We start from the raw sequence: 103,831 nt of genomic DNA, 5'->3' as shown, positions 1-103,831 counted from the left end.
ACCCTTCTGAGTGGGGTGATTCACTTTCCTGTATAAAGATACCTAATGGCCCACTTAGGAGTTGGAAGCAACCGTCTGCAAGGCCTCTTGGCTTCAGGTAACCAGCTGGGCTTGGACAGGAAATATCTGAATGGAGACAGGAAACTGTGGAAGCTAACACTCCCTGCCCAGCCCTGTTTCTGTGAAGCATTTGGTTCTTCCCTTGACTCTTGAGTTATGATATTCAGATGAGGCATTGATATTATGGTAAGAAAGGGAAAAAATGTATCTATCTCATCTGTCTATCTATCTACTGGATATATATCTCCAAAAGCAGACAAACCCAAGGCTGTAAGGTGAACTAGGGTCTGCGTTTGGACTCCAGAAAAACCAAATCCATGTTGAACAAAGTGATGTTTCTATGCAGTGACTTTCTCAGTGACCTGTGTGTATCTGTCCATTGTGTGTGAACCCTGAGCCCTGTTTTCCTCTGAAGGTATTGAGTGGTAGCCATCTCCTCACACCAACCACACATCTGGAGCACAGATGGCCCTCTCAAGGTAATTGATAGTACACATCTACTGTTTACCAAACAAGTATCTGATGCACACTTGGGTGTGTTCCACAGCATGTGGACTGTGGTCCCCTGTGTTGGCCAGGAATGCTGTGCTCCATGTAGGTTTTACTCTACTCATCATTGCAATTTGCATGCTGGTCCGTGGACACCTGGAGGCCTGTGCTGTGTTCCCTGTAACAGGAAATGTGCTCTGAACTTGTCTGTCTCCCTTGGCTGCTCCTGGCCTTTGGTACCAGCTCCCAGGGGTGTCCACAAGCACTTGGGACAGAAGGTGAAGGTGGAATTTCGAAGAGAAGATTGATTGGATCTTCGCTGACAAGCTTGGATAAGTTACGGCCCCAACATGGGCCCTCTCAGAATTGCCAAGAGGAGGCTTTGGCAGGTGCCAGAAGTGCCATGAGGCCTGTCTCCCTCTGCTGCGTCCCGTGGGTGCAAGCCAGCCAACGTATGGCCAGAGTGTCTGCATGGTGTCACAGCCCTCAGATGTCTTTCCTTCCACCTTTTTTTAAAGAATCCCAAATAACTCACTTGAAGTGTGTTAAAGGCGAGCAAGTTTTATGAAAATGAATCCTTCCTCAGTTAATTAATCAAATGAGTGAATCCTGACCCTCTCTAGTTTCTCTCCCTGGTCAGAGTGGGGAGCTGGTGGTAGCTGTGGGATTCACTGTGGCATCCTACCCCAAAGGCGAAGAAGACAAAAATGCGGCGTGCAGAGCTGGGCTTGATTCCCAAGTGGAAGTCTGGCTCCCGCTATGGTAGGCGGGACATCTCTCTAGCTGCTCACAGAGGTGGAACTAGGGAGTTGAGGGAAGAGTTAGGGGGCCAGGGAGATTTACTTGAGTCTGATTTTCCAGGTGAATGAGAAGGGAGGACTTGGTCCAGGGTTTGGTGCCTAAACATTCCTGGGAGAGGCATGTCATCACCATCAGCATTTGTCATTATTGTTGTATTTTAGCAATAAGATTCAGCTGGTCAGATTTTTTGGGCCACCTCGAAGATGCTGACACATTTTGTGTGCTGTGATTGTTCTGAAAGCAGATTAGCTCTAACCACTGTAAGAAGCCCAAATAAAAATCAATACCTCCCCCAAGACCACCTTTCCGAAACACATGTTTCTCTAGAAAACACTGCCCCCCTTTCTCCCAAGCTTCTTATTATTTTTGGATTCCATCTCTTTGTACGTGCTAATCTAGTGTACCATGGAACACATTTTGGGAGCTGGGTGCTCTGCTTATCTTCAAGTGTGACAGTTGTGTCTGACCGGAGATTGGAGGATCATTTCCAGTGTGAAGGAGTGTGAGGGAGCAGGCACAGACAAAGACAGTGAGAGCAGTGTCACTTTAGTGGTATGGAGACAGCAGAGGGACTGGGGGCTTTAGCTGTTGGCAGCTATGGTGTCTTCAATCCAGTCCACATAGTTGTAGACCTTGGTGTAGACTCCAGGCTTGTTCTTCTGGGCACAGCCATAGCCCCAGGAGACAATTCCTTGGAGCTCTCCGTTGGAGACCACAGGGCCACCAGAGTCACCCTGGGGAGAAGGGAGAAGTTGTATGAAGAGAGAGATAGAGGAGAAAAATAGCTACATTTACTCTGAATCTTAAAAGACCCCCTTTCCAGGCAGCTCTGTGGCTCCACGTCCTTCTCACGGTGGCCCGTTCTCTGTTCTTCCTAAGCAGTCAGCATGCAGCCCAAGGGAGCCTTCCTCAATTCTCCATGGGGGCACTACAGGGAGCCTCCTCAGCCTCGCCACTTTGGGAGTTCAAATCTTTTTCCTGGGTGGGGCCTGGGTATCAGTGGGAGCCTCAGCATGGGGAGGGTTGTCCAAATCACCTGGCAGGAATCCTTGCCTCCCTCAAGGAAGCCCACACAGAACATGTTGCTGGTAATCTTCCCAGGGTAGGAGGCTTCACACTCAGCCTGGGACAGCACAGGAGCATCCAGGCACTGCAGCTCGTCTGGGTAGTCGGCTGTGAGGATCAGGAGGAGACGAAAGAAAGTAGAAATGTGGGTCAGGCCAGAGAAAGAGACAATAACATAGGATGGAACACTGAATAGGAACACTGCCCCTGGAGAGGACTCCAAAGCTTCACTCTTAGCAAGGGACTCTGGCTTTTAGTTCCCAAAATGATCATTGTTCAGCGCCTCCCAAGACGTGATCATAGCAAGTTCTCCATTTTTCCTGTCTTTTGATGTTAGGAGCCCATTCCTTCAGATTTTGCATCTCTCTGGTGCCCAGTACAGAGCCTACGGTCACTAGAAATGAGTATTAAGCCTGGAGGCAAGAGGATTCAACTTAAGGGGTATGCTTCATTCGGGAAATTGTGAGGATAGAGGGAAGTAGAAGGACAAAGGGTCCCACTCACCACCAGAGCTCAGAGTGTTGCCCCAGCCAGAGATGAGGGCCTCGGCGCCAGCAGCTGGAGGGGCGGTGGGCAGAGGGATGGTGGACACATGGTCATTGATGACGGCAGGTGTGGAGAGCTTGATCAGCAGGATGTCATTGTCCAGAGTCTTCCTGTTGTATTTGGGGTGGCGAATTTTCTTGGCTGCATTGATGAACTGCTCATTCCCTTCCAGGACTTCGATGTTGTGTTCTCCCAGTCTCACCTGGATGCGTCCGCTGGGCAGGGCAGGCATGGTGAAGACCTTCTCTCACAGCCGGGGCACCCATCCCACCTTCCCCAGGGTCCTTAAGCTCATGACAGCTCTGGAGGGATCAGGTGGGCTGTGTAGCCATATCACATGGGCAGTAGAGGGATGTGGGTCAGTGTAGGTGTGAGACCCAGGACCTTTCTGCTTCAGAGGTTGGTGGTAGTGGGGTGGGGAAGAGTCAAAGTGATCCCACCAGAGGCTTCCCTTCAACCCACCTTCACAGCCTGTGTCCCACAATCTCCATAGTCACTAGCACTGTGGGCACAAGGAGCTCCTTGTAGTTTTCCCAGCATTCGTCACCCCAGGTCTTTGCTAACTGTGCACAGTGCCTGTTCCTCCCTCCCTTCTTGGCCTGGTGAGCACCACCCTTCTGTGTAATCTAATCCAAGGGTAGCCACAGCATTAGCATCTCCTGGGAACTTGTTAGAAATGTAAATTCTTGGGCCTTACCCCCATCTACTGATCAGAACCCTGGGAAGGGACCCAGTGATTTGTGACTTAACAAGCCTGCAGGTGGTTCTGGCGCCTACTCAGGTTTGAGAGTTCTTGATGGAAGCAGCGGTCTCAACTCTGTCTATGCACTCTACAGTTACCAGAAGTAGAGTGTTATATACTCACTGATATTCACAACCTCTTCCTGAAAACTTTGAGTTAATTGCCCTGGGATAGGACACAGGCATCAATATTTTTAAAAACTCTTTCTTAGGTGACTTTAATGTGTAGCTATCCAGCAAAAGGATAGCTCCACCACCTATCCCATCCATTTTACCCAACCTCAGTATTTCTCAGGGCTGAAAGCTCTCCCAGGCAGCCTGGCTGGGAGTTTTGCAGTCAGGGGACCCACACTTACAGCTTCCAGCAGTGACCTGCTGACACCACCCACTGCTCCCTGATGAGGGAGCCACCACAGAAGTGGTAGCCAGAATTCAGGGACACCTGGTAGGGGACAGAATTCTCCTCACAGGTGTAGCCCCCAACGATCTTGTCATCATCATCAAAGGGGACAGCAACTGCAGTGGAGATGGGAAGGGAGAAGGCAAGTCATTAGTACGTTAGGGGTGGTGCTCTCAGGCTGCGGTTCCTTCCTGCTAATTAGAAATCCTTAAGAAGCACAGTGAGGCTAGGCAATGGAGGGAGCGCTGTCACCCCTGGTAAGCATCAGTGGATGTGGCTCCCAAGTCTCTGTGTCTGCAGGGCACGTAGCTAGGTACCCTGCAGGGGTTCAGATCTCTCCTGGGGTCACCAGGCTAAGGAAGCAAGAAATGTCCTCATAATACTTGGGATATTGTGATGTGTCTGTCTCACCCACTGAATGCTTCTCTCTTTCATTCACCACCTGTGTACTCCACCTTGCTATTTAAGCCCTGGATGGTCAGGATACTTTGGCCAAGCTAGGAAAACCCCCTGTCTGTGTAGACCTGGCCATGACCAGCTTCCCCCTCAGCCCAGGTCTGTGCAGTGAGGGCAGAGTTGAGGGCAGCCCCAGGCTCACTTTGGCAGAACAGAGGTAGATGTTATCATTGGCCAATAGAACAGCAATTTTTAATCTTGGCTGCATGTCTGGAAATGTTAAAAATTACTTGGGAAGCTTAAAAGCCCAGGACACGCTGCACCCCAGACAAATGAAGTTAGAATGTCTAGAGTTGAGTCTCTGGCATGAGTAATTTTTCACCCTCCCCAGTTGCATCTGAGGTTCAGAGTAGCTATAATATTGCTATTCTGGTGCTGTCAGAGAGAAGCCTGAAGCCTACTGCTTCATTTCATGGGCCAACCCAACTGGTCTCCCTTCCAAGCTTTGGCAACCACAGCTGGGATATGGATGAATGACAGTGGTGGCAGTGAAATCAGGGAGAAGTTGAAACAAGTGAGACTTAAAGAGAGCCCAAGGAGGACGGGAAGTAGAGATGCCAGCTGGAGGAAATAGAACATCAGAGCACAGTCAAAAGAGGAGAGGTAGCAAGAATGGAAGGGCATGTGTCTGCCAGGAAAGGGTGTGGGTGGGGTCTGAGGCAGGGCATGATACTCACCAGCAGCTCCCACAAAGGCAAGGATCAGGAGTGGATTCATGGTGGTAGAGTGTGCCTGACTGGTGGTGGAGGACCCATCTTTATACCTCCCGAGGATCGGGAGAGGACGTGTCTGTGAGGTGAGGGTCACCACGCCTCCCAACACAAACAAACCTGCAGCTTTCCCCTTCCCAGGGTCTTGCATCAGCTCAGCTATGTTTGGCCACTCTGTGGGTTTGTGATTCACAGGTGATAAGGAAACTTGCCTTCTGAGAGGAGAGAGGGAAACTGGCTGTTTCCTAGAAGGAGGCTGGGATGGGGAAGACAGGGAAAACCAAGCCCCAGATCACAAAGCTGGGCTTTCTTTATTTTTTTTATTTTTATTTTTATTATTATACTTTAAGTTCTAGGCTACATGTGCATAACGTGCAGGTTTGTTACATATGTATACTTGTGCCATGTTGGTGTGCTGCACTCATCAACTCGTCATTTACATCAGGTATAACTCCCAATGCAATCCCTCCACCCTCCCCCCTCCCCATAATGGGCCCTGGTGTGTGATGTTCCCCTTCCCGAGTCCAAGTGATCTCATTGTTCAGTTCCTACCTATGAGTGAGAACATGTGGTGTTTGGTTTTCTGTTCTTGCGATAGTTTGCTGAGAATGATGGTTTCCAGCTGCATCCATGTCCCTACAAAGGACGCAAACTCATCCTTTTTTTATGGCTGCATAGTATTCCATGGTGTATATGTGCCACATTTTCTTAATCCAGTCTGTCACTGATGGACTTTTGGGTTGATTCCAAGTCTTTGCTATTGTGAATAGTGCCGCAATGAACATACATGTGCATGTGTCTTTATAGCAGCATGGTTTATAATCCTTTGGGTATATACCCAGTAATGGGATGGCTGGGTCATATGGTACTTCTAGTTCTAGATCCTTGAGGAATCGCCATACTGTTTTCCATAATGGTTGAACTAGTTTACAATCCCACCAACAGTGTAAAAGTGTTCCTATTTCTCCACATCCTCTCCAGCACCTGTTGTTTCCTGACTTTTTAATGATTGCCATTCTAACTGGTGTGAGATATCATCTCATTGTGGTTTTGATTTGCATTTCTCTGATGGCCAGTGATGATGAGCATTTTTTCATGTGTCTGTTGGCTGTATGAATGTCTTCTTTTGAGAAATGTCTGTTTGTATCCTTTGCCCACTTTTTGATGGGGTTGTTTGTTTTTATCTTGTAAATTTGTTTGAGTTCTTTGTAGGTTCTGGATATTAGCCCTTTGTCAGATGAGTAGATTGCAAAAATTTTCTCCCATTCTGTAGGTTGCCTGTTCACTCTGATGGTAGTTTCTTTTGCTGTGCAGAAGCTCTTTAGTTTAATTAGATCCCATTTGTCAATTTTGGCTTTTGTTGCTGTTGCTTTTGGTGTTGTAGACATGAAGTCCTTGCCCATGCCTATGTCCTGAATGGTATTACCTAGGTTTTCTTCTAGGGTTTTTATGGTGTTAGGTCTAACATTTAAGTCTCTAATCCATCTTGAATTCATTTTTGTATAAGGAGTAAGGAAAGGATCCAGTTTCAGCTTTCTACTTATGGCTAGCCAATTTTCCCTGCACCATTTATTAAATAGGGAATCCTTTCCCCATTTCTTGTTTTTGTCAGGTTTGTCAAAGATCAGATGGTTGTAGATGTGTGGTATTATTTCTGAGGCCTCTGTTCTGTTCCATTGGTCTATGTCTCTGTTTTGGTACCAGTACCATGCTGTTTTGGTTACTGTAGCCTTGTAGTATAGTTTGAAGTCAGGTAGCGTGATGCCTCCAGCTTTGTTCTTTTGACTTAGGATTGTCTTGGCAATGTGGGCTCTTTTTTGGTTCCATATGATCTTTAAAGCAGTTTTTTCCAATTCTGTGAAGAAACTCATTGGTAGCTTGATGGGGATGGAATTGAATCTATAAATTACCTTGGGCAGTATGGCCATTTTCATGATATCGATTCTTCCTATCCATGAGCATGGTATGTTCTTCCATTTGTTTGTGTCCTCTTTTATTTCACTGAGCAGTGGTTTGTAGTTCTCCTTGAAGAGGTCCTTTACATCCCTTGTAAGTTGGATTCCTAGGTATTTTATTCTCTTTGAAGCAATTGTGAATGGAAGTTCATTCATGATTTGGCTCTCTGTTTGTCTGTTACTGGTGTATAAGAATGCTTGTCATTTTTTCACATTAATTTTGTATCCTGATACTTTGCTGAAGTTGCTTATCAGCTTCATGAGATTTTGGGCTGAGATGATGGGGTTTTCTAAATATACAATCATGTCATCTGCAAACAGGGACAATTTGACTTCTTATTTTCCTAACTGAATACCCTTGATTTCTTTCTCTTGCCTGATTGCTCTAGACAGAACTTCCAACACTATGTTGAATAGGAGTGGTGAAAGAAGGCATCCCTGTCTTTTACCAGTTTTCAAAGGGAATGCTTCCAGTTTTTGCCCATTCAGTATGATACTGGCTGTGGGTTTGTTATAAATAGCTCTTATTATTTTGAGATACGTTCCATCAGTGCCTAGTTTATTGAGAGTTTTTAGCATGAAGGGCTGTTGAATTTTGTCAAAGGCCTTTTCTACATCTATTGAGATAATCATGTGATTTTTATCTTTGGTTCTGTTTATATACTGGATTACGTTTATTGATTTGTGTATGTTGAACAGCCTTGCATCCCAGGGATGAAGCCCACTTGATCATGGTGAATACGCTTTTTGATGTGCTGCTGGATTCGGTTTGCCAGTATTTTATTGAGGATTTTTGTATCGATGTTCATCAGCGATATTGGTCTAAAATTCTCTTTTTTTGTTGTGTCTCTGCCAGGCTTTGTTATCAGGATGATATTGGCCTCATAAAATGAGTTAGGGAGGATTCCCTCTTTTTCTATTGATTGGAATAGTTTCAGAAGGAATGGTACCAGCTCCTCCTTGTACCTCTGGTAGAATTCAGCTGTGAATCCATCTAGTCCTGGACTTTTTTTGGTTGGTAGGCTCTTAATTATTGCCTCAATTTCAGAGCCTGCTATTGGTCTCTTCAGGGATTCAACTTCTTCCTGGTTTAGTCTTGGGAGAGTGTAAATGTCCAGGAAATTATCCATTTCTTCTAGGTTTTCTAGTTTATTTGTGTAGAGGTGTTTATAGTATTCTCTGATGGTAGTTTGTATTTCTGTGGGGTCAGTGGTGATACCCCCTTTATCATTTTTTATTGTGTCTATTTGATTCTTCTCTCTTTTCTTCTTGATTAGTCTTGCTAGCAGTCTATCAATTTTGTTGATCTTTTCGAAAAACCAACTCCTAGATTCATTGATTTTTTGGAGGGTTTTTTGTGTCTCTATCTCCTTCAGTCCTGCTCTGATCTTAGTTATAGCGGTCAGCGTCCCCCAGTAGACATCTACAGAACTCTCCACCCCAAATCAACAGAATATACATTCTTCTCAGCATCACATCGTGGTTATTCCAAAATTGACCACATAATTGGAAGTAAAGCACTCCTCAGCAAATGTACAAGAACAGAAATTATAACAAACTGTCTCTCAGACCACAGCAATCAAACTAGAACTCAGGACTAAGAAACTCAATCAAAACCGCTCAACTACATGGAAACTGAACAACCCGCTCCTGAATGACTACTGGGTACATAATGAAATGAAGGCAGAATTAAAGATGTTCTTTGAAACCAATGAGAACAAAGATACAACATACCAGAATCTCTGGGACACATTTAAAGCAGTGTGTAGAGGGAAATTTATAGCACTAAATGTCCACAAGAGAAAGCTGGAAAAATCCAAAATCGACACTCTAACATCACAATTAAAAGAACTAGAGAAGCAAGAGCAAACACATTCAAAAGCTGGCAGAAGGCAAGAAACAGCTGGGCTTTCTTAGGCCGAGGAGATGGTTAGAAGAAGGGAGAATGGCCTGGCTGTTTAGGAATCCTTTTAACTATTGGGGATGTATTTAATGTACTTAAGGAAGGACAAGCGTTGGTAACAAGCTTGGCTTTTCAGTGTCCTGGAGCCCCCAAGAGAGGAGGAAAGTCTTATCTAAGGCTCATTCCTGTGAAAATGAAGATGCTTCTCTCCAGTCAGTGTGCGGGCATGTCAAATCCAAGACTCTGGGAACAAGAATTCCAACACTAAGGGATAAGGAGAAGGGAGACTCACATTCCATAGAATTCTGGGCTTCTAGATGGCTCTCCTTCCTACCAAGGCTTAAGGATGGGAAATGCTGCAAAGAAGGAGGGACACAGGTTATGTAGGAACTTACTCAGTGCATGTGGAGGATGGAAAACCAATGGCACACTCCTCCCCTTCTTCAATGTGAAGATATTTGTCTGTCTCATGTGCATTCTGTCATAGGTTCTCTTCATGCAGCCTCATGGTTGCCCTGGCAAACTGCCCTCAGGGTGAAGCAAACTGACCCACCTGCTTGGGGTTGACAGCGTGAACCAGAATGACATGGCCCCTGATCAGATGTCAGAGTATGAACTTTTCAGTATCCTGGAGCCCCCAAGAGAGGAGGAAAGTCTTATCTAAGGCTTGTTCCTGTGAAAATGAAGATGCTTCTCTCCAGTCAGTGTGCAGGCGTGTCAAATCCAAGACTTTGGGCCATAGTAAATCTGGGTTATGATCTGATCTGAGAATCAGCAGGAGGTAGAGATTTGAGCACGTGGTAAATAGGTCACATACTGGGATCAATAACGAAGATGTGGAGGGGTGTGTCTAGAATTTTCTGTCTTAGATGCAGTGAGATTATGCTGGACTCAGTACAAAGTGAATCTTCCCAGACAATATCCTGATTTGGGCCCTACCAAGGCTACTAAGACACAGTTGTGTAATTGACTGAGGCACAACTTGGCCAGAGCAGTGTGGAGATGGAGATGCTGTCTCTCCTCAAGTCTAATGATGTAAGGAAAGAAGGAGCTTCCTTATGAGGGTGCTTTCCCTTCTCAGCAACTCAGAGTTCAGGTTGGTGATGGGCAGGAGTGAGCAGAGTTCAAGGTTGAATTGTTTGAAAGGTAAAAGAAGCAGGGATATTCTGGAGACAGCAAACCAAATGAGCAAAGCTCAGAAACTTGGTGGTGAAATTGGACATGCCAGGGGGATAGAGGGAGGAAGCAAATGGAAACCAGAGAGAATCGGAAAAAATGCCAAAGTGGGGCCGGTGGAGTTGAGAGGACACACAGAGATCCTTTGGCTCTAGCTTCTGGCATGGCCGCCGAGTCAGCTTCCCCACAGCCAGGAGACCCACAGCTCGGAGACACCCTCTCCACCCTGTACCTCCACTAATCACTGATAGGCTCATACCTAACACTGCTGTATTTAGATGGTGCATGGTGTCTGACAGTTTTACAAGAGTTTTCACATAAGCAACAGTGGTACATTGCTTTTCATTTATGCTGAGTTTCACAGTTGAACTTCCTGCAAACATGCTAATTATGATTTGTGCGAGCAAAATTATTTCCATTTGAAGAGGAAGACAATGCGATTCAGAAGGATTCTGTCTTTCCCAAGAATACAGATCTTGGCAGAGCTGACCATAAGGCTAATGGAAGCCATGGGAATTGCTGCAGGTGGCATCTAAAAGGAGATTTGTTGGGGATCAAGGCAGAGGTCCCCAGAGGACAAACTGTACATCTGATTCCTTCCTGGTACTTTTCTTCCTGGCAGAAATAGATGATTAAATTCCTCTTTCTCCTGGCACCTTGTCTCAGAGCCTTACCTTGCCACAGTTCCAGACCCATCCAGGCCATGACTACCGTTTAGATGACATACCTCTCTGCTCACGAATAACTGGCCAAGCCTGAGGTAACCAGGTTTTGGAGCATTGATAATATGGGCTTTTCCTGTGTTGTCCCTAAACATGTTGTTTCATTTTGTCCCCGTGTCATGGCATTTTTGCAGAACTCCTGCCTTAGAGAATAAGGAGAGACTCTTCCTCTAGCAACCGTAGACACCAGTTTTGCCCTAAACAGGGATGTGAACCTTGGTAGAAGATGGAAATTTTTTTTGGAAAAGGGGATTTTTGGATCAGTGCTTGTGGCTCTGACTCTCTGTCTGAAAGGCAACACCCAAGAATATGAGGATTTCTGTATCTAGAGCTTGAAGACAAGCCTTCTCCAGTATTTTGCGCTCTTCCTTAAATGATCACACTATAGTCTGAGGTCAATTTTCTTCAAAAAGGAATGACCTTACAGGCAGAGAAGACAGCTATAGGTGGAGACTGTTACCTCATACTGTAGACTCAGATGTGTAGGATAGGCTCAGATCTAGCTGCCCAAGCTCAATTTGGAGGACATGCCATTCTTGGTACTGTTCATTCTGAACTACAGATTTCTTTGTCTACTTCTCTGAGATATCTTTCTGGTTTGTGTTCAGTGCTTAGCACACCAAACCACTGTCCTTCAATTATGATAACAGTGAATCATATCTGTGTGCTTACTATATACCACGTAGCTTACTATACAACATGTAACCCATATAAGTTAAGAATGTTTTTTTCATTTTATCATGACAACCACCTTGGGATTTTACATTTTATGCATGATCAAATGATCATTTTATAGATGATCAAATGAGTTTTCTGGAGGTAAAGTGAGGCTTCCACCTCCCAGTGCAGCAGCTACAATCCACAGCCAGCCCTGCCTGCACCTAAGACCTTGACAAAGCAACCAGAGCCAGAAAGAGCCATGAGAGAAGCTTTCAATCACTTCCAGCCACTGTCGCCCATTTTTTCTCTTCTCATCTCCTGCATTTTTCTCCATCTCCAGGTACAGTTTGGGATGTGGACGCCTATTCCAATACAAAACCACTTGGAGATCCTTTCCTGATACCCCAATTCATCTCTATTTCCCCCCTTTCAAGTCAGATCTTACCTACCTGTTTGGGTCAGAGACATGTGTATGTTAAAATCCCCGAGGAAGGCGGCAGGGACTGTGCCCTGAGATGATTATTGGTGAAGTGGATTTATGCTTCATTTCAGTTTAAGAGAATGTTGCTGTGTCTCTGCCCAGGACAGACAGCCCACTGTGGCCCTGGGTGATGAGGGAAGCCCACAGAGGCCCAGGGTTTGTGTTCTGTGTCTACCAGTGTCTGCAGAGCCAGAATTGAGCTAATCCCGTGAAAGGACAAGTGCTGATGGGCAGTTGTATGGTCGGTTGCTATGGGGCTTGTTGAGCTCTCAAATTCCAGGTGACAAGATCAATGCATGCTTGAGGGGTCCCATCCCAGCAGGCTCTGGTGGCTGCAAACTGGTTCAGGTGTGGAAGGTCATACCACTTTACCTTTGGTTTTTCTTTGAAAACTAAACAATGAAAGACAGATGAAAACAAGAATTCTACCAGTGGGCAGGCAAGAATTCTCTTCTGGAAAAGGGATGTTTGTGGCTCTTCCCCATGTTGGCCTTGAAAGCACTTGGCTGCAGAATGGCTACTATTAAAATGTCAAAAAATTGGAAGATGCTGGTGAGGCTGCAAAGGAAAGGGAATGCTGATACACTGTTGGCCTGCATGTAAATTAGTTCATGGAAAAATTAACGCAGAAAGCATTTTGGAGATTTCTGAAATAATTTAAAACAAAACTACAATTCCACCCAGCAATTCCTTTAGTGGGCATTTACCCAAAGGAAAATAATTGTTCTGCCAAAAAGACACATGCTCTTGAACATCTTTCACAGCACTATTCACAGTAGCAAAGCCGTGGAATGAACCTAGAGGGCCATCAGCATTAGACTGGATGAAGGAAATGTGGTACATACACACCGTGGAATACTATGCGTCCATGAGAAGAATGAAATCATGTCCTTTGCAGCAACATGGATCTACTTGGAGACCATAATTCTAAGGAAATTAACATAGGAACGGAAAACCAAATATCATGTTCTCAGGTATAAGTGGGAGCTGAGCATTGGGTACACATGGATATAAATATAGGAACCGTAGACACTGCAACTACTGGAGGAAAGAGAGAGGGAGGGTGGAAAGGACTGAAAAACTAACTATTGGGTGTTATGCTCAGTGTCTGCGTGATGAGATCATTTGTACCCTGAAGCTCAGCATCACACAATAAACCCATGTAATGATCCTGCACATATAGCCCCTGAATCGAAAATAAAAGTTGAAATTATGTTTTCAAAAATGGGCCCTCGGCCAGAAGCAGAGGCTCATGCTTGTAATTCCAGCACTTTCTATCACTTGAGGTCAGGAGTTCAAAACCAGCCTGTCCAGCATGATGAAACCCTGTCTCTACTAAAAATATAAACAACAAAAACAACAAAGAAATTAGCTGGGCATGGTGGCAGGCGCCTGTAACCCCAGCTACTTGGGAGGCTGAATCACTTCATCCTGGAAGTTGGAGGTTGTAGTGAGCAGAGATGATGCCACGGCACTCAAGCCTGGCTGTAGTTCAGCCAGAAGGAGATGTTTTGTGTGAAGGCTGAGGTGGAGCTGTTCGGAGCCTCTGTGAGAAGGAGGCCCTAAGCCATGGCGGTGGACACAGTTGCAGCTTTCTGCTTCTTTGCCCTTTAGTCTGGCCCCACAGGTGAACAATACCAGCTTCAATCCCGAGCACATGCTCTGGAGACCTTCACATCTCACAGTTCCATGTGAGCAAATGGACTGGGAAAGCTGTGTGGCCTGAGAAAAGGCAACCATGGCCTCGCTTTCACATAGTATTTTGTCTTGAATTTTGAATAAGCCTTATTTTATTTTATTTTATTTTTTGTTTTGTGTTTTTGGTGGTGGTGGTGATTTATTTTACACAGACCACTTCGAAGAAATCCCATGGTTATCTGTGATTTACATACCCTGTTTCTGCTGGCAACCCTTCTGATTGGGGTGACTAACTTCTCTGTGTAAAGAGTCTACGTGGCCCAGGTAGGAGGTAAAAGCAGCCGTCTGGAGGCCATTGGTATACTTACGTCTGTCTCTTGGCTTCAGGTAACCAGCTGGGCTTTGGTGGGAATGATCTGAATGGAGACAGAAAACAGTGGAAACTAACACTCCTTGCCCAGCCCTCTTTATATGAAGTGTTTTGTTCTCCCCTTGACTCTTGAGTGATGATTATATTCAGACGAGGCATTGACATTATGGTAAGAAAGGGAAAAAGTGTATCTGTCTTGTCTGTCTGTCTATCTACTGGACATATATCTCCTAAAGCAGACAAACCCAAGGCTGTACAGTGAACTAGGGTCTGGCTTTGGACTCCAGAAAAACAAAATTCATGTTGAACAAAGTGATGTTTCTATGCAATGACTTTCTGGGGGACCTGTGTGTATCTGTCCATTGTGTGTAAGCCCTGAGCCCCGTTTTCCTCTGAAGATAGTGAGTGGTAGCAGTCTCCTCACACGATTCACACATCTGGAGCCCAGATGGCCCTCTCAAGGTAATGGATCTTACATATTTACGGTTTACCAACAAGTGTTTGATGTATACTTGGGTGTATTCCACAGCATGTGGACTGCGGTCCCCTGTGTTTTCCAGGAATGCTGTGCTCCATGTAGAGGCTTTACTCTACTCATCACTGCAATTTGTATGCTGCACTGTGGAAACTTGGAGGCCTGTACTGTGTTCCCTGTGACTGGAAATGTGCTCTGAACTTGTCTGTCTCCCTTGCCTGCTCCTGGCCCTTGGTACCAGCTCCCAGGGGTGTCCACAACCACTTGGGACAGAAGGTGAAGGTGGAATTTCAAAGAGAAGCTTGCTTGGATCTTCTGTGCCAAGCTTGGATGAGTTGTGGCCCTAACATAGGCCCTCTCAGATTTGCCAGGAGGAGGCTTTGGCAGCTGCCACAGGTGCCGCAGGGCCTGCCTCCATCTGCTGCCTCCAGTGGTGCAAGCCTGCCAAGGTGTGGCCAGAGTGGCTGGATGGTGTCACAGTCCTCAGATGTCCTTCCTTCCACCACTTTTAAAGAGTCCCAAATAACTCACTTGAAGTGTCTGAAAGGAAAGCAAGTTTTATGAAAATGAATCCTTCCTCAGTTAATTGATCAAATAGGTAAATCCTGACTCTCTCTAGTTTCTTTCCCTGGTCGGAGTAGGGAGCTGGTGGTAGCTGTGGGATTCACTGTGGTGTCCTATCCCAGAGACAAAGAAGATTAAAATGCAGCGTGCAGAGCTGGGCTTGATTCCCAAGTCGCAGTCTGGCTCCCGCTATGGGAGGCGGGACATCTCTCTAGCTGCTCACAGAGAGAGAAGTAGGGAATTGAGGAAGAGTTAGGGGCCAGGGAGATTTACTTGAGTCTAATTTTCCAGGTGAATGAGAAGGGAAGGCTTAGTCCAGGGCTTGGTGCCAATGCATTCCTGGGAGAGGCATGTCATCACCAGCGGCATTGGTCATTATTGTTGTATGTTAGCAATAAGATTCAGCTGGTCAGATTTTTTGGGCTGCCTCGAAGATGCTGACACATTTTCTGTGCTGTGATTGTTCTGAAGGCAGAGGAGCTCTAACCACTGTGAGAACCCAAATAAAAATCAATACCCCCCATCTAAGAGCACCTTTCTGAAACTCATGTTTCTGTAGAAAACACTGCCCCCCTTTCTCCCAAGCTTATTAGTTTTGGATTCCATCTCCTTGTATGTGCTAATCTAGTGTAACATGGAACACATTCAGGGAGCTGGGGGCTCTGTTTACCTTTAAGTGGGAAAGTCATGTCTGACCTGAAATTGGAGGATGCTTTCCAGTGTGAAGGAGTGTGAGGGAACAGACACAGGCACAGTGAGAACAAGGTCACTTTATTGGTATAGAGACTGCAGAGGGATCGGGGGCTTTAGCTGTTTGCAGCTATGGTTTCCTTAATCCAGGCCAAATAGTTGTAGACCTTGGTGTAGACTCCAGGCTTGTTCTTCTGGGCACAGCCATCGCCCCAGGAGACAATTCCTTGGAGCTCTCCGTCGCAGACTGCAGGACCACCAGAGTCCCCCTGGGTGGAAGAAAGGATAAGTTGTATGGACAGATGGAGGAGGAATATAGCTATATTGACTCTGAACCTTAAAGATCCCTTTCCAGCCAGCTCTGTGGCTCCACGTCCTTCTCATGGTGGCCCATTCTCTGTTCTTCCTAAGCAGACAGCATGCAGCCCAAGGGAGCCTTCCTCACTTCTCCATGGGGAGAACTTCAGGGAGCCTCCTTAGCCCCACCACCTTGGGAGTTCCAATCTTTTTCTCAGGTGGGGCCTGGGTATCAGTGGGAGCCTCTGTATGGGAAGGGTTGTTCAAATCACCTGGCAGGAATCCTTGCCTCCCTCAAGGAAGCCTATACAGAATATGTTGCTGGTAATCCTTCCAGGGTAGCAGGCTTCACACTCAGCCTGGGTCAGCACAGGAGCATACAGGCACTGCAGCTCATCTGGGTAGTCAGCTGTGAGAATCAGGAAGAGAACAAAGAAAGTAGAAATGTGGGTCAGCCCAGAGAAGGAGACAATAATCTAGGATGGAACATTGAAGAGGAACACTGCCCCTGGAAAGGACTCCAAAACATAAGTCCTGGCAAGGGGCTCTGGCTTTTCAATCCCAGAATGATCATTGTTGAACCCCTTCCAACATGTAATCACAGCACGTTCTCCATTTGTCCTGTCTCTCGATTTTAGGAGCCAAGTCCTTGAGTCTTTGCATCCTCTGGTGCCCAGTACAGAACCTGTGTGTAATGGCCACTAGAAATGTGTCTTAAGCCCAGAGGCAAGTGGATTTAAGTTAAGGGGCATGGTTCGTTCTGGAAATTGTGAGGATGGAGGGAAGTAGAAGGACAAAGGGAGCCACGCACCACCATAGCTCAAAGTGTTGCCCCAACCAGAGATGAGGCACTCAGTGCAGGGAACTGGAGGGTGGGTGGGCAGAGGGATGATGGACACGTAGTCATTGATGACGGCAGGTGTGGAGAGCTTGATCAGCATGATGTCATTGTCCAGAGTTGTTGGGTTGTATTTGGGGTGGCAGATGATCTTGTCTGCGCTGATGAACTGCTCAGTCCCCTCAAGGACATTGATGTTGTGCTCTCCCAGTATCACCTGGATGCGGCTGATGGGCATGGCAGGCATGGTGAAGATCCTCTCTCACAGCTGGGTTACCCATCCCACCTTCCCCAGGGTTCTCAAGCTCTCTGCTCATGGACAGCTCTGGAGTCATAGGGTGGGGTGTGTGGCCATATCGCAGGGACAGAAGAGGGATGTGGGTCAGTGCAGGTGTGAGACCCAGGATCTTTCTGCTTCAGAGGTTGGTGTTAGTGGGGTGGGGCAGAGTCAAAGGGATCCCAGTGGAGGCTGCTTCTCAGTCCACCTTCACAGCCTCTTTCCCAGAATCTCCACAGTCACTAGCACTGTGGGCACAAGGAGATCCTTGAAGATTTCCCAGTATCCTCCATCCCAGGCCTTTGTTAACTGTGCATAGTGCCTGTTCCTCCCTCCTTTCTTGGCCTGGTGAGCACCATACTTCTGTGTAATCTAATCCAAAGGTAGCCATAGTATTAGAATCTCCTGGGAACTTGTTAGAAACGTAAATTCTTGGTCCTACCCCTGTCTATTGATCAGAACCTTGGGGATGGGACCCAGTGATTTGTGCCTTAACGAGCCTATAGGTTTTTCTGATGCATACTCAGGTTTGAGAGTTCCTGGTGTAGGCAGCAGTTCTGAGTTCTGTCTACACATTCTACAGTTACCAGAGGTAGAGTGTGAAATGCTTACTGATATTCACACCCTCTTCCTGAAAATTTTGAGTTCATTGCCCTGGGATAGGACACAGGCATCAGTATTTTTAAAAACTCTTTCTTAGGTGGCTTTAATGTGTAGCTAACCAGCAAAAGTACTTGCCTGCTTTTCTCACTAGCTCAGTCCACTCCAAGATCATCCCTGCCTGGTTTTATGACCACAACCCTTGCTGTTTCATGGATTTGCCTGGGTGTGGGAGGTTCCTGTCTTGTGTTCACTCTCTGCTCTGGAGAGTCAGCTGCTGCCAACAAGTTTTCTTCTCCACCATCTCTCCCCTCCATCTTACCAAACCTCAGTACTTCCCTGGGCTGAAGCCAAGCTCTCCCAGGCAGCCTGGGTTGGATTTTTGCATTCAGGGGCCCCACACTTACGGCTTGTAGCAGTGACAGGCTGAAATTACCCATTGTTCACAGATGAGGGCGCCACCACAGAAGTGGTAGCCAGAATACAGGAACACCTGGTAGGGGACAGAATTCTCCTTACAGGTGTAGCCCCCAACAATCTTGTCATCATCGTCAATGGGGACAGCAACTGGAGTGGAGACGGGAAGGGAGAAGGCAAGTCAGTAGCATGTTGGGGGTGGTGCTCCCAGCCTGCAGTTGCTTCCTGCGAATTAGAAATCTTTAAGAAGCACAGTGAGGCTACGCAAGGGAGGGAGCACTGCCACCCCGGTGAGCATCACTGGATGTGGTTCCCAAGTCTCTGTGTCTGCAGGGCACATAGCTAGGTATCCAGTGGGGGCTCAGATCTCTCCTGGGGTCACCAGGCTGAGGATGCAAGGAATGTCCTCACAATGCTTCCAGTGGGATAGGAGTTGGGATGGGGTTGTCTCACCCACTGAATGCTTCTCTCTTTCATTCACCACCTGCGTACTCCACCTGGCTGTTTAAGCCCTGGATGGTCAGGATACTTTGGCCAAGCTAAGAAAACCCCCTGGCTGTGTAGACCTGGCCATGACCAGCTTCCCCCTCAGCTCAGATCTGTGTAGTGAAGGCAGAGTTGAGGGCAGCCCCAGGCTCACTTCAGCAGAACAAAGGTAGATGTTATTATTGTCCAAAAGAACAGCAATTCTCAACCTTGGCTGCATGTCTAGAAATGTTAAAAAATCACCTGGGAAGCTTAAAAGCCCAGAACACAGGCAGCACCCCAGACAAATGAAGTGAGAATTTCTAGAGTTGAGTCTCTGGCATGAGTAATTTTTCCACCTCCCCAGGTGCATTCAAGGTTAAGAGCAGCTATAGCGGAGGTATTCTGGTGCTGTGGGAGCCAAGCCTGAAGCCCGCTGCTTTATTTCGTGGGCCAGCCTCACCTGGTCTCCCTTCCCAGCATCTCCAACCACAGCTCGGATATGGATAAATTGCAGTGGTGGGAGTGAAATCAGGGAGAAGGTGAAAGAGGTGAGGCTTAAAGAGAGCCCAGGGAGGATGGGAAGCCCAGATGAAGGAAATAGAATATCAGAGCACAGTCAAAAGAGGAGAAGTAGCAAGAATGGCAGGGCATGTGTCTGCCAGGAAAGGGATGGGTGGGGCCTGAGGCAGGGCATGAAACTCACCAGCAGCTCCCACAAAGGCAAGGATCAGGAGTGGATTCATGGTGGTAGAGTGTGCCTGACTGGTGGTGGAGGACCCATCTTTATACCTCCCGAGGATGGGGAGAGGAGGTGTCTGTGAGGTGAAGGTCACCACTCCTCCCAGGACAAACACACCTGCAGCTTTCCCCTTCCCAGGGTCTTGCATCAGCTCGGCTATGTTTGGCCACTCTGTGGGCTTGTGATTCACAGGTGATAAGGGAACTTGGCTTCTGAGAGCAGAGAGGAAGACTGGCTGTTTCCTGCAAGGATGCTGGGATGGGAAAGACAGGGAAAGATAAGACCCGGATCACACAGCTGGGCTTTCATAGGCCGAGGTGATGAGGGTTAGAGGGAGGGAGAATGGCCTGACTGTTTAGGAATCTTTTTAACTATTGTGGATGTATTTAATGTACTTAAGGAAGGGCAAGTGTTGGTAACAAGCTTGGCTTTTCAGTGTCCTGGAGCCCCCATGAGAGGAGCAAAGTCATATCTAAGGCTCGTTCCTATGAATATGAAGATGCTTCTCTCCAGTCAGCATGTGGCACGGTTAAATCTAAGGCTTTGGGGAATAAGAAATCCAAATTAAGGGGTAAGGAGAAGGGAAATGCAGCATTCCACAGGATTCTGGGCTTCCAGATGGCTCTCCTTCCTACCAAGGATTAAGGATGGGAAGTGTTTCAAAGGAGGGGGCACAGGTTAGGTAGGAGCTTACTCAGTGCATCTGGAGGATGGAAAACCAATGGCGCACTCCTCCCCTTCTTCAATGTGAAGACATTTGTTTCCCTCATGTGCATCTTATCATAGGTTCTTTTTATGCAGCCTCAAGGATGCCCTGGCAAGTGGCACTCAGGGTGATGCAAACTGACCCACTTGCTCAGGGCTGACAGCCTGAACTAGCATGATATGCCCCCGATCAGATGTCAGAGTGTAGACCATGGTAAATATGGGATACGATCTGATCTGAGATTTTAGCACATGGTAAATGGGTCGCATATTGGGTTCAATAACGAAGATGTGGAGGGGTGGGTCTGGAATTTTCTATTTTAGATGCAGTGAGATTATGCTGTGTTCAGTACAAAGTGAATCTTCCCAGATAATATCCTGATTTGTGCCCTACCAATGCTACTGAAATACAGTTGTGTAATTGACTGAGGCATAACCTGGCCAGAGCAGTGTGGAGATGGAGATGTTGTCTGCGCTCAGGTCTAGTGATGTAAAGAAAGGAGGAGCTTCCTTATGAGGAACTCTGAGTTCAGGCTGGTGATGGGTAGGAGTGAGCAGAGTTCAAGTTTGAATTCTTTGAAAGGTAAAAGAAGCAGCAATGTTCTGAAGATGGTGAACAAAATGAGCAAAGCTCAGAAACTTGGTGGTGAAATTGGACATGGCCAGGGGCTAGAGGGAGAAAGCAAATGGAAACCAGAGGGAATTGGAAAAAATGCCAGAGTGGGGCCCAAGGAGTTGAGAGGACACACAGACTACCTTCTGGCCCAATTCCTGGCATGGCTTCCAAGTCAGCTTCCCCACAGCCAGGAGACCTACTGCTTGGAGACACCCTCACCACCCCGTACCTCCTCTAATCACTGTTGGGCTCAAACCTAACACTGCTGTACTTAGATGGTGTATGCTGCCTGACAGCTTTATACGAATTTTTATGTAAGCAAGAGTGGTGCATAGCTCTTCATTTATGCTGAGTTTCACAGTTTAACTTCCCACAAACATGCTAATTGTGATTTGTGCAGAACAAAATTATTTCCATTTGTAGAGGAAGACAATGAGATTCAGAAGGATTCTGTCTTGCCCAAGAATACAGATCTTGGCAGAGCTGACCATAAGGCCAACGGAAGCCATGGAGAGTGCTGTGAAGTATGGGAATTGCTGCAGGTGGCATCTAAAAGGAGATTTATTGAGGATCAAAGCAGAGGTACCCAGAGGACAAACTGTACATCTGATTCCTTCCTGGTGCTTTTTTTCCTGGCAGAAATAGATGATTCAATTCATCTTTCTCCTGACACCTTGTCTCAGAGCCTTACTTTGCCACAGTTCCAGACCCATCCAGGCCATGACTGCCATGTAGATGACACACTTCTCTGCTCACGAATAACTGGTCAAGCCTGACGTATCCAGGTTTTGGGGCATTGATAATATGGGTTTTTCCTGTGTTGTCCCTAAACATGTTTCATTTTGCCCCCTTGTCATGGGGTCTTCGCAGAACTCCTGCCTTGGAGGATAAGGAGAGACTCTTGCTGTAGCAACTGTAGACACCAGTGTGCACTAAACAGGGAGGTGAACCTTAGTAGTAGGTGGAAAATTTTTTGGAAAAGGGGATTTTTGGATCTGTGCTTGTGACTCTGACTCTCTGTCTGAAAGGGAACACCCAAGAATATGAGGATTTTCTGTATCTAGAGCTTGAAGACCAGCCTTCTCCAGTATTTTGCGCTCTTCCTTAAATGATCACACTATAGTCTGAGGTCAGCTTTGTTGAAAAATGAAAATGAATGACCTTATAGACAGCAAAGACAGCTATAGGTGGAGACTGTTACTTCATACCGTAGACTCACATGTGTAGGACAGGTTCAGATCCAGCTGCCCGAGCTCAATTTGGAGGACATGCCATTCTTGCTACTGTTCATTCTGAACTACAGTTTTCTTTGTCTACTTCTCTAAGACATCTTTCTGGCTTGTATTTAGTGCTTAGCACACCAAACCACTGTCCTTCAATTATGATAACACTGAATCATTTTTGTGTGCTTACTATATAGCATGTACCTTACTATACAGTATGTAACTCATACATGTTAAGAATGTGTTTTTCATTTTATCATCACAACCAACTATGGGATTCCCCATTTTACATATGATCAAATGAGCTTTCTGGAGGTGAATGACTCTCCCATTTCCCAGAGCAGCAGCTCCCAGCCAGAGCTGACCCTGCCTTCACCTATGATCTCAGCAAAGCAGCCAGAGCTGGAAAGAACCACAAGAGATGTTTTCAATGACTTTTAGCCACTTTGTCCCCCTTTTTTCTCTCCTTCTCTCCTGCCTTTTTTTCCATCTCCAGGTACAATTCGGGATGTGGATGCCATTCCTACATAAAAACACTTGGGATTCATTCCTGATACCCCAATTCATCCCGATTTCCCCCCTTTTAAAGTCAGATCTCACCTACCTGTTTGGTCAGAGAGAGGTGTGTTTTAAAATCCCTGAGGATGTGGGCAGGGAGTGTGCCCTCAGATGATTATTAGTGAAGTGGATTTAAGCTTATTTTCAGTTTAATAGAATGTTGCTGTGTCTCTGCCTAGGACAGGCAGCCCATTGTGGCCTTGGGTGACGAGGGAAGCCCACAGTGGCCCAGGATTTGTCACCTGTGGCTGCCAGTGTCTGCAGAGCCAGAATTGAGCTAATTCTGTGAAAGGATGAGTGCTGATGGGCAGGTGTATGGTCGGTTGCTATGGGGCTTGTTGATCTCTCAAATTCCAGGTGACAAGATCAATGCATGCTTGACGGGCCCCTTCCCAACAGGCTCTGGTGGCTGCAACCTGGTTCAGGTGTGGAAGATCATACCACTTTACCTTTGATTTTTCTTTGACAAACAACAAAAGACAGATAAAAACAAGCATTCTACCAGTGGGCAGGCAAGGATTCTCTTCTGGAAAAGGGATGTTTGTGGCTCTTCCTCCGTTGGGCTTGAAAGAACTTGGCTGGAGAGTGGCTATTATTAAAATGTCAAAAAAAAAAAAAAAAAAAAAAAAAGGAAGATGCTGGTGAGGCTACAGAGGAAAGGGAATGCTGATACACTGTTGGCCAGAGTGTAAGTTAGTTCATGGAAAAAGTAATGCAGAAAGCAGTTTGGAGATTTCTGAAATAATTTAAAACAGAACTACGATTCCACCCAGCAACTCCTTTACTGGACATTTACCCAAAGGAAAATAATTGTTCTGCGAAAAAGACAGATGTTCTTGCATGTCTGTCACAGCACTATTCACAGTAGCAAAGCCATGGAATCAACCTAGGTGGCCATCAGAGGTAGATTGGATGAAGGAAATGTGGTACATACACCATGGAATACTATACAGCCATGAGAAGAATGAAATCATGTCCTTTGCAGAAACATGGATGGAGCTGGAGACCATAATCCTAAGCAAATTAACATAGGAACAGAAAACCGAGTATCACATTCTCATGTATAAGTGGGAGCTGAGCATTGGGTAAACCTGGATATAAATATGGGAACAGTAGACACTGCAACTACTAGAGGGAAGAGAGAAGGAGGGTGAAAAACTACCTATTGGGTATAAGCTCACTGCCTGAGTGATGAGATCATTTGTGCCCCAAACCTCAGTATTACACAATATACCCATGTAACAAACCTGTACATGTACCCCCTGAATCTAAAATAAAAATTGAAATTATTTTTTTTAAACGGAACCTGCACCAGAAGTGGTAGCTCACACCTGTACCCAGCACTTTGGATTACTTGAGGTCAGGAGTTCAAAACCAGACTGGCCAACATGGTGAAACCCTATCTCTACTAACAACACACACACAAAAAAAATTAGCTGGGAATAGTGGTGTGTGCCTGTAATCCCAGCTGTTTGGGAGGCTGAATCACTTGAACCCGGGAGGTGGAGGTTGTAGTGAGCAGAGATCATGCCACGGCACTCCAGCCTGGATGTAGTTGAGCCAGAAGGAGATGTTTTGTGTGAAGGCTGAGGTGGGGGCTCTTCGGAGCATCAGTGTGAAGGAGGCCCTAAGTCACAGTGGTGGACAGAGTTGCAGCTTTCTGCCTCTTTGCCCTTTTGTCTGGACCCACAGGTGAACAGTACTAGCCTCGATCCCGAGCACACGCTCTGCAGACCTTCAAATCTCATGGTTGAGTGTGAGCAAATGGACTGGGCAAGCTGTGTGGCCTGAGAAAAGGCAACTCCATGGCCTGGATCTCACACAGTATTTTGTCTTGGATTTTGAATAAGCATTTATTTGCTTTACCATGGAACACATTTTGGGAGCTGGGGGCTCTGCTTACCTTTAAGGGGGACTGTCGTGTCTGACCTTAGATTGGAGGATGCTTTCCAGTGTGAAAGAGTGTGAGGGAGCAGGTACAGACACAGACAGTGAGAGCAGGGTCACTTTACTGGTATAGAGACTGCAGAGTGACTGGGGGCTTTAGCTGTTGGCAGCTATGATGTCCTTAATCCAGGCCAAATAGTTGTAGACTTTGGTGTAGACTACAGGCCTGTTCTTCTGGGCACAGCCATCGCCCCAGGAGACAATTCCTTGGAGCTGTCTGTTCCAGACCACAGGGCCACCAGAGTCACCCTGGGGGAAAGAAGGGACAAGTTGTATGGAGAGATGGAGGAAGAATATAGCTACATTTACTCTGAACCTTAAAAGACCCCTTTCCAGCCAGCTCTGTGGCTCCACATCCTTTTCACGGTGGCCCATTCTCTGTTCTTCCTAAGCAGACAGCGTGCAGACCAATGGAGCCTTCCTTACTTCTCCATGGGCTCACTGCAGGGAACCTCCTCAGCCCTGCCACCTTGGGAGTTCAAATCTTTTTCCCAGTTAGGTCTTGGGTATCAGTGGGAGCCTCAGCATGGGAAGGGTTGTTCAAATCATCTGGCAGGAATCCCTGCCTCCCTCAAGGAAGCTCACACAGAATGTGTTACTGGTAATCTCCCCAGGGTAGGAGGCTTCACACTCAGCCTGGGTCAGCACAGGAGCATCCAGGCACTGAACCTCGTCTGGGTAGTCAGCTGTGAGGATCAGGAAGAGATCAAAGAAAGCAGAAATGTGGGTCAGGTCAGAGAAGGAGCCAATAATCTAGGATGGAACATTGAAGAGGAACACTGCCCTGGACAGGACTCCAAAACATAAGTCCTGGCAAGGGACTCTGGCTTTTACTTCCCAAAATGATCATTTTTGAACCCCTTCCAAGACATGTTCATAGGAAGTTCTCCAATTGTCCTGTCTCTTGATTGTCTAAGCAAAATCCTTGAGACTTTGCATGTCTCTGGTGCCCAGTGCAGAGCCTGTGTGTAATGGGCACTAGAAATGTGTCTTAAGCCTGGAGGCTAGAGGTTTTAAGTTAAGGGGCATCGTTTTTTTCTGGAAATTGTGAGGATGGAGGGAAGTAGAAGGGCAAAGGGTCTCACTCACCGCCAGAGCTCAGAGTGTTTCCCCAGCCGGAAATGAGGCACTCGGCGCCAGCAGCTGGAGGGGCAGTGGGCAGAGTGATGTTGGACACGCGGGCATTGATGATGGCAGGTGAGGAGAGCTTGATCAGCATGATGTCATTGTTCCAATCTTCCTGTTGTATTTGGGGTGGTGGATGATCTTGGCTGCATTGATGAACTGCTCTTTCCCCTCCAGGACTTCGATGCTGTGTTCTCCCAGTCTCACCTGGATGTGGCCGATGGGCAGGGCAGGCGTGGTGAAGACCTTCTCTCACAGCTGGGTCACCCTTCCCACTTTCCCCAGGGTACTTAAGCTCCCTCCTCATGGACAGCTCTGGAGCACGTGGTGGGGTGTGTGGCCATATCCCATGGGCAGGAGAGGGACGTGGATCAGTGCATGTGTGAGACCCAGGACCTTTCTGCTTCAGAGGTTGGTGGTAGTTGGGTGGGGAAGAGTCAAAGGGATGCCACCAGAGGCTGCTTCTCAACCTGCCTTCCCAGCCTCTTTCCCACAATCTCCACAGTCACTAGCACTGTGGGCACAAGGAGCTCCTTGAAGATTTCCCAGCATTCTTCACCCCAAGTCTTTGCTAACTGTACACAGTGCCTGTTCCTTCCTCCCTTCTTGGCCTGGTGAGCACCACCATTCTGTGTAATCTAATCCAGGGACAGCCATAGCATTAGCTTCTTCAGGGAACTTGTTAGAAGTGAAATTTCTTGGCCCTTACCACCATCTACTGATCAGAACCTTGGGGATGGGACCCAGTGATTTGTGCCTTAACAAGCCTGCAGGTTCTTCTGATGCATACTCAGGTTTGAGAGTTCTTGGTGTAGGCAGCGGTCTCAGCTCTGTCTATGCACTGTAAAGTTAACAGAGGTAGAAAGTTAAATATTCACTGATATTCACACCCTCTTCCTGAAAATTTTGAGTTAATTGCTATGAGATAGGACACAGGCATCAGTATTTTAAACAAACTCTTTCTTAGGTGGCTTTAATGTGTAGCTAACCAACAAAAGGTACTTGCCTGCTTTTCTCACTAGCTCTGAGCACCCAAGATCATCCCTGCCTGCTTTTATGACCACAACCCTTGCTGTTTCATGGATTTACCTTGGTGTGAGAGGTTCCTGTCTTGTGTTCACTGTCTGCTCTGGAGAATCAGCTGCTGCCAACAAGTTTTCTTCTCCACCACCTCTCTCATCCATCTTACCCAACCTCAGTAGTTCCCTGGGCTGAAGCCAAGCTCTCCCAGGCAGCCTGGCTGGGAGCTTTGCAGTCAGGGGCCCTACACTTACGGCTTGTAGCAGTGAGCTGCCGACACCACCCACTGTTCACTGATGTGGGAGCCACACAGAAATGGTAGCCAGAATTCAGGGACACTTGGTTGGGGGAGAGAATTCTTCTTCCAGGTGTAGTCCCCAACGATCTTGTCATCATTATCAAAGGGGGCAGCAACTGGAGTGGAGACGGGAAGGGAGAAGGCACCTCAGTAGCATGTTAGGGGTCGTGCTCCCGGCCTATGGTTACTTCCTGCTAATTAGAAATCCTTAAGAAGCACAGTGAGGCTAGGAAGGGAGGGAGCGCTGGCACACCTGGTGAGTATCACTGGATGTGGCTCCCAAGTCTCTGTCTGCAGGGCATGTAGCTAGGAACCCTGCAGGGGTTCAGATCTCTCCTGGGGTCACCAGGCTGAAGTCACAATGAATGTCCTCACAATGCTTCCAGTGGGATAGGTGTTGGGATGTGGTTGCCTCACCGACTTAGTGCTTCTCTTTTTTATTCATCACCTGTGTACTTCTCCTGGCTTTTTGAACCCTGGATTGTCAGGAGACTTTGGCTAAACTAGGAAAACCCCCTGGCTGCATAGAGCTGTCCATGCCCAGTTTCCCCTATAGCTCAATTCTGTGTAGCCAGGGCAGAGTTGAGGGCAGCCCCCAGGCTCACTTTGGCAGAACAGGGGTAGATGTTGTTATTGGCCAATAGTACAGCAATTCTTAACCTTGACTGCATGCCCGGAAATATTACAAATCTCCTGGGAAGCTTAAAAACCCAGAACATAGGCCACACCCCAGACAAATGAAGTTAGAATTTCTAGAGCTGAGTCTCTGGCATGAGTAATTTTTTAACCTCCCCAGGTGCATTCGAGGTTTAGAGCAGCTATAGTGGTGCTACTCTGGTGCTGTCGAAGCCAAGCCTGAAGCCTGCTGCTTCATTCCGTGGGCCAGCCCCACATGACCTCTGCAGTAGGCAGAGATTTTAGCACATGTTAAATGGGTCATATATTGGGTTCAGTGATGGAGATTTGGAGGAGTGGGTCTAGAATTTTCTGTCTTAGATGCAGTGAGATTATGTTGGGCTCAGTACAAAGTGAATCTCTGCAGAGAATATCCTGATTTGGGCCTTACCAAGGCTACTAAGACACGGTTGTGTAATTGACTGAGGCACAACGTGGCCAGAGCAGTGTGGAGATGGGGATGCTGTCTCCGCTCAAGTCTAATGATGTAAGGAAAGAAGTAGCTTCCTTATGAGGGTGCTTTCCCTTCTTAGCAACTCAGAGCTCAGGTTGGTGATAGGTAGGAGTGAGCAGAGTTCAAGTTTGAAATCTTTGAATGGTAAAAGAACCAGGGATGTTCTGGAGATAGTGAACAAAATGATAAAAGACCGGAAACTTGGTGGTGAAATTGGATATGGCTGGGGGTAGAGGGAGGAAGCAAATGGAAACTAGAGAGAATTGGAAAAAATGTCAAAGTGGGGCCTGTGGAGTTGAGAGGACACACAGAGTACCTTCGGGTTCAGCTCCTGCCATGGCCGCCGAGCCAGAAAGAACCAAGCTTTCAGTGACTTTCAGCCACTTTGTTGCCCATTTTTTCTCTTCTGCTGCATTTTTCTTTTTTCTTTTCTTTTTTATTTTTTGAGACAGAGTCTCGCTCTGTCTCCCAGGCTGGAGTGCAGTGGCTGGATCTCAGCTCACTGCAAGCTCTGCCTCCCGGGTTCATGCCATTCTCCTGCCTCAGCCTCCTGAGTAGCTGGGACTACAGGCACCCGCCACCTCGCCCGGCTAGTTTTTTGTATTTTTTAGTAGAGACGGGGTTTCACTGTGTTAGCCTGCAGGGGCCTTTGAAAACAGTATGCTGAGAATAGATAGGGCTCAAGGACAGTATCTCCAATTGAACTTTTAATGAACTCCCGTAGGCGCCAAGAAGGCGGGCAGATAAGGAAGAGCATAGAAACAAGGAACTGAGTAGGAGGTTACATGTGGGAATGCATTGCATTCTTTCTGCTGACGTGGGGTTTATGGAGTATAAATAAAGTGAGGCGGAGGCTCTGAGCGCGGCCGCCATGTTCTCTGTGTGTCTTTGTCTTTTGTGTGTTCTTTCATTCTCCACCACCCCCGGCACGGACCCCAACATTAGCCAGGATGGTCTTGATCTCCTGACCTCGTGATCCGCCCGTCTCGGCCTCCCAAAGTGCTGGGATTACAGGCTTGAGCCACTGCGCCCGGCCACTGCTGCATTTTTCTCCATCTCCAGGTACAGTTCGGGATGTGGATGCCTGTTCCCACACAAAAACACTTGGCATTCATTCCTGATACCCCAATTCATCCCGATTTTCCTCCATTTAAAGTCAGACTCACCTACATGTTTGGTCAGAGAGATGTGTGTTTTAAAAATCCCTGAGGAAAGAGGCAGGGACTGTGCCCTCAGATGATTATTGGTGAAGTGGATTTATGCTTAATTTCAGTTTGAGAGAATGTTGCTGTGTCTCTGCCTAGGACAGGCAGTCCATTGTGGCCCTGGGTGACAAGGGAAGTCCACAGAGGCCCAGTGTTTGTCACCTGTGGCTACCAGTGTCTGCAGAGCCAGAATTGAGCTACTCCCTTGAAAGGATGAGCGCTGATGGGCAGTTGTATGCCAAGTTGCTATGGGGCTTGTTGATCTCTCAAATTCCAGGTGACAAGATCAATCCATCCTTCAGGGGCTCCTTCCAGCAGACTCTGGCAGTTACAAACTGGTTCAGGTGTGGAAGATCATACCACTTTACCTTTGGTTTTTCTTTGTAAAACAAATAATGAAAGACAGATGAAAACAAGAATTCTACCACTGGGCAGGCAAGAATTCTCTTCTGGAAAACAGAAATTTGTGACTCTTCCCCACATTGGTCTTGAAAGAGCTTGGCTGCAGAGTGGCTATTATTAAAATGTCAAAAAACAAACAAACAAACAAACAAAAAAAAACAAAAACAGAAGATGCTGGTGAGGCTGCAGAGGAAAGGGAATGCCGATACACTGCTGGCCAGAGTATAAATTAGTTCATGGAAAATTTAAAGCAGAGAGAAGTTTTGAGATTTCTGAAATAATTTAAAACAGAACTACCTTTCAACCCAGCAATTCCTTTACTGTGCATTTACCTAAAGGAAAATAATTGTTCTGCCAAAAAGACAGATGCACTTGCACATCCGTCACAACACTATTCACAGTAGCAAAGCCATGGAATCAACCTAGGTGGCCATCAGCGGTAGACTGGATAAAGGAAATGTGGTACATGTACCCCATGGAATACTATGCAGCCATGAAAAGAATGAAAACATGTCTTTTGCAACAAGATGGATGGAACTGGAGACCATAATCCTAAGCAAATTAACATAGGAATGGAAAAGCAAATATCACGTTCTTGTGTATAAGTGGGAGCTGAGCATTGGGTACACATGGATATAAAGATGGGAAGAGTAGACATTGCAACTACTAGAGGGAAGAGAGAAGGAGGGTGGAAAGAGCTGAAAAACTACCTATTGGGTACTATGCTCACTGCCTGATGATGAGATCATTTGTGCCCCAAACCTCAGTATCACCATAGCATTAGCATCTCCAGGGAACTTGTTAGAAATGTAAATTCTTGGTCCTTACCCCCACCTACTGATCAGAACCTTGGGGATGGGACCCAGTGATTTGTACCTTAACAAGCCTGCAGGTGGCTCTGAGGCATACTCAGGTTTGAGAGTTCTTGGTGTAGGCAACGCTCAGCTCTGTCTGTACACTCTACAGTTACCTGAGGTAGAGTGTTAAATATTCACTGACATTCACAGCCTCTTCCTGCAAATTTTGAGTTAATTGCCCTGGGATAGGACACAGGCATCAGTATTTTTAAAAACTCTTGTCTTAGGTAGTTTTAATATGTAACTATCCAGCAAGAGGTACTAGACTGCTTTTGTCACTAGCTCTGAGCACCCCAAGATCATTCCTGCCTGCTTTTATGACCACAACCCTTTCTGTTTCATGGATTTGCCTGGGTGTGAGAGGTTCCTGTCTCATGTTCACTCTCTGCTCTGGAGAGTCAGCTGCTGCCAACAAGTTTTCTTCTCCACCACCTCTCCCATCAATCTTACCCAACCTCAGTAGTTCCCTGGGCTGAAGCCAAGCTCTCCCAGGCAGCCTGGCTGAGAGCTTTGCAGTCAGGGGCCGCACACTTACGGCTTGTAACAATGAGCTGCTGACACCACCCACTATTTGCTGATGAGGGAACCACCACAGAAGTAGGAGCCATAATTCAGGGACACCTGGTAGGGGAGAGAATTCTCTTCACAGGTGTAGCCCCCAATGATCTTGTCATCATCGTCAAAGGGGACAGCAACTGGAGTGGAGATGGGAAGGGAGAAGGCACCTCAGTAGCATATTAGGGGTGGCACTCCCTGCCTGCAGTTGATTTCTGCTAATTAGAAATCCTTAACAAGCACAGTGAGTCTATGCAAGGGAGGGAGCACTGCCATCCCTGGTGAGCATCACTGGATGTGGCTCCCAAGTCTTGGTGTCTGCAGGGTATGTAGCTAGGTGCCCAGTGGGGGCTCAGATCTTTCCTGGGATCACCAGGCTGAGGTCCTAAGGGATGTCCTCACAATGCTTCCAGTCGGATTGGAGTTGGGATGTGGTTGGTCACCCACCGTGTGCTTCTCTCTTTTATTGATCGCCTGTGCACTTCCTCTGGCAATTTGAGCCCTGGATTATCAGGATACTTTCCCCAAGCTAGGAACACCCCTTGGCTGTGTAGACCTGGCCATGACCAGCTTCCCCCTCAGCTCAGATCTGTGCAGTCAGGGCAGAGGTGATGGCAGCCCCCAGGTTCACTTCGGAAGAACATAGGTAGATGTTGTTATTGGCCAATAGAACAGCAATTCTTAACCTTGGCTGCATGCCTGGAAATGTTAAAAATCACCTAGGAAGCTTAAAAGCTCAGTACACAGGCTGCACCCCAGAAACATGAAGTTAGAACTTCTCCAGGTTAGTCTGTGGCATCAGTAATTTTTCAACCTCCCCAGGTGCATTCGTGGTTAAGAGCAGCTGTAGTGGTGCTATTCTGGTGCTGTCGGAGCCAAGCCTGAAGACTGCTGCTTCATTTCATAGGCCTGTCCCACTTGGTCTCCTAGCTTTACCAACCACAGCACAGATATGGATGAATGACAGTGGTGGGAGTGAAGTCACGGAGAATGTGAAACAGGTGAGGCTTAAAGAGAGCCCAAGGAAGATGAGGAGAGATGCCAGATGGAGGAAATAGAATACCAGAACACAGTCAAAAGAGGAGAGGTAGCAAGAATGGAAGGGCATGTGTCTGCCAGGAAGGATGGTGGGTGGGGCCTGAGGCAGGGCATGAAACTCACCAGTAGCTCCCACAAAGACAAGGATCGGGAGTGGATTCACGATGGTAGAGTGTACCTGGCTGGTGGTGGAGGACCCGTCTTTATACCTCCCGAGGATCGGAAGAGGAGGTGTCTGTGAGGTGAGGGTCACCGTTCCTCCCAGTACAAACACACCTGCAGCTTTCCCCTTCCCGGGGTCTTGCATCAGCTCAGCTATGTTTGGCCACTCTGTGAGTTTGTGATTCACAGGTGATAAGGAAACTTGCCTTCTGAGAGCAGGGAGGGAGACCGGCTGTTTCCTGCAAGGATGCTGGAATGGGAAAGACAGGGGAAGCCAAACCCCGGATCACACAGCTGGGCTTTCTTAGGCCGAGGAGATGAGGGTTAGAAAGAGGGAGAATGGCCTGGCTGTTTAAGAATCCTTTTAAGTATTGGGGATGTATTTAATGTACTTAAGGAAGGGCAAGAGTTGGTAACAAGCTTGCTTTTCAGTGTCCTGAAGCCCCAGTGAGAGGAGCAAAGTCTTATCTAAGGCTCATTCCTGTGAATATGAAGATGCTTCTCTCCAGTCAGTGTGTGGGAAGGTCAAATCCAAGGCTTTGGGGAATGAGAATTCCAACACTAAGGGGTAAGAAGAAGGGAGACTCAGCATTCCATAGGATTCTGGGCTTCCAGATGGCTCTCCTTCCTATCAAGGCTAAAGGATGGGAAGTGTTTCAAAGAAGGAGGGGGCACAGTTTAGGTAGGAGCTTACTCAGTGCACCTGGAGGATGGAAAACCAATGGCGCACTCCTCCCCTTCTTCAATGTGAAGACGTTTGTCTCTCTCATGTGCATCCTGTCATAGGTTCTTTTTCTGCAGCCTCACGGTTGCCCTGGCAACCTGCACTCAGGGTGATGCAAACTGACCCACCTGTTCGTGACTGACAGTCTAAACCAGAATGACATGCCCCCAATCAGATGTCAGAGTTTAGACCATGGTAAACCTGGGTTACGATCTGATCTGAGAATGAGCAGTAGGTAGAGATTTAAGCACATGGTAATTGGGTCACATATTGGGTTCAGTAACGAAGATGTGGAGGGGTGGGTCTAGAATTCTCTATTTTAGATGCAGTGAGATTATGCTGGGCTCAGTACAAAGTGAATCTTCTCAGAGAATACCCTGATTTGGGCCCTACCAAGGCTACTAAGACACAGTTGTGTAATTGACTGAGGCATAACATGACCAGAGCATGTGGAGATGGAGATGCTGTGTGCGCTCAGGTCTAATGATGAAAGGAGGAGCTTCCTTATGAGGGTGCTTTCCCTTCTCAGCAACTCTGAGCTCAGGTTGGTGATGGGCAGGAGTTCAAGTTTGAATTCTTTGAAAGGTAAAGGAAACAGTTATGTTCTGGAGACAGTGAACAAAATGAGAAAAGCTCAGAAATTTGGTGGTGCAATTGGACATGGACAGGGGGCTAGAGGGAGGAAGCAAATGGAAACCAGAGACAATTGGAGAAAATGCCAAAGTGGGGCCCGTGGAGTTCAGAGGATCCACGGAGAACCTTCGGGTTTGGCTCCTAGAATGGCCGCCAAGCCAGCTTCCCCACAGCCAGGAGACCCACTGCTCGGAGACCCCCTCTCCACCTGTACCCCTTCTAATCACTGATGAGCTCATACCTAACACTGCTATCCTTAGATGGTGCATGGTGCCTGACTGCTTTACAAGAGTTTTCATGTAAGCAGCAGTGGTATGTTGCTTTTCATTTATGTTGAGTTTCACAGTTTAACTTCCCACAAGCATGCTAATTGTGATTTGTGCAGAGCAAAATTATTTCCATTTATAGCGGAAGACAATGAGACTCAGAAGGATTCTGTCTTGCCTGAGAATACAGACATTGGCAGAGCTGATCATAAGGCCAACGGAAGCCATGGAGAGCGCTGTGAAGTGTGGGAATTGCTGCAGGTGGCATCTAAAATATTTATTGGGGATCAAGGCAGAGGTCCCCAGAGGACAAACTGTATATCTGATTCCTTCCTGGTGCTTTTCTTCCTGGCAGAAATAGATGATTGAATTCATGTCTCTCCTGACACCTTGTCTCAGAGCCTTACCTTGCCACAGTTCCAGACCCATCCAGGCCATGACCGCCATGTAGATGACACACCTCTCTGCTCGTGAATAACTGGCCAAGCCTGAGGTAACCAGGTTTTGGAGCATTGATAATATGGGCTTTTCCTGTGTTGTCCCTAAACATGTTGTTTCATTTTGTCCCATTGTCATGGGGTCTTCGCAGAACTCCTGCCTTGGAGGATAAGGAGAGACTCTTCCTCTAGCAACTATAGACACCAGTGTGCACTAAACAGGGAGGTGAACCTCGGTAGAAGGTGGAAACAATTTTTGGAAAAGGGGATTTTTGGATCAGTGCTTGTGGCTCTGACTCTGTGTCTGAAAAGTAACACCCAAGAATATGAGGATTTTCTGTATCTAGAGCTTGAATACAAGCCTTCTCCAGTATTTTGTGCTCTTCCTTAAATCATCACAGTATAGTCTGAGGTCATCTTTCTTCAAAAAGGAATGACCTTACAGGCAGAGACATAGCTGTAGGTGTTACAGTATGAGCTGTTACCTCGTTATGTAGATTCAGATGTGTAGGACAGGTTGAGATATAGTTGCCCAGGCTCCATTTGGAGGACATGCCATTCTTGGTACTGTTCATTCTGAACTATGGATTTCTTTGTCTACTTTTCGAAGATACCTTTCCATCTTGTGTTTAGTGCTTAGCACACCAAACCACTGTCTTTCAATTATGATAACAGTGAGTCATTTCTGTGTGCTTACTATATGCCACGTAACTTACTATACAACATGTAACTCATGTAAGTTAAGAATGCTTTTTTCATTTTATCATCACAACCACTTTGGGATTTTACATTTTACAGATGATTGAATGATCATTTTACAGATGATCGAATGAGTTTTCTGGAGCTAAAGTGACGCTTCCATCTCCCAAAGCAGCAGCTCCCAGCCAGAGCCAGCCCTCCCTGCACTCAAGACCTTGGCAAAACAACCAGAGCCGGAAAGAACCACAAGAGAAGCTTTCAATCACTTTGTCCCCCATTTATTTCTCTTCTCTCCTGCATTTTTCTCCATCTCCATGTACAGTTTGGGATGTGGATGCCTGTCCCAACAAAAAACACTTGGGGATTCATTCCTGATACCTCAATTCATCCCGATATTCCCCCATTTAAAGTCAGATCTCACCTACCTGTTTGGTCAGAGAGATGAGTGTTTTCAAATCCCCAAGGACGGAGGCAGGGACTGTGCCCTCAGATGATTATTGGTGAAGTGGATTTATACTTAATTTCAGTTTAAGAGAATGTTGCTGTGTCTCTGCCCAGGACAGGCAGTCCATTGTGGTCCTGGGTGAGGAAGGAAGCCCACAGAGACCCAGGGTTTGTGACGTGTGGCTGCCAGTGTCTGCAGAGCCAGAATTGCGCTAATCCCTTGAAAGGATGGGTGCTGATGGGCAGGTGTATGGCCGGATGCTATGGGGCTTGTTGATCTCTCAAATTCCAGGTGACAAGATCAATGCATCCTTGGGGAGTCCCTTCCCAGCAGGCTCTGGCGGCTACAAACTGGTTCAGGTGTGGAAGATCATACCACTTTACCTTTGGTTTTTCTTTGAAAAACAAACAACAAAAGACAGATGAAAACAAGCATTCTACCAGTGGGCAGGCAAGAATTCTCTTCTGGAAACGGGATGTCTGTGGCTCTTCCCCACATTGGCCTTGAAAGAACTCGGCAGCAGAGTGGCTGTTATTAAAATGTCAAAAACACAGAAGATGCTGCTGAGGCTGCAGAGGAAAGGGAACGCTTATACACTGTTGGCCCGAGTGTAAATTAGTTCATGGAAATATTTATGCAGAAAGCAGTTTGGAGATTTCTGAAATAATTTAAAACAGAACTAATATTCCACCCAGCAATTCCTTTACTGGGCATTTACCCAAAGGAAAATAATTGTTCTGCCAAAAGGACAGATACTCTTGCACGTCCATCACAACACTATACACAGTAGCAAAGCCATGGAATCAACCTAGGTGGCTATCAGTGGCAGACTGGATAAAGGAAATGTGGTACACACACTGTGGAATACTATGCAGCCATGAGAAGAATGAAATCATGTCTTTGCAGCAACATGGATCAACTCAGAGACCATAATCCTCAGGAAATTAACATAGGAATAGAAGACCAAATATCACATTCTCACATATAAGTGGGAACTGAGAATTGTGTACACATGGATATAAAGATGGGAACCGTAGACACTGCAACTACTAGAGGGAAGAGGGAAGGAGGGTGGAAAGGGCTGAAAAACTATCTATTGGGTACTATGCTCACTTCCTGAGCGATGAGATCATTTGTACCCCAAAGCTCAGCATCACACAATATACCCATGTAACAAACCTGCACATATAGCCCCTGAATCTAAAATAAAAGTTGAAATTATTTTTTCAAAAATGGGCCCTGGGCCCAAAGCGACGGCTTACACCTGTAATCCCAGCACTTTGGATCACCTGAGGTCAGGAGTTCAAAACCAGCCTGGTCAACATGGTGAAACCCTGTCTCTACCAAGAATACAAAAAAAAAAAAAAAATTAGTTGGATATGATGGTGGATGCCTGTAATCCCAGGCACTTGGGGGGCTGAGTCACTTGAACCTGGGAGGCAGAGGCTGTAGTGAGGAGAGACCATACCATGGCACTCCAGCCTGGCTGTGTTTGATTCAGAAGGAGATGTTTTGTGTGAAGGCTGAGGTGGGGGCTCTTCAGAGCCTCTGTGGGAAGGAGGGCATAAGCCGTGGTGGTGGACAGAGTTGTAGCTTTCTGCTTCTTTGCCCTATTGTCAGGACCCACAGGTGAACAGTACTAGCCTCCATCCCAACCACACGCTCTGGAGACCTTCACATCTCACGGTTCCATGTGAGCAAATGGACTTGGAAAGCTGTGTGGCCTGAGAACATGCAACCACATGGCCTGCCTCTCACTCAGTATTTTGTCTTGGATTTTGAATAAGCATTTTTTTGCTTGTTAGGTGTTTTTGTTGTTGTTGGTGGTGGTTTATTTTACACTAAACACTTGGAAGAAATCCCATGGTTATCTGTGATTTTCATGCCCTGTTTCTGCTGACAACCCTTCTGAGTGGGGTGACTCACTTTCTTGTGTAAAGAGTCTACGTGGCCCAGGGAGGAGGTGGAAGCAGCTGTCTGGAGGCCATTGGGATCCTTATGTCTGTCTCTTGGCTTCAGGTAACCAGCTGGGCTTTGATAGGAATGATCTGAATGGAGACAGAAAACAGTTGAAACTAACACTCCCCGCCCAGCCCTGTTTCTTTGAAGCGTTTGGTTCTTCCCTTGACTCTTGAGTGATGATGACATTCAGACGTGGCACTGACATTATGGTAAGAAAGGGAAAAAGTGTATGTTTCTTCTCTATCTGTCTACTGTATATATTTCTCCATAAGCCGACAAACTCAAGGCTGTAAGGTGAACTAGTGTCTGTGTTTGGATTCCATAAAAAAAAAATCCATGTTGAACAAAGTAATGTTTTTATGCAGTGACTTTCTGGGTAAACTGTGTGTATCTGTCCATTGTATGTGAGCGCTGAGCCCTGTTTTCCTCTGAAGGTAGTAAGTGGTAGCCGTCTCCTCACATGAATCACACATCTGGAGCACAGATGACCTTCTCAAGGTAATTGATCTTACACATTTACCGTTTACCAAACAAGTGTCTGATGCATACTTGGGTGTATTCCACAGCATGTGGACTACGGTCCCCTGTGTTTGCCAGGAATGCTGTGCTCCATGTAAAGGTTTTATTCTACTCATCACTGTAATTTCCACGCTGCTCCGTGGACACTCGGAGGCCTGTGCTCTGTTCTCTGTAACTGGAATTGTGCTCTGAACTTGTCTGTCTCCCTTGGCTGTTCTTGGCCTTTGGTACCAGCTCCCAGGAGTGTCCACAACCACTTGGGACAGAAGGTGAAGGTGGAATTTCAAAGTGAAGCTTGCTTGGATCTTCAGTGACAACCTTGGACCAGCTACGGCCAGAATATGGGCCCTCTCAGAATTGCCAGGAGGAGGCTTTGGCAGGTGCCACACGTGCCACAGGGCCATGCCTCTCTCTGCTGCGTCCAGTGGGTGCAAACCAGCCAATGTGTGGCCAGAGTGGCTGGATGGTGTCACAGCCTTCAGGTGTCACAGCCTTCAGGTGTCTTTCCTTCCACCTTTTTAAAAGAATCCCAAATAACTCACTTGAAGTGTCTTAAAGGCGAGCAAGTTTTATGAAAATGAATCCTTCCTAGTTAATTAATCAAATGGGTGAATCCTGACCCTCTCTAGTTTCTTTCCCTGGTCAGAGTGGGGAGCTGTTGGTAGCTGTGGGATATACTGTGGCGTCCTACCCCAAAGGCAGAGGAGAGGAAAATACAGTGTGCAGAGATGAGCTTGATTCACAAGTTGCAGTCAGGATCCCGCTATGGTAGGCGGGACATCTCTCTAGCCTGCTCACAGAGATGGAACTAGGGAATTGAGGGAAGAGTTAAGGGGGTCAGGGAGATTTACTTGAGTCTGATTTTCCAGGTGAATGAGAAGGGGGGCTTGGTCAAGTGTTGGGTGCCGATACATTCCTGGGAGAGGCACATCATCACTAATGGCATTTGTCATTATTGTTGTATGTTAGCAATAAGATTCAGCTGGTGAGATGTTTTGGGCCACCTCGAACATGCTGACACATTTTCTGTGCTGTGATTGTGCTGAAGGCAGAGTAGTTCTAACCACTGTGAGAACCCCAAAGACCACCTTTCTGAAACGCACGTTTCTCTAGAAAACAGTACCCCCCTTTCTCCCAAGATTCTTATTATTTTTGGATTCCATCTCTTTGTATGTGCTAATCTAGTATACCATGGAACACATTTTGGGAGCTGGGGGCTCTGCTTACTTTTAAGGGGACATTTGTGTCTGACCTGGGATTGGTGTATGCTTTCCAGTGTGAAGGAGTGTGAGGGAGCAGACACAGACACAGAGAGTGAGAACAGGGTCACTTTACTGGTATAGAGACTGCAGAGGGACAGGTGTTGGCAGCTATGATGTCCTTAATCCAGGCCAAATAGTTGTAGACCTTGGTGTAGACTCCAGGCTTGTTCTTCTGGGCACAGCCATAGCCCCAGGAGACAATGCCTTGGAGCTGTCTGTTACAGACCACAGGGCCACCAGAGTCACCCTGGGGGGAAGAAGGGACAAGTAGTATGGAGAGATGGAGGAGGAATATAGCTATATTTACTCTGAACCTTAAAAGACCCCTTTCCAGCCAGTTCTGTGGCTCCACATCCTTCTCACGGTGGCCCATTCTCTGTTCTTCCTAAGCAGACAGCATGCAGCCCAAGGGAGCCTTCCTGACTTCTCCATGGGGGCACTGCAGGGAGCCTCCTCAGCCCCGCCACCTTGGGAGTTCCAATCTTTTTCCTGGGTGTGGCCTGGGTATCAGTGGGAGCCTCAGCATGGGAAGGCTTGTTCAAATCATCTGGCAGGAATCCTTGCCTCCCTCAAGGAAGCCCACACAGAACATGTTGCTGGTAATCTCTCCAGAGTAGGAGGCTTCACACTCAGCCTGGGTTGGCACAGGAGCGTCCAGGCACTGCAGCTCGTCTGGGTAGTCAGCTGTGAGGATCAGGAAGAGATCAAAGAAAGTAGAAATGTGGGTTAGGCCAGAGGAGACAATAATCTAGGATGGAACATTGAAGAGGAACACTGCTCCTGGAGAGGACTCCAAAACATAAGTCCTGGCAAGGGACTGTGGCTTTTAGTTCCCAGAATGATCATTGTTGAACCCTTCCCAAGACATGATCACAGCAAGTTCTCCATTTGTCCTGTCTTCGGATTTTAGGAGACAAGTCCTTAGACTTTGCATCTCTCTCGTGTTCAGTGCAGAGCCTGTGTGTAATGGGCACTAGAGAAGTGTGTTAAGCCTGGAGGCATGAGGATTCAAGTTCGGGGGCATGCTTCAATCTGGAAATTGTGAGGATGGAGGGAAGTAGAAGAACAAAGGGTCCCACTCACCACCAAAGCTCAGAGTGTTTCCCCAGCCAGAGATGAGGCACATGGTGCCAGCAGCTGGAGGGGCAGTGGGCAGAGAGATGGTGGAAACGCGGTCATTGATGACGGCAGGTGAGAAGAGCTTGATCAGCATGATGTCATTGTTCAGAGTCTTGTTGTTGTATTTGGGGTGGCTGATGATCTTGGCCGCGTTTATGAACTGCTCAGTCCCCTCCAGGACTTTGATGTTGTGTTCTCCCAGTCTCACCTGGATGCGGCTGATGGGCAGGGCAGGCATGGTGAAGACCTTCCTCCACTGCTGGGGTACCCATCTCACCTTCCCCAGGGTCCTTAAGCTCCCTGCTCATAGACAGCTCTGGAGGCATGGGGTGGGGTGTGTGGCCATATCTCATGGGCAGTAGAGGGATGTGGGTCAGTATAGGTATGAGACCCAGGTCTTTTCTGCTTCAGAGGTTGGTGTTAGTGGGGTGGGGAAGAGTCAAAAGGATCCCACTGGAGGCTGCTCCTCAACCCACCTTCACGGTCTCTTTCCCACAGTCTCCACAGTCACTAGCACTGTGGGCACAAGGAGCTCCTTGAAGTTTTCCCAGCATTCTTCACCCCAGGCCTTTGCTAACTGCGCACAGCACCTGTTCCTACCTCCCTTCTTAATCTAAATCAAGGGTAGCCATAGCATTAGCATCTCCTGGCAACTTGTTAGAAATGTAAATTCTTGGTTCTTACCCCCACCTACTGATCAGAACGTTGGGGATGGAACCCAGTGATTTGTGCCATAGCAAGCCTGCAGGTCGTTCTGATGCATGCTCAGGTTTGAGAGTTCTTAGTGTAGGTCATGGTTCTCAGCTCTGTCTATACACTGTACAGTTACCAGAGGTAGAGTGTTAAATACTCACTGATATTCATACCCTCTTCCTGAAAACTTTGAGTTAATTGCCCTGAGATAGGACACAGTTATCAGTATTTTTAAAAACTCTTTCTTAGGTGGCTTTAATGTGTAGCTAACCAGCAAAAGTACTTGCCTACTTTTCTCACTAGCTCTGACCACTCCAAGATCATCCCTGCCTGCTTTTATGACCACAACCCTTGCTGTTTCATGGATTTGCCTGGGTGTGGGAGGTTCCTGTCTTGTGTTCACTCTCTGCTCTGGAGAGTCAGCTGCGGCCAACATGTTTTCTTCTCCACCACCTCTCCCTTCCACCTTACCAAACCTCAGTACTTCCCTGGGCTGAAGCCATGCTCTCCCATGCAGCCTGGCTGGGAGCTTTGCCGTCAGGGGCCCCACACTTATGGCTTCCAGCAGTGACCGGCTGAAACTACCCACTGTTCGCTGATGAGGGCGCCACCACAGAAGTGGTAGCCAGAATTCAGGGACACCTGGTAGGGGACAGAATTCTCCTCACAGGTGTAGCCCCCAACGATCTTGTCATCATCGTCAAAGGGGGCAGCAACTGGAGTGGAGATGGGAGGGGAGAAGGCAAGTCAGTAGCATGTTAGGGGTGCTGCTCCCAGCTCTGCAGTTGCTTTCTGCTAATTAGAAATCCTTAAGAAGCTCAATGAGGCTCGACAAGGGAGGGAGCGCTGGCACCCCTGGTGAACATCACTGGATGTGGCTCCCAAGTCTCTGTGTCTGCAGGGCACATAGCTAGGTATCCTGTGGGGGTTCAGATCTCTCCTGGGGTCACCAGGCTGAGCTCACAAGGAATGTCCTCACTGTGCTTCCTGTGGGATAGGAGTTGGGGTATGATTGTCTCACCCACTGAGTGCTTCTCTCTTTTATTCATCAGCTGTGTACTTGTCCTGGCTATTTAAGTCCTAGATTATCAGGATACTTTAGCCAAGCTGGGAAAACCCCCTGGCTGCGTAGACCTGGCCATCACCAGCTTCCCCCTCAGCTCAGGTTTGTGCTGTGAGGGCAGAGTTGAGGGAAGCCCCAGGCTCACTTCGCAGAACAAATGTAGACGTTATTATTGTCCAAAAGAACAGCAATTCTTAACCTTGGCTGCATGCCTAGAAATGTTAAAAATCACCTGGGAAGCTTAAAAGCCCAGAACACATGCTGCACCCCAGACAAATGAAGTGAGAATTTCTAGAGTTGAGTCTCTGGCACGAGTAATTTTTCCACCTCCCAGGTGCATTCAAGGTTAAGAGCAGCTATAGTGGAGTATTCTGGTGCTGTGGGAGCCAAGCCTGAAGCCTGCTGCTTTATTTTGTGGGCCCGCCCCTCCTGGTCTCCCTTCCCAGCATCTCCATCTACAGCTTGGATATGGATGAATGACAGTGATGGGAGTGAAATCAGGGAGAGGTGAAAGAGGTGAAGCTTAAAGAGAGCCCAGGGAGGATTGGAAATAGAGATGCCAGATGAAGGAAACAGAACATCAGAGCACAGTTAAAAGAGGAGAGGTGGCAAGAATGGAAGGACATGTGGTCTGCCAGGAAGGGGTGTGGGTGGGGCCTGAGGCAGGGCATGAAACTCACCAGCAGCTCCCACAAAGGTGGATTGGATTCGTGGTGGTAGAGTGTGTCTGACTAGTGGTGGAGGACCCGTCTTTATACCTCCCGAGGATCGGGAGAGGAGGTGTCTGTGAGGTGAGGGTCACTGCTCCTCCCAGGACCAACAAACCTGCAGCTTTCCCCTTCCCAGGGTCTTGCATCAGCTTGGCTATGTTTGGCCACTCTGTGGGCTTGTGATTCACAGGCGATAAGGAAACTTGGCTTCTGAGAGCAGAGAGGGAGACCGGCTATTTCCTGCAAGGATGCAGGGATGGGGAAGACAGGGGAAGTAAAGGCCCGGATCACACAGCTGGGCTTTCTTAGGCCGAGGAGATGAGGGTTAGAAGGAGGGAGAATGGCCTGACTGTTTAGGAATCTTTTTAACTATTGGGTATGTATTTAATATACTTAAGGAAGGGTAAGTGTTGGTAAGAAGCTTGGCTTTTCAGTGTCCTTGAGCCCCCGTGAGAGGAGGAAAGTCTTATCTAAGGCTCGTTCCTGTGAATATGAAGATGCATCTCTCCAGTCAGTGTGTGGCACGGTAAAATCCAAGTCTTTGGGGAATAAGAATTCCAACACTAAGGGGTAAGGAGAAGGGAGACTCAGCATTCCATAGGATTCTGGGCTTCCAGATGGCTCTCCTTCCTACTAAGGCTAAAGGATGGGAAGTGTTTCAAAGAAGGAGGGGGCACAGGTTAGGTGGGAACTTAGTCCATCTCGAGGATGGACAACCAATGGTGCACTCCTCCCCTTCTCTAAGGTGAACACATTTGTCTGTCTCATGTGCATCTTGTCATAGGTTCCCTTTATGCAACCTTAAGATTGCCCTGGAAACCAGCACTCAGGGTGATGCAAACTGAACCACCTGCTCGGGACTGATAGCCTGAACCAGAATGACATGCCCCCAGTTAGATGTCAGAGTTTGGACCATGGTAAATCTGGGATAGGATGTGATTTGAGAATCAGCAGTAGGTAGAGATTTTAGCACATGGTAAATGGGTCCATATTGGCTTCAATAACAAAGATGTGGAGGGGTGGGTGTAGAATGTTCTATTTTAGATGCAGTATGTTGTATGCAGTACAAAGTGAACCTTCCCAGAGAATATCCTGATTTGGGCCCTACCAAGGCTACTAAGACACAGTTGTGTAATTGACTGAGGCATAAACTGGCCAGAGCAGCGTGGAGATGGAGATGATGTCTGCAGTCAGGTCTAATGATGTAAAGAAAGGAGGAGTTTGCTTATGAGGGTGCTTACCCTTCTCAGCGACTCTGAGTTCAGGCTGGTGATGGGCAGGAGTGAGCAGAGTTCAAGTCTGAATTATTTGAAAGGTAAAAGAATCAGCGATGTTCTGGAGACAGTGAAAAAAATGAGCAAAGCTCAGAAACTTGGTGGTGAAATTGGACATGGCCAGGGGGCTAGAGGGAGGAACCAAATGGAAACCAGAGGGAATTGGAAAAAATGCCAAAGTGGGGCCTGTGGAGTTGAGAGGACATACAGAGTACCTTTGGGTTCAGCTCCTGCCATGGCCACCGAGCCAGCTTCCCCACAGCCAGGAGACTCACTGCTCGGAGACACCCTCTCCACCACGTACCCCCTCTAATCACTGATGGGCTCAAACCTAACACTGCTATACTTAGATGATGAATGGTGCCTGACGGCTTTACAAGAGTTTTTACGTTAGCAGGAGTGGTGCATAGCTTTTTGTTTATGCTGAGTTTCAAAGTTTAACTTCCCACAAACATGCTAATTGTGATTTGTGCAGAGCAAAATTATTTCCATTTATAGAGGAAGACAATGAGATTCAGAAGGATTCTGTCTTGCCCAAGAATACAGATCTTGGCACAGCTAATCATAAGGCCAACTGAAGCCATGGAGAGCATTGTGAAGTGTGGAAATTGCTGTAGGTGGCATCTATAAGGAGATTTATTGAGGATCAAGGTAGAGGTCCCCAGAGGACAAACTGTACATCTACATCTGATTCCTTCCTGGTGCTGTTCTTCCTGGCAGAAATAGATGATTGAATTCATCTTTCTCCTGACACCTTGTTTCAGAGCCTTACATTGCCATAGTTCCAGACCCATCCAGGCCATGACCGCCATGTAGATGACACACCTCTCTGCTCATGAATAACTGGCCAAGCCTGAGGTAGCCAGGTTTTGGAGTATTGATAATATGAGTTATTTCTTTGTTGTCCCTAAACATGTTGTTTCATTTTGTTCCCTTGTCATGGGGTCTTCACAGAACTCCTGCCTTAGAGGATAAAGAGACACATGCTGTAGCAACTGTGGACACCAGCATGCACTAAACAGGGAGGTGAACCTTGGTAGAAGATGAAAAATTTTTTTGGCAAATCGGATTTTTGGATCAGTGCTTGTGACTCTGACTCTCTGTCTGAAAGGGAACACTCAAGAATATGAAGATTTCTGTATCTAGAGCCTGAAGACTAGCCTTCTCCAGTATTTTGCACTCTTCCTGAAAGGATCACAGTATAGTCTGAGGTCAGATTTCTTCAAAAAAGACTGACCTCACAGGCAGAGAAGACAGATATAGGTGGAGACTGTTACTTCATACTGTAGACCCAGATGTGTAGGACAGGTTCAGATCCAGCTGCCCAAGCTCAATTTGGAGGACATGCCATTCTTGGTACTGTTCAATCTGAATTATAGATTTCTTTGTCTACTTCTCTAAGACATCTTTCTGTCTTGTGTTTAGGGCTTAGCCCACCAAACCACTGTCCTACAATTATAACAGTGAATCATTTTTGTGTGCTTACTACACCATGTAACTTGCTATATAGCATGTAACTCATGTAAGTTCAGAATGTGTTTTTCATTTTATCATCACAACCACCTATGGGATTACCCATTTTACAGATGATCAAATGAACTTTCTGGAGGTGAAGTGACTCTCCCATCTCCCAGAGCAGCAGCTTCCAGCCAGAGCCGGCCCTGCCTGCACCTAAGACCTTGGCAAAGCGACCAGAGCCAGAAAGGACCACAAGATAAGCTTTCAATGACTTTTAGCAACTTTGTCCCCTTTTTTTTCTCTTCTCCTCTCCTGCATTTTTCTCCATCTCCAGGTACAGTTTGGGATGTGGATGCCTGTCCCCACACAAAAACACTTGGGATTCATTCCTGATACCCCAATTCATCCTGATTTGTCCCTCTTTATTTATTTATTTATTTATTTATTTTATTATACTTTATGTTCTAGGGTAGGTGCAGGTTTGTTACATATGTATATATGTGCCATGTTGGTATGCTGCACCCATTAACTCGTCATTTACATTAAGTATATCTCCTAATGCTATCCCTCCCCGCTCCCCCCACTCCACAACAGGCCCCAGTGTGTGATGTTCCCCTTACTGTGTCCATGTGATCTCATTGTTCAGTTCCCACCTATGAGTGAGAATATGCGGTGTTTGATCTTTTGGTCTTGCGATAGTTTGCTGAGAATGATGGTTTCCAGCTGCATCCATGTCCCTACAAAGAACATGAAGTCATCCTTTTTTATGGCTGCATAGTATTCCATGGTGTATATGTGCCACATTTTCTTAATCCAGTCTGTCATTGATGGACATTTGGGTTGGTTCCAAGTCTTTGCTATTGTGAATAGTGCTGCAATTAACATACGTGTGCATGTGTCTTGATAGCAGCATGATTTATCATCCTTTCGGTATACACCCAGTAATGGGATGGATGGGTCAAATGGTATTTCTAGTTCTGGATCCTTGAGGAATCGCCACACTGTCTTCCACAACGGTTGAAGTAGTTTACAGTCCCACCAACAGTATAAAAGTGTTCCTATTTCTCCACATCCTCTCCAGCACCTGTTGTTTCCTGACTTTTTAATGATTGCCATTCTAACTGGTGTGAGATGGTATCTCACTGTGGTTTTGATTTGCATTTCTCTGATGGCTAGTGATGATGAGCATTTTTCATGTGTCTGTTGTCTGCATAAATGTCTTCTTTTGAGAAGTGTCTGTATCCTTTGCCCACTTTTTGATGGGGTTGTTTGTTTTTTTCTTGTAAATTTGTTTGAGTTCTTTGTAGGTTCTGGATATTAGCCCTTTGTCAGATGAGTAGATTGCAAAAATTTTCTCCCATTCTGTGGGTTGTCTGTTCACTCCGATGGTAGTTTCTTTTGCTGTGCAGAAGGTCTTTAGTTTAATTAGATCCCATTTGTCAATTTTGGCTTTTGTTGCTGTTGCTTTTGGTGTTTTAGACATGAAGTCCTTGCCCATGCCTGTGCCCTGAATGGTATTGCCTCGGTTTTCTTCGGGGGGTTTTATGATTTTAGGTCTAACATTTAAGTCTCTAATCCATCTTGAATTAATTTTTGTTTAAGGAGTAAGGAAGGGATCCAGTTTCAGCTTTCTACTTATGGGTAGTCAGTTTTCCCAGCACCATTTATTAAATAGGGAATCAGATCTCACTGCCTGTTTGGGTCAGAGAGATGTGTGTTTTAAAATCCCCCAGGAAGGAGGCAGGGACTGTGCCCTCAGATGATTATTGGTGAAGTGGATTTAAGCTTATTTTCAGTTTAATAGAATGTTGCTGTGTCTCTGCCTAGGACAGGCAGCCCATTGTGGCCCTTGGTGATGAGCAAAGCCCACAGAGACCCAGGGTTTGTGACCTGTGGCTGCCAGTGTCTGCAGAGCCAGAATTGAGCTAATCTCTTGAAAAGATGGGCGCTGATGGGCAGTTGTATCGTCGGTTGCTATGGGACTTCTTGATCTCTCAAATTGCGGGTAACAAAATCAATGCATCCTTGAGAGGCACCTTCCCAGCAGGCTCTGGCGGCTACAAACTGGTTCAGGTGTGGAAGATCACATCACTTTACCTTTGGTTTTTCTTTGAAAAACAAACAACGAAAGACAGATGAAAACAAGCATTCTACCAGTGGGCAGGCAAGAATTCTCTTCTGGAAAAGGGATGTTTGTGGCCCTTCCCCACATTGGCCTTGAAAGAGCTTGGCTGCGGAGCAGTTATTATTAAAATGTCTAAAAAATAGAAGATGCTGGTGAGGCTACAGAGGAAAGGGAACACTTATACACTGTTGGCCACAGTGTAAATTAGTTCACGGAGAAATTAATGCAGAAAGTAATTTGAAAATTTCTAAAATAATTTAAAACAGATCTACCTTTCTACCCAGCAATTCCTTTACTGGGCATTTACCTGAAGGAAAATAATGGTTCTGCCAAAAAGACACATGGTCTTTCATATCTGTCACAGCACTATTCATGGTAGCAAAGCCATGGAATCAATCTAGGTGTCCATCAGTGATAGACTGGATAAAGGAAAGGTAGTACATATACACCATGGAATACCATGCAGCCATGAGAAGAATGAAGTCATGTCATTTACAGCAACAAGGATGGAGCTGGAGACCATAATCATAAGCAAATTAACATAGGAACAGAAAACCAAATATCACATTCTCATGTAGAGTGGAAGCTGAGCATTGGGTACACATGGATATAAAGATGGTAAGAGTAGACACTGCAACTACTAGAGGGAAGAGAGAAGGAGGGTGGAAAGGGCTGAAAAACTACCTATTGGGTACTATGCTCACTGCCTGAGTGATGAGATCATTTGTGCCACAAACCTCAGCATCACACAATATACCCATGTAACAAACCTGCATATGTACCCCATGAATCTAAAATAAAAGTTGAAGTTATTTTTCAAAAATGGAGTCTGGACCAGGAATGGTGGCTCATGCCTAAAATCCCAGCACTTTGGATCACTTGAGGTCAGGAGTTCAAAACCAGCCTGGCCAACATGGTGAAACCCTGTCTCTACTAAAAATACTAAAAAAAAAAAAAAAAAAAAAAAAAAAAAAAAAAAAATTAGCTGGGCATGGTGGCAGGTGCCTTTAATCCAAGCTACTTGGAGGCTGAATCACTGGAACCCAGGAGGCAGAGGTTGTAGTGAGCAGAGATCATGCCACGGCACTCCAGCCTGGCTGTAGTTCAGCCAGAAGGAGATATTCTGTGTGAAGGCTGAGGTGGGGGCTCTTCGGAGCCTCTGTGAGAAGGAGGGCCTAAGCCGTTTCTGTGGACAGAGTTGCAGCTTTCTGCTTCTTTGCCCTTTGGTCTGGCCCCATAGGTGAACAGTACCAGCCTTGATCCCGAGCACACGCTCTGGAGACCTTCACATCGCACTGTTCCATGTGAGCAAACGGACTGGGAAACCTGTGTGGCCTGAGAAAAGGCAACCCCATGGCCTGGCTTTCACACGATATTTTGTCTTGGATTTTGAATAAGCATTTTTTTGCTTGTTTTGTGTTTTTGTTGGTGGTAGTGGTTGTTTATTTTACACTAACCACTTGGAAGAAATCCCATGGTTGTCTATGATTTTCATGCCCTGTTTCTGCTGGCAACCCTTCTGAGTGGGGTGACTCACTTTTCTGTGTAAAGAGTCTACGTGGCACAGGGAGGAGTTGGAAGCAGGTGTCTGGAGGCCATTGGGATACTTATGTCTGTCTCTTGGCTTCAGGTAACCAGCTGGACTTTGATAGGAATGATTTGAATAGAGACAGAAAACAGTGGCTAACACTCCGCATCCAGCCCTGTTTCTATGAAGCATTTGGTTCTTCTCTTGACTCTTGAGTGATGACACTATTCAGACGAGACATTGACATTATGGTAAGAAATGGAAAAAGTGTATCTGTCTTGTCTGTCTATCTAACTACTGGATATATATCTCCAAAAGCAGACAAACCCAAGACTGTACGGTGAACTAGGGTCTGCCTTTGGACTCCATAAAAACAAAATCCTTGTTGAATAAAGTGATGTTTGTATATAGAGAGTTTCTTGGTGACCCATGTATATCTGTTCATTGTGTGTGAGCCCTGAGCCCTGTTTTCCTCTGAATATAGTGAGTGGTAGCCATCTCTGCACACAAACCACACATCTGGAGCACAGATGGCCCTCTCAAGGTAATTGATCTTACACATCTACTGTTTACCAAACAAGTGTCTGATGCACAATTGGGTGTATTCCACAGCATGTGGACTGCGGTGCCCTGTGTTTGCCAGAAATGCTGTGCTCCATGTAGAGGTTTTACTCTACTCATCACTGCACGCTGCTCTGTGGACACTTGGAGGCCTGAGCTGTGTTCTCTGTAACTGGAAATGTGCTCTGAGCTTGTCTGTCTCCCTTGGCTACTCCTAGCCCTTGGTAGTAGCTCCCAGGTGTGTCCACAACCACGTGGGACAGAAGGTGAAGGTGGAATTTCAAAGAGAAACTTGCTTAGATCTTCAGTGACAAGCTTGGATTAGCTACGGCCCCAACATGGGCCCTCTCAGAATTGCCAGGAGGAGGCTTTGGCAGGTGCCACAGGTGCCACGGGGCCTGCCTCCCTCTGCTGTGTCCAGTGCGTGCAAGTCAGCCAACGTGAGGCCAGAGTCGCTGGATGTCACGGCCCTAAGATGTCTTTCCCAAATAACTCACTTGAAGTGTCTCAAAGGCAAGCAACTTTTATGAAAATGAATCCTTCCTCAGCTAATTGATTAAACGGGTGAATCCTGACCTCTCTACTTTCTTTCCCTGGTCGGAGTGGGGAGCTGGTAGTAGCTGTGGGATTCACTGTGGTGTCCTACCCCAAAGGCAAAGAAGATGAAAATAATGCATGCAGAGCTGGGCTTGATTCCCAAGTCGCAGTCAGGCTCCCGCTGTGGTAGGCGGGACATCTCTCTAGCTGCTCACAGAGATAGAACTAGGGAGTTGAGGCAAGAGTTAGGGGGCCAGGGAGATTTACTTGAGTCTGATTTTCCAGGTGAATGAGAAGGGAGTGCTTGGTCGAGGGTGTGATGCTGACACATTCCTGGGAGAGGCACGTCATCACCATCAGCAGTTGTCATTTACTGTTGTGTTTTAGGAAGAAGATTCAGTTGCTCAGATATCTTGGCCACCTCGAAGATGCAGGCACATTCTCTGTGCTATGATTTTTCTGAAGGCAGAGTAGCTCTTACTTCTGTGAGAAGCTCAAATAAAAATAAACACCACCCTCCCAAAGACCACCATTCTGAAACATACTTTTCTCTGGAAAACAGTGTCACCCTTTCTCCCAAACTTCTTCTTATTTTTGGATTCCATCTCTTTGTATGTGCTAATCTAGTGTACCATGGAACACATTCTGGGAGCTGGGGGCTCTGCTTGTCTTTAAGGGGGACAGCCCAATCTGACATGAGATTGGAGGATGCTTTCCAGTGTGAAGGAGTGCGAGGGAGCAGGCACAGACACAGAGAGTGAAAGCAGGGTCACTTCTTTGGTGAAGAGACTGCAGAGGGAGCGAGGGTTTTAGCTGTTGGCAGCTATGGTGTCCCTAATCCAGTCCACATAGTTGTAGACCTTGGCGTAGACTGCAGGCCTGTTCTTCTGGGCACAGCCATAGCCCCAGGAGACAACTCCTTGGAGCTGTCCATTGCAGACCACAGGGCCACCATTGTCAAGCTGGGAGAAGAAAGGACAAGTTGTATGAAGAGAGAGATGGAGGAGGATTATAGCTACATTTACTCTGAACCTTAAAAGACCCCTTTCCAGCCAGCTCTGTGGCTCTATGTCCTTCTGATGGTGGCCCTTTCTCTGTTCTTCCTAAGCAGACAGCATGCAGCCCAAGGGAGCCTTCCTCACTTCTCCATGGGGGCATTGCAGGAAGTCTCCTTAGCCCTGCCACCTTGAGAGTTCAAATCTTTTTCCCAGGTAGGGCCTGGGTATCGATGGGAGCCTCAGCAGGGGAAGGGGTCAAATCACCTGGCAGGAATCCTTGCCTCCCTCAGGGAAGTCCACAGAGAACAGGTTGATGGTAATCTCTCCAGGGTGGGAGGCTTCACACTCAGCTTGGGTCAGCACAGGAACGTCCATGCACAGTAGTTCGTCTGGGTAGTCGGTTGTGAGGATCAGGAAGAGATCAAAGAAAGTAGAAATGTGGGTCAGGCCAGAGAAGGAGACAATAATCTAGGGTGGAACATTGAACAGGAATACTGCCCTGGAGAGGACTCTAAAACATAAGTCCTGGCAAGGGACTCTCTGGCTTTTAGTTCCCAGAATGATCATGGTTGAACCCCTCCCAAGACGTGATCACAGCACATTCTCCATTTGTTCTGCCTTTTGATTTTAGGTGCCCAGTCCTTGAGATTTTGCATCTCTTTGGTACCCAGTGCAGAGCCAATGGACACTAGAAATGTGTCTTAAGCCTGGAGGAGAGAGAATTCAAGTTCAGGGGCATGGTTCATTCTGGAGATTGGGAGGATGGAGGCAAGTACAATGACAAAGGGTCCCACTCACCATCACAGCCCAGAGTGTTGCTCCAGCCGGAGATGAGGCACTCGGTGCCAGGAGCTAGAGGGGCAGTGGGCAGAGAGATGGTGGACACATGGTCATTGATGACGGCAGGCCTGGAGAGCTTGATCAGTATGATGTCATTGTCCAGAGTTGTTGGGTTGTATTTGGGGTGGCGGATGATCTTGGCTGCATTGATGAACTGCTCAGTCCCCTCCAGGACTTCGATGTTGTGCTCTCCCCGTCTCACCTGGATGCGGCTGATGGGCATGGCAGGCATGGTGAAGATCTTCTCTCACAGCTGGGTTACCCATCCCACCTTCCCCAGGGTTCTCAAGCTCTCTGCTCATGGACAGCTCTGGAGTCATAGGGTGGGGTGTGTGGCCATACCACATGGGCAGAAGAGGGATGTGGGTCAGTGCAGGTGGGAGACCCAGGATCCTTCTGCTTCAGAGGTTGGTGTTAGTGGGGTGGGGCAGAGTCAAAGGGATCCCAGTGGAGGCTGCTTCTCAGTCCACCTTCACAACCTCTTTCCCACAATCTCCACAGTCACTAGCACCGTGGGCGCAAGGAGATCCTTGAAGATTTCCCAGCATTCTTCACCCCAGGTCTTTGCCAACTGTGCACAGTGCCTGTTCCTCCCTTCTTGTCCTGGTGAGCACCACCCTTCTGTGTAATCTAATCCAAGGGTAGCCACAGCATTAGCATCTCCTGGGAACTTGTTAGAAATGTAAATTCTTGGTTCTTACCCCCACCTACTGATCAGAACCTTGGGAATGGGACCCAGTGATTTGTGCCTTAACAAGCCTATAGGTCTTTCTGATGTATACTCAGGTTTGAGAGTTCTTGGTGTAGGCAGCAGTTCTGAGTTCTGTCTATATACTCTACAGTTACCAGAGGTAAAGTGTGAAATACTCACTGATATTCACACACTCTACCTGAAAATTTTGAGTTAAGTGTCCTGGGATAGGACACAGGTATCAGTATTTTATAAAACTCTTTCTTAGGTGGCTTTAATGTGTAGCTATCCAGCAAAAGGTACTTGCCTGCTTTTCTTACTAGCTCAGTCCACTCCAAGATCATTCCTGCCTGCTTTTATGACCACAATCCTTGCTGTTTCTTGGATTTGCCTGGGTGTGAGAGGTTCCTCTCTTGTGCTCACTCTCTGCTTTGGAGAGTCACCTGCTGCCAACAAGTTTTCTTCTCCACGACCTCTCCCATTCATCTTACCCAACCTCAGTAGTTCCCTGGGCTGAAGCCAAGCTCTCCCAGGCAGCCTGGCTGGGAGCTTTGCAGTCAGGGGTCCCACACTTACGACTTGTAGCAGTGAGCTGCTGATACCACCCACTGTTCACTGATGAGGGAGCCACTACAGAAATGGTAGCCAGAATTCAGGGACACCTGGTAGGGGACAGAATTCTCCTCACAGGTGTAGCAGCCATTGCTCTTGTCATCATCATCAAAGGGGGCAGCAACTGGAGTGGAGCTGGGAAGGGAGAAGGCAAGTTAGTAACATGTTAGGGGTGGTGCTCCCAGCCTGTGGTTTGTTCCTGCTCATTAGAAATCCTTAAGAAGCACAGTGAGGCTAGGAAGGGAGGGAGCGCTGCCACCCCTGTGAGCATCACGGGATGTGTCTCCAGGGCACGTAGCTAGGTCCCCTGTGGGGGTGCAGATCTCTCCTGGGGTCACCGGGCTGACCTTGCAAGGAATGTCCTCACAATGCTTTCAGTGGGATAGGAGTTGGGATGTGGTTGTCTCACCCACTGAGTGCTTCTCTCTTTTATTCATCACCTTTGTATGTCCCCTGGCTATTTGAGCCCTGGATTGTCAGGATACTTTGGCCAAGCTAGGAAAACCCCTTGGCTACAGAGACCTGGCCATGACCAGCCTCCCCCATAGCTCAGAACTGTATAATCAGGGCAGAGTTGAGGGCAGCCCCCAGGCTCAATTTGGCAGAAGAAAGGTAGACGTTGTTATTGGCCAATAGGACAGCAACAATTCTTAACCTTGGCTGCATGCCTGGAAATGTTACAAATCACCCGGGAAGCTTAAAAACTCAGAACATAGGCTGTACCCTAGACAAATGAAGTTAGAATTTCTAGAGTTGAGTCTCTGGCATGAGTAATTTTTCCACCTCCCCAGGTGCATTCGAGGTTAAGAGCAGTTATAGTGGTGCTATTTTGGTGCTGTCAGAGACAAGCCTAAAGCCTGCTGCTTCATTTCGTTGGCCAGCACCCCGTGGCCTCCCTTCCCAGCTTCTCCAACCACAGCTCAGATGTGGATAAATGACAGTGGTTGGAGTGAAAACAGGGAGAAGTTGAAACAAGTGAGGCTTAAAGAGAGCCCAAAGAGGATGGGAAGTAGAGATACCAGTTGGAGGAAATAGAATATCATAGCACAGTCAAATGAGGAGATGTGGCAGGAATGGAAGGGCATGTGTCTGCCAGGAAGGGGGTGGGTGGGGCCTGAGGTAGGGTATGATACTCACCAGCAGCTCCTACAAAGGTAAGGATCAGGAGTAGATTCATGTTGGTAGACTGTGCCTGACTGGTGGTGGAGGACCCGTCTTTATACCTGCCGAGGATCGGGAGAGGAGGTGTCTGTGAGGTGAGGGTCACCACTCCTCTCAGCACAAACAAACCTGCAGCTTTTTCCTTCCCAGGGTCTTGCATCATCTAGGCTATGTTTGGCCACTCTGTGAGTTTGTGATTCACAGGTGATGAGGAAACTTGCCTTCTGAGAGCAGAGAGGGAGACTGGCTATTTCCTGGAAGGATGCTGGGATGGGAAAGACAGGGGAAGCCAAGCCCTTGATCATACAACTGGACTTTCTTAGGCTGAGGGGATGAACGTTAGAAGGAGGGAGAATGGCCTGGCTGTTTAGGAATCTTTTCAACTATTGTGGATATATGTAATGTACTTAAGGAAGGGCAAGCGTTGGTAGCAAGCTTGGCTTTTCAGTGTTCTGGAGCCCCCATGAGAAGAGCAAAGTCTTATCTAAGGTTCATTCCTGTGAAAATGAAGATGCTTCTCTCCAGTCAGTGTTAGGGAAGGTCAAATCTAAGACTTTGCAGAATGAGAATTCCAACACTAAGTGGTAAGGAGAAGGGAGACTCAGCATTCCATAGGATTCTGGGCTTGAAGATGGCTCTCCTTCCTACCAAGGCTTAAGGATGGGAAGTGTTTCAAAGAAGGAGGGGGCACAGTTTAGGTAGGAGCTTACTCAGTGCATCTGTAGGATGGAAAACCAATGGCGCACTCCTCCCCTTCTTCAATGTGAAGACATTTGTCTGTCTCATGTGCATCCTGTGATAGGTTCTTTTTATGCAGCCTCACGGTTGCCCTGGCAACCTGCACTCACGGTGATGCAAATTGACCTACCTGCTTGGGGCTAACAAACTGAACTAGGATGACATGCCCGTGATCAGATGTCAGAGTTTGGACCAATGTAAATCTGGGTAATGATTTGATCTGAGAATCAGCAGTAGGTAGAAATTTTAGCATGTTAAATGGGGCACATGTTGGGTTCAATGATGGAAATTTGGAGGGGTGGACCTGGAACTTTCTATTTTTTTTTTTTTTTTTTTTTTTTGAGATGGAGTCTCACTCTGTCCCCAAGGCTTCAGTGCCATGGCGTGATCTCGGCTCACTGCAAGCTCCGACTCCTGGGTTTATGCCATTCTTCTGCCTCAGCCTCCCGAGTAGCTGGGACTACAGGCTAGTTTTTTGTATTTTTTAGTAGAGACGGGGTTTCACCATGTTAGCCAGGATGGTCTCGATCTCCTGACCTTGTGATCCACCCGTCTCGGCCTCCCAAAGGGCTGGGATCACAGGATTGAGCCACCGCACCTGGCCAGACCTGGAACTTTCTTAGATGCAGTGAGATTTTGCTGGGCTCAGTGCAAAGTGAATCTTCTCAGAGAATATCATGATTTGGGCCCTACCAAGGCTACTAAGACACAGTTGTGTAATTGACTGAGGCACAACCTGGCCAGAGCAGTGTGGAGATGGGAATGCTGTCTCCGCTCAAGTCTAATGATGTAAGGAAAGAAGGAGCTTCCTTGTGAAGGTGCTTTCCCTTCTCAGCAACTCTGAGCTCAGGTTGGTGATGGGCGGGAATGAGCAGAGTTCAAGTTTGAATTCTTTGAAAAGTAAAAGAATCAGGGGTGTTCTGGAGATGGTGAACAAAATGAGAAAAGATCAGAAACCTGGTGGTGAAACTGGACATGGCCAAGGGGCTAGAGGGAGGAAGCAAATGGAAACCAGAGACAACTGGAAAAACTGCCAAAGTGGTGTCCGTGGAGTTGAGAGGACACAGAGAGTACCTTCAGGTTTAGCTCCTGTAATGGCTGCTGAGCCAGTTTCCCCACAGCCAGGAGACCCACTGCTTGGAGACCCCCTCTCCACCCCGTAGCCCCTCTAATCACTGATGGGCTCATACCTAACACTGCTATACTTAGATGGTGCATGGTGCCTGACAGCTTTACAAGAGTTTTCATGTAAACAACAGTGGTACATTGCTTTCCATTTATGCTGAGTTTCACAGTTTAACTTCCCAAAAACATGCTAATTGTGATTTGTGCAGACCAAAATTATGCTCATTTATAGAGGAAGACTGTGAGATTCAGAAATATTCTGTCTTGCCCAAGAATACAGATCTTGGCAGAGCTGATCATAAGGCCAACGGAAGCCATGCAGAGCATTATAAAGTGTGGGAATTGCTGCAGGTGGCATCTAAAAGGAGATTTATTGAGGATCAAGGCAGAGGTTTCCAGAGGACAAACGGTACATTTGTTTCCTTCCTGGTCTTTTCTTCCTGGCAGAAATAGATGATTGAATTGATCTTTCTCCTGGCACCTTGTCTCAGAGCCTTACCTTGCCACAGTTCCAGACCCATCCAGGCCATGACCGCCATGTAGATGACACACTTCTCTGCTCACGAATAACTGGCCAAGCCTGAGGTAACCAGGTTTTGGAGCATTGATAATACGGTTTTTCCTGTGTTGTCCCTAAACATGTTGTTTCATTTTGTCCCCTTGTCATGGGGTCTTCACAGAACTCCTGCCTTGGAGGATAAGGAGAGACTCTTGCTCTAGCAACTGTAGACACCAGTGTGCACTAAACACGGAGGTGACCCTTGGTAGAAGGTGGAAAAATTTTTTGGAAAATGGGATTTTTGGATCAGTGCTTGTGGCTCTGACTCTCTGTCTGAAAGGGAACACCCAAGAATATGAGGATTTCTGTAGCTAGAGCTTGAAGGCTAGCCTTCTCCAGTATTTTGCACTCTTCCTTAAATGATCACAGTATAGTCTGAGGTCAGCTTTGTTCAAAAATGAATGACCTTATAGGCAGCAAAGACAGCTATAGGTGGAGACCGTTACCTCATACTGTAGACTCAGATGTGTAGGATAGGCTCAGATCCAGTTGCCCAAGCTCAATTTGGAGGACATGCCAATCTTGGTACTGTTCACTCAGATCTCACCTACCTCTTTGGGTCAGAGAGGTGTGCTTTAAAATCCCCAAGGAAGGAGGCAGGGACTGTGCCCTCAGATGATTATTGGTTAAGTGGATTTATGCTTAATTTCAGTTTAAGAGAATGTTGTTGTGTCTCTGCCCAGGATAGGCAGCCCATTGTGGCCCTGGGTGAGGAGGGAAGCCCATAGAGACCCAGGGTTTGTCACCTGTGGCTGTCAGTGTCTTCAGAGCCAGAATTGAGCTAATCTCATGAAAGGATGGGTGCTGATGGGCAGTTGTACGGTCGGTTGCTATCGGGGCTTGTTGATCTCTCAAATTCCAGGTGACAAGACCAACGCATGCTTGAGGGACCCTTCCCAGTAGGCTCTGGTGGCTACAAACTGGTTCAGGTGTGGAAGATCATACCACTTTACCTTTGGTTTTTCTTCGAAAACTAAACAATGAAAGACAGATGAAAACAAGAATTCTACCAGTCGGCAGGCAAGAATTGTCTTCTGGAAAAGGTTATGTTTGTGGTTATTCCCCATGTTGGCCTTGAAAGTAGTTGGCTGCAGAATGGCTATTATTAAAATGTCAAAAAAAATAGAAGATGCTGGTGAGGCTGCCGAGGAAAGGGAATGCTGATACACTGTTGGCCTGAGTGTAAATTAGTTCATGGAAAAATTAATGCAGAAAGCATTTTGAGGATTTCTGAAATAATTTAAAACAAAACTACAATTCCAACCAGCAATTCCTTTAGTGGGCATTTACCCAAAGGAAAATAATTGTTCTGCCAAAAAGACACATGCTCTTGCACATCTTTCGCAGCACTATTCACAGTAGCAAAGCCATGGAATGAACCTAGGGGGCCATCAGCATTAGACTGGATGAAGGAAATGTGGTACATATACACCTTGGAATACTATGCGTCCATGAGAAGAATGAAATCATGTCTTTTCAGCAACATGGATGGAGATGGAGACTGTAATCCTAAGCATATTAACATAGGAACAGAAAACCAAATATCGCATTCTCATATATAAGTGGGAGCTGAGCATTGGGTACACATGGATATAAATATGAGAACAGTAGACACTGCAACTACTAGAGGGAAGAGGGAAGGAGGGTGGAAAGGGCTGAAAAACTACCTATTGGGTACTATGGTCACTGCCTGAGTGATGAGATCATTTGTGCCACAAACCTCAGCATCACACAATATACCCATGTAACAAACCTGCACATATAGCCCCTGAATCTAAAATGAAAGTTGAAATTATTTTTTAAAAATGGAGCCTGGGCCTGGAGCAGTGGCACACAGCTGTCCTCCCAGCACTTTGGATTACTTCAGATCAGGAGTTCAAAACCAGACTGGCCGACATGGTGAAATCCTGTCTCTACTAAAAATACAAAAAAAAAAAAAAAAAAAAATTAGCTGTGCATGGTGGCACACACCTGTAATCCTAGCTACTTGGGAGGCTGAATCTCTTGAACCTGGGAGGCCGAGGTTGTAGTGAGCAGAGATCATGCCACGGCACTGCAGCCTGGCTGTAGTTGAGCCAGAAGGAGATGTTTTGTGTGAAGGCTGAGGTGGGGGCTCTTCGGAGCCTCTCTGAGCAGGAGGGACTAATCCGTGGCGGTGGACAGATTTGCAGCTTTCTGCCTCTTTGTCCTTGTTCTGGACCCACAGGTGAACAGTACCATCCCAAGCACAGGCTCTGCAGACCTTCACATCTCACTGTTCCATGTGAGTAAACGGACTGGGAAAGCTGTGTGGCCTGAGAAAAGGCAACCCCATGGCCTGGCTCTACACAGTAGTTTGTCTTGAATTTTCGATAAGGATTTCTTTGCTTGTTTTGTGTTTTTGGTGGTGGTAGTGTTGGTTTATTTTACACTGACCGCTTAGAAGAAATCCCATGGTTATCTGTGATTTTCATGCCCTGTTTCTGCTGGCAACCCATCTGAGTGGGGTGACTCACTTTTCTGTGTAAAGAGTGTAAGTGGCCCAGGTAGGAGGTGGAAGCAGCTGTCTGGAAGGCCACTGGGATCCTTATGTCTGTCGCTTGGCTTCAGGTAACCAGCTGGGCTTTGATAGGAATGATCTGAATGGAGACGGAAAACAGTGGAAACTAACACTCCCCACCCAGCCCTGTTTATATGAAGCGTTTGGTTCTTCCCTTGACTCTTGAGTGATGATGATATTCAGATGAGGCGTTGACATTATGGTAAGAAAGGGAAAAAATGTATATGTCGTGTCTATCTATCATATATGTGTGTGTATATGTGTGTGTGTGTGTGTATGTGTGTGTGTGTGTGTGTATGTGTGTGTGTGTGTGTATACAGATATTATATCTGTCTATCTCCAAAAGCAGACAAACCCGAGGCTGTAAGGTGAACTAGGGTCTGCCTTTGTACTCCCTAAAAAAAAAAATCCTTGTTGAACAAAGTGATGTTTGTATGCAGTGACTTTCTGGGTAACCCGTGTGTATCTCTCCATTATGTGTGAGCCCTGAGCCCCGTTTTCCTCCGAAGATAGTGAGTGGTAGCCGTCTCCTCACACGAATCACACATCTGGAGCCAAGATGGCCCTCTGAAGGTAATTGATTTACACATTTACTGTTTACCAAACAAGTGTCTGATTCATTCCACAGCATGTGGTGTATTCCCCAGCATGTGGATTGCGGTCCCCTGCGTTTTCCAGGAATGCTTTGCTGCATGTAGGGGTTTTACTCTACTCATCACTGCAATGTGCGCGCTGCTCCGTGGACACTTGGAGGCCTGTGCTGTGTTCCCTGTAACAGAAAATGTGCTCTGAACTTGTCTGTCTCCCTTGGCTGCTCCTGGCCCTTGGTGCCAGCTCCCAGGGGTGTCCACAACCACTTGGGACAGAAGGTGAAGGTTGAATTTCAAAGAGAAGCTTGCTTGGATCTTCGGTGACAAGCTTGGATGAGCTATGGACCCAGCATGGGCCCTCTCAGAATTGCCAGGAGGAGGCTTTGGGAGGTGCCAGATTTGCCATGGGGCCTGCCTCCCTCTGCTGTGTCCAGTGAGTGCAAGCCAGCCAACGTGTGGCCAGAGTGGCTGGATGGTGTCACAGCCCTCAGATCTTTCCTTCTACCTTTTTAAAAGAGTCCCAAATAACTCATTTGAAGTGTCTTAAAGGCGAACAAATTTTATGAAAATGAATCCTTTCTCAGTTAATTGATCAAATGGGTGAATCCTGACCCTCTCTAGTTTCTTTCCCTGGTCATAGTGGGGAGCTGGTGTTAGCTGAGGGAGTCACTGCAGCGTCCTATCCCAAAATCAAAGAAGAGGAAAATGCAGTGTGCAGAGCTGGACTTGATTCGCAAGTTGCAGTCAGGCTCCCGCTGTGGTAGGCGGGACATCTCTCTAGCTGCTCACAGAGATGGAACTAGGGAGTTCAGGGAAAATTAGGGGGCCAGGGAGAATTACTTGAGTCTGATTTTCCAGGTGAACGAGAAGGGAGGGCTTGGTCGAGGGTTTGGTGCCAAAACATTCCTGGGAGAGGCATGTCATCACCAGTAGCATTTGTAATTATTGTTGTAATTTAGCAATAAGATTTAGCTCGTAAAATTTTTTGGGCTGTCTGGAAGATGCTGACACATTTTCTGTGCTGTGATTGTTCTGAAGGCAGAGTAGCTCCAACCACTGTGAGAAGCCCAAATAAAAATCAACCTCTCCACCAAAAGACCACCTTTCCAAACACACGTTTCTCTAGAAAAGAGTACCCCCTTTTCTCCCAAACTTCTTACTATTTTTGGATTCCATGTCCTTGTATGTGCTAATCTAGTGTACCATGCAACACATTTTGGGAGCTGGGGGCTCTGCTTACCTTTAAGGGGGGCACCCCAATCTGACCTGAGATTGGAGGATGCTTTCCAGTGTGAAGGAGTGTGAGGGAGCAGGCACAGACACAGTTAGAACAGGGTCACTTTACTGGTATAGAGACTGCAGCGGGACAGGGGGTTTAGCTGTTGGCAGCTATGGTGTCCTTAATCCAGGCCAAATAGTTGTAGACCTTGGTGTAGACTCCAGGCCTGTTCTTCTGGGCACAGCCATAGCCCCAGGACACAACTCCTTGGAGCTGTCCGTTGTAGACCACAGGTCCACCAGAGTCGCCCTAGGGAGAAGAAGGGACAAGTTGTATGGAGAGATGGAGGAGGAATATAGCTATATTTACTCTGAACCTTAAAAGACCCCTTTCAGGCAGCTCTGTGGCTCCACGTCCTTCTCACAGTGGCCCATTCTCTGTCCCTAAGCAGACAGCATGCAGCCCAAGGGAGCCTTCCTCACTTCTCCATGGGGATACTACAGGGAGCCTCCTCAGCCCCACCACCTTGGGAGTTGAAATCTTTTTCCAAGATGGGGCCTGGGTATCAGTGGGAGCTTCAGAATGGGAAGGGTTGTTCAAATCACCTGGCAGGAATCCTTGCCTCCCTCAAGGAAGCCCACACAGAACATGTTACTGGTAATCTTTCCAGGGTAGGAGGCTTCACACTCAGCCTGGGTCAGCACAGGAGCGTCCAGGCACTTCAGCTCATCTGGGTAGTCGGCTGTGAGGATCAGGAAGAGATCAAAGAAAGTAGAAATGTGGGTTAGGCCAGAGAAGGAGACAATAATCTAGGTTGGAACATTGAAGAGGAACACTGCCCCTGGAGAGGGCTCCAAAACATAAGTCCTGACAAGGGACTCTGGCTTTTAGTTCCCAGAATGATCATTGTTGAACCCCTCCCAAAATGTGATCAGGGCAAGTTCTCCATTTGTCCTGTCTTTTGAATTAGGAGCCAAGTCCTTAGACTTTGCATCTCTCTCATGTTCAGTCCAGAGCCTGTGTATAATGGGCACTGGAAATGTGTCTTAAGCCTGGGGGCGAGAGGATTCAAGTTAAGGGATATGCTTCATTCTGGAAATTGGGAGGATGGAGGGAAGTAGAAAGACAAAGGGTCCCACTCACCGCCAGAGCTCAGAGTGTTGCCCCAGCCAGAGATGAGGCACACAGTGCCAGGAGCTGGAGGGGCAGTGGGCAGAGAGATGGTGGACACACGGGCATTGATGACAGCAGGTGTGGAAAGCTTGATCAGCATGATGTCATTGTTATATTTCTTAACCTCGTTGTATTTGGGGTGCGGGATGATCTTGGCTGCATTGATGAATTGCTCAGTCCCCTCCAGGACTTCGATGTTATGCTCTCCCAGTCTCACCTGGATGCGGCTGATGGGCAGGGCAGGCGTGGTGAAGACCTTCCTCCACTGCTGGGGTACCCATCCCACCATCCCCAGGGTCCTTAAGCTCCCTGCTCATGGACAGCTCTGGAGCCATGGGGTGGAGTATGTGGTCATATCACATGGGCAGGAGAGGGATGTGGGTCAGTGCAGGTGTGAGACCCAGGACCTTTCTGCTTCAGAGGTCGTTAGTGGGGTGCGGAAGAGTCAAAGGGATGCACCAGAGGCTGCTCCTCATCCCGCCTTCCCAGCCTCTTTCCCACAATTTCCACAGTCACCAGCACTGTGGGCACAAAGAGCTCCTTGTAGTTTTCCCAGCGTTCTTCACCCCAGGCCTTTGCTAACTGTGCACAGTGCCTGTTCCTCCCTCCCTTCTTGGCCTGGTGAGCACCACCCTTCTGTGTAATCTAATCCAAGGGTAGCCACAGCATTAGCATCTCCTGGAAACTTGTTAGAAATGTAAATTCTTGGGCCTTACTCCCACCTACTGATCAGAACCTTGGGGATGGGACCCAGTGATTTGTGCCTTAACAAGCCTGCAGGTGGTTCTGATGCCTACTCAGGTTTGAGAGTTCTTGGCGGAGGCGGCAGTTCTCAGCTCTGTCTATAGATTCTATAGTTACCAGAGGTAGAGTGTGAAATACTCACTGATATTCACACCCTCTTCCTGAAAATTTTGAGTTAATTGCCCTGAGATAGGACACAGGCATCAGTATTTTTAAAAACTCTTTCCTAGGTGGCTTTATTGTGTAGCTAACCAGCAAAAGTACTTGCCTGCTTTTCTCACAAGCTCAGTCCATCCAAGATCATCCCTGCCTGCTTTTATGACCACAACCCTTGCTGTTTCATGGATTTGCCTGGGTGTGAGAGGTTCCTGTCTTGTGTTCACTCTCTGCTCTGAAGAGTCAGCTACTGCCAACAGGTTTTCTTTTTCACTACCTCTCCCGTCCATCTTACCCACCTCAGTGATTCCGTGGGCTAAAGCCAAGCTCGCCCAGGCAACCTGGCTGGGAGCTTTGCAGTCAGGGACCCCACACTTACGGCTTGTAGCAGTGAGCTGCTGACACCACCCACTGTTTGTTAATGAGGGAGCCACCACAGAAGTGGTAGCCATAATTCAGGGACACCTGGTAGGGGACAGAATTCTCCTCACAGGTGTAGCCTCCAACGATCTTGTCATCATCGTCAAAGGGGGCAGCAACTGGAGTGGAGATGGGAAGGGAGAAGGCAAGTCAGTTGCATGTTAGGGGTGGTGCTCCCAGCCTGCAGTTGCTTTCTGCTAATTAGAAATCCTTAAGAAGCTCAGTGAGGCTAGGCAAGGGAGGGAGCGCTGGCACCCCTGGTGAGCATCACTGGATGTGGCTCCCAAGTCTCTGTGTCTGCAGGGTGCATAGCTAGGTACCCTGCAGGTGTTCAGATCTCTCCTGGGGTCACCAGGCTGAGGATGCAAGGAATGTCCTCACAATGCTTCCAGTGGGATAGGAGTTGGGATGTGTCTGTCTCACCCACTGAATGCTTCTCTCTTTTATTCACCACCTGTGTACTCCACCTGGCTGTTTAAGCCCTGGATGGTCAGGATACTTTGGCCAAGCTAGGAAAACCGCTGGCTGTGTAGACCTGGCCATGACCAGCTTCCCCCACAGCCCAGATCTGTGTAGTGAAGGCAGAATTGAGGGATGCCCCGGGCTCACTTCGGCAGAACAAAGGTAGACGTTATTATTGTCCAAAAGAACAGCAATTCTTAACCTTGGCTGCATGTCTAGAAATGTTAAAAATCACCTGGGAAGCTTAAAAGCCCAGAACACAGGCTGCACCCCAGACAAATGAAGTGAGAATTTCTAGAGTTGAGTCTCTGGCATGAGTAATTTTTCCACCTCCCCAGGTGCATTTGAGGTTAACAGCAGCTATAGTGGAGGTATTCTGGTGCTGTGGGAGCCAAGCCTGAAGCCTGCTGCTTTATTTCGTGGGCCCACCCCACCTGGTCTCCCTTCCCAGCATCTCCAACCACAGCTCGTATATGGATGAATTGTAGTGGTGGGAGTGAAATCAGGGAGAAGGTGAAAGAGGTGAGGCTTAAAGAGAGCCCAGGGAGGATGGGAAGTAAAGATGCCAGATGGAGGAAATAGAATATCAGAGCACAGTCAAAAGAGGAGAGGTGGCAAGAATGGAAGGGCATGTGTCTGCCAGGAGGGGTGGTTGGGGCCTGAGGCAGGGCATGAAACTCACCAGCCGCTCCCACAAAGGCAAGGATCAGGAGTGGATTCATGGTGGTAGAGTGTCCCTGACTGGTGGTGGAGGACCAGTCTTTATACCTCCCGAGGATTGGGAGAGGAAGTGTCTGTGAGGTGAGGGTCACTGCTCCTCGCAGGACCAACAAACCTGCAGCTTTCCCCTTCCCAGGGTCTTGCATCAGCTCAGCTATGTTTGGCCACTCTGTGGGTTTGTGATTCACAGGTGATAAGGGAACTTGCCTTCAGAGAGCAGAGAGGGAGACTGGCTGTTTCCTGCAAGGATTCTGGGATGGGGAAGACAGGGAAAATCAAGCCCCCAATCACACAGCTGTGATTTCTCAGGCCGAGGAGGTGAGGGTTAGAAGGAGGGAGAATGGCCTGGCTGTTAGGAATCGTTTAAACTATTGGGGATGTATTTAATGTACTTAAGGAAGGGCAAGCGTTGGTAACAAGCTTTGCTTTTCAGTGTCCTGAAGCCCCCATGAGAGGAGCAAAGTCGTATCTAAGGCTCGTTTCTGTGAATATGAAGATGCATCTCTCCAGTCAGCATGTGGCACGGTTAAATCTAAGGCTTTGGGGAATAAGAATTCCAAAACTAAGGGGTAAGGAGAAGGGGGACTCAGCATCCCATAGGATTCTGGGCTTCCAGATGGCTCTCCTTCCTATGAAGGCTTAAGGATGGGAAGTGTTTCAAAGAAGGAAGGGCACAGTTTAGGTAGGAACTTACTCAGTGCCTCTGGAGCATGGAAGATCAATGGTGTACTCCTCCCCTTCTTCAATGTGAAGACATTTGTCTGTCTCATATGTACCCTGTCATAGGTATTTTTTATGCAGCCTCACAGTGCCCTGGCAATTGGCACTCAGGGTGATGCAAACTGACCCACCTGCTCAGGACTGACAACCTGAACCAGAATAACATGCCCCCGATCAGATGTCAGAGTTTGGACCATGGTAAATCTGGGATCTGATCTGATCTGAGAATCAGCAGAGGTGGAGATTTTAGCACATGGTAAATGGGTCACATATTGGGTTCAATAACGAAGATGTGGAGGGGTGGGTCTAGAATTTTCTATTTTCGATGCAGTGAGATTATGCTGTGCTCAGTACAAAGTGAATCTTCCCAGAGAATATCCTGATTTGGGCCCTACCAATGCTACTAAGACACAGTTGTGTAATTGATTGAGGCATAACCTGGCCAGAGCAGTGTGGAGATGGAGATGCTGTCTGTACTCAGGTCTAGTGATGTAAAGAAAGGAGGAGCTTGCTTATGAGGGTGCTTTCCCTTCTCAGCAACTCTGAGTTTGGCTGGTGATGGGCAGGAGTGAGCAGAGTTCAAGTTCGAATTCTTTGAAAGGTAAAAGAAGCAGCAGTGTTCTGAAGACGATGAACAAAATCAGAAAAGCTCAGAAACTTGGTGGTGAAATTTGACATGACCAGGCGCTAGAGGGAGGAAGCAAATGGAAACCAGAGGGAATCAGAAAAATTGCCAAAGTGGGGCCCGTGGAGTTGAGAGGGCACACAGAGTACCTTCGGGTTCAACTCCCGGCATGGCCACCGATCCAGCTTCCCGACAGCCAGGAGACCCACTGCTCTGAGACACCCTCTTCACCCCGTACCCTGTCTAATCACTGTTGGGCTCAAACCTAACGCTGCTGTACTTGGATGGTGTATGGTGTCTGACAGCTTTACACGTTTTTAAATAAGCAAGAGTGGTGCATAGCTTTTCGTTTATGCTGAGGTTCACAGTTTAACTTCCCACAAACATGCTAATTGTGATTTGTGTGGAACAAAATTATTTCCATTTATAGAGGAAGACAATGAGATTCAGAGGGATTCGGTCTTTCCCAAGAATACAGATCTTGGCAGAGCTGACCATAAGGCCAACGGAAGCCATGGAGAGCGTTGTGAAGTATGGGAATTGCTGCAGGTGGCATCTAAAAGGAGATTCATTGGGGATCAAGACATAGGTCCCCAGAGGACAAACGGTACATTTGATTCCTTCCTGGTCTTTTCTTCCTGGCAGAAATAGATGATTGAATTGATCTTTCTCCTGGCACTTTGTCTTACAGCCTTATCTTGCCACCGTTCCAGACCCATCTAGGCCATGACTTCCATGTAGATGACACACTTCTCTGCTCACACATAACTGGCCAAGTCTGAGGTATCCAGGTTTTGGAGCATTGATAATATGGGTTTTTCCTGTGTTGTCCCTAAACATGTTTCATTTTGTCCCCTTGTCATGGGGTCTTCACAGAACTCCTGCCTTGGAGGATAAGGAGAGACTCTTGCTGTAGCAACTGTAGACACCAGTGTGCACTAAACAGGGAGGTGAACCTTGGTAGAAGATGGAAAATGTGTTTGGAAAAGGGGATTTTTGGATCAGTGCTTGTGGCTCTCACTCTCTGTCTGAAAGGCAACACCCCAGAATATGAGGATTTCTGTATCTAGTGCTTGAAGACTAGACTTCTCCAGTATTTTACACTCTTCCTTAAATGATCACAGTATAGTCTGAGGTCAGCTTTGTTCAAAAATGAATGACCTTATAGGCAGAGAACATAGCTATAGGTGGAGACTGTTACCTCATACCGTAGACTCGCATGTGTAGGACAGGTTCAGATTCAGCTGCCCGAGCTCAATTTGGAGGACATGCCATTCTTGCTACTGTTCATTCTGAGCTACAGTTTTCTTTGTCTGCTTCTCTAAGACATCTTTCTGGCTTGTATTTAGTGCTTAGCACACCAAACCACTGTCCTTCAATTATGATAACAGTGAATCATTTTTGTGAGCTTACTATATAGCATGTAACTTAATATACAGCATGTAACTCACTATACAGCATGTAACTCATACAAGTTAAGAATGTGTTTTTCATTTTATCCTCACAACCAACTATGGGATTCCCCATTTTACAGATGATCAAATGAGCTTTCTGGAGGTGACGTGACTCTCCCATCTCCCAGAGCAGCCTCTCCCAGCCAGAGCTGACCCTGCCTTCACCTAAGATCTTGACAAAGCAGCCAGAGCTGGAAAGAACCAAAAGGGAAGCTTTCAATGACTTTTAGCCACTTTGTCCCCCTTTTTTTCTCTCCTCCTCTCCCGCATTTTTCTCCATCTCCAGGTACAGTTCGGGATGTGGATGCCTGTCCCACACAAAAACACTTGGGATTCATTCCTGATACCCCTATTCATCCCGATTTTCCCCCATTTAAAGTCAGATCTCACCTACCTGTTTGGTCAGAGAGATGTGTTTTAAAATCTCCAAGGAAGGAGGCAGGGATTGTGCCCTCAGAGGATTATTGGTGAAGGGAATTTATGCTTAATTTCAGTCTAAGAAAATGTTGCTGTGTCTCTGCCTAGGACAGGCAGCCCATTGTGGCCCTGGGTGATGAGGGAAGCCCACAGAGGCCCAGGATTTGTCACCTGTGGCTGCCAGTGTCTGCAGAGCCAGAATTGAGCTAATCCCGTGAAAGGATGGGCGCTGATGGGCAGGTGTAAGGTCAGTTGCTATGGGGCTTGTTGATCTCTCAAATTCCAGGTGACAAGATCACTGCATGCTTGAGGGGCCCCTTCCTAGCAGGCTCTGGTGGCTACAAACTGGTTCAGGTGTGGAAGATGATACCACTTTACCTTTGGTTTTTCTTTGAAAAACAAGAAAGACAGATGAAAACAAGCATTCTGCCAGTGGGCAGGCAAGAATTCTCTTCGGGAAAATGGATCTTCATGGCTCTTCCCCGCATTGGCCTTGAAATAACTTGGCTGGAGAGTGGCTATTATTAAAATGTCAAAAAAAAAAAAATAGGAGATGCTGTTGAGGCTGCAGAGAAAAGGGAACGCTTATATACTGTTGGCCTGAGTGTGAATTAGCTCATGGAAAAAGTAATGCAGAAAGCACTTTGGAGATTTCTGAAATAACTTAAAAGAGATCTACCTTTCCACCCAGCAATTCTTTTAATTCCAATTATTTCCAAAGAAAAATAATTTTTCTGCCAAAAACAAGTAAGTTACCACATAACTTACTATATGGCATGTAACTCATATAAGAATGGCTTTTTCATTTTATCATCACAACCACCTATGGGATTGCCCATTTTACAGAGCTCCAATGGGCTTTCTGAAGGTGAAGTGACTTGCTCAAGGTCACACAGCCAGTAGGTTGTAAAGATGGGATGTAAGTATGTTGATCTGACTCTAGGGCCTCCGTGCTCTGCCATAGGGCATTCTGCTTTGCCTCCTCCAAACTGATCCTTGGTGCAGCCTCACTGAGGTGGCAGGCAGCAGATATTGTTATCTCCTTTTTAGAGATGAACAATCTAAAGCTCAGAGGTGAGGTGACTTCTCCAGGGTCACTTGTCTAAGGAAAGCAGAGATCATACTAGAACCTTCCCTATTCAGACGAAGTTTGTTCCCCTTCATGTCGCTACAGAGTTGAGTCTTTCAGACCTCCTAGTAGTCTGAAAAGTGTCAGATTCCAAATTCTTTTTTTTTTTTTAACACTTTCTTCTCCAAATCCCACCACGTCTTTCTCCTAAGCTCTTACTCAACTCCTCTTTAGGTTCCAGTATCCTTTATCATTCTCCAACTAGATTGTCAGATTTTAGGCTGTCTTCCCCCCAAACTCCCAGCTCCTCTCCTCATCCATTATTTTTTTTTTCTAAGCTACTGATCTATCCCATGGCACAATTTCTCTTTATCCTATAAGGAATTGTTTTCATTACTATCTCAACCCAGGAATCACTGAATCTGGAGAGTGAAGGGAGTCCTCTGTGTGATCCAAAAAATCTGACTTGTAAGATGGAGTCGATGGCCATGGAAAACATGCAGGTTTTATGCCCGGAGGGAAATTTATAGTTCTGTTTATTCTTCAGGCATCCATGTATGGGTAAATGGGGAAGCCTCTAGCACTTGAGACTAAACCTAAATTATTTTAAGGATAGATTGATTGCTGTAATATAATGGTGAGTCTTTCTGTTCACATTTCAGCCACTCCTTGACCACTCTCTTGTTTGGCCTATTAGAGCTGCTTAAGTGAGTCCAGTCTGCCTTAGACAGGAAGCAGAAGAAAGCCAGGACAGAGTGTAGGAGAAACACCCATGTAGGTTCTTATTATTATAACATCTAGGATCTGTTTCATGATACTCAGAGTTTAATATATGATGTATGTATGTATTTTTCTAAATTATACTAGCTCTAGATTGAGGCTCACAAGATAGGTTTGGTGATAAATCCAGTCAACTGGGTTCCTTTTGCTCGTTTAGCTTATAAAATTCTAGACTGTGTCATCCATTTGGAAGTCAGCCAACGGGTCAGCCATTTCCTCAAGATTGTCTTGGCCAGGAGGGCCTTCAAAAGGCTCCCAAGGCTCAGAACTGAGTGCTTCATCCACACAGGCACCAACACAATTCCAGTTGAGAACCTTCCACCCTAGGGCCACTGTGTTTGAGCAGGTTCTGCACTTTGCCCCTCTGTAGAACCCGTATCTTCTGTTCCATTTCCCAGTCTTGGGTAAGGCAGCAGAAGGGGGTTGGCACATGATATGTGTACCTTTCTATTCAAATACAAAGCTTGTTATCTGTAGTCCTCCTGCAGTTCTGTAAAACACTGGAACTTATTCCTCCTATCTAGCTGTAATTTTGTGTCCTTTAATCTTTTCATATCCTCCTCCCAACTAAAACATAAATTTAAAACAAGAATAAAAAATATAAAGTTTGAAGTGCTTATTCCTTTCCTGTTAGAATAATCTAGTTAATTTTCTTATGGGCTTAGATTATCTAAACTCAAATGCCTTTGTAGAGTTTTCCTCCAGGGAAATCCACTACAGCTGTATAAATTTTCCTCTTATGTTTGAAATCATATTTATGTACTCACAAATATTTATTGAATTCCTGAAGTGATATTCCAAGAGTTCTTCTATGCTATTTGGAAGCAGCAATGAAGAAGACAGAAAAGGTTCTTGTTTTCATTGCATTCGTGTGTACATGTGCATGCATTTATGCACATGTGAGGAGGTATAGAAATGGGATGCACATACATTGCTTTCAGTACATGATGAGTACATATTACTAAAATAGGATAAAGTGATAATATAATATGGGATGACTGCTGAAGTGCTGTTATGTAGAGTGGTCAGGAAGGGTCTCTTTGGGGAGGTAGCATTTAAGTTAACACCTGAATAAAAAGGAACCAGCCATCTGCAAGTAGAGTTAGGAGGGCTTTCATGATTTCCTTCTGAGTCTGTAACAGAAATAATTCAACACACACAACTGATTGCTATTTAAAATTAAATAACCGTGTCATCTAGCCTATGGATATATACCTTGTCATGGGTTTTGATTGTATGAAGGATGGTCATCAGTATATTGAATTATTCTTATTAAAGTTAATGTAAAATATTTTTAACATGAAATGATATTCATGAAATATTATTGGGTTAAGGGAATAAATTCTAAAACTACATATTTTATGATATAATTTTATTAAACTGAGTGATTTTGACTTTTTTATTTTGATAATATGCATGTTTTATAATACCACAAATTTTTTTATTTAGTTAAAATAGCTAAAAGAGAAACAATTGTAAAAATACAATTTTCTGAGAGAGAGTCCTACTTATTCTTGAGGAAGGAATTGCTAGTGGTAAAATATGTTTTTATAGTGAGAAATACATTTAGGTAGCAACTACACTAATTGCATATTTTGTCTCTGTGTGCTTTTTTACAGATAATTGCATCACTTTCTTATTAAAAACTTACATTTAAAAACTCGCTATTATTCTTATTTTCTATGGAGAAATTAAGGCATGGAGAAATTGTGTAGCTTGTTAAGGTTACACCTAGTGTTATAGCAGAAGAACCAAGTTTTAAACTTAGGTCTGTCACTTGACAAAGTTCAAGCTCCTAACCACAGTGTTTTACTGCTTTTAAAGAGGCAATTTTGTAATATAGGAAGGTGCTTCATAATCCAAGACTTCACTGTAGGTAAATTTGTCAACTTCCTATGGTAATGGGAGCATGGGGCAGGAAGGTAAGCTAGCATTGAACTCATGAGATAAAATGGGTATACATGTGCATTCCTGTGACCTGGAGAATTAGTACATGTGGAAACTGGAGAAGGCCCATGGGACCTTACATGGACCAGAAACTAGATAGGAATCACTCCTTTATAAAGTGAGGTACACAAAGAGATACACAGTTAGTGAAAGGATGAGCTAGAAAAGTAATCCTAGAAGCAGTTAACAAAGAATATTATTTATCTTGGTCTTGGCTTTGGGTGAAGGATTTTTAAAAATTTCCTCTGAGTATTCATGGTCACTGAACAGTCAGCCCATTGGGGATTGAGATAGACATTCTATGACCAAGAAGATATATACTGAGAATTATAAAATAAAATGATATTGGGTCTGTAGCACTCCAATTTCTTGACAGAGGCAAGCATGAATATTTCCTAGAAAACCCACGTTTACTCCAGTATTTAAAGAATTCTGAAAGATAAATTCACATCAAATTACATAGTGCACAAGGAAATAGGCCACCCTGAGTGAGAGTCAGCAGACTACTGAAAACAAGATGCAAAAAGGCATCAAATGCTGGCATTGTCAGATAAGAATTCCCAGTAGATGCTTAATATACTTATAAAAAGAAAATAATTTTAAAATACACAAGGAACAAGATGCGTTCAAAAATGACATCTCATATTTGTAAATGACCCAAATGGAGTTTCTAGAAATAAAAAATATAATTTAGATGAACAAAGTCAGTTGAAACATTAAATTAGAGGCTTACTGGAGCTGAAGTGTGAATTAGTAAACTAAACAGTAGTTTTAAAGAAATTACCCAGATTGTAGCATAGAGAAGCAAAAAGAAGAAAAATATGACTGAATAGGTAAGAAGACTAGATGATAGTATGAAAGAAAATTGAATATAAGATATAGCTATACTTCTGGCCATCTCTTCTTCAATAAAATGTGGACAACAATCAGGTATACCGATTTAAGTTTTGGCCCCAAGAGGATTTCCCTTCACCACTACCTTTCAGAACCATACTTGGTTAGACTGTAATGATCCTTCAAGAATAATGTGGAGACCCATCTGAAAAAAATGATCTCATGTTTCTCAACTGGAAATATGAAATTTCTATGAAACTTGGGTGTGATTTGAAGGTAAGAGGAGAAAAGCATGAGTGGGTACTATGACACTCTGAGATGTGCTCTTGAAATTGAATTGTACCTTCTTCCAGCTGTATTTAAGTATGGTCTTGATTATATATTTTCCATTTAATAACAGAGAGAATGCTCTGGGCACAGCCAACGTTACAGTTTTGCAGATCAGATAATACCTTGTTCTGAATGCCATTATGAGGCATCCGTTACAGAGCCAGGAGCAACGTTTCAAAAGAAAAGGGGGTCGTTGGCCGGTAAGAGTATAGCTTTACACCAAAACTCTGCACCTGTCTTCAGGGCAATTCTCCAGGTGGCCTTGGACCAACTCAGTACCTCCCCATTTCTTGCTTGTAGTTCTCAAGAATAACTGTACAATGTGCTGGTAATGTAACATCCTGAGATAAGGAGGAACTGGCTAGAACAGCCAGGGCTCTGTTCCAGTCCCTTCTAGAAGTAGGATGTCCTTCAATGTTTTGCCAAGCATGTTAAGTTGCTTAGGATATAACACCCAGAGTGGCTGCTCTCTGAGGTCCCTCAGTGGCAGAGCAAGTAGGGAAGGCACAGACAAGGTTTCATCCACCATCGGCAGCTTTCCTGAGCCTAGTGGAACTGGCTTTCCCTGAATCTTAGGCCTCTGTTTTCCCTTGCTGCCTGTATGTAATAAACACTCTTCATGTAATTTGTGTGTGTGAGCTTTCTTTCTCTCTGGGATCTGGAAAGCAACAAAAGTATAGCCCAAGATGCAATGGTCTGAAGTGCCAATCAGGGCACAGCGAACCTGTTCCACACTGCCTTGTGATTCTCTTATTGGGGAATGTCAGGATCTCCTTAGAGCATCCGTATCTATCATAAGATCTTCAAGAACAAGTGGGTCTGCTTAGTCTATGGCCCAAGCAGCAGGAAGCTTTCATCATGGGCTTGTTCTGCCACAGAACCCTCTCTTGCAATGGCTCCAGCTTTACAGATTACATAGTAAATGGAATAGAGTAGCACAATCAAATGCAGTATATCCAAAGTTTAATTCAAAGTCCAAAGACTTAGCATTGCACCTCTTTCTCTGTGGTAGATGATCTAAGGTGCAGCAGCTTACTTCTCACATTAGAGGAGATATTTTGACATGCCCCAAACCTCTGGACTACTCCAAAACTCACCATTATAGAAGGTTCCTGAACTTCGCAGATTTTATGTTGGCCTGGGATACATGTGTCATATTGTCATATTGAGGCATCTAGAGAGCTTTATAATTCCCATTGACTGAGAACAAGCAGATGTCATTAATGTAATGTACCAGCTTTGTTTCAAGGTGACTAAAGTTCTGCCAAAATATATTATGATAGAAAACCAGCTAAAAAGAGCCTTGAGATAAAACAGTTAAAGGCTATTACTGACCCTGCCACTTGAAGGAAACTGTATCTGATTGTTTTTATTGGGTATTTCTGAGCATCCTTCTAGAAGAAATTTTACCCTCAGCTTTCCAGGAGCCACCCTTCCTGTCTGTGGATAGAACACTCCAGCTAGTCCTACAGATGCTCTCCTCATCCCCAGTCTATCCATTCACACCCATGCCCACCCACAAGCACAGAAACAGCTGTGTCTGCCCAAGAGCTGTGGTTTCCTCCTCCTGTCCCATCTTGGCAGGGCCCTCAGGCTCATGTAAGGGGAGCTGGGTAAGAGAGAGTTGAGGTTCTTGCTCAGATCTTTGATCTGTGCCCAGCACTGTGTCTTTAACGCTGCAGAGGTATATGCTGCTGTCTTCAGGGCTCGTGTTGCTCACAGTCAGAGTTGAGAATGTTAGGTTTGGGCGACTGATGGGAAACTTGTCAATGACAAATCCACTCTCATATGTGGCCTCGGAGCCCTGATTTGCAGTTGCAATCAGTGTCATGCTCTGTCCAGGTTGCTGACGGTACCAGAACATCATGGTGACTTGGCTATCGACTTGACACTGGATCTTCACGGAGGTTCCACGTTGACAGACATCCCTGCTTGGCTTTTGAGAGACGACAGCACTGAACACTGAGCCTAATTCCAGAGAGATATTCATGAGGACTGACAAGCTTGGAGTCAGATGTCTCGCCAGGCAGGAACGTCTCTGCTTTATCACTCCAATGCCACCTCAGCTCCCAAAGGACCCCAAGGCACTGCCTCCTTTTTATTGTGCCAACAATTACTCTGTTATGGCCCTTTAATCTAACATATCCCCTTCATCTTCTGTCTGGTGGCTTCAGACTCTCTGAAGAGAAAGTCTTTCCACCTCTCCACCCAGCATTAACATTAACCCCAGACTCCTCACAAGCCAAGGCTCATACCTCGTCCCAGGAGAAGGAGCAGGAGACCCAGCATCTTCAAGTGATGGCCTCTCCCCTGAGAAAAGGCACTAAGAAGTGAAACTCAAGTTCATCTTTGCTTCCTACAGCGTAGCTCCTTCCTGCTCTGTTTCCCTCCTCTAACAGGTGGTTGATTTTCTGCAAGATATGCAAAAATCAGTCTTCCCCCTGGTGGAACTGTGTGGCTCTTCACTCAGGATGAGTCTTCATGCCCAAGCCTCGCAGCATGCACCGGCAACTCACCACCGTTCTCCCACCACTTTACCATCTGTCATTACTGAACACCAGTCTGTGCTACTGTCTGGGTGTAGAGCAAACAGTGGGGTGCAGAATTGACTTCAAAGAACTAAAGGTAATATGTTAGAATATAAGGGAACCTCTTAACAGTATTTCAGCTGTCTGCTGGGTCTTCATGGTTATCTCAAACTGAACTCATTCCTGCCCCAGCACATACACACACCAATAAACGGGCTCTTATTCCTCAGTTTCCCTCTCCCAACAAATGGCATCCCTGCTCTTCTTGCACGTTAGGCTCAAGAATTCCATAAGCCTCTCTTTTTCTTCACCTACCTTATTTGCCAATTCACAAATTAAATGCATTGTCTCTTATATCTCTTCGCTTGTTTCAGTTATCACAGTCATAACTATTTTTTTGTCTTTGCTTAATTTCTGGATACTTGTAATATAGTTTCTTCTATTCTAATTCAACTCAGTCTAGGCCACGAAACAGATCATGCATGTGTAAAACTTGACCACAATGCTATGATCTTTTTCCATTATCAAGCTGATTTCTCATATCATATAATTGCTTAAAATAGTTCACTTTTGCATAAAAGTACATCTAAGTTTTTGAGCACTTACTCTGCTTTTCATACATTTATTTAAGTCTATTTTTTGGTTTGGCTATTTATTATTGTCACACTATTTTTACAGATTAGGAAATTTTAGAAGTAAGACCTACAGACCTTAAATAACCTATCCAAGTTCATATAATCCAAGAGTAAGTAACAGAGTCAGGACTCAAATCAATGCCTATGTGATCACAAATCTCAAGTGTTACTATCAACACTATCAAGTATTATCTGACTCTTGCAGTTGCCTGTGCCTTAGTAAAGTACAGTCTGGAGGGTAACTGAAAATGATAGGCCTAACATTCTACAGAATACTAGGAAACTCTAGAAAGACAGCCTTGCAAAAGATAACCTATCTTATTTGATTCTGAGATTCTCTCTATTATAAGATGTTCTATTAAATACCTAATTGTTACTTTTGGGTGGTGTTTAGTAATACCACATTAAAGGTGAAGATTGATTATAGGACTTACCCATATTTCAAAGAAAATAGAATTGTGAAAAGCAATTTACCTTATAATAGAGAAAATGTGACACTTTAACAATATTTCAGTAACTCGTTCATATGAGGAGTGTGTGTGAAGCCTTTACATCTATTGGACATGACTCAGACAGTGGCTTGAGGTAAACTCTGCTAAGTAGAAGTAGTAAAAGATATAGAATACTTCAGTTTTTATTGACATGTAGATATATTTTTAAATCTTTTAGTCAATTGTATCAAACTCTCTGCCAAAATAACCCAGCATCTTTTTCATTTCATTTATCCTAATAGCTTCTGAAAATTAACAAATGATCCCTATTCTTTACTAAATTCCAAATCTTTGCCTCTTCATCAGTATTCTTTGTTTGAAAAAAAACAAAAAACAAAAAAACCAGCAAACATATTCCCCTCCCTTTTCATGCTTTTCAAACTGCAGTGGTCTCTAAATTTTTCTCTCAGGGAATGTTATGGATACTAAACTCTTGTTTAATTTTAATGTGTTTATTTATTGAATTAATACATGCACGTAGTTAATGATTCAATTATAACAGAGAACAAAAAGTAAGTCCCCTCTCCAGAGGCAAACAGTCTTTTAAGTGTTTTGGTACATATTCTTAGAAATAATAGTTCTTGCTTGCTCAAGTTTATGTAAATCTGACTCTTTCTTCTTTTACACAGGAAACACAAAGTCCAAACCTTCCTGTACTTCACTTCTTTAATTAGCAATGTGGTTCTTATCAGCGTATTTCAAAGTTGATTTTATTAAAAAATACACAGAATCGTGGCATTATTTTCCATTTTATTATGAGAATTTTCAAACATCTATAGAAGCTGAAAGTATTATACCGTGAACATGCGTGTACCCACCGCCTAGGTTCTAGATAAAACCATTATTGCTTTACCACATAACTATCCATCTATCCATCCTTCTATTCTTCCATCAATCCATCTAATTTTGTAATTCATTGAAAAGTCAGTTGAAGGCATACTTCACTTCTAAGCAGTTCAGCACACGTATAATTAACTGGAGTTCAAGGTGTTTTTCAGGTAAAATTTGCATACAGCACCATGCACAAATCTTGAATACCGTTAAACAAGTTTTGACAAATGCATACACTGTGTAACCTACCAAATTATACAATATTACCATTATCTCCAAGGTTTTCTCATGCCTTAGTTTTCCCCACTAATAACCCCTTAGAGGCAACCAGTGTTCTGATTTCTTTATTATAAATTATTATTTTCTAGAATTTTATGTAAATGGAATAACATCATACACTCTTCTATGCAAAGTTTCTTTCACTCAGAATAATGTTTTTAAGATTTGTCCAAGTCGTGTGTATTAGTACTTCGTTCCTTTTTGTGGCAGTGGAATATGTCACCATACGGATATACTACCGTTTGTTTAGCCACTCTCCTGGAGATGGACATTGAAGATGTCTCCAGGTTTTGGCAATGATTAATTCACTTTCTGTAAACATTCTGGTTTAAGTCTTTTTTTGTAGATGTATGTTTTTATTTCTCTTAAGTAAATACTTAGGAGCATAATTTCTGGCTCATAGGGATAGATGATCATAGGGGTTTAGTTTTCTAAGAAACTATTAGAACTTTTTCCAAATTGGTTGTACTATTATCCACTTTCACCAACAATATATGTGAGTTCTGGGACTCCAAATTTTTGCCAGCATTTGGTGTTGCCAGGTGGTTTAATTTGAGTGGGTATGTGGATGGTTAGTGGTATCTCATTGTGGTTTTAATGTGTATTTCCTATTTGTCTGCCCTTTTGCCAGTACCACATTCCTTTGATTATTGTGGGTTTATAGTAAGTCTTGAAGTCAGATAGTGAAAGTACTCCAAGTGTGTTCTTTCTAAATAATGTTTTGATTATTCTAGAGTGTCAGGATCTCAGCAGAGCTGAAAAAGAGTGCTGAGGACTTAGGTACTCATTTTAACATATTTTTAAAATTTCAACTTTTATTTTAGATACAGGGGCTACATATGCAGGTTTGTTACATGGTTATATTGCACCCAGGTAGTGAGCCAATTAAAGCAACAAGCCCAAAAGGAAAGAGTTAAGTCTTTAATTACCTCCTTCAATAGTGTAAGCAAGAGTCTAAAGCCAGAGAAAGTACTGACTCCCCCTGTTCCATTTTTCTCTGTGGAAATGACCTGGTCAAGGGTTAGTTGGATTAGTACAGACATGGGTTTGTCTCACTGTTAGGGGGCCCTGCAAGGAGAAAGTGGAAACTCGGTGGGTACTCAGAGTGGAGAAAGGTGTCTTTAAGTTTTCTCTTCCTCTCCTATTAGGAGGCCTTGACACAGGCACCTGAAGAAGACCTCTACATAGACCTCAGATAAAGAGACCTAAGAATGAAGGATCCTGAGCTGGCAATATAAATATGCACAAGGGCATGACCAGCCAGGGGGTCCTTGACTGCAACTCCCTTCAAAGGCTGCAATGCATTGGCTGTGCACCAAGTCTGGGGTGGACAGAACAGCCTCTCCACACTCTGTAAACCTGCCAGGTAAAGCCTTTGTGATTGATTACCTATGGCCCGAAACATCGCACATAGACTTCTAACCAGGAGTGGGACTTCTCATAAGTTCTTTGTGTTCATATACCTTCTAGAATCAGCTTTTCAGTTTCTTAGAAAACTAAAACAGTTGAGATAACAATTGAGATTTTAATGACTGTAGATAAAATTTAGAGAGTACTAGTTTTAACATATTTAGTCTTTTTAAAATTCCCACTTTTATTTTAGATACAGGGAGTACATATGAAGGTTTGTTACATGGGTATACTGCACCCAGGTAGTGAACATAGTACCCAATAGGTAGTTTTTCAACCCATGTCAACCTCCCTCTCTCTTCCCCTCAAGTAGTGCCCAGTGTCAGTCGTTCCCATGTTTATGTTCATGTGTGCTCAATGTTTAGTTCTCACTTGTAAGTGAGAACATGTAGTATTTGGTTTTCTGTTCCTGCATTAATTTACTTAGGACTATGGCCTTTAGCTCTATTTATGTTGCTGCGAACAACCTGATTTCATTTTTTTAGGGCAGTGTAGTATTCCATAGCGTATATGTTTTCTTCAACTAATCTGTCATTGATAGGCACCTCGATTGATTCCATGTCTTTGCTATTGTGAATTGCACAGTTTTGAACATATGAGTGCATTTTGGTATAATGTTTTAGTTTTCTTTGGATATATAATCAATAATGGGATTACTAGGTGGAAAGGTAGCTCTGTTTTAAATTATTTGAAAAATCTCCAAACTGCTTTCCTCAGTGCCTGAACTAATTTACATTTCCAGCAACAGTGTATAAGCATTCCTTTTGGGTGGAGTGTTCTATATTTGTCTATTAGTTTCAACCGGTTAAGTGTTGAGTTTAAATCCAGCATTTCTTGGTTAGTTTTCTGTCTAACAATGATCTGTCTAACACTGTCAGTGGAGTTTTGAAGTTTCCCACTATTATTGTTTGGTTGTCTAAATCTTTTCATAGGCCAAGAAGAACTTGTTTTATGGATATGGGTGTTCCAGTGTTGGATGCATATATATTTAGGATTGTTAGGTCTTCTTGTTGGATTGTACTCTTTATCATTATAGTAATGCCCTTCATTGTTTAACATCTGTTTTATCTAATATAAGAATAGCAACTCTTGTCCTTTTTTGTTTTTCATTTGCATGATAGATATATTCCCCTCTCTTTGTTTTGAGCCTGTGGATGTTGTTACATGTGAGATGGGTCTCTTGAAGGCATTGATGGCTGGGTCTTCTGTTTTTATCCAGTTTGCCACTCAATGTCTTTTAAGCAGGTGTTTAGCCCATTTATATTTAAGATTAGTATTGATATATGTGATTTTGATCTCATACCCATGTTGTTCGCTGGTTGTTATGTAGACTTGATAGTGTAGTTGCTTTATAGGGCCTGTGGGCTATGTGCTCAAGTGCTTTATGGCAGCAGGTTCTTTAGATTCCATATTCAGCACTCCCTTAAGGACCTTTTGTAAGGATGGTCTACTTAAATTTCCTCAGCATTTGCTTGTCTAAGGATTTTATTTCTCCTTCATTTTTGAAGCTTAGTTTGACAGGATATAACATTTTTAGTTGAATTTTTTTCAGGATGCTGAAAATAGTCTCCTAATCTCTTCCAGTTTATAAGTTTTCTGCTGAGAAGTCTGTGGCTAGCCTGATGTGGTTTCCTCTGTAAGTGACTTGACCCTTCACTCTAGCTGCCTTTATAATTTTTTCTTTTACCTTGACCTTGGTGAACCTGATGACTATGTGTCTTGGGGATAGTTGTCATATATAGTAACTAGCCAGGGTTCTCTGTATTTCTTGGAATTTAATTCTTGCCTCTCTAGCAAGATTAGGCAATTTTTGGTGTTTTTCAAATATATTTTTGAAATTGCTTTCTCTTTCTCCTTCTATTTTGGGAATGCCAATGAGTCATAGATTTGGTATCTTTACATAATCCTGTATTTCTTAGAGGTTTTGTTCATTTATTTGTTTATTTATTTATTTATTTATTTATTGACAGCGTCTCGCTCTGTCACCCAGGCTGGAGTGCAGTGGTGCTATCTCGGCTCACTGCAAGCTCTGCCTCCCGGGTTCATGCCATTCTCCTGCCTCAACCTCCCGAGTAGTTGGGACTATAGGTGCCTGACACCATGCCTGGCTATTCTTTTTGTGTGTGTGTTTTTTAGTAGAGACAAGGTTTCACTGTGTTAGCCAGAATGGTCTTGATCTCCTGAACTCATGATCTGCCGGCCTCGGCCTCCCAAAGTGCTGGCATTACATGCATGAGCCCCTGCGCCCGGCTGGTTTTGTTCATTTAAAAAAAATTTTTTTTTCTTTATTTTCGTCTAAGTTGATTCAAAGAACTGGTCTTCAAGGGTTGAGATTCTTTTCTCAGCTTGGTTTATTCTGTTGTTAATACTTCTTATTGCATTATTAAATTCTTGTAGTAAATTTTTGAGCTCTAGAAGTTTATTTTGATTCTTTCTCAAAATGGCTATTTCATCTTTCAGTTCTTGGATCATTTTACTGGGTTACTTGGATTCCTTGGATTCCTTTCTTCTTAATCTCAGTGAGCTTCATTTCTATCCGGATTCTGAATTCTGTGTTTGTCATTTCAGCCATTTCAGACTGGTTTTAAGAACCATTTCTAGGGAGCTAGTAACCCATTTGGCTGTAAGGGGATATTGTGGCTTTTTGAACTGCCAGAGTTCTTGTGCTGATTCTTTCTCATCTGCTAGGGTTGGTGTTCCTTTAACTGTGGTGTAAGTTGAGTATGGTCAGTTGGCTTCATTTCTGGATGCTTTCGGAGGGTCAGGGCTCTGTACAGAATCCACATTTGTGGGCGAATTCTTGCACCGGATTTCACATCCTGCATATATAAGCACGATAATTTTAGTGTTGTAGTTTGTGCTGTGATCCAGTAGAAGGCGCTTAAGAGGAATGGCCGGTAGCTAGGCTAAATTCCAGCTTGCGTGGCTCTTGGACTTTCTTGTTCACAGGCATGCTCTGAGGTGGGTGGGGGAGAGAGATGGCCCCCTCACAAGGTTTACTTCTAGGACTTGTGGGGAGCCACCTCCAATCCCTGGCACTGCACCTGCATTTCTTTTGTTAGGTGTTCCAGGCTGTAGCGGACTCTTGACGCAGAGGCTGCAACAATCCATAGACATGATTTATATTTCTGTATTTTAAAACTGTCTTTCATTTCCTTTAGCAACTATTTTTAGCTTTTTGTATACAAGTCTTGCACATCTTTGGCTAAATTTAAGTATTTTATGTTTTTTAATATAAATTCAGGTTTTAAAATTGAATTATCCAATTGTTTACCATTAGTATACAAAATACAAGTTTTATATGTTGTAATAGTAAATTAATGTATGAACTTATTAATATGAGTAGTTAATATTTAGATTTCTTTTAATATTTGAATTAAATAGTTCTTTCATCTCTGAAAAAGGTTTTCCTTATCTTTTGATCTTTAGCTTTTTAGTATTTTTCTTGTTTTTATGTATCAGTACAATATGGAATAGAAGTGGTAAGAGTGAACATTATTGACTTGTTTATGATCTTGAACATGTTTAATATTTAAGAAATAAAAATGGGAAGATGTTTAATATTTCTGTAATTAAATGTGACATAAGCTGTTGGTTTCTTTCAGGTGCCTTATTAGATTGAAGAAGTCCTTTTTTTTTAACCTAATTTTCTGAGTGTTTTTATCATAAATGAGTTTGGGATTTTACCAAATGTTTTCTACCTGTAGGTATAATCAAATAGATTTTTAAAAATGTGTTAATAAGATGAATTACATTGATTGATTTTTTAATATTAGACCAAACTTGCTCCTAGAATAGACACTATTTGAATATTTGAATAATATTTTTGGATTCTGTTTTGATTTTTATTTATTGGCTTTTAGCTACATTTCTTTAATATTTTCAGGGCTATTCTGGAAAATAAAGAATGATACATTTAAAACTATTTGTCTACTTAATGTATTGTAGAAGTTTACTTAAAATATAAGAAATTTGCAACTAATAGATCTGTTTTTCCTACTTCCATCCTTTAAGTTTTAGTGTCATTCTGTATTATATATATTTTATATATCCTATAGTACAATGATGAAGTTTTTACTTTAACTAGTCTTACATATTATATAGAATTTTTAAGATTCTTTAATATCTGACTACATTTCATTATTTCTTGCGCTCTTCATTTCTTCCTCACAATACAAGCTTCCAACTGGTATTATTTCTTTTTCACCTAAGAGAATTCCATTGCCATTTACTATCATGTAGTTCTACTGTCAATGAATATTTTAATTTTATTTATATTCAGATAACTTTACTGTGGTATTTTAATTTTTTGCTGAATATATTATATCAAATTCTGGGTTGACTTTTTCTATTTCTTGTAGCACTTTAAAGCTACAGTTCCCTTCTCTTCTGGTATTCACTTTTTTAAAATGAAAAATTATCGTTATTCATGTCATTGTTCCTGGTATGTATGATTTTTCTCTGGCTGTTTGAAGATTTTGTCTTATTTTGTAGTTTTGGACAATTTGACTGTGATGTGTCTAGGTAGGTGTTCTACAGATTATTTTTCTGAAATTCTTTTTATGTCTTTCAATATACTTTTAAATTAGGCTATTTTTTAAAAATATTGTTTTTTATCCATGCTTTTTAATATTTATATCTCCTCTTCTTTCACTCTTACCCCAATTGCACGCATTTTGTACCTTTTGATATTTTTCTAAAGATCACTGAGGCCTTTAATTTTTTCATATTTTTTTCTCCTGTTCTCTAGATTTTGTAATTTCTATGGATATAACATCAAGTTTCTGAATCTTTCTTCTGTCATCTCTAATCTGCTCAAGTTTCATTTAGTGAGATTTTATTTAATTTTCAAATATTGCAGTTTAAATTTTAAATTTTTCATTTATTTTTAATAGTTTTCATTATTGTTATAAATGTTCCTATTACATTCATTATAAGAACATTTTCTTTTATATTCTTAAACATGATTATAATAGCTACTTTAAATTTCAGTCTACTAATTCCAGCATCCAGGTAAACTCAATTTGTATCCACTAATGGCCTCTTCATTCAAATTAGGTTGTGTGATTTCTTTTCTTCATATGCCTAGTAATTTTTGCATTATATCTTGGACATCGTCCACTATATATCTAGATTTTGTTTTATCCTTCTAAGGATGGTTGGATTTTGTTTTAACAGGCATTTAACTTGGTTGGATTTATACTTCAAATTCTGTTTCCTATAGTGGGCAACAGCCGAAATCTCTATCTGGTTATTTTAGGTTTAGCACTGCTGATTACAGTATTCCTCTCACATGCATAGTTTAGGCCTCAACCTGAGATTCAAACAGAGTTTGTCTGGAGAACACTGGGTTGTTATTTTTTGGACTTTCCCTTTCTTGGCTGTCTTTCCTAACTCTACAGCTGGCTTTTTAATGGGTTTCTGTTTGACTGGGAACTACTCTTCAGCAAAAAGCTACAAAAACAGAAAACTTACCTTTCATCCAAGTGTTGACTTCCCTATAGTTTCTACCTGCTATTAGTTGCTTTGCAGTCCCTTAAGGTAGGCTTTAAAAATGCTTGTCCTGAGTTTATATTTGTTATTTGTGGCATGGGTCTTCCAAGAATTATGATGCCATTACCAGAACTGCATCAATCTTTTTAATGGCTTGAAAAATCAGCAGATTTTTGTCTTTTGGTTTCTACCTATATTTGATATTGCTGAATAATCTGGATTGGGATCACCTTCTCCAGGATAGATCTGGATTTTTAACAGGCCATGTAAACAAATGCTACAAAATTGTGGATGAGTTACTCAGATGTCTGATTTAATAGATACATAATCTGCATTTTGGCGTTATTTGAAAATGCAACCCTGGAGTCCCTTTGCTTTAGTCTGGGCCAGTTGTTAATTAGTTCCACTGCCCAGCTTTTATCCTGACATTTTTCTTTGTTATTACTCTGAATGAGATTTTTTATTTCCTGTATCCCATTTTTTTTTTTCTTTTTGGTTTCTTTTCTCAGTTTGCTGAGATATACTACCCAGTAATTTCCTAAGAAAGCTTGAGATAGAGGTAAATGTCTTGGATCCTAACATAATTAAAAATGTCTTTTTATTTGCATTTTATTGATATCTTGGGTTAGTAGAGATATCTAAGATTAAAATGATTTTCTATCAGAATTTTATTGATATTTCTTGCATCTTTTTTTTTAGAATTCAGTGTTGCCATTTAGAAATGTGATGTTATTCCACTTTTGCATTATCTATGGCTTTTCTCTAAGTATAATTTTGATTTTTAACATTTTCCTTGTCTTTTGTAGTTTAGAATCATTTAGTCCCCAGTGTTCTGAAATCATGAAGGTATGCCTTAGTTTCAGTTGTTTTACAATAATCAGCCAACAACAGGCATTTTAAAATATGGAGGCTTACGTTTTTTCATTTCTGAGAACTAATTTTTATGGTATGATTTCTCTGATAATTTTTAAATTTTTTCTGGACTTTCTCTTGGACAGCCATTGATTCTCCTGTGTTCACCCTTCAAGTCACTTATATTTTCCTTGATGTTTTCTGTTATATAACTTCTTGATATTTTGTTCTATTTTCTGGGATGTTATATCAAGTTTTCTTTTGACCCTTATTTTAAAATTTTATTTTGGCTTTCTTAAAGTTTCTCCCCGGAAAAAAAAAATATATATATACATACATACATAATACACATACACATATAAATATGTGTGTGTGTGTGTGTGTGTGTATATATAATCTTACTCTGTTTTAGGGATGACATGTTTCTTATATCTGTCTTGGATAGAAACAATCATTTATGTGATTGCTATTTAGAACTCCACCTTTGTTTCTCTGTATTTCATATGCTTGCCTCAATTTTCTTTGTTCCCACAATTTACTTCATTTCTTTTCCTTTTTCTGTTTCTTGTTTTTTATTTTGTTTTTCTCTTCTTTCCTTTAATGTCTGTCTCTTTTGCTTTCTATCATAAATGTTAAGAAACTTTGTATACTAATGATCTTTGCTTGTATATTGATTTTTAAGAGTAAAGCACTAAAAACGTGACTGGAAGCCTGGTAATATGGATGGTACTTGTTCGCTAGGAGATTTTACTTGAAGAGATTTGGCAGGAAACCAGTCGTGTCATAAGGGACACTGAAATATCAGTATTTGTAAGTCTCTTTTCTGGGGGTGCTCAATTTCTTCAAATAAAAATATATTATTATGCTACTGTAGGTATAGTTACCTAGTTGTTCTGTGCCAAAGGCAGTGGAGAGGTGTTGAGAGTTAATTCCCCCATGGGTCTCTGACATTTCTACAATCATATATCAACTTTTCGTTTGGACTGTCTTGTCAAGAATGTTTGTATAGCAATCAGCCTGGAAGATAGAGATAACATCTCCCTCTGGATCTGTTTGCTATCCAGGATAATAAACATAATGTACCCCCGTGGGACAAAGATTGATCAGGTTTGAGAAAACCCAGAGCATCCAGCAGCTGCTCTGTGTCACTGTTGTGGAACTGGGCAGAGGGGAAGGCATAGGTCTGTTATAGACATATGAAGCTCATGCTGCCTGCTGTGTTGAGAGTATTAAAAATGCTTTGTAATCCAGTAGTCTCTCGTCTTCTGCTAGCGTTCATGGAATGCTGTCAAGCTAACCTCTTAGCTTGCAAGTGTGGTAAAATCTCATACCATTAACAGTTCTTAGCAAGAGAAACTGGATAATTGACTATATGAGACTATATATTTATATATCAATTATTCTCTTTGTCTTTAGCCCTACATCTCATACCACTCTTGATATGCCATGTAATTCCAAGGCTTGAGATTTTCTTATTTAGTTTCTTAGAATAAACTTTTAGTTTCCTGTCAAAAAAAAAGAATGTTGGCTACTAGCATTTGATGTATTGCTTAGATGATCTGTGAAGGGTGAGGGTAAGGGATTTCTGTTTAATTTATAAACTAGTCATCTGTAACTCGATTTTCTGCTTTGGGTATCAACTACACACACTCTCTCTGGTCATAATTTTTAATAAATAAAATGGAAAAGCATATAATCAAAATTCAAAGAAAGAATATAGCTTTAATGTTCAGATATGGGCAAGCAATAGTTCTACACCTAGAAACTGTAAGTTAGTAAATTTAACATCAGCCCTCTTCTTACCCTACCATCCTACACATGCATAAAATATATTCATAACTGAATATTAAATATATAGATTCTTGAGCATTTGTAAAGCAGAATGGCAATAATTAAGAAGTAATATGAGTTCATTGAGGGCAAGGTCTTCTGAATACTTATCTATTATTTTTAGACAAGAATGTGATGTATGAGAACCATCACATTTCAGAGCATCTCAAACCATGGGCTCTGGCATTTTGTAAGTATTTATCTGTCTAATGTGACCATTAATAGACTGTAATTATTGATTTCTTTTCTTAGGTAGGTAATTGTGTGGTATCTGGCAATATGTATCTCATCCAAGATACTTGAGTATACATTTTCAATATATACTATGTGATATGGTTTGGCTGTGTCCCCATCCAAATCTCAACTTGAATTATATCTCTCAGATTTCCCATGTGTTGTGGCAGGGACCCAGGGGGAGGTAATTGAATCATGGGGGCTGGTCTTTCCTGTGCTATTCCCGTGATAGTAAGTCTCATGAGATCAGATGGGTTTATTGGGGGTTTACACTTTTGCTTCTTTCCCATTTTTGTCTTGCTGCCACCATGAAAGAAGTACCTTTTACCTCCTGTCATAATTCTGAGGCCACCCCAGTCATGTGGAACTGTAAGTCCAATTAAATTTCTTTTTCTTCCCAGTGACAGGTATGTCTTTATCAACAGCATGAAAATGGACTAATACAGTAAATTGGTACCAGTAGAATGTGGTGTTGCTGAAAAGATACCCAAAAATGTGGCAGCAACTTTGGATCTGGGTAACAGGCAGAAGTTGGAACAGTTTGGAGGACTCAGAAGAAGCGGGAAAATGTGGGAAAGTTTGCAACCTCCTAGAGACTTGTTGAGTGGCTTTGACAAAAATGCTGATAGGGATATGGATATGAACAATAAGGTCCAGGCTGAGGTGGTTTCAGACGGAGATGAGGAAGTTGTTGGGAACTGAGGCAAAGGTGACTCCTGTTATGTTTTAGCAAAGAGACAGGTAGCATTTTGCCCCCACCCTAGAGATTTATGGAACTTTGAACTTGAGAGAGATGATTTAGGGTATCTAGCAGAAGAAATTTCTAAGCAGCAAAGCATTCAAAAGGTGAGTTGGGTGCTATTAAAAGCATTCAATTTTAAAAGGGAAACAACATAAAAGTTCAGAAAATTTGCAACCTGATGATGCAGTAGAAAAGAAAAACTGATTTTCTGAGGAGAAATACAAGTCAGCTGCAGAAATTTGCATAAGTCGCAAGGAGCCTAATGTTAATCCCCAAGACCATGGGGAAAATGTCTGCAGGCCATGTCAGAGACCTTCATGGCAGCCCTTCCCATTACAGGCCCAGAGGTCCAAGAGGAAAAAATGGTTTCGTGGGTGGGTCCCAGCCTCGCCATGCCATGTGCAGCGTAGGGACTTGGTGCCCTGTGTCCCAGCTGCTCCAGCCTGTATGAAAGGGGCCAACATAGAGCACCGGCTGTAGCTTCAGAGGGTGGAAGCCTTGGCATCTTTCATATGATGTTGAGCCTGTGAGTGCACAGAAGTCAAGAACTGAGGTTTGGGAACCTCCGCCTATATTTCAGAAGATATATGGAAATGCATGGATGCCCAGGCAAAAGTTTGCTGCAGGGATGGGGCTCTCATAGAGAACCTCTGCTAGGGCAGCGCAGAAGGGAAACGTGGGGTTGGAGCCCCCACACAGAGTCCCTACTGGGGTACTGCCTAGTGGAGCTGTGGGAAGAGGGTCACTGTTCTCCAGATCCCAGAATGGTAGATCCCCTGACAGCTTGCACCACGTACCTGGAAAAGCCACAGACTCTCAATGCCAGCCTGTGAAAGCAACCAAGAGGGAGGTTGTACCCTGGACAGCCACACGAGTGGAGCTGCCCAAGACCATGGGAACCCCCCTCTTATACCAGCGTGACCTGGATGTCAGACCTGGAGTCAAAGGAGATCATTTTAGAGCTTTAAAATTTGCCTGCCCCACTGGATTTCAGACTTTCATGGGAAATATAACTCCTTTGTTTTTGACATTTCTCCCATTTGGGATGGCTGTATTCACCTGATCCCTGTACTCCCATTGTATCTAGGAAGTAACTAGCTTGTTTTTGATTTTACAGGCTCATAGGTGTAAGGGACTTGCCTTTTCTCAGATAAGACTTTGGACTGTGGACTTTTGGGTAATTGATGAAATGGATTAAGAATTCGGGAGACTGTTGGGAAGGCATGATTGGTTTTGAAATGTGAGGACATCAGATTTGGAGGGGCCAGGGGCAGAATGATATGGTTTGACTGTGTCCTCACTCAAATCTCTACTTGAATTGTATCGCCCAGAATTACCACGTGTTGTAGGAGTTACAACACCCAGAGGGAGGTAACTGAATCATGAGGGCCAGCCTTTCCCATACTATTCTCATGATAGTGAATAAGTCTAATGAGATATGAAGGGTTTATCAGAGGTTTCCGCTTTTGCTTCTTTCTCATTTTTCTCTTGCTGCCACCATGTAAGAAGTGCCTTTCACCTCCTGCCATGATTCTGAGCCCTCCTCAGCCATGTGGAACTGTTAAGTCCAATTAAACCTCTCTTTCTTCCCAGTCTCAGGTACATCTTTATCATCAGTGTGAAAACAGACTGATACATTATGTAATGATTATACACCCCTCATTACATTTTCTCTTTCTTTAAAGATATCTTGCAGCTTGCTTTTTGATGTTTTCATTAGTGAATAGTACCCCTTCAGGGTCCCAGGTTAAATAAGACAGCATCCATTGGCTAGAACAGATACCAGTTTATTCTACCGAAAGTTTGAGCATACAGGAAATCTCCCTCAACTTTCTGCCACTGATATCTGAGTGAACTGAGCCAGTTCTGATGCCCTCAACAGAGGGCAGAAGAGATCTATGTTATATCTAGATGCTTGTCACTGCCTTTTATAGGGAATGATGGGATGAAGAAATCCCTTTGACTGTTAGTTTCTTGCTATTTCTGTTTTAATGAATTGAAATTAATTGAAGAAGATCTAGCACAGATAAGAAGACATTTCCCAATTTTTCAAGCCATACAAAATTGGCTAGGTCAATTAGGAGGATACTGGAAAATTGAGATAATTTAATTTTAGCAACAAGTTTTCAAAGTTGTCAATGTTAATCTTATGATATGATGGTAACATGGGGAATAAATGATACAATGCATCTACAGCTGGTTTAATAGTGATTATCAAAGAATGTTGTAAAACACTTACAATTAATATGACTATGTCCACTTGTCCACCACTAACAAGACCCAGTTTCTGCTCTTAAGCCTTTATCCTTCTACTTCAAAATGGAGGTGTTAGAAGTTTGTGCTAAGACATGAAAAATGTCTTTGGTGCTATGGCTATCCTGCTGGCACGAAGTTAGAAGGTCCCCTTCTCTGGCTGTGTGGATTACATCTTTGCCCTAATGGTTGGGTTTAGAACACATTCAGCTGAGGATGGAAATATGCCAATCTTGGTTTCAATTATCTTATTATTTAAAAAAAAATATAGAAACATGCCTTTTCCACTAACTTTTCAGCTGTGTGGCTATAGGCAAGTCATTTAAATTTAGGTTTAATTACACTTCACTTATTTAAATTTATTTTCAGTTAGGAGAAAATAATACCTGTATGTCAGGGTTGTTGTATGTTATATGTATAAACTACTTGTGATATCGCAGTGGTCTCTAGAGAAAAAAAATTGCTTCCTTCTCTAAATTTTCCTTGTTCCCTGCAAGAAGAGGCCAGACTTCTTCCCAGCCGTGTCCCAGCAAAGAGCCCTGTTAATACTACCATTCAACAAAAATTAATTTATTTTGTTATATTTTCCCAAATCACATAATTTAAAACATTACTTAAAAAACATAGAACCAACCCAAATGCCCATCAATGATAGACTGGATAAAGAAAATGTGGCACGTATACACCATGGAACACATGCAGCCATAAAAAGGAATGAGATTGTGTCCTTTCCAGGGACATGGATGAAGCTGGAAGTCATCATCCTCAGCAAACTAACACAGGAACAGAAAATCAAATACCGCATGTTCTCACTCATAAGTGGGAGTTTAACAGTGAGAACTCATGGACACAGGGAGGGGAACAACACACGCAAGGGCCTGTTGGGGATGGGGGACCAGGGGAGGGAGGGCATCAAGACAAACAGCTAATGCTTATAGGGCTTAAAACCTAGATGACAGGTTGATAGATGCAGCAAACCACCATGGCACATGTTATACCTATGTAAAAAACCTGCACATTCTGTGCATCTATCCCCAAACTTAAAGTAAAACTAAATAAACAAACAAACAAACATTGCTTACTTGGAGATTTAGAGTATCAATTTTTATGTTCTGTGAATTTGTTGGTCTCCTAATGTGAGGTATGTTAATGTATGTTTAGTGAAATAATGGTTTACATTTTCTTAATTATTCTCTGTACCCTCATGGTAAACATCCATGATCTTTTATGTGCTTTTAAAAGTCTATTCTGTGGGCCGGGCGCGGTGGTTTATGCCTGTAATCCCAGCACTTCGGGAGGCCAAGGTGGGCGGATCACGAGGTCACACGTTTGAGACTGGCCTGACCAACATAGTGAAACTCCATCTCTACTAAAAATAACAAAAATTAGCCAGGCATAGTGCTGTGCACCTGTAATCCCAGCTACTCGGGAGGCTGAAGCAGGAGAATCACTTGAACCTGGGAGGAGGAGGTTGCGATTAGCCAAGATTGTGCAACTGCACTCCAGCCTCAGCAACACAGCAAGACTCCAATTCAAAAAGAAGAAAAAAAAAAAAAGTCTATTCTCTAAACTATGAACTCCCCCTAGTGAACACTTTTTCATTCGTTTTTCTAAATTCAAACCGCCTATTCCAATCTACAATCCTTTCGCCCTCTTTAGATGTCTTCTCTTACTCACTTTGATGTTTGACATGCCCTCTCTGCCTATTTTCATTTTTTTCATTTTTTTCATTTTTTATGTGTTCTTCCTCTCTCCCTGGGCTGCATTTTCTTAGCAAGGTGAGGCTGTGTTGGAGGGAGCAGGTGGTAACCATGCGAGAAGGGAAGCTGAGTCTAGCATAGCACTCTTTCTACCAGGGACTCAATTGAGGTGATGACCCCTGTAATGCAAATGGTCCCACATAGCCCTGAGAATGGATGCACAGTGCTGATATCTGTTCCCATCTCTTGCAGTTGATCTTCTGAGTCTGGACAATACTTGCTATAAGAAATAAATAATCTGTGGGAAAATGTAGGACTCTCAGAAACCCTGAAGATTCATTAAATATGAAAGTTTGTAGATACAGTGTTCTGTTATTTAACCCTTTTCCTGCTTAGTAAAAAAAGTGCAGCTCCCTGCCAGCATTCATTTAATTTGACATAAACACGCTCTTTGAGGCTGAAGTAAATCTAACTGATTATCAACATGAAAATAAAATATAAAAACTGTTCTTGGAATTATTTCTAAACAGAACTTGCCTCTAATCCTAACGTCACAGAAATGTGTATAATAATCAGTAATTGATAATTTTTTTTGCATGGGAAAATTTCAAAGCACAGAACAACAGAAAGTGGAACATCACATTCCACAAAAAAAATATTGCCGTTCTCTACAGATCTTGCCATCTTGCCATCCTCGTCGTTGTGTGAGCAGCAAAAGTTGCAGTGACCAGTTGGGTTTTTTTCTTTGATGTTGGTGGTAATGCTCTTGGGAAAATGTCTTCCAGTCAGGTGAAGAGGAGGAGGTGTGACATCATCAGACCATGGACGACTTCAGAGACATTGCTGCCCTGGCTTGTGATGTTTTTTCAGCACCCTTTTAATCAACGTCAGTCTGAAGTTTCTATGGCTAATCGTGTGCTCGGAATGCTCCTTCTCAAACAGGATGTAGGAGTTAAGCACTGTAATGTTTAGAAGGTGGCCAAAGAATTTATTGTATCAAACCTTGTGTGTCATCTCAGGGGAAACGCTGCAGTCGCAAGCACGGCTACAGTGTATTCTCGGGGCAAAAGGGAAAGGATTTTAATGATATTCTGGGAAGATGTGCTTTCTCTGTTCTGGATGTTGACCTCAGCCAGGAGAATTGTGATTCCTGCCTTTCCTCAGGGAAATAATCTTCGTCTTCATTCCGGTAGAATCTCTCACAGAAACATTTGCAGGGTATTTCTTTCTTTTGATAGTTTCTCTTCCCTCATTTACTTGTATTCAAAATCAGCTCAAGTCCTATCTCATACAAACTTCATCTTGAATACTGTAATACATATTGATTATATTTTTTTCTCTGACTTCTTCCACACAAAAGTTTAGCACTGAATCAAAATATGTTTTCAGATACCTGTTTTGTCTTGCCAATAATAATTGTGCAAGTGCTCTGCAGTTTGGGATTTTTAACACCCTTTACATTTATTTGTATTTCCAAAGCACTGTTAATTTTTACTGACAGAAGAGCATGTGTTTTATTCTTCAAAACAAATACACACTTTTTCCAGAAGAGTGTGAGTGCAGTTATAGCCAAATTCCTACCACCTTCTGCAGCATAGTTTAAAACTTCTGTGATCAGAACTTTTTTCCAGCAAAATAAGATTGATCAGAGAACCTGGAAGAAGATTTGTTTTAATCAGAGTTTTTCTCTTTCAAACTTGAATGAACAGAATTCAAATTCCACACACTTTCTCTTGAATCAGCACATGGACAGTAAAAATCATCAAAAGAATTTAGAATATGTTAAATCCAACCAAGAGCAAATTACTAAGTGAAATTACTAAGTGAAACACCACTTAGTGATAGTGAAATATCAACCAAGAACAAAACACTAAGCAAAGTAGAAAATCACAGTAAGAGAGACAAGGATAGAAAAGGGCAGGTAAAATTAACGAAATGGTAGAACAGGGCTACGGTGTGAATATGCGAGAAGACTTCTCCTCCTTGTTGGGGCTCGTGAATTTACAACACGTTAGACTGGGGGGATTAAATCCAGAACAGTCCCTGACTTGTATAGGGGTGAAAAATAATACCTCATTCTCTCCTTGCAAAGAAGTATGCTTATGGAGCTAGTTTCTCCTTAGCAGCCACTTTTTTCTATTTAGCACGAATGTGCCATTGGAGTCAGCACCTGCCCTGAGTTAGGGCCTCTTCTCTCTTACATCTGCTCTTTTTGTGCAGAGAGTATGTGGCTGTGCTGTGCTGTGGATAAACTGCTGGCACAGAGGTACATAGATGTCTGGTTGGTGCTGGCGGACCCCAGAATCAGGGAGAAGCGCTCCTTCTTCTCTCTAGAGACACTGTACCCCTCAGGAATATCTCCTTTTTCGTTCAGTTTAACATCATATGAGAAATAGATCAGCCGTAGCCCCCGACCTGGGTCTTGTCGATACCAGAACATTCTTTCATGGTCCATATCCTGGACACATTCCAGAAAAACTTTCTCTCCTGTCCTTTTGATTAGATATCTTGAGCTCTGGGTTACTTTCACATCCACGAGGCCTGTGAGAGGCAGAAAGCAAGGGTGAAAAAAACAGGCCACCAGGGAGCCTGAGGAGAGAAAAACTTTGTATACAAGACCTCGAAATAGTAGGCCAGGAGTTGCCACCAACTCCCCAGACCCAACGACTCCCAGGACTCACCTACAGCCAGGAAACAAAAGGCCACATAACAGAGGAGCCTGGTTCCCATGGCTGCTTTGAAGAAATAATAGGTCTTCTCCCAGGGCCAGGCTGTGGGTTGACGGTTTGTGATGTCATTGTCCCAGCCCACACTCATAATCCCTCAGCCATTGTCTAGACTAGAAAGGGTCTAGAGGTGCTAGAGAGTGAAGGGCATCCCTTGTGCTCACGGAAGTGTCACTGTATGTGTGTGCACATATAGAAAAGAGTTGACACAGTGGGCCTGAAACTGCCATCCTTAGAAGGGCCTGCTTGCATAGTTGGCTCTTGATTTGCATCTGCGAACTTAAATTTTGGGAGTTTTCCCACCATCAGTAACTGGTACGCATGGCTTAGTGTGCCTAGACTGCTTGCACAAACCATGTGGGTTAGGCTGAACACCTGCTTTACTGCAAGTCTGGAATTCTGCTGCATGATAGGCAGAGGGTGCCAATGTGATTAGCTGAATTATTTTGCGAGGGCTGCCATAAGTCACCACAGACCGGGTCATTTAAACAACAGAAATGTATTTTCTGACACTTCTGGAGACTAGACATCCAAGATCGGGGTGTCAGCAGAGTTGGTTTCTCATGGAGCCTCTCTCATTGGCTTGTAGATGGCTTCCCCCTGTGTCTGCACATTGTCTTCCCTCTATGCATGTTTGTGTCCTAATTTCCTCTTATAAGGATCCTAGTCGTATTAGTGAGGACCTCATTTAACCTTAACCACCTCTGTAAAATCCTTATCTTCAAACATAGTCATGTTCTTAAGTACTGGAGGCTGGGATTTCAACATATGAATGTTTAATGATACAATTCAGCACCTAACACCAGCCACCAAAAGTATTGGAGGTGCTGAATCTCTAATGAGCTTCCCTGGGCAGAAAGGTTGTTCTTACATTGCTGCATTGTTACTGTTGGGGTGAGAGTGTGCTCTCTCACGGAAGAAGAGAACATAAGAGAACATGGTGGAGTTTGGAGAAACTCCAAACTTTGTTCCTTGTTATCATAGTATTCTTACTACATCTTTGTGATACATCTTTGCTATGAGTACAAGCACAAGGTCCAATGAGTTCTTCTGGTGAGTCTCAGTCTTTGAAAGTGAAGGTAATTTTTCTCCTGACCAGCCTTACCATTCTCTCTCTCTCTCTCTCTCTCTCTGTCTCTCTCTCTCTCTGTCTCTCTCTTTCCCCTCACTCTCAAAATATATTTTATTGAGAGCAGTCTTAGTTTCTCATACAATATACTTAATAATTACTACAAGTAGCATATTGGTTAACCGGGCAGGCTTTGGAACTATGCTGCCTGGGTTTGAACCTGGTTCAAATCCACATGTGTAGGTTCATGTGAGTGCTCACATGTGTAGGTTTACCTGATGGGGTTGGGGAGAAGGTGGTATACCAATAATGGGCTGGTAGATGTGTTCAGCCCCAGGTGCAAGCGATAAAGGGTGCAAAGCATTTTAAAACAATCATAAAACCCAGGTGAAATGGTTTTGCTTTTATTATCACCAAGTGCCAGGAATTCTAAATAGTTTGGTGATAAAAGACTCCTTCAATGCAACATTTGTCCTTCTGGGACTGGCTTATTTCACTTAGCATTATGTCAAACACAGAGAAGCGGAGAGCAGAATGATAATTGCCAGGAAAGTGGGAGAAGGAAGTGCTGAGTTGCCATTCAATTGGCATAAAGTTTCCACTATACAGGATAATTATGTTCTAGAAATCTGCTATACAACATTGTCCCTATAGTTAACAATATCATATTGTACATTGGTTTTGTTTAAAGGTTAGATTTCATGCTCAGTGTTATTCCCACAATAAAAAGAAATCTCACCAAGTAATTTTGGTACACATTGAGAACCACTGATCAAAACAAAAGGGTGAGCTACAACTGTCAGTGTGATGCTTATACTGCATGTTCCAGTAACACTTTACTTGTGGTTATTTTGCTAACATTATTCATTAAAACTTTCTAATGGTCCAAACAGGTTTTGAAACTGTATCCATGCATAGTATGAATCAATCAGAGTCATACAATAGTTTTTAAGTTGCTTGTGATAATATAAAATAGTTATCATAATTATTCAGACTATATTCCTTAGTTTTGACTTTACTGTTAATATCTAATGTCTAATCCAACAGACTTGGCCTTACCATAAATCAAGCATACTGACAGCCAAACAAACACCTTTGAACAGCTACAGCTACCCCACACAAACACCTTTGAACTTCAGTTTCACCAGACTATTTGCTTACACAAAGAACTTTACATCCATAAACATTCTTATCTTTAGTACATTTTTTTTTTTTTATTTTACAAGATGTGAAGTCTCAAAGTTTCTATTGGCGAAATCTGTAAGTGCATAGTGTAGCCTAACCTGCTTAAATGAGAAGTATAAGACTAAGATTAAAATTGTCCCCTGAGACACAGGTAAACAAAAAGGGAAGTGTGTGGGGCCCCATAGAGGATCCCTGAAGACCATAATGTAGAATGCAACCTTCTCTAGTAGGTGGTGTGAAGGGCACTGGATTGATACAGGTCAATTCTAATAAAGAGCCCAGGCTGAGGAAGCCCTATTGAAACAGCAAATGAGAAGGAAGGGAAAGAGGACATTGACAGCTCCATCTCACAGGTGCACCGTGATCTGGGGATAGACTTTTTCTTTTCTTTTTTTTTTTTTTTTTGAGATGGAATCTCATCCTATCACCCAGGATGGAGTATAGTGGTATGATCTCGGCTCACTGCAACCTCCACCTCCTGGGTTCATGAGATTCTTCTGCCTCAGCCTCCCAAGTAGCTGGGACTATAGGTGTGCACCACCATGCTTGACTAACTTTTTGTATCTTTAGTAGAGACAGGGTTTCACCATGTTGGCCAGGCTGGTCTCGAACTCCTGACCTCGTGATCCACCCACCTCAGCCTCTCAAAGTGCTGGGATTGCAGACATAAGCAACTGCGCCAGGCCAGGGATGGACTTTTACAGACTGGGGCTCTCAGAGCTCCCTAAGTCTCAGTGCAAGGAGCTGGGAAAGGCCCCTAAGTGTTTCTGTGGTGGCAGTGGCTTCCTCTGGTAAGGGCAGGCTCTGGAAGGTAAGACCATCTCTCCCCTTGTGGCAGCCTTTTCTGTGCAGAGAGGAAGTGGCTTGTGCAGTGCTCCGGGTTAACGGCTGGCTGTGTCTGCGAAGAGCTGGATGTCTGTAGACTGCAAGCAATAGAACTTAAAGTATATGAAAAAAAAAGAAGAAAAAGAAATGCTCAGTCTTATCTCAAGAGACACAGGTCTATTAGAGACTTTCTATTTGTTTGTACTCTAAGCACCAACTGAGAAATAGATTAGTTGGAGGTTCATTCCCGGCTCTTGTCTGGCTCAGCACATATGGGTCATAAAACATATTCTGATTGTATTATAGTACTTTCTTTTCTGACTGTGAAACTTGATAAACTGAAATTTCAGTGACACCAGCATTCATGGACATTGTGGCTAAAAAGAGAGAACTTAGGAAATATACTGATGTGTAACCACCAGAAAAAGGCTTAATGTAGGGTCTAGCAAACCAAGTTCAAGGACATCATACCTGTACCCATGACCTACCTATTCCAAAGAGGCAAAAAGCTATAGAACAGAGAAGTCAACGGCTGGTGAGTTCATGGTGGTGTCTCAGTGTTGGTGTTAGCTCTGGGTGTTAGAAGAACACACGGCAGAGAAATAACCCAGTCAATGATTCAAGGAAATCGTGCTAGAGGAAGTGACTTCTAAATTGGTCTATGAATTGGTCCCCGATCCTGGAGTCACTCAGTCCAGACCTCTCTGTACGTTTGCACCAGCAGTTTATTCACAGCATTGCACAGTCAGCTGCAGTCTGCACAAAAAGAGCAGCTGTAAAAACAGATGAATACCAGAGAGATATGGTATTCTGGGTAGAGTGACCATTGTAGATGAAGACCCAGGAGTGAGTCAGCAGCGGACATATTTGTGGACCTGTGAGAAGTGGGATATTTCTGGAGTAGATGCAGGCAGTTGTGGTAGTTGAAGGATAGGGGAAGTCGGTGTTAGAAAGGTGGGCGGATTTGCAAAGGTCACATCATGGAGGGGCTGAGAGACTTGCAAACTAACATGAACTTGAGACTTTAGCTAGTTAATAGAAATAAGCCAAAGGGTTAGCTTGAGGGAGTGATTGTGGGTGGGGGTAGGTCACAGGTTTGCAGGTGGGGTGGCTACTTGGAAGGTGGCTAGAGGGATCCAGGTGAGATCAGTGAAGTTAGTAAAATTTGTGAGGAATTTACTACTCAGAAGAATGCAGGATGGGGTGGTGGATTTGGTGTGGAAGGGGAAAGTCAGAGAGACAGTGAAGATCAGTCTTGCATCTCTGACTTGGGCATTTGGACCGTCTGCTGAGAGGAAGAAAATAGGAGGTGTCGGGTTTCATCAATAACTTCAAACATGGTGTTCCTCCAAGTGACAAAATCTCCGGAATAGGACCTGGAGGTCCTGTTCAGGACCTATACAGGACCAAATATTGTTGAGACCCACTAGATTGTAAATGGAGTCTTCATTTTGGGCAACAGCTTAGTTGAATTTAAAGATTTAAGCTCCACAAGAAGAAAGGATTGGAGAGTACCCTGGCAGTAGAGCTAACTCAGCTTGTCCTGCCCAACTTTGAAACCTCATTGGTACAGCAGGTAGAGGATGGACCCCTGGTTCCCCAGAGCGGCTGCATTGCAGAGTCCCTGAGGCTGGGAAGTGGGGAAGGGCTTCTGTGGGATGACGGAGGAAGTTTATCCTGTTGGTCGGCGAGGGGTCTCCTGAAGGAGGAGTCTCCTTGTTCTTGCAGCTACCCTCTGTTTTTGTGCAGAGAGCAGCTGACTGTGCAGCACTGTGGATAAACTGCTGGCACAGAGGTACAGAGAGGTCTGGCTGGGGCTGGGCGACTCCAGGATCAGGGGGAAATTCCTCTTCTCTTTTCGAGAGACGTTGTACCCTTCAGGAATATCTCCCTTATCAACCATCTCAACATTAACTGAATAGTAGATCTGCCTCAGGCCCAGTCCTGGGTCTTGTCGATACCAGGACATATACTCATGGTTCATATTCTGAGAACAAGTGACTGTCAACTTCTTTCCAGTCACTGTGATGAGGTATCTTGGGTTCTGGGTCACTTGGGCTTCCAAGGGGCCTGTAAAGGAAGGGGACAGAGTTAGAGGCAGAGCTGAGGGGGATCTCCAATGCTGAAGCCTTTAGGAGACACCTTGGGTTGAGGCCTACAAAATAAGGCCAAAAGTTGCCCACGTGTTCTGGGACTTACCTGCTCCTAGAAGGCAAAGGACCACATAGCCAAGGAGCTGGGGGCCCATGGCAGCATCAGGCAGGTGTCTGCCAGTTCTGGGGGCTCCAGTTGGTTTCTGTAATGTCTCCACCTCTTCAGCTATTTGGGCCTCAGAAACGTTTTCAGGAGAGAAACCACTCCCACTTCAGCTCAGAGGGCTGAAGTGTACAAAGGCAACACAGCCAACCCAGGCTGAGGACATTTGTGATCAATGTCATTTTCGTTAATCTGTGTGAGGCTGCTTCTTTTATACATGTGCTGCATTTTCTTATTAATACAGTCTTGTACAAATTGTCAAATATTTATGTATTTTGGATCTCAGGGTATAAAGTGGTGTAACACATTTGATTATCACTTAGAAGTATGAGAACATAAAGCTTATGCTATTGAAAGCTGCATTTTCTTTTTTTTCTTTTTCTTTTTTTTTTTTTTGAGACAGAGTCTCACTCTGTCACCCAGGCTGGAGTGTGGTGGCATGATCTTGGCTCACTGCAACCTCCACCTCCCGGGTTCAAGCAATACTCCTGCCTCAGCCTCCCCAATAGCTGGGATTCCATGAAAGCTGCATTATGATATTTTTTGAAGTCATTTCTACTCTGGCAGAAAAAATTCCAAGTATATCCCTGACTTCATTTATCCACTGGTATATATCTTTAGTCACTACCTTTTAAAAGAGTCTAAGGTGTAAAATCTCAGATTCATATCATAGATTATTTTGCTAGTCTATATGCTGTTTAAAATCCAAGACACACAGCTTCTTTGCTGTTTAGCAAAATTGGCTTAGTCATCGTTGCTAGAGCTAGCAGCTGTTTCCACCAAAGACAGCATCTGGAGCATCTTCTTTTCCCCAGAAGAAGCTGGTGAAAGGCAGAGGTAACATCTGCTTCCTGCAACAACCTCAGAGTCTCACCAGCCAGCTCTGCTTCCTGCCTGCTTTTGGTATGTGTTTGCTTTCTTGCCACGCCACAGCTTGCTGCACATGGAAGGTGTCTGTCCTTGGATATTGTGTTGTAGCCAGGCAGTGTTTGGGGCCAGGAGTGTCAAGCTTCTCTTAGCTCTTCCAGCAGCTGCTGGTACTGCTCTCTTTTCTGCCTAGGTATGTTCTTCCTGCATTGAGGCGACTTTCCTAGGTTTCCCCAGAATGCCTTCCTCCTTGAACACCTTTGAGCTTTTCTTAATTTTTTAAATAGTTGATGAATAAAAACTGCATGTATTTACAGTGCTCATTGTGATTTTTGACGCTTGTATACTTTTGAATCCTTCTTGTACGTTGTAGGAACCAATGCATTCCTGGATGGTGGAATGGAAGGAGGCTACCGCTTTCTTCTCGATTGTTTCCTACCACAGGTAGAGTCTCACAGAGCCCGTCGTTGTTTTGCCAAATCATTGTCATCTCCAGACAAGAAGGGGTCCCCTGCCAGTTTTCAGGGCTACCCTCAAAGCTCAGAGATGAGTTCCTTGCCCCCAGACCCCTTCACGGTGATAGGTGCAGCTCTAAGCAGTTTCCATTCCGTGCATTGAGGAAGGAGTGATTGCTATCAGGACCTTAGCTCTGACCTAAGGAGGAGTATTCTCTCTTTTTCTGTTTCTGGACCACTCCTTTCTGGAAAAAAATGTAGGGAGGGAGCTTGGCTCTACTTCAGCCACAGGTGTTTGCATTGTCTTAGCAAATCCTCCATATCCTAGCTGTGAATTTGGGTGTTAAGAGAGGGAAAACAGCTTTCGTTCTAAAAACCCACCACACGTAAATAATTTCATGTTACTTAGTGAACCTTGCCATCCCAAATAGCAAAATCTTTCAGAATTTACTCACATCCACATAGCTAAGCTCACTATTAGGGGATATTGGATTTCCCCACATTCTGTGGTGTTTCCAAAGTTGAACAAGTGCATAATTACACTTCGGAGTATTATAATTTTCCCCAATCTCTTTTCATATTAGATTAATTCAAAATTTAGGAGGTAGCTAATTCTATATTCTGTTCCTCTACCAGCTAATTCACTCTCCTCAGCTATGCAGCTTCTCCCTCCCTGTTCCTTTGACTATGAGGCTATTCTGCTCTCTTGTTTCCTTTTCTACATCAACCAAGGTACTAAAATGATGCTGTTAGCCTGAGACCCCAATAGCCTTACAGTAGGAGCCAGTTATTTGATTTTCCCACCCTTCCTTCCTACAACCTTCCCTCTGATCTTTTCTACCCAATTCCACCATATTTAGGAATTCTGAAAACTTATTCTATTCTACTTCCCTAATGTAGGGCAGACTCCTATGTCCCTAACAGTGGGAATGGAAAGTAAACAGAACCCTCTTGACGGCTGGGCACTCTGAAACATCTCCCTTCACCTTTGCATTTTAATGGGAAGCATTTCATTCTATGCCATGCCATCCCTTCCTCTCCTTCATACTTTTTCCGTCTTTGCTCTCTTCCTTCTCTTTTTAGGGACTGCTCATCCACCCAACTGGGGCAACAGTATCACGATAAAAGTAATTAAGCTAACACCTACTAAACTGATGAACCATTTCCTAAAAACCCCTGTAAGAGAACCTATGCCCTGTCCCTTTAAATATAAAGCAATCTTTTTTTTCTATGTGATATTGAGCCCAGGAATAGACTGCAGAATTCTCATCACACTTCAAATTCTATTTCACTTATACTCAGGCCGTTTCAGTTCTGAGAAAGTCATTCTAGTTTATGTATTTTCTTGTACTATATGATTAACTTTTGAAAGATCCCAATGAGAGATATTTATATCTCATGTTTTTAAATTCATAATACAGTGTTACAATTTATCAAACTTTCCCTCCCACTATTATCTGAATTTTAATGTTTATATTACAGGAATATGTTAGTGCCCTCTAGTGGAACATCGGAGTGGTGGGCAGAATGGTTCCTTAAAGATGTCCAAGTGCTAATAATCCCTGCAACCCGTAACAGCTGTGGATGTTCAGTTAGATGGCAAATGGGAATTAAAGCTGCAGGTGCAATTAGGGCTGCTAATAGACAGGAAGCAGTGCCTGGACTATCCAGGTGGGTCCAATGTAATCACGCAGGTCCTTAAATATGGAGAGCCTTTCCCGGCAGTGTTTAGAGGGAGCTATGAGTATAGAAGTAGGGTCAGAGCAACAGAACGTGCTGCCTTTGAAGATAGAAGAAATGGAGCCATAAGGTAAGAAAATCGATTCTCCCCTGGAGCCTTAAGAAAGGAACCCA

General features: G+C 44.4%; 5 protein-coding genes, 1 long non-coding RNA gene, 1 pseudogene and 1 gene segment (V, D, J or C); 1 reads left to right on the top strand and 7 right to left on the bottom strand.

Annotated features, from left to right (window-relative positions):
- Positions 1 to 1,879: 1,879 nt before the first annotated feature.
- Positions 1,880 to 5,394, bottom strand: LOC114677048 (trypsin-2-like). Its single transcript, XM_028846395.2, has 5 exons — positions 5,236 to 5,394; positions 4,059 to 4,218; positions 2,920 to 3,176; positions 2,387 to 2,523; positions 1,880 to 2,084 (listed from the first exon to the last, which is right to left on the bottom strand). Exons 1-5 carry the CDS (start codon positions 5,273 to 5,275, stop codon positions 1,932 to 1,934), a joined length of 747 nt encoding a protein of 248 aa, XP_028702228.2. The 5' UTR covers positions 5,276 to 5,394; the 3' UTR covers positions 1,880 to 1,931.
- Positions 5,395 to 15,962: 10,568 nt separating this feature from the next.
- On the bottom strand, positions 15,963 to 20,329 carry LOC106997711 (putative trypsin-6). Of its 3 annotated transcripts, none has more exons than XM_077997585.1 (5): positions 20,233 to 20,329; positions 18,322 to 18,481; positions 17,011 to 17,264; positions 16,472 to 16,608; positions 15,963 to 16,171 (listed from the first exon to the last, which is right to left on the bottom strand). In XM_077997585.1, the coding sequence occupies exons 1-5, from the start codon at positions 20,312 to 20,314 to the stop codon at positions 16,019 to 16,021; spliced, it is 786 nt and encodes a 261-aa protein (XP_077853711.1). In that variant the 5' UTR covers positions 20,315 to 20,329; the 3' UTR covers positions 15,963 to 16,018. The 3 variants fall into 3 exon arrangements, with proteins under 3 accessions (XP_077853711.1, XP_077853710.1, XP_077853709.1); XM_077997584.1 differs by lacking the exon at positions 20,233 to 20,329 and adding an exon at positions 19,503 to 19,704 and having other exon boundaries at positions 18,351 to 18,481; XM_077997583.1 differs by lacking the exon at positions 20,233 to 20,329 and adding an exon at positions 19,503 to 19,557.
- Positions 20,330 to 24,631: 4,302 nt separating this feature from the next.
- On the bottom strand, positions 24,632 to 32,430 carry LOC106992376 (putative trypsin-6; annotated as a pseudogene). Its single transcript, XR_013415659.1, has 8 exons — positions 32,340 to 32,430; positions 29,330 to 29,743; positions 29,129 to 29,243; positions 26,987 to 27,146; positions 26,422 to 26,553; positions 25,677 to 25,919; positions 25,014 to 25,273; positions 24,632 to 24,836 (listed from the first exon to the last, which is right to left on the bottom strand). The product of XR_013415659.1 is annotated as a putative trypsin-6 (transcript).
- A 6,947-nt stretch (positions 32,431 to 39,377) lies between these two features.
- Positions 39,378 to 43,782, bottom strand: LOC144339995 (trypsin-2-like). 3 transcript variants are annotated; one of them, XR_013415658.1, is made up of 4 exons: positions 42,881 to 43,782; positions 40,409 to 40,662; positions 39,689 to 40,009; positions 39,378 to 39,572 (listed from the first exon to the last, which is right to left on the bottom strand). XR_013415658.1 is itself a non-coding variant. In XM_077997588.1 (4 exons), exons 1-4 carry the CDS (start codon positions 43,054 to 43,056, stop codon positions 39,390 to 39,392), a joined length of 750 nt encoding a protein of 249 aa, XP_077853714.1. In that variant the 5' UTR covers positions 43,057 to 43,071; the 3' UTR covers positions 39,378 to 39,389. The 3 variants fall into 3 exon arrangements, 2 of the variants coding, with proteins under 2 accessions (XP_077853714.1, XP_077853715.1); XM_077997588.1 differs by having other exon boundaries at positions 39,378 to 39,576; positions 39,877 to 40,009; positions 42,881 to 43,071; XM_077997589.1 differs by lacking the exon at positions 42,881 to 43,782 and adding an exon at positions 41,622 to 41,785 and having other exon boundaries at positions 39,378 to 39,576; positions 39,877 to 40,009.
- Positions 43,783 to 51,151: 7,369 nt separating this feature from the next.
- On the bottom strand, positions 51,152 to 54,757 carry LOC144339996 (trypsin-2-like). Its single transcript, XM_077997590.1, has 5 exons — positions 54,672 to 54,757; positions 53,499 to 53,658; positions 52,190 to 52,443; positions 51,656 to 51,780; positions 51,152 to 51,355 (listed from the first exon to the last, which is right to left on the bottom strand). Exons 1-5 carry the CDS (start codon positions 54,709 to 54,711, stop codon positions 51,203 to 51,205), a joined length of 732 nt encoding a protein of 243 aa, XP_077853716.1. The 5' UTR covers positions 54,712 to 54,757; the 3' UTR covers positions 51,152 to 51,202.
- A 6,809-nt stretch (positions 54,758 to 61,566) lies between these two features.
- On the bottom strand, positions 61,567 to 65,261 carry LOC698859 (putative trypsin-6). The gene is made up of 5 exons (XM_015135114.3): positions 65,103 to 65,261; positions 63,918 to 64,077; positions 62,609 to 62,865; positions 62,071 to 62,207; positions 61,567 to 61,774 (listed from the first exon to the last, which is right to left on the bottom strand). The coding sequence occupies exons 1-5, from the start codon at positions 65,140 to 65,142 to the stop codon at positions 61,622 to 61,624; spliced, it is 747 nt and encodes a 248-aa protein (XP_014990600.3). The 5' UTR covers positions 65,143 to 65,261; the 3' UTR covers positions 61,567 to 61,621.
- Positions 65,262 to 74,322: 9,061 nt separating this feature from the next.
- Positions 74,323 to 91,973, top strand: LOC144340000 (uncharacterized). Its single transcript, XR_013415665.1, has 3 exons — positions 74,323 to 75,941; positions 79,229 to 79,446; positions 88,301 to 91,973. It is a non-coding gene; the product is annotated as an uncharacterized LOC144340000 (long non-coding RNA).
- Positions 91,974 to 100,045: 8,072 nt separating this feature from the next.
- On the bottom strand, positions 100,046 to 100,755 carry LOC106992460 (T cell receptor beta variable 27-like). The segment is given in 2 exon segments: positions 100,046 to 100,469; positions 100,599 to 100,755. Coding segments are annotated over 2 exon segments (447 nt in total).
- Between the last annotated feature and the right edge of the window lie 3,076 nt (positions 100,756 to 103,831).

Source organism: Macaca mulatta, chromosome 3 (genome assembly GCF_049350105.2).
Source record: "Macaca mulatta isolate MMU2019108-1 chromosome 3, T2T-MMU8v2.0, whole genome shotgun sequence".
Taxonomy (NCBI): domain Eukaryota; kingdom Metazoa; phylum Chordata; class Mammalia; order Primates; family Cercopithecidae; genus Macaca; species Macaca mulatta.
This window is presented reverse-complemented; position numbering and strand designations above follow the sequence as displayed.

Coding starts and splice junctions, on each gene's coding strand:
- LOC144339995 (XM_077997588.1), bottom strand. CDS start 43,056: ATGCAAGACCCTGGGAAGGGGAAAGCTGCAGGTTTGTTGGTCCTGGGA. Junction 40,663..42,880: donor CACCTTTGTGGGAGCTGCTG/GTGAGTTTCATG, acceptor CCTGCCCATCAG/CCGCATCCAGGTGAGACTGG. Junction 40,010..40,408: donor AAACACTCTGAGCTTTGGTG/GTGAGTGGGACC, acceptor TGATCCTCACAG/CTGACTACCCAGACGAGCTG.
- LOC144339996 (XM_077997590.1), bottom strand. CDS start 54,711: ATGAATCTACTCCTGATCCTTACCTTTGTAGGAGCTGCTG. Junction 53,659..54,671: donor TACCTTTGTAGGAGCTGCTG/GTGAGTATCATA, acceptor GCTCCACTCCAG/TTGCTGCCCCCTTTGATGAT. Junction 51,781..52,189: donor CAACACTCTGGGCTGTGATG/GTGAGTGGGACC, acceptor CCGACTACCCAG/ACGAACTACTGTGCATGGAC.
- LOC106997711 (XM_077997585.1), bottom strand. CDS start 20,314: ATGCACATGAGGGAAACAAATGTCTTCACATTGAAGAAGGGGAGGAGT. Junction 17,265..18,321: donor GCCTGTCACTGCTACAAGCC/GTAAGTGTGGGG, acceptor CATGCCCATCAG/CCGCATCCAGGTGATACTGG. Junction 16,172..16,471: donor GAGGCAAGGATTCCTGCCAG/GTGATTTGAACA, acceptor TCTTCCACCCAG/GGGGACTCTGGTGGTCCTGC.
- LOC114677048 (XM_028846395.2), bottom strand. CDS start 5,275: ATGAATCCACTCCTGATCCTTGCCTTTGTGGGAGCTGCTG. Junction 2,524..2,919: donor CAACACTCTGAGCTCTGGTG/GTGAGTGGGACC, acceptor TGATCCTCACAG/CCGACTACCCAGACGAGCTG. Junction 2,085..2,386: donor GAGGCAAGGATTCCTGCCAG/GTGATTTGGACA, acceptor CCTTCTCCCCAG/GGTGACTCTGGTGGCCCTGT.
- LOC698859 (XM_015135114.3), bottom strand. CDS start 65,142: ATGAATCCACTCCTGATCCTTGCCTTTGTGGGAGCGGCTG. Junction 62,866..63,917: donor GCAGCTCACTGCTACAAGCC/GTAAGTGTGGGG, acceptor CCTGCCCATCAG/CCGCATCCAGGTGAGACTGG. Junction 62,208..62,608: donor CAACACTCTGAGCTCTGGCG/GTGAGTGGGACC, acceptor TGATCCTCACAG/CCGACTACCCAGATGAGCTG.